The sequence below is a fragment of the Cervus canadensis genome, chromosome 25, assembly GCF_019320065.1.
Source record: "Cervus canadensis isolate Bull #8, Minnesota chromosome 25, ASM1932006v1, whole genome shotgun sequence".
NCBI classification, from domain to species: Eukaryota; Metazoa; Chordata; class Mammalia; order Artiodactyla; family Cervidae; genus Cervus; species Cervus canadensis.
This window is the reverse complement of record NC_057410.1, coordinates 26,756,975-26,901,153: the sequence shown is the minus strand read 5'-3', so window position 1 is coordinate 26,901,153 and position 144,179 is coordinate 26,756,975. Positions and strand designations below refer to the sequence as shown.

The window sequence follows — 144,179 nt, the reverse complement described above, 5'->3', positions numbered from 1 at the left end:
TGAAAGAATTTGTGCAGGATTGCTATTAGTCTTTCCTTAAATAAATATTCAAAACCAGTATAGCCATCTCGGCCTACAGTTTTTTTTTGTGGGAAAGTTTTTAATTATAAACTTAATTTGCTTAGTAAATATAGAAATATTCAAATTTTATATTTTTTCTTGTGTCTGTTAATTTGTGCTTCAAAAATTTGCCACCTCTTAAGTCAAAGTTGAATGTATTGGCATAGAGTTGTTCCTATTATTCTCTTATTATCTTTTTAATCCCTGTAGGAACTGTAGAAGTGTCCTCTCTTCGGTAGTGATACTGATAGCTGTTAGTTTGCAAACTGGTGCCTGTACACATAGGGCAAGGAGAGAGCAAATAAAGAGGCAGACCACTCCAGACTGGTAGGTAGTGCTTTCATTTATTCATTTTTATTATTTTTTGCCTTCCAGTTTTATTGAGATGTAGTTACATACAGTATTGTATAAGTTTAGGGTGTACAGCAATAATGAATTGACTGACATCCACCATGAAATGATTATTATAATACATTCAGTGAACATCCATCATTTCATATAGATACAAAATTAAAGAAAAAGAAAAAAAAAAACTTCCTTGTGATAAGAACTCTTGGGATTCACCCTCCTAACAACTTTCATGTATTATTTACTGCAGTATTAATTTTATGAAGCATGTTGTACATTACATCCCTAGTAGTTATTTATTGTGAAACTGGAAGTTTGTACCTTTTGAGTACCTTCATTCATTTTGCCTTCCCTCTACTCTCTGTCTCTGGTAACCTCAAATTTGATCTCTTTGTCTATGAGTTTGTTTTGTTTTTGAAGTATCATTGATCTGTAATAATATGTTTGGTTCCTGGTGTAAAACGTAGTGATTTGATATATCTATACATAACAAAATGTTAAGTCTAGATGTTAGTCCATGGTGAGTCTAGTTATCATACAAAGATATTATATTGTTATTGACTTTGTTTCTCACACTGTACATTCAATCCCTGTCACTCATTTATTTTGTAACTGGACGTTTGTACCTCTTTATTTCCCTCACCTATTTCACTCATCTCCCTACCCCTCTCTTCTCTGGCATCTGCCTGTTTGTTCTCTGTATCTGTGACCGTTACTGATTTGTTCTCTGTATCTATGACTCTGTTTCTGTTTTGTTATATATATATTTTTTAATTTAAAATAAGTTTATTCTGTTAACACCCTCATAATACCCCCGTGGAAAAAAGTAATTACAAAACAGGGTATGCTGCTGCCCTTAAAGGAATGGATGGGTGATACACTGTACAAAACCATCTTGGGAATCACGTGTAAATGTTACTCTGAATCTCATTTGTTGTCATCAATTTCTTCAGTATCTCTGTGCTCTGGGGAATATTCTTAACCAAACACTTTAAGCTTCTGGAAGAAAGTACAGGCTTAAAAGCTTCGACTGTGATCAGGTCTAACTTCATCGCATCAGTGTAACACAAGTACAGAACTGCAGGGATTCTCCATACTTGACAGTAACTCAGAACTGCTGCAGGAAGGTCATGGACAATATTTGGTTGCTCCAGCAGTGAACAGGAAGGCGGCTCTTTGAAATTCTGAGTTTTTAGAGCTTTCAGGAAAGGAGTATGAAGGCTGCTGGTAGATTCTGAAGTTTTATAGTCAGTAACATGGCGACATGTGAGAACAGTGACTTGCATATTCTTCCTTGGACAAGAGCCAAAAACCTTTTCCAGCCACTGATACTGCTGATCTTCGGCCACGTAGCAATTGCACTGGCAGAGCATGACCGAGGGATTCGATTTCAGGTGATAAAACACACAAAAAGCCTCTGCGGGGGACAGGTGCGCGGTGTCCGTTGTCCTACACCATTCATTCCAGAGTTTAGCACAACCGACTTCTTCCCAGGCTCCCGAATTCATGACAAATGACGACAAAAAGGCTACTGCATTATTTCCTACCGCAATTATAAACTTGGAGCAAGGATGTTTTTCCAGCAGAGAAACTTCCAAAGTTGTTTTTGTCTGTCTTCGAAAGAGCTGCACCTCCCTCTTCCGCGCCAGCTGTCGCTGGACCTCCCTATCCTCGGGAGTCTCCCTCCTCCCCTCCTCTTCCTCCTCCTCGTCCTCCGTCCCGGCTCGGCACGGCGTCCGCACCACCTCTCCGAAGAACGTAGCCACCATGCCGTCCCTCACGCTCTCCCAGCCTAACTGCGGTTCCACTGAACCGCCTCTGTTTTGTTATATTTTTGATTTGGTTTTTATATTCCACATACAAGAGAAATCATGTGATATTTGTCTTTCACTGTCTGTATTTGTATTTCACTTAGCATAATTCCCTCTGGTCCAGTCCTCTTGTCATTCTTTCTTCATGACTGAGTAATACTCCGTTGTGTGTGTATACCACAGATTCTTTATCCTTCATCTATCAGTGGTCACGTAGGTTGCTTCTATACCTTGACTATTGTGAATAATGTTACAATGGACGTAGAGGTGCATATATCTTTTCTAAGTAATGTTTTTGTTTTCTTTGATTAAATGCCCAAAAGTGGAATTGCTAGATCATATGGTCAGTTAGTTGGAGAAGGAAATGGCAACCCACTCCAATATTCTTGCCTGGAGAATCCCAGGGACAGAGGAGCCTGGTGGGCTGCCGTCTATGGGTCGCAGAGTCGGACATGACTGAAATAACTTAGCAGTAGCAGCGGCAGAATAGTCAGTCAGTCGCTCAGTCATGTCTGTGTGATCCTATGGACTGTAGGCTGCCAGGCTTCTCTGTCCATGGAATTTTCCAGGCAAGAATACTGGAGTGGGTTGCTATTTCCTACTCCAGGGGACCTTCCCAACCCAGGGATTGAACCTGCATCTCTTAGATCCCCTGCATTGGCACCACCTGGGAAACCCAGATCATATGGTAATTCTAGTTGTAATTTTTTTGTGGAAGCTCTGTACTCTTTTCCATACTGGCTGCGCAAAGTTACATTCCCTGGTAGGTGGTGGTTTTAATAAGCAAGGGAACTTATTTACAAAGCTTGTCTTGGGCAGCCTCAAGACAAGTTCATCTCCGCACCTGCCCATCAGAATTGTAAAAATTTATCTAGTGGCTTTAACTGGATTCATCTGTGTACACATGGCCTCAGCAGCACCTTACTCACTCAAGGATGAGTCCTGGGGACAGCTCCCAATGTGGGAATGGTAGGCAAAGTGTACATTCCATGGACAGAGGAGGAGGTGAGGAGCTTGACTGCCTGGGTCCAGCTCACAGGTCAGCTGGCTGTGATGTCCTTTGAATTACCTCCTCCAGCACTTCACCCCTTGTGACTGACTTTAATGATCTTACACATTTCCCCTTCCACAGTGTGCCTGAAGCAGTCAGTAAGCGGTTTTATTGGCATGGAGGTGGCTTATTTGGTGGCTGTCTGTGTTGGAAGCAGATGGTACAGCAACAGTATAGACACATGCAAGAGAAACCACAGATTAAGACAATGATTCCCAAAATAATTAACTTTTCCCACTAAGCCCCATGATCCACACCACTGGTTTATTCAGTCCCCTGTGCTGGGGGTCAGGTCACTGAGGGCATTCATTTGTGTCTTCTTTTGATTTAATAGAGATGACACTTTAACAGACTCATCTGTTTGAACACACAATATTCTGTTAAGATGATGGCACAAGTGCCTCCTTTTGAGGCAGGAATAATGTCTAAGGAACAGCTTTTCTTGTTAGAGACATTTCAGTGTTTGATAAGGATGGGCTTTTCTGACTGTCATTTAAGGCTTGCTGGGTAAATTTAGTGAGGACTTTTATGTGAACTGTATTGTCTTCCAGGCCAGTGGAGGGAACAAAGACAGCAGCCAAATGATAAACCCAGAGGAAGATAGAATGTGCTCACCTGGCCTTGAGTAGGAGGTTGGCAACTTTAGGAACTTGACCGAGTTGTAGGTGCCACACATGGGGCTGAGGGAGGCAGCACACAGGTGTGAGGAGATGGGCTGGGTGGTGGGATATGCCAGACCAGGACCCACACCTTCTTCTCTTTGTCCACGTGGCTTGTTCAATTTCAGGCATAGTGTTTCAGCAGGTCCAACTTGCAGCAAGAAAATAGGATCCCAATGGAGATGGATTGCCACTTACCCAGGGGCACGAAGTAACTCACCCATCCTAGTGGGATGTCTTACTACACATTCCAGGAGATAACATGTTTCCCAGGTGTGATGGGACTTGGTGTTTTCAACAGAACAGCACATTGATTTATGGTGGAAGTCAGGGCAGTGGCTCTTTCCTGTGACTTTATGGTGTTGGATGTCTTTGCAGGGGTCCCCCTTTTTGCATGTGGGGTGACTGGCCCTACTGATTGATCATTCAGATGTATTAAAACTTGGGACAATACTTTAGTCTACCTGGCCAAGGTGTTTTTTCCTGTTAGTACTTTAGTCATTTATTTATTTATTTTTATAGTGGAGTGCAGTTTATTACACCGGCGGGCCCAAGGCAGAGTCTCCTCTTAGCCAAGGACCCCCGACCAGCATTTGTGAAAATCTTTTATACCCCATGTGTACGCGTCCAAACCCACTACCCCAATTCCCTTGAGACTTACATAAACAAAGGAAGGGTAAATACAACTACAATAACCCCATCATTCACGTGTTATGTGTTCAAACAGTCAATAATCAATAAGCCCGCAGTTACATTCCAAATAGTTAATAACTGATAAGCCTGTGCTTACATTCTGATAGATAGTGTCCGGAGGCAGGGGTGATTAGTGTCTGTTTTCTCTTCTTCAAGATTCCCCTGCCCAGAGGGGGGTCTTATCCTTCCATTGTCATTCCCACAGGCGCTAAGCACAGAGTTCAGAGTCCACTGGAGAGGTGGCCGCGCACGATCAGCACAGACAGGCCTGAGATGGAGTCCAGGCCCTATGAATTCCTTCTTCATTCCCCCCTCTTGATGCTCTTAGTTTCCATAACGAGCATCATTTATTGAGATATATTGTACCTTAGCCCTCCTGCCACCCACATGAGAGAATGCTATCAACCTCTGGGTTACAAAATTCACAAGGCATTGTAGGAAGCAGGGCCCACAAAGCAGTATGATCAAGATTACTATAACAACAGTTCATTAGACATGGCTTTCACTTGATTTTGCATATCCTCCAAGGCAGCAGATACATCTTCAGACAGGTCAGGGATGTACACACCATTCGCCAAAGTCCCTCCTTGGGCTGCTGTGAGTATGTCTAATGCCATCCTATTTTGAATTACTGCCTTCCTCATCTGAATCTGTTCTTCGTTCAAAGCTTGAATGGCTTTAGTACTGTCTAAGAGGGCCTGTTTAATGAAATTAGTTAAGGCCTCTACCTTAACCATGATATCCGTTGTCCCTACAGAGGGTATAAACAAGGCAGCAAGATAGTCATACCATTGGAACACAGATCGTGTCCATCTTGCATGCAGATAAGGCAGGTTTACTGGAGGCTGCTGTAGGCTAGGCTTAATTCTGCCATGGGCGAAAGCAAATCCTAATGTGCAACGCCCCACCCAGCCAACTGGTAACCATGGCCATAAGTTAAGCCCACAGAGCCACTGGGTCCCATTGGGGGCTACCCAGCGGATTCCAGGATTATATTTCCAGTCGGAACCGGGCCACTGAGCAGACTGATTGGGGTGATAGGTAACTTCCAAGATTTGTTTACTTTGTTCAGGGGACAAATAACAATTCTTTTGGGTCTAGGGGATGGTTTCCAAATCCAACTTTCTGTTCTTTTTGTTCCCAGCAAATAGTAGCAGGGGCAATCAACTGACCTTTCTCAGGAGTCATCCAGAAATATTCATCCCAGACCTGGTAGTATTGCTCAAGGCACCGGGAGGCCTGTCCCCCTTTTGTAAGGGAGCCCTTTTCCTCTTTAATTCTCATATATGAGGTATAAGCCTTAGTTATCTCCGTAAGGCTGGTGTTCATGTTAAATGTAACCCTATGTCCCCGGCCCATTGATGGCTTCTTCTAACACCAGAGGGCAAAGAAAGGTTATGGTTGGTGAGAGAGAGGAAAGTTCCTTTCTGTTGTTAAAGTCCCCATAACGGAGTGACGATACCCACCAGGGGAGTCTGTCTATTACTGACAGGGGCATAGCCCCACATACCCAAGTTCAAAATTGCATTGGTGAGGCCGAGCAGCAGGAGTCGTTTACCCAGCTCCATCCTGTAGAGGGCTCGTCTGGGACCTAGTTTTCTTCTTCCTCCTCAGAATGATCTTGGTTTCCCGTGGGTCGGTGGGGTCCTTCTGGGTGGTCCACTCGGCGTCCTCCGGGTCAGCGTGGTATGTCTTCTTTGCTCTGAGCGCTCAGTTCCCCTGCTGCCGTCCACTACCTGCTGACGTGAAAGGTCCGGGCGTTGAAAAGCAGAATCCTTCCAGAGGGGCGAGGCGCCTTCCCCCCTCTAGGAGATTCAAGCCACAAAGCCTCGGGGTGGCCTCAAATGACACCTGTCTCCTCAAAGTGAGGAGTTTCCCGGCCCATGCACCAAATGTTATAGCCACGCTTTCCGGGAAACAGACTCACTCAGAAGGACAATGCAGATAGTGGAGTGCAGTTTATTACACCGGCAGGCCCAAGGCAGAGTCTCCTCTTAGCCAAGGACCCCTGTTAGTACTTTAGTCTACTGCTTCCAATATTCTGTTTTTCCTTTTTACCAACCCTACTGCTCACAGGTTATAGGTGAAATAGAGCCTCCATTCAATGTCATGTTCTTTCGCCCGGACTTGCGTATCATGACCTTTGAAACTTGACTTCCAATTGCTGTCTATTTGACAAGGCACTGTTCCAGGTGAGGGTAAAGAGTGCTCCAAAGCCACAAATCCCTACAAAGGCTCACACCTCTTTTATATTCGTAGGATTTGACTAGGCTTGCAGCTTCTGGGACAACTCGTGACTTTCTTGACCAGACAACTCCTGAAAACGGTGCCTGGGCCTTGAATTTTCTGCGGGTTCACCACCCTTCCTTTTCCTCACCCTGCAGCAGAGGCAGATCTTCACATGTTGGCATCATATCATCAACGTAATGGGTCCATTTTGCTGGTGTGGAAACAGGAACAAATCTTGCACTACAGTTCTACAACATATTGTAGGGTTGTGCATGTAGCCTTGGGGAGTTACTTGAAAGGTACATTATTATCCCTCCACATGAAGGCAGATTGATCTTAGTTATCAGAAACCTGTACTTGTTAAGAGTCTTCCCCATGAATCTTGTTAAAGATGAAGCATGTTTGCAGGGACACTTTTTTGAAAGCATCAGGGTAAAACTGTAATGGTCTGTAAATGACAAAAGACTTAAAAAATGGCCATGGTTAAGGATCTGATGAGAGTTCATTGATATAGTGCAATTCACAGAAAATTTAGTTATTTCTGTGGCATACATTTAAAATTTATGATTGATAATATTATACCAGGACATATTAGATTTCTAGAAACTTCATACAAATATACCCTTAGAGTGTTTACCATCACTAGTTATTCAACAATGCTTCCCCTGTCTTAGGTGGCCATGAGATGAATAGATCTCCACACCTACTGCCAGAATCATAAAAGTTTAAATAGAGCCCTTCACTGGGATCTGTCACCTCCACAGTTCAGATGGTCTCAGCAGCACCTTTCTGTCTCGAGGAAACAGCTTCCACTGGGAACAGAGGAAAATGGACATTCCTGGGACAGTTGAGGGGGTGAGGAGCCTCTGATTGCTCAAGTCCAGCTCATCTGTCAGTCACTGATCATGTCCTCTTGAAGACCTTCTCTAACATAGTCTGTGTCCTTTTTTTGATCAGTTTATTCAAAAGTTTATGTCTTTTATTGGTCTTTTCATAAAATTAGCTTTTAGTTTTGTTAATTTTTCTCTAGTCTTTGTTTTCTGTTTCATTATTTTCTGAACTTTAGTATTTTTTTCTTCTATTTACATCACGTTTAATTTGATCATCTTTCAATTCTGAAGTTGAAAGCCTTGATAATTGATATTAACCCCTTTTCCTCTTCTATGAGTGTTTGAAGCCATAAATTTTTATTATAGTACTATTTTAGGTGGATGCACAAAATTTGATGTATTGTCTTTTTATTTTCATTCAGTTTAAAATATTTTCTAATTTTCCTTGTGTGTGTGTGTTTTGTTTTGTTTTTTCCTTTGACCCTGTGGATTATTTAGAAGTTGCTTAATTATTTGGGCTTTCATAGGTATCTACATATATTGATTTCTAATTTATCAATAATTATATTGTCACAGAACATACTATTTGGGCTTCAGTCTTTTGAAGTCTATTGAAATTTGCTTTATCACCCAGAATATATTCTTTCTTAGAAAATGGTCCAGGTTCATTGAAAAGAATGTGTATTCTGAAGTCGTCAGGTGTAATATTCTATAAATGTCAGTTAACTTACGGTAGTTGAAAGTGTCATTCAGATCTTCTGCATTATTAATTATTTAGTTGCTCTATCAGTTACAGTGAAAGATGTATTGCGTGCTCAGTCACTTAGCTGTGTCTGACTCTTTGTGGACTGCAGTACCCCAGGCTCCTCTGTTCCTGGGATTTTCCAGGGAAGAATACTGAAATGCATTGGTTGTCATGTCTTCCTCCAAGGGATCTTCCTGGCCCAGGGATTAAACCTGTGTCTCTTGTGTCTCCTTGCATTGGCAGGCATATCCTTTACCACTGAGCCACCTGGGAAGCCCTACAATTATGACTGTGAATTTGTTTCTCCCTTTAGTTACTTTAATTTTTGCTTCATGTATTTTGAGTTTCCATTATTAGGCACAAATGCATATATAATAGTCATAGCTGCCTGATATATTTCCTTTTTATGACTATGAAGTGTCCCTCTTTAGTGTTTGTTTTTGTTCTAAAGTCTATTTTGTCTGATATGTATGTAGCCACTCCTTATGCTTTCTTATGTTTCCTCTTTCCAACTTTACATTGGCTACTCACTCCATTCTTGCCTGGAGATCACTTGGTTCTTGTTTTTTACCTAGTTTGGTAATCATTGCCTTAAAACTTTTTCAATTACATTAAATTGTGGTAAAATAGACATAATATAAAATGTACCATCTTAACCATTTTTAAGTATTCAGTTCAGCAACAGTAAGTACATGCATATTGTTGTGCTTCTGTAACTACCTTCCATCCACAGACTCTTTTCATCATGCAAAACTCTACCAATTAAGCAATAACTCTCCATTTCTCCCCTTTCCCCAGCATCTGATAACCGCCATTCTTTTTGTCTCTGAATTTGACTACTCTCAATGCCTCATATAATTGGAATCATACAATATTTGTCCTTTTGTGACTGCCTTATTTTTGTTAATATAGTGTCCTCAGGGTGCATCCATGTTGTAGTAAGTGACACAATATCTTTCTTTTTTAAGGCCGAATAATGCTCCATTGTACATGTATACCATTCTGTTGATGGACACTTAGGTTGCTTCTACATTTTGGCTACTATGAGTAATACTGCCATGTATATGATTATTCAAATATTTCTTCAAGAGCCTGCTTCCAATTCTTTTGTTATATGCCCAGGAGTAGAACTGCTGAATCATATGGTGATTCATTTTAAATTTTTCATTGTACTATTTTCCATAGCAGTTGCATCATTTTACATTTTTTACCAACAGTGCACAAAGGTTGTCTACATCCTAATAAATACTTGCTCTTTTTTTTTTTTTTTAATAGTTGTATTTGCTTCTAAGATTGGGATAAGGCAAAGCTCTCCACACTCACCACTTCTAGTCAGCATTGTGCTGGAAGTCCTAGACAGTAAAAAAAAGCAAGAAAAAGAAGTAAAAGTCATATGGAAAGAAAAATGTAAAGCAGTTGTTATTCACAGACATGATTGTGTATGTGGAAAATCCTAAGGAATTTACGGAAAACCTACTAAAGTTATTCAGAGAGTTTATTAGCAAGGTGATGAGATACACAGTTAGCAGGTAAGACTAATAATGTCAATTGGAACAATTGGAAATTGAAATTTAAGTAAATTAAATTTAAATTGTCATGTAAATAGTGTCAAAGACATTAAACAATTGGAGATAAACTTAGCAAAAAAGTGTATACAATAATAACCAAAAAGACTGCTGAGAGAAATTAAAGACTATAAATGGAAAGATATACCAGGTTTATGAATCAAAAGATTCAATATGATTAAGATGTCAATTCTTCCCAAATTAATCTGTAACTTTAATTCAATTCTAGTAAATATCCCAGCAAGCTTTATGTAAAAATTAGGAGTTGTTTCTAAAATTTCTATTAAAATACAAAGGATTTAGAGTAGCCAAAATAATTTTGAAAGAGAAAAATAAAGCTAGAGGGCTTAAACTATGTTACAAAAAGAGTTACAATTATGAAGACAATGTGTTTTTTGTGTAAATATATCAATCAATAAATAGAATAGAGTCCAGAATTACACCCATCATATATGGTCAATTGATTTTTGAGCAAACTGCCAAGGTAATTTGATGAAGAAAAGGGTAATCTTTTAAACAATGACAGGAACAACTGAATATCCTTATATAGAAAACTAAACTGCAACCTTTACCTCATTTATACAAAAACTCAGAGTTGATCATAGACCTAAATATAAAAGCAAAAACTTATAACTTCTTAAAAAAAAAATCCATATGACTTTCTTTTAGGCAAAAATTTTTAGGATAGATATAAAAAGTACAAATCATACATATAAGCTGTGTATTATATATAAATATGGTGTATATATATGTGTGTTATGTAAATGACATTAAGCATATCACATATATAATGAGTTGTAGTTTATTAAAATTGAAAATCTCTGCTCTTTGAAAAGACACTTGAAACTAAAAGGCAAACCACTGAATGGAAGAAAATATCTTTTATATCTGACAAAAGACTTACATTCAATATCTAAAAAGAACTCTTAATTCAGTAACAAGACAGCCTAAAATAAATGAGTAGAAGATTTAAATAACAAACTTGTTTTGGCTAATAATAATCTTCAACATCATTAATCATCAGAGAAATGCATATTCAACCCACAAATGGATAACACCACACACCTAATTGAATGGCTAAAATTTTGAAGACTAACAATACCAAATGTTAGCATGAATGTATTGGGTTGGCCAAAAAATTTATTAACTTTTCCCATGTTACAGAAAAACCCAAGCAAACTTTTTGGCCAAACCAATGCAACTGGAATGCTCATACATTAACTGGTGGGAATGTAAATGGTATAATAACTTTTGAAAATTGCCTGTTACTAATAAAGTTAAACATACACTTAACTGTATTAGCCCTTAGCAATTTCACTCCTGGGTATTTGCACAAGAGAAAGGAAAATTATGTGCACATGATGTATATAAATGTTCATAGCAGGTTTATATATAAAAGTCCCAAACTTGGAATGCCGCTAATGTCCATCAATACTAAATGGAAAAACAAATTGTGTCACATTCACATTTGCCTCTATTCAGCAGTGAAAGGAAAGAACTACTGGAATGTGAAAGAACATGGAAGAGTCTTAGAAAGGTCATATTAAGTGAAAGAAGCCAGCCTCAAAAGAGTATGCATTAATGACTTCACTAATATGAAACACTCGAAAGGACAAATATAATATATCATGATAGAAAACTGATCAAGGTGGGATTTAATGGCAAGGGGTACAAGGGAACTTTTTGAGCTGAGGAAAATATTCTATGTCTTGATTACGAGGATGGTTACATAGGTGTATACATTTTTCAAGTCATATTGTACACTTAAAATGTGTACATATTGTTTATAAATGATATCTCAATTGAGTTGATAACAATTATATCTTAGTTAAAAGGAAACAATAAACCCTAAAATCAGATGCAAATAGAAGTAAATATTACTCATGGATAAAATTACTACACAGAAAATTACTTAATTCATGTAACTTTCAATATAGTACTCTGTCCTCACAGTGGGATATATTCTAAGAATGAAAAAAGAGATACGGTGATGTCTTGAATTTTACCAAGTAGGTGTCTACTGGTATAGATTTCAGTGTAGTGATTATGAAACTATTTTGTGTGTGTTACAGAGCAAATTAGTAAATTATGTTGTGGGTAATTATTGCAAAAGAAGGGAGGTGCAAATATGAACTGGGGAAAAGTACTGAATAACACTTTGGTGTTGGATTTAAATTGGAAATATCAATATGAAGTGTTAGTCACTCAGTGGTGTCCGAATCTTTGCAACCCCATGGATTATAGCCCACCAGGCTCCTCTGTCCGTGGGATTCTCCAGGCAAGAATACTGGAGTGGGTAGCCATTCCCTCCTTGAGGGAATCCTCCTGACCCAGGGATGGAATCCAGGTCTTCTGCATTGCAGGCAGATTCTTTACCGTCTGAGCCACCAAGGTAGTCCAACCAGGATGAAGTCATGCCTTAAAAAATGTATTTCTTATTTCTCTCCACTTAACCTAGAGTTAATGACAACTCAGTAGCAATGACTATTCCTTATTCTTGGTTTTTAAATCCATTTCCCATTAAAAGAAATTAGGGTTCCTTGGAGAATTGAGTGGTTTTAGATATGAGTCAGGAAAACTAAAAGTTTAGCCTAGAACATCTTGTTGTGCTAGAAAGGAAGTGCTTAAAAGCTAATGGAGTAATGTCAGAAGAACATAGAAGCCACCTTGAATTTCATTGGCCAAATCTGCAACAGTTTGGGCACCAAAAGAATAATGATGGTAACTGGATTACACACTAAATTCTAAAAAGAAGCCTATGATCCATTGTGATGCTGAAAAAAAGGAGAAGAGAGAGGAAGAAAGCTCTTTTGCAAAAAAATATTTGCTAATAAATATAAAAAGAATGAGAAATAAGCATTTTGCAACCCTTAATGTAGTAGTTGATTTGAGCAGGGAACTTCAACTAAAACCATTGAGTGTAAATTTCTTGAGGAAAAGGATATTCATATGATCTCCAAGTATCCTCTCAAAGGTTATTAATTAATTATGAAAGAAAAAGCATATCTTTGCAATAAGAAAATATGGCAAATACCACTTTATTCAAGATAAAAGTGATAAGATGACCAAACAGCATCACCTATGATGGGACAAACTGACATTGTATGTTTTGATGGAATACAGTAGAAGTATATTATTTATATCATAAACGTAGTAATCCACATCTGTGCCCCAACCACCAATGCTGAAGAAACTGAAGTTGATCAGTTTTATGAAGACCTAAAAGACCTCCTAGAACTAACATCAAAAAAAAAAAGAAAGAAAGAAAGAAAAAGTCCTATTCATCATAGGGCATTGGAATACAGAAGTAGGAAGTCAGGAGATAGTTGCAGTAACAGGCAAGTTTGGCCTTGGAGTAAAGAATGAAGCAGGGCGAAGGCTAACAGAGTTTTGCCAAGAGAATGCACTGGTCATAGCAAGCACCCTCTTCCAACAACACGAGAAGACTCTACACATGGATCTCATCAGATAGTCAATACCAAAATCAGATGGTTTATATTCTTAGCAGCTGAAGATGGAGAAGCTCTATACAGTGAGCAAAAACAAGACTGGGAGCTGACTGTGGCTCAGATCATGAACTCCTTATTGCCAAATTCAGACTGAAATTGAATAAAGTAGGGAAAACCACTAGAACCATTCAGGTATGATCTAAATCAAATCCCTTACAATTATACAGTGCAAGTGACAAATAGATTCAAGGGATTTTAGATGTGATAGAGTGCCTGAAGAACTATGGACGGAGGTTTGTGACACTGTACAGGAGGCGATGATCAAAACCATCCCCAAGAAAAAGAAATGCAAAAAGGCAGAACGGTTGTCTGAGGAGGCCTTACAAATAGCTGAGAAAAGCAAAAGGCAAAAGAGAAAAGGAAAGATATACCCATCTGAATGCAGAGTTCCAAAGAATAGCAAGGAGAGATAAGAAAGTCTTCTTAAGTGATCAATGCAAAGAAATAGAGGGAAACAACAGAATGGGAAAGACTAGAGATCTCTTCAAGAAAATTGGAGATATCAAGGGAACATTTCACACAAGGATTGGCACGATAAAGGACAGAAATGGTAAGGACCAAACAGAAGCAGAAGAGATTAAGAGGTGGCAAGATAACCATGATGGTATGAGCACTCACCTAGAGCCAGACATCTTGGAGTGCAAAGTCAAGTGGGCCTTAGGAAGCATCACTACGAACAAAGCTAATGGAGGTGATGGAATTCCAGCTGAGCTATTTCAAATCCTAAAAGATGATGCTGTGAAAGTGCTGCACTCAGTATGCCAGCAAATTTGGAAAACTCAGCAGTGGCCACAGGACTGGAAAAGGTCAGTTTTCATTCCAATCCCAAAGAAGGGCAATGCCAAAGAATGTTCAAACTACCACACAATTTCACTCATTTCACATTCTAGCAAAGTAATACTCAAAATTCTCCAAGCCAAGCTTCAACGGCACATGAACTGAGAACTTCCAGATATTTGAGCTGGATTTAGAAAAGGTGGAGGAACCAGAGATCAAATTGCCAACATCCACTGGATCATAGAAAAAGTAAGAGAATTGCAGAAAAAATATCTATTTCTGCTTCATTGACTATGTCTAAGTCTTTGTGTGGATCACAACAAACTGTGGAAAATTCTTAAAGAGATGAGAATACCAGGCCACCTACCCTTCCTCCTGAGAAACCTGTATGCAGGTCAAAAAGCAACAGTTAGAACACTGTGTGGAACAGTTGACTAGTTCAGGATTGAGAAAGGAGTACAGAAGGCTGTATATTGTTACCCTGTTTATTTAACTGTTATACAGAGTACATCATGCGAAATGCTGGGCTGGATGAGTTACAAGCTGGAATCAAGATTGCCGGGAGAAATATCAACAACCTCAGATATGCAGATGATACTGATCAAATGGCAGAAAGCAAAGAGGAACTAAAGAGCCTCTTGGTGAGGGTGAAGAAGGAGAGTGACAAAGCTGGTTTAAAACTCAAAAAAACTAAGATCATGGCATTCAGTCCCATCACTTCATGGCAGATAGGGGAATAGGTGGAAGCAATGACAGATTTCCTCTCCTTGGACTCTAAAATCATTGCAGATGGTGACTGCAGCCATGAAATTAGAAGATGACTGCTTCCTGGCAGGAAAGCTATGACAAACCTGGATAGCGTGTTAAAAAGCAAAGACATCTCTTTGCTGACAAAGGTCCTATAGTCAAGGCCATGGTCTTTTCAATAGTCACGTACGGATGTGAGAGCTGGACCAATAAGAAGGCAGAGTGTTGAAGAATCGCTGCTTGAGAACTGTGGTGCTGGAGAAGGCTTTGAGAGTCTCTTGGACAGCAAGGAGATCAAACTAGTCAACCTTAAAGGAAATCAACCCTGAATACTCTGAAGGATTGATGCTGAAGCTCCAACACTTTGGCAACCTGATGGGAACAGCTGACTCATTGGAAAAGACTCTAATGCTGGGAAGGATTGAAGGCAGAAGGAGAAGAGGGCGACATAGGATGAAATTGTTGGGTGGCATCATGGATATGAACTTGGGCAAACTCTGGGAGACGGTGAGAGACAGGGAAGCCTTGTGTCCTGCAGTCTGTGGGGTGGTGAAGAGCCGGACACAACTCGGCAGCTGAACAACAACAACAGTACTTGTGAGAAAACCTTTACTCTGACTTATCATGAGGAATTCAGATAAATTCAGAATGCAGAGGATTCTTTTTTTAAAATCAATGAAATATGTTTAAAATCCCATACTATCCTTAAATAATGTCAAAGGTTTAACAAAGTATTTTATTAAAATTCACAGTTTTAAAGCATTTCATTTATTCAGAATAAGTCTATTTTGATTCTTTTTTCTTAATATATATATTTTATTGAAGTATAGTTGGCTTACAGTGTTTCAGGTTCACAGCAAAGTGATTCAGTTATACATATACACAAATATTATTTTTGAAATTATTTTCCATTATAGGTTATTACAAGATATTGACTGTAGTTCCCTGTGCTATACAGTAAACCTCTGTTGCTTGTTGCATATCTATTTTTAATTAGAAATCTAGCATTCTATTCATATTAAGTCAAACAAGTGGAATCAAAATGTTATAAAATTTTTAGTTAGGTTAAAATTTGTAAGTTTTCTGATATATATTATACATACTATTTATAAATATACAAAAACTTTGCTTGATAAAGGCTTGAGAAAGAAAAAAAGAGATGGAGAAATTGGAAAACATAAACTAAATGAAATGAGAGCACTGAATATGAAATAGAAAAAGTGAAACGAGCTAGATAAAAGATCATCATATAGTCTAGTTGTTTTTAAACATGGCTGCTCATTGGAAACATATCTGGAGCTTTGGAGAAAAAAAATACCTGGACATCTGTATTTTTCAAAAAAAAATTCCAAGATAATTCTGATATGCATCTGTATTTTAAAAAGTGATTACGTATTTTCCTATTAAATGGTAGTTTTGATGATATAGACTTCTATTATTTGTCCAATGACAAATCATGATATAATGGTATTAAGTGAGTAACAGGTGCATAATCAGAATAGTAAAAGATGTTCATCAGTTTTCACAATCAATAGCCAGACAGAAAATAAAAGATAATTACAGCTGCAAGCCATAATGGGAACATGATTAACCTAACAATATAGAATAATTACATACAGTTTGGGGTGTTGAAGCAGAGTGATGTGGTAAGTGGAAGTGCATAGATGAACATGTTTTCATCGGCCCAGCTAGTCTATGTCTTTTGGTTGATACATTTAATCCATTTACATTTAAGGTAATTTTCAATGTGTATGATCCTATTACCATTTTCTTAGTTGTTTTGAGTTTATTTTCTGTAGATCTTTTCCTTCTCTTGTGTTTCTTGCCTAGAGAAGTTCCTTTAGCTTTTGTCGTAATGCTGGTTTGGTGATGCTGAATTCTGTTAACTTTTGATTGTCTGGAAAGCTTTAAATTTCTCCATCAAATCTGAATGAGAATATTTCTAGGTAGAATATTCTTGGTTGTAGGTTCTTCCTTTTCATCACTTTAAATATATCGTGCCATTCCTTTCTGGCTTATAGAGTTTCTGTTAAGAAATCAGCTGATAACCTGATGGGAGTTCCCTTGTATGTTGTTTTTCCCTGTTGCTTTTACTATTTTATCTTTGTCTTTAATTTTTGTCAGTTGGATTACTATGTGTCTGAGTGTTTTCCTCCTTGGATTTATCTTGCCTGGGATTCTGCACTTTGTGGACTTTGGTTGACTACTTCCTTTCCCATGTTCAGGAATTTTTGAGCTTTTATCTCTTCAAATATTTTTTCAGGTCCTTTCTTCTCTTTCTGAGACCTCTATAATGTGAATGTTGGTACATTTCATGTTGTCCCAGAGTTCTCTTAGGGAGAGAGAAGAATTTTTTAATTCTTTTTTCTATATTCTGTTCTCTGGTAATGATTTCTACCATTCTGTCCTCCAGGTCATTTATCTGTTCTTCTGCCTCAGTTAGTCTGCTATTGATTCCTTCTAGAGTATTATTCATCTTTGCTTGTTCTTTAGTTCTTGTAGGTCTTTGGTAAACATTTCTTGCCTCTTCTCCATTGTTTTCTAGAGATCCTGGATCGTCTTCACTATCATTATTCTGAATTCTTTTTCTGGAAGGTTATCTATCTCCATTTCATTTAGTTGTTTTTCTGGGGTTTTATCTTGTCCTTCCATCTGGGACATAACTTCTGCTTTTTCCTCCTGATTAACTTTCTGTAATGTGGTTTTTGTTCTAGCATCTGTGGCATTGTGGTTCTTCTTGCTTCTTCTGTCTGCCTTGGGATGGAGAAAGCTAAGAGGCTTGTGAAAGCTTCCTAATGGGAAAGTGGAAGTCACTCAGTCATGTCCGACTCTTTGCAACCCCATGGACAATAAAGTCCATGGAATTCTCCAGGCCAGAATACTGGAGTGCGTAGCCTTTCCCTTCTCCAGGGAATCTTCCCAACCCAGGGATCGAACCCAGGTCTCCCACATTGCAGATGGATTCTTTACCAGCTGAGCCACAAGGGAAGCCCAACAATACTGGAGTGGGTAGCCTATCCCTTCTCCTGACTGAGGAATCGAACTGGAGTCTCCTGCATCACAGGCAGATTCTTTACCAGTTCAGTTCTGTCGCTCAGTCGTCACCAACTCTTTGTGACCCCATGAACCGCAGCACGCCAGGCCTCCCTGTCCATCACCAACTCCCGGGATTTACCCAAACTCATGTCCACTGTGTCGGTGATGCCATCCAACCATCTCATCCTCTGTCGTCCCCTTCTCCTCCCACCCTCAATCTTTCCCAGCATCAGGGTCTTTTCCAGTGAGTCAGCTCTTCGCATCAGGTGGCCAGAGTATTGGAGTTCCAACTTCAGCATCAGTCCTTCCAATGAACACCCAGGACTGATCTCCTTTAGGATGGACTGGTTGGATCTCCTTGCAGTCCAAGGGACTCTCAAGAGTCTTCTCCAACACCACAGTTCACAGCTTCAATTCTTCAGCACTCAGCTTTCTTTATAGTCCAACTCTCACATCCATACATGACCACTGGAAAAACCATAGCATTGACTAGATGGACCTTTGTTAGCAAAGTAATGTCTCTGCTTTTTTATATGCTGTCTAGGTTGGTCATAACTATCCTTCCAAGGAGCAAGTGTCTTTTAATTTCATGGCTGCAATCACCATCTGCAGTGATTTTGGAGCCCAGAAAAATAAAGTCAGCCACTGTTTCCACTGTTTCCCCATCTATTTGCCATGAAGTGATGGGACCAGATGCCATGATCTTAGTGTTCTGAATGTTGAGCTTTAAGCCAACTTTTTCACTCTCCTGTTTCACTTTCATCAAGAGGCTCTTTAGTTCCTTTTTACTTTCTGCCATAAGGGTGGTGTCATTTGCATATCTGAGGTTATTGATATTTCTCCCAGCAACCTTAATTCCAGCTTGTGCTTCCTCCAGCCCAGCGTTTCTCATGACGTACTCTGCATGTAAGTTAAATAAGTAGGGTGTCAAAAAAAAAAAAAAATAAGTAGGGTGTCAATTTACAGCCTTGACGTACTCCTTTTCCAATTTCCATTGGAGCTCCTGGTTCCAATGGAACCAGTCTGTTGTTTCATGTCCAGTTCTAACTGTTTCTTCCTGACCTGCATACAGATTTCTCAAGAGGCAGGTCAGGTGGTCTGGTATTCCCATCTCTTTCAGAATTTTCCACAGTTTGTTGTGATCCACACAGCCAAAGGCTTTGGCCTAGTCAATAAAGCAGAAATAGATGTTTTTCTGGAACTCTCTTGCCTTTTTCATGATCCAGCAAGTATGTTGGCAATTTGATCTCTGGTCCTTTGCCTTTTCTAAAACCAGCTTGAACATCTGGAAATTCACTGTTCACGTATTGCTGAAGCCTGGCTTGGAGAATTTTGAGCATTACTTTGCTAGTGTGTGAGATGAGTGCAATTGTGCGGTAGTTTGAGCAGTCTTTGGCATTGCCTTTCTTTGGGATTAGAATGAAAACTGACCTTTTCCAGTCCTGTGGCCACTGCTGAGTTTTCCAAATTTGCTGGCATATTGAGTGCAGCACTTTCACAGCATCATCTTTTAGGATTTGAAATAGCTCAGCTGGAATTCCATCACTTCCACTAGCTTTGTTCATAGTTTGCTTCCTAAGGCCTACTTGACTTCACATTCCAGGATGTCTGGCTCTAGGTGAGTGATCACACCTTTGTGATTATCTGGGTCATGAAGATCTTTTTTTGTACACAGATTCTTTACCTACCGACACCCCCCCCCCCCCGCCAAAAAAAAAAAAAAACACACAAAAATAGAACTACCACCTGGTGGTTTAATTGCTAAGTCTTGTCCGACTCTTGCAACCCCATGGACTGTAGCCTGCTAGGCTCCTCTGTCCATGGGATTCTCTAGGCAAGAATACTAGAGTGGGTTGCCATTTCTTTCTCCAGAGGATCTTCCTGATCCAGGAATCGAACCCAGGTCTCCTCCATTGCAGGCAGATTCTTTAGCAGCTGAGCTATGAGAGAAGCCCCTCATAATGGGAAGGACCAGGAAAAACTGGGTCTTGCTCTGGTGGACAGAGCCTTGCTCAGTTTTTCTAGTAGTCATGTATGGATGTGAGAGTTGGACTATAAAGAAAGCTGAGTGCCAAAGAATTGATGCTTTTGAACTGTGGTGTTGGAGAAGACTCTTGAGAGTCCCTTGGACTGCAAGGAGATCAAACGAGTCAGTCCTAAGTGAAATCAGTCCTGAATACTCATTGAAAGGACTGATGCTGAAGGTGAAACTCCAGTACTTTGACCACCTGATGTGAAGCACTGACTCCTTAGAAAAGACTCTAATGCTGGGAAAGATTGAAGGCAGGAGGAGAGGGGGATGACATAAGGGATGAGATGGTTGGATGGCATCACCGACTGGATGGACATGAGTTTGAGCAAGCTCTGGAAGTTGGTGATGGACAGGGAGGCCTGGCGTGCTGCAGTCCATGAGAATGCAAAGAGTCAGACATGACTGAGCGACTGAACTGAACTGGGGTTTTGCTCCCTTCCTGTTGTTTGGCCTGAAGCAACCCAGGCCTGGGGTCTGTGGGCTCTATGGTGAGGTTAATGGTGACCTCCAAGAGGGCTTATGCCTAGGGGGATCTTCCAGGACTGCTGCTGCCAGTATCCCCATCCCTGTGGTGAGCCCGAATGCAGAGGATTCTATAAGATAGTTGACTTGGACTCTATCACTGTTACGAAAGACAAAAAAGAATATAAAATAAGGACAGAGGAAACTATTTTAAATTAAAGGACACTGCAATGTGTGGAATTTGGATTATATCCTGGAGTAGGGCAGAGACTATAAAAACATTTTTAAGACAGGAAGATTGGAATATAGACCCTATATATTAGATGGTATTAATAAATCATTGTTAAATTTCATTGGTAGGATAATAGTATTGTGATTCTTATTCCTGGGAGATAATGTGTTCTAGTATTTGCTTTCAGATTGTTAAACAAACAAACAAAAAAAATAGTGTGTGTGTGGAGAGAGAAAAAATGAATGTGCAAACAGGGCAAGAGTTTAATGTTTGGTGAATAAAGGCGGACGGTCATAGTACTCATCTTTCACCTTTTAGACTGAAAATGTGTAAAATAGCTGGGATAAAATAATGCTTTAGAAGAGTCTAAAAATCCTCCTTATAAATGAAATAGGTTGAATTTATGGTAGCTGCCTTTGCACAGTACGCCTATGTATGATTTTTTCTCTACTTATTTTCTGTACTTCAGATTTTGATAGTATAATATGAGGATAGACTATTTTGGGAATTGGAAAAATAAAATTTATAATAGTATACTTTGATTTTTTAATTTTATAAAATATTGTATTTGCTGCACCACACAGCTTGTGGGATCTTAGTTCCCTGGTAGGGATTGAATCCAGACCACAGCAGTGATGGCACCGAGTCTTAACCACTGAACCACCAGGGAACTGCCGTATTTTATACAGTTTTTAAAGGTAACTTTCCGCTTTCCATTATGAAATATTGGCTGTATTCCCTATGTTGTACAGTACATCCTTGAACCTATCTTATACCCAGTAGTTTGTGACCTCCCACTCTCCACCTCTATATTGTCCTCACCCCAAACTGGTAACCACTCTATCTGTGAGTCTGCTTCTTTTATGTTAAAAATAATATACTTTAAAATTTGAGTTTATAAGTAATAAGAAGTCCTTTGTTCTAGTAAGTTGTTCAGATTTTGAAAGAAATAAGGTATCTATCTGATATATATATCTATCTATATAATAAAAGACTGTATGAATCATGTGTGTGCTAAATTGCATCAGTCGTGTCTGACTCTGTGCGACCATGTGGGCAGTAGCCTGCCAGGCTCCTCTGTCCGCAGGATTCTGCAGGCAAGAATACTGGAGTGGGTTGCCATTTCCTCCTCCAGGGGATCTTCCCAACCCAGGGATCAAACCTGCATCACTTATATCTCCTGCACTGGCAGGTGGGTTCTTTACCCCTAGTGCTACCTGGGATAATAATAATAGGAACTGAGCACCTTCAGTATATCAAAACTTTGTATAATCAACTTGTTTAATCATCACAACACTGGCGCCAAGTAGGTATCAATAATCGTCCCAACTCTTACAAATACTAAGTTAACAGAATGAAGTTTGAAACAAAGTCTGTCTTGGGTTCCAAAATCTATCCTATAATAGTCTCTTGTGGTGGAGAGAAATGTTATATAACTGAATTCTGATTGGCTGAAATAAGTGAACTAAACTGGGCAAAAAGATAAGAGGTTGCAGATAATAGATGCTGCCTGATTAGATAGGCAGACCTAAGCAGTAAGTAGGACATACCTTTGAATTGAAAAGCAAGGATTTTCCCTCCAGTGCTGTCAACACATTTTGCAGAGTTTCTTTTTTTTTTTTTTTTGCAGAGTTTCTTAACATTAATATCCAGGGCTTATCAAGTGAATCTGAATGATAGTCAGGTAGAATAAACAGAAAATGACTAATGTATTATACTGATTGTTATAGAAGCATCACCCACTAATTGCTTATTAGACCTTGTCAATGGATAAACTAGGGTCTCCTTCGAAAAAGAAGAGTCAGTATCCCCTGAATGTTGCTCACATGTCTATAAAAAAATCAATTTTCTACCCCTTGAACATTAAACTGCTGATGATCCCCAAGGGAATTAACTGATGGAAAACTCATGCTTACTTTCAGTTAAATCCTAAAATTAGGTTAAAGCTAAGCAAAACAAAACAACAAAAATACATGGTTTTAACTGGTTGAACGTTAAAAGGAAGGATGAGAAAATAATTATTTCTCCTTTATGTGTGAGTTCTCCAAAGTTTAAGGGAGATGTGAGTAGATCCTAATCCTGTCTTTTTTGTTTTAATAATTCATATTATAGATTAGTCATCATAAATTTAATCCCAGGTTGGTATTCTTCCTTTCTGAGCATGCTTCTCAGTCACCTCTCCTCACAGTTAATTCAAGGGCCCAAGGAATATAGACTTTTAGCATGGGCTTCAAGAAAATAACGTCCAGAAAGTAGGTTATAATGTTTGCCAAAAAAAAAGTCTTAGTATACATTTCTAAATAAAAAGTAAAGTATTTGGAGGTGTTTGCACCACAATTCTCTCTTGGCATCAGAAAGGAAGTATTAATATTAAATAGTTCTAATTAGAATTTGAATAATAGGCAGATACTTACTTCTTCAAATATCCTTTGAGAGTCAGAAACAAGATGATAATTCAAACAATATATATCATACAACCAAATGTTTTTGAATAAAATAAAACCTAACTTAAAAGTTTTTATTAATTTAACAAAAACCAACTTTTCTTTAATTATTAACTCTTTATTATTTGACATTTATATACATAAAGTATATATTTAGCTGTTTATACAACTCTAGGAAGATATTCCAAATGCAAAATTATGATTATAAAGTATAACGAGATACATCAAGGAAGAATGTGATTGAGTGCCAAATTTGTAATCACTTATCTAATATGTCACAATCCTTTTATTCCAAAAAATGTTCACATGAGAACTCTAAAATGGGCAATTATTTGTCAAAAGAATAAATGATTTTCATTATGTAGAACATGGAAGGGGACACGATGCAAAATAAAGATTCTTCAGAATTTTTTTATGGAGTTGCAAGTAAGACAACAGAACCTAAGGCTAGAAGGACCTGTCCAAGTAGAATATTTATATTAAATATGCCTTTATCGCTTGACTGGTAGAGTTGCTCTGTCAGCCACTTTTGGTTGAAGGATGGTGCATTATAGACACCAGGAAAATTTTTTCGACCACAGCCATATCCGTAACTGGTAATTCCCATTACAAAATATCGTTTACGTTCTGGTAGGTAGCACATTAATGGTCCACCACTATCACCCTATTAAAAAAGTCCCAAAATAGTATTAGTTACTTCCATTAGTCCTTAAACAACAATAAATCTGGAATAAATTAATCACATTAATCATATATTTATATAAATATACATTTTTAACTTCCAACTTATACAGATGCATAGATTTTCAGTTTTATATTAAACTGAAACAGGTATTCAGTCTGGCCTGTTATTTTTGAGGAACCATATAGCTGGTGGATAAACCTTCCACCTGCATAGTTTTGAACCAAAATACTATAAATCGAATTGTTTGGATTTTTTAGTGTAGTTACTCAGGAGGAATATAATTTAGGAGCTGTGAAAAATACTATAAATATTGCCTATTAAAATACTTGTACTAATGCTGTGTAGGAATGGTAGAACTACGATATATAATGGATTCATTTAGGTGTGTGTGTGGTTTGCTAACTAGAGGACAGGAGTGAATGGGCATCTTGCGAGACCCGGCATCTTTCTAAGTGTTGACATTGACTGGTGCGGGATCATAGGAATAAATATCTAAGCATACAATGCAGGAGACCGGGGTTCGATCCCTGAGTCAGAAAGATCCCCTGGAGAAGGGCATGGCAACCCACTCTAGTACTCTTGCCTGGAGAATTCCATAGACAGAGGAGCCTGGTGGGTTACAGTTCATGGGATCACAGAGTCTACATGACTGAGCAGCTAACATTTAATGGTATTACAAATGACAAATCCCTGTCATAGTTTATACTAGACTGTTAATACACTGAAGCACCATTACTGAAGAGGATTAATCATTCAAAACAATAAGGACACTGAGATAACTGTTTTAATGCTTAAAGTTTAAGGACCATGTTTCTAAGGTGTTTTCAAGCATTAAAAATTATTTTTTGACAATGAGAAAGTTTCACTTATGAATGAAATTAGACTGAATTCTTCTACTCGGTAAGATTTTTTTTTTTTTTTTTGAGTCGGTAAGATTTTTAAGGAAAAGGATACAGGAAAGATAAACCCTGAATAGCAGAAATCAAAATGAGTAGGAAGAGATCAGAGCATAGGACACTGTTTGGGAGTGATGTGCTGGTAGATTTAGAAGCAGTGAAGAAAAAAGAGGAATAAAGAAAGATTTAAAAAGCACAGGGACAAAACAAAAAACAGATAAATTGGATTTTGTTAAAAAAAAATCAAAGATGGGAATTCCCTGGTGATCCAATGGTTGAGAATCCACCTGCTGATACAGGGGACATGGGTTTGATCCCTGGTTCTGGAAAATTTCACAGGTTGCAGGGCAACTAAGCCCGGATGAGACAACTACTGAGCCCCTGCTCTGGAGCCTGCATGCTGCAACTCCTGAAGCCTGCACCCTCTAGAGCCTGTGCTCTGCAACAAGAGAAGCTGCTGCAATAAGGAGCCTGTACACTGCAACTAGAGAGTATTCCCCTCTCGCTGCAACTGGAGAAAGCCCATGTGCAGAAAGAAGACCCAGGACAGCCAAAAACAAAAAGTGAGAAAAATAGAAAAAACACGATGGGACTTCCCTGGTGGTCTAGTGACTAAGACTCTGTGCTCCCAGTCCAGGGGACCTGAGTTCAATCCCTGGTCAGGGAACTAGATCCCACTTCCCAGATCTGAGAGTTCAGTTGGCACAACTAAAGATCCCGCAGTGAAGATTGAAGATCCCGAGTGCCACAATTAAGACCTAGCGCAGCCATGTAAAAAAAAAAAAAAATCAAAGACGGTCCTTCCCTGGTGGCCCAGGGGTAAAGAATCTGCTTGCCAATGCAGGAGACACGGGGTGATCCCAGGTCAGGGAAGATCCCACATGCTGTGGAGCAACTAAGCCCGTGTACCACAACTACTGAGCCTGTGCGCTAGAGCCCAGGAGCCGCATGCTGAGCCCGTGTGCCACAGCTGCTGAAGCCTGCGTGCCTGGAGCTCTTGCTGAGCAACAAGAGAAGCCACCGCAATGGGAAGCCTGCACACTGCAACAAAGAGTAGCTCCAACTCACCACGGCTAAAGCCTGCATAGCGATGAAGACCCAGCACAGCCAAAAATAAATAAAACTGTTTTTAAAAATCATTAAACGAGACAGAAACAAACTCACAGACATAGAAAATAAACTTATGATTACCAGAGGGGAAAGGGATAGAGAGAGGAATAAATTATTTAGAAGTATGGGATTCACAGATACAAACTACTATACATAAAATAGATAAGCAAGAAGGATTTACTATATAGAACAGGGGACTATATTTGGTATCTTGTAATAACCTATAATGGAAAATAATCTGGAAAAATATACACATATAACTGAATCAATCTGCTGTACACCCAAAACTAACACAATATTGAAAATTCATTGTATTTCTATTTAAAAAAAGATAGACAATAACAAGTGCTGACAAAGATGTGGAGAAATTAGAAACCCAGATAATCACGATGGTGTGATCACTCACCTAGAGCCAGAATCCTGAAATGTGAAGTCAAGTGGGCCTTAGGAAGCATCACTAGGAACAAAGCTAGTGGAGGTGATGGAATTCCAGTTGAGTTATTTCAAATCCTAAAAGATGAAGCTGTGAAAGTGCTGCACTCAATATGCCAGCAAATTTGGAAAACTCAGCAGTGGCCACAGGGCTGGAAAAGGTCAGTTTTCATTCCAATCCCAAAGAAAGGCAGTGCCAAAGAATATTCAAACTACCACACAATTGCACTCATCTCACACACTAGCAAAGTAATGCTCAAAATTCTCCAAGCCGGCTTCAACAGTATGTGAACTGTGAACTTCCAGATGTTCAATCTGGTTTTAGAAAAGGCAGACGAACCAGAGATCATCGAAAAAGCAAAAGAGTTCCAGAAAAACATCTCCTTCTGCTTTATTGACTAGGCCAAAGCCTTTACTGTGTGGATCACAACAAACTGTGGAAAATTCTGAAAGAGATGGGAATACCAGACCACCTGACCTGCCTCCTGAGAAACCTGTATGCAGGTCAGGAAGCAACAGTTAGAACTGGACACTGAACAACAGACTGGTTCCAAATAGGAAAAGGAGTACGTCAAGGCTGTAAATTAACACCCTGCTTGTTCAACTTATATGCAGAGTACATCATGAGAAATGCTGAGCTGGAGGAAGCACAAGCTGGAATCAAGATTGCCGGGAGAAATATCAATAACCTGAGATATGCAGATGACACCACCCTTATGGCAGAAAGTGAAGAAGAATTAAAGAGCCTCTTGATGAAAGTGAAAGAGGAGAGTGAAAAAGTTGGCTTAAAGCTCAACATTCAGAAAATTAAGATCATGGCATCTGATCCCATCACTTCATGGCAAATAGATGGGGAAACAGTGGAAAGAGTGTCAGACTTTATTTTGGGGGGCTCCAAAATCACTGCAGATGGTGACTGCAGCCATGAAATTAAAAGACGCTTACTCCTTGGAAGGAAAGTTATGACCAACCTAGACATATTAAAAAGCAGAGACATTACTTTGCCAACAAAGGTCCATCTAGTCAAAGCTTTGGTTTTTCCAGGAGTCATGTATGGATGTGAGAGTTGGACTATAAAGAAAGCTGAATGCCGAAGAATTGATGCGTAAGGACTGTGGTGTTGGAGAAGACTGTTGAGAGTCCCTTGGACTGCAGGGAACTCCAACCAGTCCATCCTAAAGGAAATCAGTCCTGAATATTCACTGGATGGACCGATGCTGAAGCTGAAACTCCAATGCTTTGGCCACCTGATGCAAAGAACTGACTCATTTGAAAAGACTCTGATGCTGGAAAAGATTGAAGGTGGGAGGAGAAGGGGACGAAAGAGGATGAGATGGTTGGATGGCATCACCAAATCAATGGACATGAGTTTGAGTAAACTCCGGGAGTTGGTGATGGACAGGGAGGCCTGGAGTGCTGCAGTCCATGGGGTCGCAAAGAGTCGGAAACAACTGAATTGAACTGATACATTGCTGAGATGGCCAAAAGGCAGATGAAAAGATGCTCAACTTTACTAATTATCAATATTAGAGAAATGCAAATCAAAACCACCATGAAGTATCACCTCACACCAGTCACAATGGCTATCGTCAGAAAATCTACAAACAGTAAATACTGGAGAAGGTGTGGAGAAAAAGGAACCCTTTTACACTGTTAGTGGGACTATAAATTGGTATAGCTACTGTGGAAAACAGTATAGAGGTTACTTTAAAAACTAAAACTAGAACTACCATATGACTCAGCAATCCCACTCCTGGGCATATACCCAGAGAAAACTATACTTCAAAAAGATTACATGTAGTGCAATGTTCATTGCATCACTGTTTATAATAGTCAGGACACAGAAACAACCTAAGTGTTCATCAACAGAGGAATGGATAAAGAATATGTGATACCTATATACAATGGAATATTACTCAGCCATTAAAAAGGTAATGCTATTTGCAGCGACATGGATGAACCTAGAGACTGTCATACTGAGTGAAGTAAGTCAGACACAGAGAGACAATTATATGATATTGCTTATATGTGAAATCTAAAAAAAGGAGTGCAAATGAACTTGGTTACACAACAGAATTAGAGTCACAGATGTAGAAAACAAAGTTTTGGTTAGCAGGGGCTAAATGGGGAGGGGTAAACTGGGAGATTGGGATTAACATATACACACGACTAAATTTAAAGCAGATTAAAAAAATAAAATTAAAGCAGATAACTAAAGAACCTGCTATACAGCACAGGGAACTCTACTCAATGTTCTGTAATGACCTATATGAGGAAAGAACCTTAAAAAAGTGAATATACGTGTGTATATATATATATATATATATATATAACTGATTCACTTTGCTCTATACCTGAAACTAACACAACATTGTAAATATTCCAATAAAAAACAGAAGAACTCTCACATTGTTGCATAAGAATGTAAAATGGTGTAGGCACTTTGGAATACAGTTTGACAGTTCTTCAAAAGGTTAAGCATTAACTCAGCAGTTCCACTCCTAGGTGGAATTTCCAAGAGAAATAAAAACATACTTACACATAAAAACATGTACACAAATATTTATAGCCATGTTATTTGTAATAGCCAAAAAAGCAAAAATAGCTTAAATGTCTATCTACAAATGGATGGATTAATAAAATGTGACATATCCAAACCATGGTATATTATTTGGCAATAAAGTGAATAAGGTATACATGCTATAATGGAGACGAACCTTGAAAACATTATGCTGAGTTAAAGAACCCAGTAACAGAAGACCACAAATTGAATGATCCTGTTCATAGGAAATTTCCAGAATAGGCAAATCTCTACAGACTAATGGTTGCCTTAGTGGGAAGAGTTTTTCTTTTTTTTTTTTGAGGGGGGTTGCAAAAGTGTTCTAAAAATTAGATTATGGTAATGGTTGCACTACTCTAAATATAAAATCCCACACTGAGTTTTATACTTTAAATGGGTGAATTGTAAATTGTATCTCAATAAAGGTGGTAATGAAAAAACAAGATTCAAGGCAAATATTTCTTAAGGTTGATCGTGATTGTAGAAACCAAAGAATCAGGCAAGCATGATGATTTGGATTGTTGGAATAGTTAAAAAGGAGAAAAATAAGTTAGACTTGAGAATTAAGACTTCACCAGAAAGTGATCAAAGACTTGTTCACGTTTCCTTCTGTCTTTAGAAAATATTGCTAAGGAAAATTATTTGGTCTTACCCTGCAAGAATCAAAAATTCCATCTTCATCACCTGCACAAAATGAAGTGTTAGGAACTATACCCCCATAGCTCATCTCAGAATTACAGAAACTTCGAGAAATATAATGCACTTCTGCTTCATGTAATTCATTGGTAGCATTACCTATTAATAACAACAACAAAAAATACCAGTTAAATTATTTTGGAGAGCAGACATTTTGACAGCAATATAAAATGTTCATGTTCAACAGGTTTTCTTTCCATAGTGACTGATTGAACAATTGTGTAAAATTGTATCCAGATATGTATGCATGTATGTATGCCTGGAGATACAGTGAAAGAAAGTCTACCAAGTCCTAATGATAGTTATCTCTAGATAGTAGGAATTTCAGGTTACTGTTTTTTAATCTTTGCTCTCTTGTGTTTCTTGGAGGTTTCACAGAAGGATCTGTAGTGTTACAAAATAAAACTATAAAAATTGTCAAGGGCTAAAGAGGTAAATGCTGAGGTCAGTCTTATGTTGTAAGTTGTGAATAATTTTAATTAAATTTTCTAATGATGCTGTCTTGCAAAATGTTGAACGTGAAAATAAAGCAGATTTCTAATTCATGTACTTCTCTGCTTATTCTTGAACATAAAGTGGTTCTTTGCTACAGAAAAGATAGGCAGATCCAAGATAAAACTTCAGATTATTCTAAGATTTATCCACAGAAAAGCTACTGTAACAGCAGCATCTGATACCATCAGGCTGTCTCAGAATTGCAGTTGTCACATGTGGAAGCTGAATATTTTATGTGCGCCACATTCTTCCTCAGCTTTTCAAGTAATGACATTTTCCCCTTCACTGCAAGTGGGAAAATGACCAAACTGTTCCATTCACAGAATTCCATTCTCCTGGAATTAGTCTAGAGGTAACTATATTTGGTATAAGCCTAGTCAATTGGAATACTGATCCAGACTTATCCAGCATTTTTTAACTGGAGCTACCAGAGAAGAATCTGTTTCACCCTAGTCACATGATTAGCTATTAATATAAGTTCAAATCAGCCTGCAGCCATAGTTCCACACTTATGAGGACAGGCAGCCTGAGAAAGTAAAGTCAACATGGATAGAGAATAAGAATAGGAGATAGAAATAAAGTATATCTAATGACATCCAAATTCCTGGATCAAGGCTTCCTAGAGGAAAGACGCATTTCTACCCTTTGTTTTCAAATAATTAAAGTAATACTGACTGTATGTAAAAGAATATATGTAACATAAACATTAACCAGATATAATAATGAAATGAACGTCTGTAAACCTACCGCCTGATTTACGAACAATACTAATCCAGTGTGGTATTGGTGTCAGTCAGTCAGTCAGTTCAGTAGCTCAATCGCGTCCGACTCTTTGCAACCCCATGAATCACAGCACACCAGGCCTCCCTGTCCATCACCAACTCCCGGAGTTTACTCAAACTCATTTCCATCGAATTGGTGATGCCATCCAGCCATCTCATCCTCTGTCGTCCCCTTCTCCTCCTGCCCCCAATCATTCCCAGCATCAGGGTCTTTTCCAATGAGTCAACTCTTCGCATGAGGTAGCCAAAGTATTGGAGTTTCAGCTTCAGCATCAGTCCTTCCAATGAACACCCAGGACTCATCTCCTTTAGGATGGACTGGTTGGATCTCCTTGCAGTCCAAGGGACTCTCAAGAGTCTTCTCCAACACCATAGTTCAAAAGCATCAATTTTTTGGTGCTCTGCTTTCTTCACAGTCCAGCTCTCATATCCATACATGACCACTGGAAAAACCGTAGCCTTGACTAGATGGACCTTTGTTGGCAAAGTAATGTCTTTGCTTTTTAATATGCTGTCTAGGTTGGTCATAACTTTCCTTGCAAGGAGTAAGTGTCTTTTAATTTCATGGCTGCAGTCACCATCTGCAGTGATTTTGGAGCCCCCCAAAATAAAGTCTGTCACCGTTTCCACTGTTTCCCCATCTATTTGCCATGAAGTGATGGGACCAGATGCCATGATCGTAGTTTTCTGAATGTTGATTGGTGTAGGGTTATTCAAAATAACTAGAGATTTTCAAAGTGAATAGGAGAAAGAGAGTCCAGAAATAGATGCCTGTGTTTTCTGTTCTGTTCCACTGGTCACTTAGAATATTCCTGCACAAATACAATACTGATCAATTACAAACACCCTCTTCCAACAACACAAGAGAAGACTCTACACATGGACACCACCAGATGGTAAATACCGAAATCAGATTGATTATATTCTTTGCAGCCAAAGATGGAGAAACTCTATATAGTCAGCAAAAACAAGACCGAGAGCTGACTGCAGCTCAGATCACGAACTCCTTATTGCCAAATTCAGACTTATATTGAAGAAAGTAGGGAAAACCACTAGACTATTCAGGTATGACCTAAATCAGATCCCTTATGATTATACACTAGAAGTGCCAAACAAATTCAAGGGATTAGATCTGATAAACAGAGTGCCTGAAGAACTATGGACGGAGGTTATTGACATTATACAGCAGGCAGTGATCAAGACCATCCCCAAGAAGAAGAAATTCAAGAAGGCAAAATGGTTGTCTGAGGAGGCCTTACAAACAGCTGAGAAAAGAAGAGAAGCAAAAAACACAGGAGAAAAGGAAAGATATACCCATTTGAATGCAGAGTTCCAAAGAGAAGAGATAAGAAAGCCTTCCTCAGTGATCAATGCAAAGAAATAGAGGAAAACAGTAGAATGAGAAAGACTAGAGATCTCTTCAAGAAAATTAGAGATACCAAGGGAACATTTCATGCAAAGATGGGCACAACAAAGGACAGAAATGGTATGGACCTAACAGAAGCAGATAAGAAGAGGTGGCAAGAATACACAGAAGAACTATACAAAAAAGATCTTCATGACCCAGATAACCAGATGTTGTGATCACTCACCTAGAGCCAGACATCTTGGAATGCAAAGTCAAGTGGGCCTTAGGAAGCATCACTATGAACAAAGCTAGTGGAAGTGATGGAATTCCAGCTGAGCTATTTCAAACCCTAAAAGATGATGCTGTGAAAGTGCTGCACTCAATACGCCAGCAAATTTGGAAAACTCAGCAGTGGCCACAGGACTGGAAAAGGTCAGTTTTCAAAATCCCAAAGAAGGCAATGCCAAAGACTGCTCAAACTACCGCACAATTGCACTCATCTCACACACTAGCAAAGTAATGCTCAAAATTCTCAAGCCAGGCTTCAACAGTACGTGAACTGTGAACTTCCAGATGTTCAAGCTGGTTTTAGAAAAGGCAGAGGAACCAGAGATCAAATTGCCAACATCTCTTGGATCATTGAAAAAGCAAGAGAGTTCCAGAAAAACATCTGCTTTATTGACTATGCCAAAGCCTTTGACTGTGTGGATCACAACAAACTGGAAAATTCTGAAAGAGATGGGAATACCAGACCACCTGACCTGCCTCTTGAGAAACCTGTATGCAGGTCAGGAAGCAACAGTTAGAACTGGACATTCATGGAACAACAGACTGGTTCCAAATAGGAAAAGGAGTACGTCAAGGCTGTATATTGTTACCCTGCTTATTTGACTTATATGCAGAGTACATAATGAGAAACGCTGGGCTGGAAGAAGCACAAGCAGGAATCAAGATTGCTGGGAGGAATATCAATAACCTCAGATATGCAGCTGACACCACCCTTATGGCAGAAAGTGAAGAAGAACTAAAGAGCCTCTTGATGAAAGTGAAAGAGGAGAGTGAAAAAGTTGTCTTAAAGCTTAACATTCAGAAAACTAAGATCATGGCATCCGATCCCATCACTTCATGGCAAATAGATGGGGAAACAGTGGCTGACTTTATTTTTGGGGGCTCCAAAATCACTGTAGATGGTGACTGCAGCCATGAAATTAAAAGGTGCTCGATCCTTGGAAGAAAAATTATGACCAACCTAGACACCATATTAAAAAGCAGAGACATACTTTGCCAACAAAAGTCTGTCTAGTCAAAGCTATGGTTTTTCCAGAAGTCATGTATGGATGTGACAGTTGGACTATAAAGAAAGCTGAGCACCAAAGAATTGGTGCTTTTGAACTGTGGTGTTGGAGAAGACTGTTGAGAATCCCTTTGACTGCAGGGAGCTCCAACCAGTCCATCCTAAAGGAAATCAGTCCTGAATATTCATTGGAAGGACTGATGCTGAAGCTGAAACTCCAATACTTTGGCCACCTGATGCAAAGAGCTGACTATTGGAAAAGACCCTTATGCTGGGAAAGATTGAAGGTGGGAGGAGAAGGGGACAACAGAGGATGAGATGGTTGGATAGCATCACCGACTCGATGGACATGAGTTTGAGTAAACTTCCCTGGTAATGAACAGGGAAGCCTGGCATCCTGCGGTACTTGGAGTCGCAAAGAGTTGGTCACAACTGAGCGACTGAACTGAACTGATATACATTATTATCTAGTTATAATGATTAAGATTATTATTATTTCTTCTTTGACATATGAGTTATTTAGTAGTATATTTAAAAAATTTCAAATGTGTGATTTAAATTCTTTTGGTCATTTTTAAAGAAGTTTTACTTATGTTTAATTTACATTCAATTCTCACACTGTAAGACAGCAAGCAATTCAATGATTTTTGGTAAACTTATACCAGGCCCACATCCAGTTTTAGGATACTTCCATGTCCAATTGTAGTCAATTCTCATCTCCAGCCTCATACTCAGAAAATGACTGATAGAATTGCTGTCTCTGTAGGTTTGCCTTTTCTAGGAATTTTGTATAAATAAATCAGTTAGTCATAAATATAAGTTGGGTTGTTTGAGGGTTTTTTTGGACTCTGTATTGTGTTCCATTGATCTCTGCTATGTTTAATCAACCAGCACTGCAGAAATACAAAGGATCATAAGAGACTACTACAAGCAAATATACACCAATAAAATGGATACCTTAGAAGACAGGGGCAAATTCTTAGAAAGGTACAATCTCTCAAGACTGAACCAAAAAGAAACCAAATTTGAATTAACAGTATTGAAAGTGAATCAATAATTTAAAAACTCCCAGAAAACAAATACCAGATGCCTTCACAGTTGAATTCTACCAAATATTTAAAGAATAGTTAAAATCTTTCTGAAATTATTCCAAAAACTTGCATGGGAACACTTCCAAACTCACTCTATGAGACCCCATCACCTGATACCAAGACCAGACAAAGATATCACAAAAAAGAGAAAATTACAGGGCAGTATCACTGATGAACATAAATGCAAAAATCCTTCACAAAGTACTAGCAAAGAGAATCCAACAATGCATTAGGAGGATCATATATCATGATCAAGTGGGATTCATCCCAGGGATGCAAGGATTTTCCAAGGTCCGTAAAATGATCGGTGTGATACATTGTATTAACAAATTGAAAAATAAAAACAATATGACCATCTCAATAGATACAGACGAATTTTTATAAAATTCAACTTCAGTTTACAATAAGAGCTCTCCAGAAAGCGGGCATAGAGGGAACATACTTCAGTATAATAAAGGCCATAACTAACATCATACTCAATGGTGAAAAGCTAAAAGCATTCCTTCTAAGATGAGGAACAAGACAAGGATGCCCACTCTTGCCACTTTTATTCAACATAGTTTTGGAAGTCCTAGTCATAGCAATTGAAGAGGAAAAAGAAATAAAAGGAATCCAAATTGGAAAGGAAGAAGTAAAACTGTCAGTATCTGCAGATGACATGATACTATATATAGAAAATTCGAAACATGCTACCAGAAAATAAATCAATACCATACTGTCTTAATGGCTGTAGTTCTAGTATACTTTTAAATTAGGTAGAGTAACTTAGTTTTGTTGTTCTTCAAAAAAACTTTTTGACTATTCTGGGTTCTTTGCCTTTCCATATACATTTTAGGATCAACTTGTCAAATTGTATGAAAAACCTTGCTGGGATTTTGATAGGGATTGCACTGAATATATGGGTCAATCTGAGGATAATAGCCATATTAACAATATTGAGTCTTTGAATCCATGAATGTGGAATGTGATATGTCTTTCCATTTATTAGGTCTTCTTTAATTTCCCCGTGTAACATTTTGTAGTTTTAAGTATACATGTTTTGCACATTTTTAGTCTTTTCAAAATCTTAATTGGGATTCGTTGAGCTTCTTTATTATAAATTAAAGTTTTGTGTTTTCTTTTTTCCATGAAATTCAGGTAGTTTGGGGCCATTATTTTCTTCAGCTATTTTTTGGTCCCCATTTTTTCTTTCTTTCCTTTCCAGAAATCCCACTATATGTATGCTGGTATACTTGATGTTGTGTCACAGGCCTCTCTGAGTGTGTTTATTTTTCTTCAAGAATTTTTTCTCTGTTTTCTCCAGATTATATTATTTCTGTTTCTGTAGTTTAAGTTCACAGGTGCTTTCTTGTGCCATATCAAATCTCTAGAATTTCCATTCGGTTCTTTTTTAAATTGTTTATTTCTCCACAGGCATTCCCTATTTGTTAAGTCATTGTCATCACGTTTTTAATTCTTTGAACAATAATTTCTGTTTAACTTGTCAAACATATTTAAAGAGCTTCTTTGAAGTCTTTGCTGTATTCAACATCTAAACCTGTCCAGAGTCAGTTTCTATTGACTACTTTCCCCCCCTGAGTATAGGTCACATTTCTGTGGTTTTTTTTTTTCTCTTAGTTTTTTGGATGTCTTACAGTATTTCTGTTGAAAATTGTGCATTTTCAGATTAATGTACTGTAACAACTCTGGGTTTTGATTCTCTTCTCAACACTGTTGTTGTGTTTTCTTAAAAATAACTTGCCTGGACTTAAATTGTAGAATCTGTGTGTCACACACTGTGTGACTGTTGATGTCTCTGCTGTTTTTTAATTCTGATTTTTACCTTTTAACCTGCCTTCACAGGGCTTACCCGTATGTCTCCATAGTTTACTTATCAGTTAATGATTTGGGCTTTCATCCTCTGCTGATCAATCTATGTATAGTTTGGGGAGTGTGTTCAGAGTTCAGTCAGATTTCAAGTCTGCCTTGGTTTTCACTTTATGCTAAGCTCTCTCAGGTTTTTCTCCCCACACGTGTATACATGTATGTTTCCCAGTAAACCAAGGATGTTTAGAGAGCTTATCTAGCCATTCTGTAGCTGTCTCATTTTGAGGTTCTTCTTGTCAAATTTCTGAACTTTTCCACTCCTGGCTTCATCTAGGATCACAATCCCAGACCAGCAGAGCTGTGTGTTTCCCCCATTCATCTCTTGCTGAGTCCAATACTTGTTTAAAATTTATTTTTTAAAATTTTTATTTAGTTTTTTGAATCAATTACTTTCATTGACAGCGATGCTGGCCTGGATTATCAACTACTACTCCAAATCAAGTCCTTATCCTCTGGTAGCAAGATCCTTTCTCCCCATAATCCTCATGGTCTTGATAAAGCTATTACACTGATCTGAAAGGGAGTTAGGAGCAGCCACAGCAAGAAAACTACAAGTTCCTCTTTTTTCCCAAATTTCTAGATGCTTATAATAAACAAATACTCCTCAATTTATTGGGCATTTTTATTTCCAGGGCTCTGAAATGGTTGCTTTTGACAGTTTTTGAGTTTTTTTCCAATTCATGCTTATGTTGGGGGATGAGGATTTGCCGACCTCCTTATTCCATCATATTCCCATCTCTCTTATTCCTAAATTAATTGTAATCAGAGTATATAGTCTGTACATTACCTGTCCTTTGAACTTGGAGATTTTCTTTATGGCCTAGTTAAGCGGTCAGTTTTTATAAAGGTTCTAACTGTACTTGAAAAGATGAAAGTGTCTGATTTTGGGGTGCAGAATTTTTTGATTTGGCTATTAAATCAAGCTTTCTAATTCAAACATTATAATTTTTTTTTTAACAACCAACACTTTTATTTTCATTTATTTTCTGTGGCATTTATTCCCGGGCCATAAGTTTTTGTTTCTTCAGTTTTTTCTGGGATTTCTTTTTCTTCTGTGCCACCTCCTTTTCTGGTTTAGGAACTATCTGTTCTTTTTCAGTAAGGATCATCTCAGTGTGGCAGGGAGAGCTCATGTAGGGGTTGATCCTGAGCTCTGTAAGTCCTATGCCACGTCTTGGGGGCTTTGTTCACCTGGATGTGCTCAGTGACCAGAGAATCTACATCTAAGCCCTTAAGTTCAGCATTACTCTCTGCATTTTTGAGCATGTGCAGTAAAAATTCAGCACCCGTCTTTGGGCCGCCGACCCTGCATCCAGCTCCACTGTTTGGCCTGTGCACACCTCCCAGCTCCACCATTGTAACGACAGAACGGCACACATTGCTCCTTTAAAGCGACATCCTCATGAGACAAGTGCTCGGGGCTGGTGCACTGGGATGACCCAGAGGGATGGGGTGGGGAGGGAGGTGGGAGGGGATCGGGATGGGGAACACATGTAAATCCATGGCTGATTCACGTCAATATGTGGCAAAAACCACTACAATATTGTAAAGTAATTAGCCTCCAACTAATAAAAATAAATGAAAAAACAAAACAAAACAAAAATGTGACACCCTTCAGATACTTGGTGGCTCTTCGGATATGCATACCCATTATGGCCTGGGCAGTTCCACAAGTGTTCTTAAAGTGAACACAAAGATTTGAACCTCCTGATTTGCATGATTTTGTGGGGTTTTCTGGGTCGAGTGAATAGCGCACTATTTTTAGAGATCACCTCAGGCCACTTACTGGAAAGGCAAACATTATAAATCTTTACTAATTTTTCATCTCCTTAATATGCCAATAATAAAAGAGTTGTGTGAAAATCCCCTACTATCATAGGGAAGTTATAATGTTTGTCATACAATTATATTTTTCTTTAATATTGTCTGCAGAGACTGTTTTCTATGTTTTTTTATTCCTTCCATTAGTTCAGATAGTCAATTTTTTGTGCCCCTTTGTGCACCATAGAAAATACATGGCAATCAACCTGTTTGATACTAAACAGTACACTAAATAAAAAGGATACTAAATTTGATTCCTTATAGTGAGAAGCTTATCATTTAAGATAAGCAAATCTGCCACAGAACTTGCTTTATCACCCAGGAGTCTCAGAAACTACAATAACACTTGGAACCAGCCTTCTCTCTGAGAAAATCTAAAAGTTTAAGTGTCTTGGCATGTAGGCATGTATAACAAAATAAGTCTCTATTTCTGCTTTGGAAGATAACTTTCTCTCTCCCACAAGGAAGAAAAAAACAGAAAATTAAAGGACATTTTCTTTTCACTGGTTTATAAAGACCTACTGTTCAAACTCATGATATAAAGAGATATAAAGACATACATAAAAGAGGTCACCCTCTGCTGATTATCAGGAAAATCTGTATCAGCAAAATTCAGATTATAATTACCTTCTTCTTTTGTTCTTCCCCAGCCACTTATAAAACATGTTGTGTTTTTGTTTAGTCTTTGGAAAACACCAAAAGGTAGACAAATAGGTTGAATGTAATTATTATAACGCACTGCTTTTTTTAAGTAAAAAAGTGCAATATCATTATCATAAGATTCCACATTGAAGTCTGGATGGATAATGATTGCATTAACTTTGATCCTCTTGCTGTATGGCTCATTCCCTTTTATATTATTAGTTCCAATCACAGCTCTCCACATTACAGGATTTCTGAAAGAAAGTAAATGCTTTTGTTATAAACATGGTTATTTAAGTAAATATTCTTTTTCTCCCACTAGTTTTTGTTTTTCTCATGTTAGATTAATAACAAAAAAAATTAACCCTACTTTCATCTGACAAAGTCATACCAAGGAAAAACCTAGCTACTGTGATATAGGAAAGGAGAAAAAGATCAGTGGCACAGAAAGTCTCAAACAGATTCAAGTACCTTAGAATTTAATATATGGTAGCAGTTCTTACAAATGGATAAATTATTCAATAAATGGTATTGGAACTAACAAACAAGTTTGAAAAGTGAAATAAAATTAAATCTCTGAAAAATACTAAACAGTAAAATAAACTCCAAATGGATTAAATATTTAAATACACAGATCTTTTAAATACAGACTTATCTTTCAGAGATACATATAGTGGTATGTCTGAGATTTCTTTCAAAATAATTGGAGGGGGAGTTGGCAAGAATAAAGATGAAATAAGATCAGGCATGAGCTGATGAACTGAAGCTGCATAATATGTATTGGGAATTCACTAAACTATTTACTTTTTAACATTTTTTAAATCCTTGAATAAAACATTTGGATATTAAATTAGGATGAGAGGTTTAAAACTTAAACCAGAAAGAAAATATAGATGAATATATAACTCTGATGTTGGGAAGGACTTTATATATTCCACTGGACTGTATCTTTGTGAGAAAGGACTTTATAAAGCAAGACACTAAATGTAAAAGAAGCAACTAATGGATCTTGACAGTCTTTAAAAGCAAAAGCAAGCAGAAATCAAACTAAACCAAAAAATCTTTTGTAGGTCAAAAATCAGCAACTAAAGCCTCAAGTGGTTAATAGTTACTGCATTTGAATTTGGTTTGGAGGAACTATTTACTTTATACCCTGTTGTTTACAAATGGTGAAGCTCCTCTCACCCTTCAAATTGGCAAACCGTGTGTATGCATATTTGATGATTATGCTCAGTACAGACAAGAGTCAGAGGAACATAAGTTACTCTTAGTCATTGGGGAAAATATAAATAGATGGGCACTTTGGCAGCATGTACCAGTAACCTATAAAAGCTATGTTGTATTTGACACTGCAATTCAGCTTTCTAGAATTTATTCCAAGGAAGTAGAAGATATTTAGCTATATTAAAAGTGGACTAGGTAACCTCTAAAAACTTTGTAAAAATATTTTAAAGTCCTAGTTCTATTGTGTTTAAAAGGAAATTATAGCTTAAATGCTTTAAGCTACTTTTAAATACCTGTATACAGGTCAGGAAGCAACAGTTAGAACTGGACATGGAACAATAGACTGGTTCCAAATAGGAAAAGGAGTACGTCAAGGCTGTATATTGTCACCCTGCTTATTTAACTTATATGCAGAGTATGTCATGAGAAACGCTGGGCTGGAGGAAGCACAAGCTGGAATCAAGATTGCTGGGAGAAATATCAATAACCTCAGATATGCAGATGACACCACCCTTATGGCAGAAGTGAAGAAGAACTAAAGAGCCTCTTGATGAAAGTGAAAGAAGAGAGTGAAAAAGTTGGCTTAAAGCTCAACATTCAGAAAACTAAGATCATGGCATCCTGTCTCATCACTTCATGGCAAATAGATGGGGAAACAGTGGAAACAGTGGCTGACTTTATTTTTTCTGGGCTCCAAAATCACTGCAGATGGTGATTGCAGCCATGAAATTAAAAGACACTTGCTCCTTGGAAGGATAGTTATGACCAACCTAGACAGCATATTAAAAAGCAGAGACATTACTTTGCCAACAAAGGTCCATCTAGTCAAGGCTATGGTTTTTCCACAAGTCATGTATGGATGTGACAGTTGGACTATAAAGAAAGCTGAGCGCAGAATTGATGCTTTTGAACTTTGGTGTTGGAGAAGACTGTTGAGAGTCCCTTGGACTGCAAGGAGATCCAACCAGTCCATCCTGAAGGAGATTAGTCTTGGGTGTTCATTGGAAGGACTGATGCTGAAGCTGAAACTCCAATACTTTGGCCACCTGATGTGGAGAGCTGACTCATTTCCCTGATGCTGGGAAAGATTGAGGGCAGGAGAAGGGGATGACAGAAGATGAGATGGTTGGATGGCATCACCGACTCAATGGACATGGGTTTGGGTGGACTCCGGGAGTTGGTGATGGACAGGGAGGCCTGGCGTGCTGTGATTCATGGGGTCCCAAAGAGTTGGACACGACTGAGTGACTGAACTGAACTATTAAATAATGTTTCTTTTCTTTCTTGAATTAAATTATCTTTATTTTAAAGACAAAGATAAAATTAATTTATCTTTCTTGAATTAAAATTTTTTCAGTTTCATTGAGAAATAATTGACATACATCATTGTATAATATTAAGGTGTACTGCATATTGGTTTGATCTACATATACTGTAAAATGATTACCACAGTAGGTTTAATTAACATCCATTATCTCATTTTTATGCAATAAAAAGAAAAAATTCTTGTGATGAAAACTCTTAGGACATACTCTCTTAACAATTTTCCTGTATATCATACAGCAGTCTTACCTATACTCATCATGTTTTATGTTGTTCCTAGTTCTTATTTATCTTATGATGGAAGTTTGTACCTTTGACTACCTTTCCTCCAATATCCCTTCTCCCCACAGCCTGCCTCTGGCAAAAGCCACAAATCTCATCTCTTTTTCTCTGAATTTGGTGGGGATTTTTTGTTTTTCTTGGATTCTACTTATAACTGAGAACATGCAATATGAATTTGTCTTTCTGTCAGACTTATTTCACTTAGCATGATGCCTTCAAGATCCATCCACAGTGTCACAAATGGTAGGATTTCCTCATTATTTATGGCTAAATTATACACACACACCACATTTCTTTACTTTTTTATCCATTCATCCATCACTTGTCACTTAAAAGCTGTTGTAAATAATTCTGCTATGAACATGGGGTGCAGATATCTTTTTGAGTTAATGTTTCTTTCCTTTTGGATATAGTCCGAGATAGAATTGCTGGATCATGTTATAGTACTATTTTTAATTTTTTGAGAACCTTCCGTACTGTTTTTCCATAGTGGATATACCAATTTACACACTCTTATGGGAGTTCACAAGTGTTTCTTTTCCTCCACATCCACACCAGCATTTGTTATCTGTCTTTTTTGATGATGGCCATTGTAAGGTGATATTTTGTTGTGGTTTTAATTTACATTTCCCTGATGACTAGTGAGTTGAGTGTCTTTTCAGGTACCTGTTGACCATTCATATATCTTCTCTTGGAAAATATCTATTTAGATTCTATACCCATTTTAAAAATCTTATGATCCTTTGTATTTCTGTGATATAAGTTGTACTATGTCCTTTTGCATTTATAAGTTTATTGATGTGGGTCCTCCCTCTTTTTTCCTTGGTAAGTAAGGGTTTGTCAATTTTGTCTATCTTTTCAAAGAACCAACTCTTAGTTTGGTTAATGTTTTATATATTTTTGGTATCTATTTAACACTGTGTTAATCTTTATTATTTCCTTCCTTCTAATTTTAGGTTCAGTTTCTCCTTTTTCTAGTTCCTTCAGGTACAGAGGTAGGTTGTTTATTTGGTATCATCTTGCTTCTTAATATATGCATTTATTGCCATGAACTTCTCTCTTAGAACTGCTTTTGCTGCATAAGTAGTGTTTCCATTTTTGTCTCAAAATCCTTTTTAAATTTCTCTTTTAGTTTCTTCTTTGATCCATTGGTTTCCTAGGAGAGTATTGTTTAATTTCCATGTATTCATGCATTTTCCAATTTTCCTCTTTTTATTGATTTCTACTTTCATGGTATTGTGGTCAGAGAAGATCCTTGGTATGATTTCAGTCTCCTTGAATTTGCTGACTTGTTTTGTGGCCTAACATACGGTCTGTCCTAGAAAATGTTCCATGTGTACTTGAGAAGAATGTATAATTTGCTACTGTTCGCTAGAAGGTTCTGCCTATTGTCTGTTAAGTCCTTCTTGATCTATAGCATTGTTTAAATCTGCTGTTTCCTTATTGATTCTCTTTCTCGATGATCTGTCAATTGTTAAGATCCCCAACTAAAGTCCCCAGCTATTACTGAATTGCTATTTATTTCTCCTTTTAACTCTGTTAGTTCTTGCTTTATATGTTTAGACACTCCAATGTTGGATGCATAAATATTTACTGTTATTATATCTCCTTGATGGCTTGACCCCTTTATTATTGTTGTTGTTCAGTCGCTAAGTTTTGTCTGACTCTTTGATGGACTACAGCACGCCAGGCTTCCCTGTCCTTCACCATCTTCTGGAGTTTGCACAGATTCATGTACATTGAGTGGGTGATGCTATCTAACCATCTCGTCCTTTCCTACCCTCTTCTCCTTTTCCCTTCAATCTCTCCCAGCATCAGGGTCTTTTCTATTGTATGCTGATCTTTTCTTGTCTCCTTTACCATTTTATGCTTAAAGTCTATTTTGTCTAATATAAATACCCTTGCTTTTTAGGAGGTTACCAATTTCTTGAAATGTCATTATCCATCCCTTCACTCTCAGTCTATGTGTGCCTTTAAAAAATTTTTTTTTAAATTTATCTATTTGGCTGCTTCAGATCTTCGTTGCTACACATGGAATCTTCGTTGCTGCACATGGACTCTTCATAGTCTCACATGGGAACTTTTACTGTGATGTGTGTGCTGTCTGGTTGTGGCATGCAGGCTCAGTTCCTCCATGGCATATGAGATCTTAGTTCACTGGAATTGAACTGCACCCCCTGCATTGCAAGATAAACTCTTAGCCACTGAACCACCAGGGAAGTCCCCTATGTGTGCCTTTAAACTAAAGTGAGTCCCTTGTAGACAGCAAATTGTTGGATAAAGACTTCCTGAACAAACAAAAGCTGAAGGAGTTCATTACTACTAGACTAGCCTTACAAGAGAATTCTAGAAAAACATCTTCTTTGGCTTCATTGACTATGTTAAAGCCTTTGTGTAGACCACAACAAACTGTGGAAAATTCTTAAAGGGATGGGAATACCAGACCACCTTACCTGCCTCCTGAGAAACCTGTATGCAGGTCCAGAAGCAACAGTTAGAACTGGACGTAATGGACTGGTTCAAAATTGGGAAAAGAGTATGTCAAGGCTGTATATTGTCACCCTGCTTATTTAACATATATGCAGAGTACATCATGTGAAATGCTGGGCTGGATGAATCACAAGTTGGAATCAAGATTACTGGGAGAAATATCAACAACCTCAGATATGTAGATGATAACCACCCTAATGGCAGAAAGTGAAGAGAAACTAAAAAGCCTCTTGATGAGGGTGAAAGAGGAGAGTGAAAAAGCTAGCTTAAAACTCAACATTCAGAAAACGAAGATCATGGCATCTGGTTCCGTCACTTCATGGCAAATAGATGGGGAAACAATGGAAACAGTGACAGACTTTATTCTCTTGGGCTCCAGAATCACTGTGGATGGTGACTGCAGCCCTAAGATTAAAAGACATTTGCTCCATGGAAGAAGAGCTATGACAAACCTAGACAGTGTATTAAAAAGCAGAGACATTACTTTGCTGACAAAGGTCTATGTAGTCAAAGCTGTGGTTTTTCCAGTATCATATATGGATGTGAGAGCTGGGCCATAAAGAAGACTGAGTGCCGAAGAATTGATGCTTTTGAATTGTGGTGTTGGAGAAGACTCTTGAGTCCCTTGGACAGCAAGGAGATCAAGCCAGTCAATCCTAAACGAAATCAACCCTGAATATTCATTGGAAGGACTAATGCTGAAGCTGAAGTGCCAATCCTTTGGCCACCTGATGTGAAGAGCTGACTTACTGGAAGAGACCCTATGCTGGGAAAGAAATGGAAACCCACTCCAGTATTCTTGCCTGGAGAATTTCATGGAAAGAGGAGCCTGGTAGGCTACAGTCCATGGGATCACAAAGAGTCAGGTATGACTGAGTGACTAACACACTTACTGATACTAGGAAGGATTGAAGGCAGGAGGAGAAGGAGATAACAGAGGACAAAATGGTTGGATGGCATCACTGATGCAATGGACATGAATTTGAGCAAACTCTGGAAGATGGTGAAGGACTGGGAAGACTGGTGTGCTACAGTCCATGGGGTCGCAAAGAGTCAGACACAACTGATCGACTGAACAACACCAGCCTTACAAGAAGTGCTAAAGGAAGTTCTTTGAGTGAAAGTAAGAGGACACTAATTAACATCATAAAGAAATTAAAAGGTAGTGCAAAACTCATTGGTAATGGTAAACATACAGTCAAACATACATTCTGTAATTTGGTAATAGTGGCACATAATTTACTTACAACTTTAGTTTAAAAGTTAAATTAATGTAGTAAAAATAACCATAACTATAATCATCCATTAGTTACATAAAAATACATAAATCATGACAGCAGTATCCTAAAATGTGAGGTGGAGGAGAAGCTAAAGTGTAAAGTTTAGGAATTCTATTGAAGTTGTAACAGCTTACAATACGGTGTTATAATTTTAAGATAGTTTGTGTAAGCTTCTTGATAATCTCAAGGGAAAAACCTGTAGCAATTACACAAAAGGACATGATAAAGAAGTTAAAGCAACATTAACATATGTAAAACAGATAGTGGGAAGTTGCTATGTAACACAGGGACCCCAACCCTGTGCTCTGTGACAAGAGGGCGGGGACATACATATATACTTATGGCTGATTCACGTTGTTGTATGGCAGAAATCAACACAACTTTGCAAAACAATTATTCTCCAATTAAAAATAAATTTAAAAAAAGTCAAGGCATACTGATACCAAAAGACATCAAACCACACACACACACACACAACAGCAGGCTAATAAACAAGGAATAATGGATCTATAAAACAACCAGAAAACAATGAACAAAATGGCAATGCTAAGTCCTTACCTATCAATAATTACTTTAAATGTAAACAGATTAAACCCTCCATCAAATGACAAAGAATAGCTAAATCAGTTTATATTACTTACTGTGTGGATCACCACAAACTGGAAAATTCTTAAAGAGATAGGAATACCAGACTACCTTACCTCCCTTCTGAGAAACCAGTATGTAGGTCAAGAAGCAACAGTTAGAACCAGACATAGAACCCGACTGGTTCAAAACTAGGAAAGGAGTACATCAAGGCTGTATATTGTCACCCTGCTTATTTAACTTATATGCAGAATATATCATGCAAAATGCTGGGCTGGATGAAGCACAAGCTAGAATCAAGATTGCCGGGAGAAATATCAATAACCTCAGAGATGCACATGACATCATCCTTATGGCAGAAAATGAAGAACAACTAAAGAGCCTCTTGATGAGGGCAAAAGAGGAGAGTGAAAAAGCTGGCTTAAAACTCAACATTCAGAAAACTAAGATCATGGCATCTGGTTCCATTACTTCATGGCAAATAGATGGGGAAACAATGGAAACAGTGAGAGACTTTATTTTCTTGGGCTCCAAAATCATTGCAGATGGTGACTGCAACCATGAAATTAAAAGATGATTGCTCCTTGGAAGAAAAGCTATGACCAACCTAGACAGCATATTAAAAAGCAGAGACATTACTTTGCCAACAGAGGTCCATCTAGTCAAGGCTATGGTTTTTCCAGTAGTCATGGATGGATGTGAGAGTTGGACTATAAAGAAAGCTGAGTGCCAAAGAATTGATGCTTTTGAACTGTGGTGTTGGAGAAGACTCTTGAGAGTCCCTTGGACTGCAAGAAGATCAAACCAGTCAATCCTAAAGGAAATCAGTCCTGAATATTCATGGAAGGACTGATGCTGAAGCTGAAGCTCCAATACTTTGGCCACCTGATGCTAAGAACTGACTCCTTGGAAAAGACCCTGATGCTGGAAAAGATTGAAGGCAGAAGGAGAAGGGGATGACAGGATGAGATGGTTGGATGGCATCACCAACTCAATGAACATGAGTTTAAGCAAGCTCCAGGCGTTGGTGCTGGACAGGGAAGCCTGGAATGCTGCAGTCCATGGGGTCACAAAGAATTGGACATGACTAAGCGACTGAACTGAACTGACTTCAATTTATATTCAGACCATAAGATTAAGAAAGCAAGTTATATACATTGAAAACTACAAAACTTTGCTAAAAGAAATTAAAGATGATGTAAATAAATGGAAAGACATCCCTTGTTCATGTATTGGAAGACTTAATATTATTAAAAATGACAGTGCTATACAGAATGCTCCAAAAAGTCAATGCAATACCTATACCAATATCAATGTTTTTGCAGAAATTTAAAAAATCCTAAAATTCATAAGGAATATCAAAAGACCCCAAGTAGCCAAAATAAACTTGAAAAAGAATGAAGTTGGAGGATCATACCTCCAGTTTTCAAAACTTATTGAAAAGCTACAGTAATCAAACAGTGTGGTACTAGCATAAGGGCAGGCAATGAAAAGGCAATGAAAAGACTAGAGAGCCCAGAAATACACTCTTGCATATGTGTTCAGTTGATTGTTGACAAGAGTGCCAAGACTATTCAATGGAGAAAGGAAAGACTTTCCATCAATGGTGCTGGGAAAATTGGATATCTACAAAAGAATGAAACTGGATCCTTACTTTATAGCATATGCAAAAGTTAAGTCAACACAGATCAAAGACCTGAGTGTAAAAATAAAGCTATATAACTCTTAGAAGAAAACACAGAAGAAAAGCTTCACCATATTGGATTTGGCAGTGATTCTCAGATGTGACATCAAACATATAATTAACAACAACAAAAAATTGGAGTTGGTCAAAGTTAAAACTTTTGCATCAAAGGACACTTGAGAGAGTGAAAAGACAACTCACAGAATTTGAGAAAATGTTTGCAAATCATATATATTTAATAAGGGGTTAATATTGAAACTATATAAAGCATTCCTACAGCTCAATATCCACAAAAAACCAAAGAGCCCAGTATAAAAATGGACAAAGGACTTGAATAAATGGTTCTCCAAAAAAGAATACAGGACTTTTTTGGTGGTTCATGCTTCCAGGTTTGATTGCTAGTAGGAGAACTAAGATCCCACATGCCGCATCAGTTCAGTTCAGTTCAGTCCCTCAGTCGTGTCCGACTCTCTGTGATCCCATGGACTGCAGCACGCCAGGCCTCCCTGTCCATCACCAACTCCCAGAGTTTACTCACACTCAGGTCCATTGAGTTGGCGATGTATCCAACCATCTCATCCTCTGTCATCCCCTTCTCCTGCCCTCAGTCTTTTCCAGTATCATGGTCTTTTCCAGTGAGTCAGCTCTTCGCATTAGGTGGCCAAAGTATTGGAGTTTCAGCTTCAGCATCAGTCCTTCCAATGAATATTCAGGGCTTATTTTCTTTAGGATGGACTGGTTGGATCACCCTGCAGTCCAAGGGACTCTCAACAGTCTTCTCCAACACCACAGTTCAAAAGCATCAATTCTTTGGCGCTCAGCTTTCTTTACAGTCCAACTCTCACATCCATACATGACTACTGGAAAAACCATAGCCTTGACTAGATGGACCTTTGTTGGCAAAGTAATGTCTCTGCTTTTTAACATGCTGTCTAGGTTGGTCATAACTTTCCTTCCAAGGAGTAAGCGTCTTTTAATTTCATAGCTACAGTCACCATCTGCAGTGATTTTGGAGCCCCCCAAAATAAAGTCTGTCACTATTTCCACTGTTTCTCCATCTATTTGCCATGAAGTCATGGGACCAGATGCCATGATCTTAGTTTTCTGAATGTTAAGCTTTAAGCCAACTTTTTTATTCTCCTCTTTCACTTTCATCAAGAGGCTCTTTAGTTCTTCACTTTCTGCTATAAGGGTGGTGGTATCTGCATATCCGAGGTTATTTGGTATTTCTCCCAGCAATCTTGATTCCAGCTTGTGCTTCTTCCAGCCCAGCGCTTCTCATGATGTACTCTGCATAGAAGTTAAATAAGCAGGGAGACAATATACAGCCTTGATGTACTCCTTTTCCTATTTGGAACCAGTCTATTGTTCCATGTCCAGTTCTAACTGTTGCTTCCTGACCTGCATACAGAACATGCTGCATGATGCAGCCAAAAATAAAGTAAAACAAACCTTCAAAAAAGGAAGAAGAATTACGATGGCCAGAAAGCACACGGAAATATGCTCACTGTCACTAATCATGAGAGAAATGTGAATGAAAACCACAATGAGATACCACTTCACACTCATTCAGATATTTACCACAGTAATAGTGTAAGTAGTGTAAGTAATGAACTAAGGATATGGAGACTGATATTCTGAATCTACTTCTAATCAGTGGGGAGTAGTATTGGGAGACAAAAAGAAACAAATTTAAGAGATACTGCAGAGAGAGAGTCAACTAACTCTCTGGGTAATGGAACTGTTGGTGAAGCTATTATCTAAGAAAATAGAGAAGAGAATTAGAAGAAAGATTTTAAAATTTCATGTTTAGACTTCTTGAGAATGTGACTCCAATATATATGTATATAGGAGGGAGCTGGAAATATGACTCAGCTGGAGAGATTTGGGAGTTACTAGCACATGATGACTGCTAAAACAGGAGTCTCATCTCATTTCCGAGATGAGACATCTCTCGGAAAGAGTTCAGATGGTAAGGCAAGAGGATAGAAGGTGGAACTCTTGAAAATACTGTAATTTAAAAGATGACAAGGACTTCCCTGGTGGTCCAGTGGTTAAACCCCACACTTCCAATGTAGAGGGTGTGAGTTGGATCCCTGGTTAGGGAATTAAGATCCTACAAGCCCCGTGGTACAGCCAGATAGAAAGAAAGAAGAGAACAGTAATCAACTTTGCCAAATGTTATAGAGAGAAAATAGGATGGGGACTGAGTGGAGCTCATTGGATTTGGCATGGAGGTGGGTCTTTAATAGTGTGTTATAGCCACAGATTGCACCTGGGATTTTATGAGTCAATGCAGATGAAGCAAAAGGAGTCTTTTATTCAAGGAATCTAGTAGTGAAAGGAAGAACAGAAACAGGTAGGGTTCGTTTGTTTGTTAAATAATGATGACCTACACATGTTTGAAAGCTGTAGGGAAGAAACAAGAGGAAAATATTGAAAAATACTAAAGAGACAGTGAGATATAATGAAACAGCATAGATTTGAGAATAGGTTTAAATCAATAGGTTGCCACTTTACAGCAGTGTGATCTTGGGCAAGTTACCAGATCTCTCTGATCTCTGGACTCCTCAAGTGTGAAATGGAGGTAACAGCAATTTCAGAGGGCTACTGGGAGGGTATTTTATTTAAATACAGAATTATATGTAACATCCTCAAACAGTACCTAATCTCAGAGCAGGTCTTTGATAAATAGTTGTTTTAAGAAGGAATAAGGGACATCTCATGGTGCAAGATTTAGAAAATGAAGGGGAACAGGAATAGAAGTGGCAGAGTCTTCTGAAACAGGAGGAACTCCTAAAAAATAGACTGTACCTGAGTAATGTTGACTTCCTCAGCATCTTGCCCAATTCCTAGTATATACTGAGTAAATTTTTCTTGAGAAAAAGGTAAAAATATCAAGATTTAGCCTTGAGAACCGTTAGGTGGAAAATTAATACTATCTTCAAATGCTTGGAAGAGGAATGAAATTTAATACATATGGCTTCAACAGGCAGAATGAAAGTCAAGACACTTATTCAGCATAAAGAAAGGCTTTCTAAGAATTAAAGCTGTACAAAATTTAAATGAGGTTCTTTCCAAGGTTCATCATCACAAAAGGTATTTTAAGTAGAAAGCCAAATGATATGGTTATGTGTGTGGATTTTCATTCTGACACACCTGGATTTGACCCCTGATTTTGTTGCTTTCCAGTCAGGGTCTCCCACTAGCAAAGAGTGGTTGTGGGGAGTAGTGGAAACTGTGTATGAAAAAATGCCTGGCTCAATGCATTAAAGCAATAATTATTTCAGACTAGAGAACCCTTTGTTTCAGTACTGTAAGAAGGATTCAAATATAGGACAGAGAATTGAACTAAACCCTTAAAATACCTCTTTGAACTCTTAAGATTCTGTGACAGTATAACACAGCTATATTATTTGATCACGTTGGTACATCTTGTAGGTTCTGGAACCTTACAACCTTAAAACCACTGCACTACAAAGTATCAGAGGAGGATTAGGATACAGGTTGCCCCTCTCCAAATGTGTTAATCTCCCCACAGTGTCAAAGGAACAGACCAGTAAAGATGCAATGTCAGGACTTAATAGGTGAGAAGAGCTTCAAAATATCCCCTAAAAGAATAAAGTAGGAATGTTCTGAATACATACGTAGCGTCCTTAGTGCAGTGGGCAGCCGTGAGGACCCATCTGTTTTTCACTAAGCTTCCTGCACATACATGAGCACGATATCTGCCGGACTGAATCTGTAGGCTAACTAGCCATGGCCATGCGCCAGTTTGAGCTTCTGTGCCCCCTACAATCCGAGACCCCTTGAACATACGCATAAGTGGTGCTATTCCACAAGCTAAAAATAAAAACGATATATTATTTGAACTGAACATATTATTATGTGTATTAGTTTTTAATCTTAATACATTAATATAATCTTCAAATTCCTATTTAAAAAAACTGATAGAGCAAGCTGGATACCTAAACTATGCCCATATTTTGACCAAAAAATCTTAGTGAGTTAAAACAAACATGATGTCTAATTGCTTACAAATAGACATCATATAAGCTCAATTCATGAATTTTAAAACTTCTGAAAAGTGTACTATTGAGATAAGTTTCTCTGGTAAGGTAATGCATTTTTCCCTATCTGAAATGGCAACTGAGAGTTCCTGGGACTGGTGAACCAAGAGCTACAATTTCTAATAACTTGCCATTTAACTTGTGGGGTTAATTTTTATCAACTGTAGCATGAAAAAGTCACCTAACAGCCCTTTCAGCTTTGAATTTCAGTGAACTATTAATCTGTAAAATGGTAATGACACACCCCAGAATATTTTAAGGTGCCTATACAGACGCACAAGTGTATGGCATTGCTACCGTAAGTACTACTGTTACAGTCATCATTAAAATAGAACTGCTAGGGTCTGTAAATTTTTGGGTAAAGGCAGTTGGTAAAAACAGAAAGGAGGGCCCCAAATTCAAACACTACTTAAGTGGGACAAAAGAAAGAAAGGGCGACTGTCTAAAGAAGAGAACAGATACTGCCCTTTGCGTCCAGCTCTTCCTGTTCCCGGGCCTCGCGCGCCTTCTGTACTGGGGGCCTCCTACTCACGGCCTCAGGCCACCCCAGACCGCCAGCCTGTTCCCGCGAGGAGCCGCGCCTACTGCTTTCAGAGAAGAGCGAGTAGTGTTCTGAGCATATGCGAGCGCTCGCCAGAAACAGCAGCGCTGCGCTCAGGAGCCCCAGCGCCATGTCTGAACTCCCGGTGGGCAAGATGGCGGCAGGCATTTCTTGCCGGCTCCCGCCTCGCCGCGAGCTCGTGGCCCTGCGGCCTAGGTACTGTGGTTTGCGAGGTGGGAGAGAAGGGAGCGGAAGGCGGTGGCGAGGCGCGCGGGGCGGCGGGGGAGGACTCTGCACGTGAAGTAGGCTAGGAGCATTACGTGAGGCCTGTGAGGCTGCCGAGATAACTTGGATGAGGCAGGCCTCACCCTTGTTCTAGTTACCGGAAAGACGGAATATCTCGCCCTCAGCCAGGGTCTGGGGGTTTGCTAACTGATGAGACCTTCCTGAGCCAGATCAGCACGCTTACACGGTACTGTGACTGTTGTGGTAAGAAGGAAGCTGCTGGAACCACTGGAGGGCGCTGCTAGCTCAGATTTCCAGAGCCAGGAAGGCTTCCTTCAGAAGGAAGAGCATCTAAACTGAAGTGGGTAAGCTGGAGAAGGGAGATGTAAAGCAGAAGGCAGACAAATACGGAGGTTGGGATCTGAGGCCAATTTCAGTTGTACACGTTGATCTTACTATAGTTTTGTAGTAGTTTACCTTCAACTGATCATCTTAGCGTGAGCTGACAGAATGAAATTTCAGTTCAGTTCTGTTCAGTCGCTCAGTCATGTCCAACTTTGCGACCCCATGAACCGCAGCACACCAGGCCTCCCTGTCCATCACCAACTCCCCGAGTTTACCCAAACCATGTCCATTGAGTCGGTGATGGCATCTAACCATCTCATCCTCTGTTGTCCCCTTCTCCTCCTGCCTTCAATCTTTCCCAACATCAGGGTCTTTTCAAATGAGTCAGCTGTTTGCATCAGGTGGCCAAAGTATTGGAGTTTTAGTTTCAACATCAGTCCTTCCAATGAACACCCAAGACTGATCTCCTTTAGGATGGACTGGTTGGATCTCCTTGCAGTCCAAGGGACTCTCAAGAGTCTTCTCCAACACCACAGTTTCAAAAGCATCAATTCTTTGGCGCTCAGCTTTCTTTATAGTCCAACTCTCACATCCATACATGACCACTGGAAAAACCATAGCCTTAACTAGACGGACCTTTATTGGCAAAGTAATGTCTCTGCTTTTTAATATGCTATCCAAGTTGGTCATAACTTTCCTTCCAAAGAGTTAAGCGTCTTTTAATTTCATGGCTGCAATCACCATCTGCAGTAATTCTGGAACCCCAAAAAAGAAAGTCAGCCACTGTTTCCCCATCTATCTGCCATGAAGTGATGAGACTGGATGCCATGATCTTAGTTTTCTGAATGTTGAGCTTTCAGTCAACTTTTTCACTCTTCTCTTTCACTTTTAAGAAGCTCTTTAGTTCTTCTTCACTTTCTGCCATAAGGGTGGTCATCTGCATCTCTGAGGTTATTGATATTTCTCCCAGCAATCTTGATTCCAGCTTGTGCTTCCTCCCGCCCAGCATTTCTCATGAGGTACTCTGCATATAAGAAATAAGCAGGGTGACAATATACTCCTTTTCCTATTTGGAACCAGTATGTTGTTCCATGAATGTCCAGTTCTGACTGTTTCTTCCTGACCTGCATACAGATTTCTCAAGAGGCAGGTCAGGTGGTCTGACCTGGGTATTCCCATCTCTTTCAGAATTTTCCACAGTTTATTGTGATCCACACTTTGGCATAGTCAATAAAGCAGAAGGAGATTTTTTTTCTGCCACTCTCTTGTTTTTTCAATGATCCAGCAGATGTTGGCAATTTGATCTCTGGTTCCTCTGCCTTTTCTAAAACCAGCTTGAACATCTGGAAGTTCATGGTTCACGTATTGCTGAAGCCTGGCTTGGAGAATTTTGAGCATTACTTTACTAGCATGTGAGATGAGTGCGATTGTGTGGTAGTTTGAGCAGTCTTTGGCATTAACTTTCTTTGGGATTGGAATGAAAACTGATCAAATTTAAGGACCTACAAAGGTGAGGACAAAGCCTGACTGGAGATCATTGTACCTCACCCCAAACACACACACACACACTCTTCAGGCCCCAGCCTGAGAGATAATTTTCCTTGCCCCATTAGAACGCTGACATTGTAAACTGTGGTTGCAACACTGTGGAAAGAGAGCACAGATCAATGGCCTTAGTTAATCAATCCATTGAACAAGTAGATATTAACCTCACATTTTGTACCATACACCAAAATAAGTATTATATTAAGGGGGGTATGTTTAGACCTGGCCCTCCAACCCGGAGAACATTATACCTTGACTAGTGGAAAAAATCAGGGATCATTCACTTGGGGTTAATGAAGAAGGAAGTCCTGAAAACCAGGCCTAGTATGAATTGAGACACACGGGATTGGTGGCGGTTGTGGCAGTCTGGGAAGACTGCCTGTAAGAGGAGGATGTGAGCTGGACTTAGAAGGGGAAGATCAAGAAGGAGATGTAGTAAAGACAGACTAAGGCATCGATATGTATATCTATGTGTTTCTCCAGAGAAACAGAGCTGATAGGATATACAGATGTATTGTTTTACTCACTAAGTCATGTCTGACCCTTTTGTGACTCCATGGACTATAGGCTGCCAGGCTTCTCTGTCCATGGGATTTCCCAGGAGAGAATACTGGAGTGGGTTGCTATTTCCTTCTCCAGGGGATCTTCCCAACCCAGGGATGGAACCCGCATTTGATTCTTTACAACTGAGTCACCAAGGAAGCCCTATAGATATAGAGATATATAAGAGGAGATTTTTTTTTTTAATGGGAATTAGTTCACACAATCATGGAGGCTGAGAAATCCCATGATATGCCATCTGCAAGCCGGAGAACTAGGAAAATCACTGTTATAATTCAGCCCCAAGCCAAAGGCCTGAGAACCAGAACCAGGAGCTCTTAAGTGGGAGGACAGGAGAGATGGATGTTCCTACTCAAGAATAAAGAGTTAGACATTGCCCTTCCCGCACCTTTTTGTTCTGTTTGGGCCCTTAATGAATTTTATTGGATGATAGCTATCCACATTAGTGAGGGCAGATTTTTAGTCAGTCTACCAGTTCAGATGTTAATCTCTTTCAGAAACACCCTTATAGACACACCCAGAAATAATATTTTTCCAGTGACTTTGGTGTCATTTAGCCCTATCAAATTGACACATAAAATTAACCACAGTAATAATATCTAGACAGCATATTAAAAAACAGAGACATCATTTTGCTGACAGAGGTCCATATAGTCAAAGCTATGGTTTTTCCAGTAGTCATGTACAGATGTGGGAGTTGGACCATAAAGAAAGCTGAGCGCTGAAGAATTGGTGCTTTCAAACTATGGTGCTGGAGAAGACTCTTGAGAGTCCCTTGGACAGCAAGGAGATGAAACCAGTCAGTCCTAAAGGAAATCAGTCCTGAATATTCATCGGAAGGACTGATGCTGAAGCTGAAGCTCCAGTACTTTGGCCACCTGATGCGAAGAGCCAACTCATCAGAAAAGACCTTGATGCTGGGAAAGATTGAGGGCAGATGAGAAGTGGGGGACAGAGGATGAGCTGGTTGAATGGCATCATCAACTCAATGGACATGAGTTTGAGCAAGCTCTGGGAGATGATGAAGGACAGGGAAGCCTGGAGTGCTGTAGTCCGTGGGGTTGCATAGAGTGACTGAACAACAATGATAATACAGTGTGTGTTTATAACTTTATTTATTTATTTTTTACTGTTTTCTATTGTTTTACAGAGTCTAAAGAGGGAAACCATGTCTTAAAAATTTTAATCAGGGTATATAAGAGAAAAACCAAAGTTGAAGTCTTCTTCCTGTTTTTGCATTTGATTTGATTCTGTTTGGAGTTCAGGATCATATATGACCCTTCTTTCCCTTAGCAGAACAATTAAACTTTGGTTTTGGATATGCAATAGTAGCCTTGGAGCCTGCTTTGTACTTAAGGGTGTAAGTATGCTCAGCATAATGAAGAGAAATTTTTCAGTGCAGAGGAGGCTGGGGGAGAGAGAAGAAAGAAGCGAGCCGCCCAGCTACATGGCAGGCCAGGCTTGAGCCAAAAAGATGTCTATGAGAGTTTCACTGTGGTAGGTTGACCCAGGGTTTTTATGAACAATGATGTGTAACATTTGGTTTTAAATTGTTTTGTCATTGCCATATTGAACTGTGCTTAAGTTTGCCTCTGTTAACCCAACTACTTCAGTAACAAGAGTGTGGGCTGTGGTAGTCTGGGAGGCTGGTCACATGGTGGGGATTGGAAGTAAGGGCCAGCAAAAGGACAGTGCCTAGCTCATGTCATCCTCTGAGGTTGTCATGGTTGGCAGCATTAAATCTAAGGAGGCTATCAGTTGAGGCTTACAGGTATTAAGAAGTAGAAAGACAACAGAAGTTTAGGGCTGAACTGAAATTCACTGAGAGGGAGGCAGGGGTATTGGCAAAACACATTGAAGCACAAACTGACTCGACCCAGGAGCAGAAAAGGAAACAAATTTCCTGTTCCCCAAATAGTTTGGTGGAAGGTGATACCTGAAAGTGGGAAAACACAGTTGGGGTATGTTTCTGTGGGAGAGAGATGTGATCAGATTGGGTATGCATTGTAGGCAGGGCAAGATGATGGGTCTTGCTGTGGCAAATAATAGAGATTTGACAAATTTCTGTTCAATATCCTGGTCAAAAATAGGTGCATGCAGCCAAGTCATAAACTGGCAATGAAAAGTACAGTGGACCAGTCAATACGTGCAAAGGTTCGAATGCCTTTGCACGTATGGTGGAATGCCTTTGCCTTCTCTAGGTCTTCCTTCTTCTCTCCTGCACTGTTACTTCTTTTCTTTGTGGGATCACTCCAGTCAGCAGACAAATATCCTCTGGAGTGGTAGGCAGCTTCAAAAATAGCCTCTGTCCACACCCTTGGTAAGTTGCCTCCCTTTAGAGTTGGCTGGATTTAATGACACACTTGTAGCAAATAGTGACAGAGGGAATGGGCTGTCACTTCCAGGATTAGATTATAATAAGATTGTGGCCTGTCTTTTTGTCTAGTTCTTTTGCTCTGCGGGAAGTTGGCTGCCATGTTGTGAGCTGCCCTATGGCCCCATGAAGTGTCTAACAGCCCACAAAGAAGCAAACCATGTGAGTGAGCTAGGACACAGAACTTTCCCAGGTCACACCTTCAGATGAAACTACAGTTCTGGTTAAGACTGTAATAAATGCAACCTTATGAGAAACCTTAAGCCAGAGGCATCCATCCCCTAAGCCACTCTGGAAATGAAACTCATGACCCACAGAAATTGTGAGATAACAAATATTTGTTGTTTTAAGCTGCTAACTTTTTGAATAATTTGTTGCATAGCAGATAATGCATCTTGTTTCTCCTGTCTTTGAAAGAGGACGAGGGTATTAATGCTCGGCCTGGGGTTGGAGGCAGGGAGGTAGGATGGTAGGGTTGACTGGGTCTTGAGTTAGGGGAGATTTTATTCTTCCTGGTTGTCCCTTGTCCACTTGAGTTAGTGCTAGAAATCTTTTTAATAAAAATATTTTATTATGTAGACTATAAATAATAACAAAGTAAATTTCTGTGTACCCACCACTTCATTCACTATTTTTGCTTGTTATGAAATATTTAATCCTTCTGAAAGAATATTTATGGTATAGTTTAAAGAATTAAAATAATATAAGGCCACCTATTTAAGAAAAAGAACATTATTGTTACTTTGGAAATCACCTGTGTACCCATCCCTGATTCTGTCCCTTTATCTTTCCCTTAGAAAAAAAACAATATTCTAAATTTTATACTTACTTTTCCATTGATTCTCTTTATAAACCTGACTGTACAGTATGGTAGCAACTAACAACAGGTGACCATTTAAGGTTAAATTAAAATTCAGTTTCTCAATCATGTTCGTCTTGTGGCTAGTGGTTACCATACTGAATAGCCAAATTATAGAATATTTGCATCATTGAAAAGTTCTGATGGACAGCAGTGCTTTAAACAATTTTAGTTTTGCATGTTTTTAAACTTTATAGCAATTGAATCAGACAGTTCATTTTCTTTTGTAGCTAGCTTTGTTTCTTTCAGTGTTACGTTCCAAACATTCATTCATGTAGTTGCCTGTAACTGTTGTTGTTCAGTCGCTCAGTTGTGTCTGACTCTTTGCAATGCCATAGACTGCAGCACGCGAGGCTTCCCTGTCCTTCATCATCTCCTGGAGCTTGCTCAAACTCATGTCCATTCAGTTGATGATGCCATTCAACTGTCTCGTCCTCTGTTGTCCCCTTCTCCTCCTGCTTTCTATCTTTCCAAGCATCAGGGTCTTTTCCAATGAGGCGGCTCTTCACATAAGGTGGCCAAAGTATTGGAGTTTCAACTTCAGCGTCAGTCCTTCCAATGAATATTCAGGGTTGATTTCCTAGGATCTCATTGCTGTCCAAGGGACTCTCAAGAATCTTCACCAGCACCACAGTTCGAAAGCATCAGTTCTTTGGCACTAAGCTTCTTTATGGCCCAACTCTCATATCCGTACATGACTACTGGAAAAACCATAGCTTTGACTATACAGACCCTAATCTGCAAAGTAATATCTCTACGTTTTAATATGCTGTCTAGGTTTGTCATAGCTTGTCTTCCAAGGAGCAAGAATCTTCTAATTTTGTGACTGCAGTCATTGTCCACAGTGATTCCGGAGCTAAAGGAAATAAAGTCTGTCACCGTTTCCATTGTTTCCCCATCTATTTGCCGTGAAGTGATGGGATCAGATGTCATGATCTTCATTTTTTGAATTTTGAGTTTTAAGCCAACTTTTTCACTCTCCTCTTTCACTTTAATGAAGAGACTCTAGTTCCTTTTTGCTTTCTGTCATTAGAGTGGTGTCATCGGCATATCTGAGGTTATTGATGTTTCTCTAGGCAGTCTTGATTCCAACTTGTGCTTCATCCAGCCCAGCATTTCACGTGATGTACCCTGCATATAAGTTAAATAAGCAGGGTGGCAATATACAACCTTGATGTATTCCTTTCCCAATTTTGAACCAGTCTATTGTTCCATGTCTGGTTTTAACTGTTGCTACTTGAGCTGCATACAGGTTTCTCAGGAGGCAGGTAAGGTGGGCTGGTATTCCCATCTCTAAGAATTTTCCACAGTTTATTGTGATCCACACAGTCAAAGGCTTTAGTGTAGTCAAAGAAGCAGAAGTCAATGTTTTTTTCTGGAATTCTCTTACTTCTTCTGTGATCCAACAGATGATGGCAGTTTGATCTCTGGTTCCTCTGCCTTTTCTAAATATAGCTTTTACATCTGGAAATTCTTAGTGCATGTACTGTTGAAGCCTAGCTGAAGGATTTTGAGCATTACCTTGCTAGCATGTGGTAGTTTGAACATTCTTTCGCATTGCCCTTCTTTCGGATTGGAATGAAAACTGACCTTTTCTAGGCTTGTGGCCACTGCTGAGTTTTCCAAATTTGCTGACGTATTGAGTGCAGCACTTTAACAGCATCATCTTCTAGAATATGAAAGAGTTCAGCTGGAATTCCATCACCTCCACTAGCTTTGTTCATAGTGATGCTTCCTAAAGCCCACTTGACTTCGCATTCGAGGATGTCTGGCTCTAGGTGCATTGTTTTGTTTGTTTTTTCCCCTACCATTTACCTTTTTTTTCCCCCTCACCAGTCACCTAGAGACTTTCTGGAGTCCCCAAGTGAGAGTGATCACAGCATCATTTTTACCATACACGTGGTGTGAATATGCCACAATGTATTTACTTACACTGGAATATATTATTGATGAACATTTGAATTGTTTCCAGAGTTTTGTTTTTTTGGTTCCAATTTTAGTATATGCGCTGCCGAAGCGAGCACCAGAGTTTTGTTTTTTTAACTGATACTGTTAAGAGTATGACTCTGAGTTTCTTTGGATTATACACTACATTGGGATTGCTGAGTCATGCAGAATATACACCGTCACCTTCTGTGAATATACACCATTACCTTCTTTGCATGTGTGTATGCTCTGTCGCTTCAATCGTCTCTGACTCTTTGAGTCCCCATGGGCTGTAGCCCACCAGCTTCCTGTGTCCATGGGATTCTCCAGACAAGAATACTGGAGTGGGTTGTCATGCCTCCTTCAGGGGATCTTCCCAACCCAGGGATTGAACCCACCTCTCCTGCGTTGCAAGTAGAGTCTTTACCACTTAGCCACCAGGGAAGCCCACCACCTTCTCTAAGTAATGTCAGATAGTTTTCTAAAGTGTACCAATATACTCTCCAATGACAACATGTAAAATTTCCCATTGTTTATATTATTGTTCAGTTCAGTTGCTCAGTCGTGTCCAACTCTTTGCGACCCCATGAACAGCAATGCACACCAGGCCTCCCTGTCCATCACCAACTCCCGGAGTCAACCCAAACCTATATCCATTGAGTCGGTGATGCCATCCAATCATCTCATCCTCTGTCGTCCCCTTCTTCTCCTGTCCTCAATCTTTCCCAGCATCAGGGTCTTCTCCAGTGAGTCAGCTCTTCGCATCAGGTGGCCAAAATATTGGAGTTTCAGCTTCAACACCAGTCCTTCAATGAACACCCAGGACTGATCTCCTTTAGGATGGACTGGTTGGATCTCCTTGCAGTCCAAGAGACTCTCAAGAGTCTTCTCCAACACCACAGTTGAAAAGCATCAATTCTTCAGTGCTCAGCTTTCTTTATAGTCCAACTGTCACATCCATACATGACCACTAGAAAAACCATAGCCTTGACTAGATGGACCTTTGCTGACAAAGTGATGTCTCTGCTTTTTAATATGCTGTTTAGGTTGGTCATAACTTTTCTTCCAAGGAGTAAGCGTCTTTTAATTTCATGGCTGCAATCACCATCTGCCGTGATTTCGGAGCCCGAAAAAATAAAGTCTGACACTGTTTTCACTATTTCCCCATCTATTTGCCAAAGAGTGATGGGACCGGATGCCATGATCTTAGTTTTCTGAATGTTGAGCTTTAAGCCAAGTTTTTCATTCTCCTCTTTCACTTTCATCAAGAGGCTCTTTAGTTCTTCTTCACTTTCTGCCATAAGGTGGTGTCATCTGCATATCTGAGGTTATTGATATTTCTCCCGGCAATCTTGAATCCAGCTTGTGCTTCCTCCAGCCCCACATTTCTCATGATGTACTCTGCATATAAGTTAAATAAGCCGGGTGACAATATACAGCCTTGACGTACTCCTTTCTGCTGCTTTTTAATTTAGCAGTCTTATGGGTATGAATTGAGGACTCATGGTTTCAATCTGCATTTTCCTGACTTTAAATGAATTTGAGTATTTGAATATGTTTTCATGTTTTCATCCTGTATTTAAGGGACATTAATTATGTCATATTAAGTACCTGCTTAGGTCTTTTATGTGTTTGTCTTGTAGATTTCGTTAATGCAGCCAGTTGTCTTGTACTGTTTCCATAGTTTTGACTTTTTCAGAATATCATATAATACATACATACAGTATGTAGCCTTTTCAGATTGGTTTCTTTTACTTAGCAATATGCATTTAACATTCCTCTTTATCTTTTCATGACTTGAGATCTCACTTTTTTCTAGTGATCAATAATATTCTGTTATCTGGATATACCACAGCTTATCTATTCACCTATTGAAGAATAACTTAGTTGCTTGTAAGTTTTGACAATTAGGAATACATTTGCTATAAATACCTGTGTGCAGATATCTGTATAAACATAAGTTTTAAGCTCTTTTGGGCAAATATCAAACAGTGCAATTGCTGGATCATATGATAAGAGTATGTTTAGTTTTGTAAGAAATGGCCAAAGTGTCTTCCAAACTTGCTGCACCATTTTTGCATTCCCATTAGCAATGAGTGTGGGCTCCTGTTGTTCCACATTCTTACCAGCATTTGGTGATTTGGATTTATCTATTCTAAAAGGTCAGTTTTCATTCTAGTCCCAAAGAAGGGCAATGCCAAAGAATGTTCAAACTACTGCACAGTTACACTCATTTCACATGCTGGTAAGGTTATGCTCAAAATATTTCAAGCTAGGCTTCAGCAGTACATGAACTGAGAACTTCCAGATGTACAAACTCGATTTAGAAAAGGCAGAGGAACCAGAGATCAAATTGCTAACATCTGTTGGATCATAGAGAAAGCAAGGAATTCTAGAAAAACATCTGCTTCATTGACTACACTAAAGTCTATTGACTGTAGATCACAATGAACTGTGGAAAAGTCTTACAGAGATGGCAATACCAGACCACCTAACCTGTCTCCTGAGAATCCTGTATATGGGTCAAGAAGCAACAGTTAGAACTGGACATGGAACAATGGACTGGTTCAAAATTGGGAAAAGAGTACATCAAGGCTGTCTGTATATTGTCACCCTGCTCATTTAACTTATATACAGAGTATATCATGTGAAATGCTGGGCTGGATAAATTGTAAGCTGGATCAAGATTGCTGGAAGAAATACCAACAACCTCAGATATACGGATGATATCATTCTAATCCTAAAGGAAATCAACCCTGAATATTCACTGGAAGGACTGTTGCTGAAGCTCCAATACTTTGGCCACTTAATGTGACGAGCCAACTCATTGAAAAAGACCCTGATGCTGGGAAAGATTGAAGGCAAAAGGAAAAGAGGGCGGCAGAGGATGAGATGGATACATCACTGACTCAGTGGACATGGATCTGAGCAAACTGCGGGAGATGATGAAGAACAGGGAAACCTGGCTGCAGTCCCTGGGGTCACAAAGAGTTGGACACAACTTAGTGACTGAACAAGCACCACCCCCACTCTAATGGCAGAAAGTGAAGCGGAAGTAAAGAACCTCTTGAGGGTGAAAGGGGAGAGTCAAAAAGCTGACTTGAAACTCAGCATTCAAAAAATTAAGATCATGGTATCCAGTTCCATCATTTCATGACAAATAGAAGGGGGAAATATAGAAGCAATGACAGAGTTTATTTTCTTGGGCTCCAAAATCACTGTGGATGGTAACTGCATCCATGAAATTAAAAAACTCTCGCTCCTTGGAAGAAAAGCTGTGACCAACCTAGAGAGTGTATTAAAAAGCAGAAAAGTTTTCAAGAGAGAACAAGATGGCAGAGGAGTAGGTGGACATGACTGACGTACATCTCTCTCCACGGATACATCAAGAATACACCTTCAGACACAGAAGCGCTTGCAGTACATCTACTGAGAACAGGCAGGAGTACCTGACCACTGGAAAAGAATATACAGAACCACGCAAAACTCGGTAGGATGAAGGAACTAGGGGGAAAAACAGGGAGTGTTAGTAGGACTGGACGTGCCCTCGGCGGGTGGGGGAACTGAAGCAGGGATCTGATCCCCACATTGGGGCAATTGTCTGGGTCAGAGGAGAAACATTTGAGGCTGAGAAACATAAAGCAGCTGATCTGTGACAGCCTAAATGAAATGAGAATCAGACATCCTTACTACAGACATACGTACCCTGGACAAGGACGCAGGTCCCCTAGAAGATGCAGAAGCTGGGAGCTGGAGCATAGAGCTTGTGGAACAATCCCAGGACGAGGGCTGCTGTTGACTGCTTGGAGACGGACTGAGAGGACACGAGGGAGGAGATTGTGGTGGGAAGTGCCTATAGAGGAAAGCCAGGCAGCCATGGAAGCAGGGATACTGCTGAGTCATGCAGAGGGGGTGGAGCCATCACCATAGCCTCTCTCTCCCCACACAGCAGCACCGGCAGCTGAACAATAGAGAGCCCGCCTGATGCGGGGAACAGTAGAGTCGGACTCCATCCAGGGTGCCCCTTTAAGTGCCTGACACACTCCTCTAACTCCTGTGGCCGAGGCAGTCCGCATCCCTGCACACTTGGCGCCACCAGGGTCCCTGCAACCCAAGCAGTTGCACAACCTCAGTACCTGACCCTCACTGGAGCAGACCTGAGTTCTTCAAGGCAGCATCAGGAGCAAACCCCAGTGGACTACCCACATGCAGAGGTGGAGATAAAACCGCAGTTGAAACCCAGGGGCAGTGCGGCTAAGGAAGAGGACCCAAACCTTACCACCAGCTGTACAAGCTGCAGATTAAGTCCACACGATCAACTAGTCAGACTCTGTTGTCTATGGAATATATTAAAAAGACACTGAGAGCTCCCACAAAAGAAAATGCACTAGTTCTGACAGCTGAGGACATTGGAGGCAAGAACACACAGGAGTAGGACCAGATTATAGTCTGAGCTGCCCTCACAGCAGGTCCAGAGACCAGCGCAGTGTTGGAGGGCATCCTAGCGAGGTGAGGTGGACTGTGACTCCGTGAGGGAAAGGACGCTGACAGCAGAGGCTCAAGAAAAACATTGATTATTCTTATATTTTGACTTGTTCTGTAGTTTCTTTGGATTTATTTTTGTTTCCCCACCCCCCCCCCCGTTGTAGTTGTTGATTTTATTAGCACTGTGAAATCTATTTAAGCTTTTGAGATTTTTTTTTCAATCACACTTTTTATTTCTGTTATAAACTTCTGTCTCTATGTTGGCCTTTTGCAGTTCTGTAGAGTTTTCCTTTTTTCTCTCTTTTTTACTTACATTTTTAAAACTTATAATTTTTTCTATATTTATTCCTTTGTTTGCTTTTACTACTGTTCTTTACCCCTTGTTGTTAATCTTTAATATATATATAAATATTCTTTATCTGCTTCTGTTTAACTTTGCATTTCTATTTCTTTCTTTCCTTTCTTTTTCTCACCATATTTATTAGTTTTGCTTTCATTGCTTTATTCCCCAGTTGGTACCTTGCTTTAGTTTTGTTTTCCAGTTTGTGCTTTAGTTAGTTTTGTTCTTAACTGGTGGGTAACATTTTTGGTGTCCTTTGTTCACCAGGTCAATCTATTGTACTTTATTTTTGTTGGACTGTTTTGATTTTGCTTATGGGTTTATATGTATGTGTGTATAGTCCATTATTTTAATTATTATTTGCCTGATTTTGTAATTGCCATTTGTCTGGGGTTGTCTTTGGCTTCTCGTTTTTGGGTATTTATTTTAATCCCATTTAATGCCATAACAGACCACTTGTGGAATCTCTGTTCCTGGCCAGAGATCAAGCCCTGAGCCTTTGGAGTGGGAGTGCTGACTCCAAGACCCTAGACTACTAGAGAACTCCTCACCCTAGGGAATATTAAATAGTGAGAACTCCTACAAAGGCAGCCACTTGTATATAAGATCTGTCATCACCAACTATCAGTAGCACCCTGTGCAGGGCGCCTCATCCAAACAACAAACAAGACAAAAACACAAACCCAGTCGTCAGCAGACAGGATTACCACCTCACTCAGCCCTGCCCATCAGAGGGAAAAAAAAAAAAAAACATCTCACCTCCTTCCACCAGAACACAAGCACAAGTTACACCCTAATGAAACTTACACAAAGCACCGCACCAAACTTACAAGGGCAGAAACCAAAAGAAAGAAGGAATTCAACCTTTAAGTCTGGAAAAAGGAGACCTCAAACACAGTAAGTTAAAAAAAAAATAATGAAAAGGCAGAGAAATACTGCACAAATGAAGGAACAAACTAGAAACACACAAGTCCAAATACGTGAAGAGGAAACAAGCAAACTACCTGAAAAAGAATTCAGAATAATGATTGTAAAAATGACCCGAAACCTTGAAAACGGAGAAAATGCAAGAATCAGCAAAGACCTAGGAGAATTAAAGAGTAAACATACAAACAACACAGTTATTGAAATTAAAAATATTCTAGAAGGAATCAAGAAGATGTCTGAAATAGAAGAATGTATGAGTGAGCTGGAAGACAAAATGGTGAAAATAACTGCCAAAGAGCAGAACAAAGTAAAAAGAATGAAAAGAACTGAGGACAGTCTCAGAGGCCTCTGGGACAATATTAAACGCACCAACACTGAAATTATAGGGGCCCCAGAAGAAGAATAGAAAAAGAAAGGGTAAAAAATAAAATAAAATAAATTTTAAAAAAAGAAAGAAAAAGAAAGGGTATGAGAAAATTTTTGAAGAGATTATAGTTGAAAACTTCCCCAACATGGAAAAGGAAATAGTCAATCAAGTCCAAGAGATGCAGAGAGTCCCATACAGGATAAACTCAAGGAGAAACACGCCAAGACGCATACTAATCAAACTAACAGAGATTAAATGCAAAGAATATTAAAAGCAGCAAGGGAGAAGCAACAAGTAACATACAAGGGAAACCCCATATGTTTAACAGCTGATTTTTCAATAGAAACTCTTCAGGCCAGAAGGGAATGGCAGGATATATTTAAAGTACTGAAAGGGGAAAATCTACAACCAAAATTACTCTTCCCAGCAAGGATCTCATTCAAAATTGATGGAGAAATCAAAAGCTTCACAGACAAGCAAAAGTTAAGAGAAGTCAGTATCACCAAACCAGCTTTACAGCAAATGTTAAAGGGACTTATATAGTCAGGAAATACAAGAAGAGATAAAGATCTACAAAAACAAACCCCAAACAATTAAGGAAATGGCAATAGGAACGTATATATCAGTAATTAAATGTAAATGGATTAAATGCTCCAACCAAAAGACACAGACTGGATGAATGGATACAAAACCAAGACCCATATATATGCTGTCTACAAGAAACCCACTTCAGATCTAAAGACACATATAGACTGAAAGTGAGAGGATGGAAAAATATATTCCATGCAAATGGAAATCCAAAGAAAGCTGGAGTAGCAATCCTCATAACAGACAAAATAGACCTTAAAATAAAGAAGGTTACAAGAGATAAGGAAGGACACTACATAGTGATCAAGGGAACAGTCCAAGAGGAAGACATACAATTGTAAATACCTACACACTCAACATAGAAGCACCTCAATACGTAAGACAAACACAAACAAACATAAAAGGAGAAGTTGGCAGTAACACAATAATAGCAGGAGACTTTAATACCCCATTTACACCAGTGGACAGATCATCAAAACAGAAAATTAATACAGAAACACAAATCTGAAATGATACATTAGATGAGATGTATTTCGTTGATATCTTCAGGACATTCCATCCAAATGCAGAAGAATACACCTTCTTCTCAAGTTCATGTGGAACATTCTCCAGGATAGACCACATCTTGGGTCACAAATCAAACCTCAGTAAATATAAGAAAACTGAAATCATATCAAACATCTGACCACAACACTATGAGACTAGATATCAATTACAAGAAAAAAAAAAACTGTAGAAAACACAGACGTGGAGATTAAACAATATGTTTCTAAATAAGGAACAGGTTACTGAAGAAATCAAAAGGGAAATCAAGAAAAAACAAAATGAAATGAAAACATGACAACTCAAAACCTATGGGATGCAGTTCTAAGAGGGAATTTTATAACAATACAATCCTACCTCAAGAAACAAGAAAAACATTGAATAGATGACCTAACTTTACACCTGAAACAACTGGGAAAAGAAGAACAACAACAGACTGCCCCCCACACAAAATTAGCAGAAGGAAAGAAATCACAAAAGTCAGAGCAAAGATAAATAAAAAAGAAATGAAACAATAGTAAAGATTAATAAAACTAAAAGCTGGTTCTTTGAGAAGATAAACAAAATTGACAAACCTTTCACCAAACTCATCAAGGAAAAAAGAAGAATCAAATCAACAAAATTAGAAATGAAAAAGGAGAGGTTACAATAGACAATGCAGAAATACAAAGGATTATGAGACAATTACGAGCAACTATATGGAAATAAAATGGATAACCTGGAAGAAATGGACAGATTCTTAGAAAAGTTCAATCTTCCAAGACTGAACCTGGAAGAAATAGAAATTATGCACAACCTAATTACAAGCACTGATATCGAAACTGTGATAAAAAAAAATCTCCCAGAAAACAAAAGCCCAGGACAAGATGGCTTCACAGGTGAATTATACCAAACATTTAGAGAAGAGCTAATACCTATCCTTCTAAAACTCTTTCAAAAAATTGCAGAGGAAGGAACACTTCCAAACTCATTCTACGAGGTCACCATGTCCCTGATGAACATAGATGCAAAAATCCTCAACAAAGTTTTAGAAAACAGAATTCACCAACACATTAAAAAGCTCATACACCATGATCAAGTTGCATTTATTCCAGGGATGCAAGGATTCTTCAATATATGCAAACGAATCAGTGTGATATAACAGTAACAAATTGAAAGATAAAAACCATATGATAATCTCAATAGATACAGACAAAATTCAGCACCCATTTATGATTAAAATTCTTCGAAAAATGGGCATAGAAGGAACCTACCTCAATATAGTAAAGGCCATATATGATAAGCCCAAAGCAAACATAATTTTCAATGGTGAAAAACTGAAGGCATCTCTTCTAAGATCAGGAACAAGACAAGGGTGTCCACTCTCACCACTATTATTCAACATAGCTTTGGAAGTCTAGACTACAGCAATCATGGAAGAAAAGAAATAAAAGGAATCCAGATCAGAAAAGTGGAGTGCTCCCTGTTTGCAGATGACATGATACTATACATAGAAAACCCTAAAGATATTATCAGAAAAATACTAGAGCTAATCAGTGAATTTAGCAAAGTTGCAGGATACAAAATCAATACACAGAAGTCACTTGCATTCCTATATACTAACAATGAAAAATCAGAAAGAGAAATTAAGGAATGAATCCTATTCACCATTGCAACAGAAAGAATAAAATATCTAGGAATAAACCTACCTAAGGAGACAAAGTAACTGTATACAGAAAATTATAAGACACTGATGAAAGAAATCAAAGATGATATAAACAGATGGAGAGATATTCCATGTTCCTGAGTAAGAAGAATCCATGTTATGAAAATGACTAAGCTACCAAATGCAGTCTACAGATTAATGTGATCCCTATCAAATTACCAATCACATCTTCAAAGAACTAGAACAAAAAAATTTACAGTTCATATGGAAATGCAAAAGACTGAATAGCCAAAGCAGTCTTGAGAAAGAAGAATGGAGCTGGAGGAATTAACCTTCCTGACTTCAGATTATAATACAAAGCCACGGTCATCAAGACAGTATGGTACTGGGACAGAAACAGAAATATAGACCAGTAGAACAAGATAGAAAGCCCAGAAATAAACCCAGGCACCTATGGGTACCTTATTTTTGACAAAGGAGGCAAGAATATACAATGGGGCAAAGGCAGCCTCTTCAGTAAGTAGTGCTAGGAAAACTGGACAGCTACATGTAAAAGAATGAAATTAGAACACTTCCTAACACCATACACAAATATAAACTCAAAATGGATTAAAGTCCTAGATATAAGACCAGAAACCATAAAACTCTTACAGGAAAACATAGGCAGAACACTTGATGACATACATCAAAGCAAGATCCTCTATGATCCACCTCCTAAAGTAATGGAAACAAAAACAAAAGTAAACAAGTGGGACGTAGTTAAACTTAAAAACTTTTGTGTAGCAAAGGAAACTATAAACAAGATGAAAAGACAACTCAAAATGGGAGAAAATAATAGCAAATGAAACAACTGACAAAGGATTAAACTCCAAAATATACAAGCAGCTTATACAACTCAATACCAGAAAAAGAAACAGCTCAATCAAAAAGTGGGAAAAAGACCTAAACAGACATTTCTCCAAAGAAGACATACAGATAGCTAACAAACACATGAAAAGATGCTCAACATTGCTCATTATTAGAGAAATATAAATCAAAACTATAATGAGATATCATCTCCCACCTGTCAGAATGGCCATCATGAAAAAGTCTATAAACAATAAATGCTGGAGAGGATGTGGAGAAAAGGGAACCCTCTTGCACTGTTGGTGGGAATGTAAGTTGATACAGCCACTATGGAAGATGGTATGGAGATTCCTTAAAAAAACTAGGGATAAAACCACCGTCTGACCCAGCAATCCCACTCCTAGCCATTTACTCCGAGGAAACCAAAATTGAAAGAGACCCATGTACCACAGAATTCACTGCAGCACTATTTACAACAGCTAGAACATGGAAGCAACCTAGACGTTCAACCGATGAATGGATAAAGAAGTTGTGGTACATATAGACAATGAAATATTCACATTTGAGTCAGTTCTAATGTGGTAGCTGAACCTAGAGCCTATTATACAGAATGAAGTAAATCAGAGAGAAAGAGAAATATCGTGTACAAACACATATATATGGAATCTGGAAAGATGGTACTGATGAATTTATTTTCAAGGCAGTAGTGGAGAAACAGACATAGAGAACAGACTTATGGACACAGGGAGAGGGGAGGAGAGGGTGAGATGAATGGAGAGAGTAACATGGAAACTTACATTACCATGTGTAAAATAGATAGCCAATGGGAATTTGCCATATGTCTCAGGGAGCTCAAACAGGGGCTCTGTATCCACTTAAAGGGGTGGGATGGGAAAGAGGTTCCAGAGGGAGGAGACGTATGTACACCTATGACTGTGATGTTTGACACAAAACAACAAAATTCTGTAAAGCAATTATGCTTCAATTAAAAAAAAAAAGGCAGAGCCATTACTTTGCAAAGGTTCATATAGTCAAATCTATAGTTTTTCCAGTAGTCATGTTCAGATGTGAGAACTGGACCAAAAAGAAGGCTGAGTGCCAAAGAACTGATGCTTTTGAATTGTGCTGGAGAAACTTTTGAGAGTTCCTTGGGCAGCACGGAGATCAAGCAGCACAGAGATCAAGCCTGTCAATAGTAAAGGAAATTAACCCTGAATATTCACTGGAGGAATTGATGCTGAAACTCCATCATGTCCTTTGGCCACTTGATGTGAAGAGCCAACTCACTGGAAAAGACCGTGATTCTGGGCAAGATTGAAGGCAAAAGGAGAAGGGAGTGGCAGAGGATGAGATGGTTAGATAGCATCACCAAGTCCATAGACATGTTTGAGCAAATTCCAGGAGATGGTAGAGGACAGAGGAGCCTGGTGTGCTGCAGTCTATGGACCGCAGAGTCTTAGCAACTGAACAATGAGCGAGTGTGTTAGTGGAATCTCTTTTTTTAAAAATTAGTTCTTGGCTGCACTGGGTCTTCTTTGCTGCCTGTAGCCTTTCTCTAGTTGTGGAGAACAGGGGCTTTTGTTGTGGTTCGCAGGCTCTAGGTGTGTGGTCTTCAGTAGTTGTGGCACATGGGCTTAGATGCTCTACAGCATGTGGGATCTTCCCAACCCAGGGATCGAACCTGTTTCTCTTGTCTCTTGCATTGACAGGTGGGTTCTTTACCACTAGCACGGCCTGGGAAGCCCCTAGTCCTCTATTAGGTATGTCTTTTGCAGATATTTTCTGTCAGTCTGTAGCTTTTCTTTTCATTGTCTTTCACAGAGCAGAAACTTTTATTTTTAATGAAGTCTAGTTTATCAGTTATTTCTTTCATGGATCATACTTTTGGAATTATTGCCAAACCCAAGATCATCTAGATTTTCTCCTGTTTTTTAAAAAATAGTTATTTATTTAGTTAACTGTGCTGGGTCTTAGTTGCAGCATGTGGGATCTAGTTCCCTGACCAGGGATTGGACCTGGGTCTCCTGAATTGGGAGCATGGGGTCCTAGCCCTTGGCCCACCGGGGAAGCCCTCTTCTATGTTATCTTCTAAGAGTTTTATACTTTTGTGTTTTACATTTAGGTCTGTGGTCCATTTTGAGGTAATTCTTGTGGAGGATACAAGGTCTGTATCTAGATTCACTTTTTCCTTAATGTGGATCTCCACTTGTTCCAGCATCATTTATTAAAAACACTGTCTTTGCTCCACTTTATTGCCTTTGCTCCTTTGTTGAAGATTAGTTGACTATACCTATGTAAGTCTATCTCTGGGCTCTCTGTTCTATTCGATTGATCTATTTGTGTGTCCTTTTGTGATATCATCTTGATTATTGTAGCTCTATAGTATATCTTTAAGTCAGGTACTGGCAGCTCTTCAACTTCGTTCTTTTCCTTCAATACTATGTTGTCTATTCTGAGTCTTTTATTCTCTCTGTATAACCTTTAGAGTCAGTTAATATCCACAAAATAATTTGCTGGGGTTTTGATTGGGCTTGTTTTGAACCTGTAGAGCAAGTTTGGAAGAACTGCCATCCTGACAGTGTTGTCTTTCTGTCCATTGACATAGAATACCTGTCCATTTATTTAATTCTTATTTGACTTCTTTTATCAAAGTTTTGTAGTTTTCCTCATATAGATCTTGTACATATTTTGTTAGATTTATACCTAAGTATTTCATTTTTGGGAGTGTTAATGTAAATAGTATTATATTTTTAATTTAAAATTCCAGTTATTCATTGCTGTTATATTTGAAAGCAATTGACTTTTGTATATTAACCTTGTATCCTGCACCCCTGCTGTAATCACTTATTAATTATAGGAGTTCCTTTGTAGAATCTTTTGGATTTTCTACATAGATTATTGTATCATCTGTGAGCAAAGAAAATTTTATTTCTTCCCTCTCAATCTGTATACCTTTTATCTCCTTTTCTTGTTTTATTGCATTAGGACTTAACAGTATGGTGCTGAAAACTAGTGGGAATTCCCTGGAGGTCCATGGTTAGGATTGAGTGCTTTCATTGCCGGGGCCCAGATTCAGTCCCTGGGAAAGGAACTAAGATTCCACGAACCACAGAGCATGGCCAAAATAAAAAAAAGTCCACTCTTACCAGTTCTATTTAATACTGTACAAAAACTCCTAGGCAGTACAATAAAGCAAGATAAAGACATACTTCAAAGAAAGATATAAAACTGTCTCTATTCACAAATGTCACTATCTAGATAGAAACTGCCCCCCATCTCCCAAGAAATCTGTTTTAAAAGCTCCTAGAACTACTAAGTACATTTAGTATGATCCCAGGACGAAATTTCTCTTTTCATATATTAGCCAAGAACAATTTAAACATTTAAAATCCCTATAAGAAAAAAGAAAAAGTGGTAATTAGGTATAAATCTAAAAAAAAAATATGTACATGGTCTCTGCCAAAAAGTACTAAACAGTGAAGAAAAAAAATCAAAGAACACTAAGTGGAGATATATTGTATTTATGGATCGGATGCCTCAATATTGTTCAGTTGTCAGTACTTCCCCAGTTGATCTATGTATATTTTTAACACAACCCCGGTCAAAGTCCTAGAAGGATCTTTTGTAGATAGAAACCAGCTGATTCTAAAATTCATATAGAATGCAAAGGAACTGGAATGGCTAAAATAATTTTGGGGAAAAAAAAACAAAAAAACTTGAATTCATACCACCCAATTTTAAGACTTATTATAAAGCTACAGTAATCAAGACAGTGGTTTTATTGAAAGGATAGACACATATAGACCAATGGAACATAGTCCGTATCAAACCAACTCTTTGAAAATTTGTTGAAAGTGAAAGTCACTCAGCTGTGTCTGACTCTCTGCAACCCCATGGACTGTACAGTCCATGGAATTCTCCAGGCCACAATACTGGAGTGGGTAGCCTTTCCCTTCTCCAGGGGATCTTCCCAACCCAAGGATCGAACCCAGGTTTCCTGCATTGCAGGCGGATTCTTTACCAGCTGAGCCACAAGGGAAGCCCTCAAAATTTGTTGAGACTTACTTTATTGCCCATAGTATATAGTTCTACTTTCATAAATAATACTTATGTGTTATTTACAGTTGCATTTTCTACATCAAATTTCATTGATTAAAAGATACATGTTTTCCACATTGAAACATCTCTGAAATGAAGTATGCATCTGGCCATTAATGGCATGGTATAGTTTAACTGGCAAAATGGCCTTTCCTTCTTAGTGGTACTTAAGATAATAGCTTGTCTTATAATCAGTGATGGCTTACAGATGATGAAATTCAGTATGTTAGGTCAAGTTTTTTCATTGTTCAAGTCTCTATATTGATTACTTTCCTGCTTTTTGTATCAATTATGAGAGAGGTACATTAAATTCTACTAAGATTATGAATTTTTCTCTCTTATTTCTGCATTTTGCTTAACATCTTGACCCTGTATTATTAGGTGCCTAGCAGTTTAGATGTATTTTTATCTTTCAAGTGAGTTTAAATCTTTTTATAGTGACCATTTTGTCCCGTCATAATTTTTTATGTTCAACATAAACACAGCTGTACTATATTTATGCTTTGTTCTTTCTTTCGGCTAATAATTGGCTGATATAACCTTTCCCATGCTTTTACTTTCAACCTTGCTGTATCGTTATATTTTAGGGATATAAACAACATATAGCTGAATTTTGTTTTCTAATCCAACATGGCAATCTTTAACTAAAATGCTCAGTGCATTTACATTATGATTACTAATATGCATAGATTTCTATAATTTTTTTTTGGGGGGGGGGTGCAATTTGTCCTGCCTGTTTCTTTTGGATTACTGAGGTTTTTTTTAGTGGGCATAGATTTCTAGATTTCTTACAGCATGCAAATAATGTAGTGAAAAGTAGAGGGGTCTTCCGATGTCCTCTGTCATTTTCCCAAGTAGTTTGAGCTTGTGAAACAAAATGTTTCATGTTTACTTAGTATCCTTCACTGAGCAGTTAATTCCTCAAAATTTTATTTGATTGCTTATTTATGATGGCAGTGGGTAGTGGGGAAAGAAATTATGTGACTTTTTTTTTCCTTTTTAAAATTCATTGCAGGTCTTTTTGTTTACTGTTTTATCAACTAAGCCTAAGCTTTCTTGCACATCTTATGAATTAAAAAATAATTTTTTTCTGGGCAAGTATTTTTTTCAGAGATGGTAAATTCTAAGAATTGTCAGCTGAGAAAAAAAAAATTGCTCTCATATTCAGGTTTTTTCCAAAAGAAAGAATTACTTTATCATAGCTAAAATCCTAAATTTTCTTTGGTCTGCTTGATCTTTCATTTGGGGAATTAAAGTACCATTTATAAATTTCTAAAAGAGATACTACAGTCTGATATATTATTTATGGGTTCATGTAGTAAACATAAAAACATGGACTGGTTCCATATTGAATTCATGATAGTGGTTTCCTTCAGGGAGATTGGACTAGGGAAAGAAAGATGAGTTTATCTGTGTATTTTTTCCTCTTCAGAAAATGGGCTGAAGTAAAGGCAACAAAATGTTAACATTTATTAATTCTGAATGGTGCATGTACAAGGATTTGATATGTTAACTTGTGTAGTTTTCTATGTAATTTTTAAAGTTTGTAAAACTTCTGTGAGTTTTTAAAACAGAGGTTGCCATCTAGTGGACACATTTAAATAGAACTTGAAAAATCTTTGCTATTCGAGTGCAGAGATTCAGTGAAGCTTTTCAGACTTTCCAGCCCATGTTAAGAAGGTACGCTCTAGGTTAAGACCACAGAGTTTGGAGTTGATCAAACTTAGGTCCAAACCCTAGTTTTGCTATTTACCATGTAACCCTGGGTAGAGTAACATTAGGTATAGAATTTGCCTGCAGTGCAGGAGACCTGGGTTCAATCCTTGGGTCAGGAAGATCCCCTGGAGAAGGAAATGGCAACCCACTCGTCTTCTTGCCTGGAGAATCCCATGGACAGAGGAAGCTTGTGGCTCAGCTGGTAAAGAATCCGCTGGTAGACCTGGCTTCGATCCCTGGGTTGGAGAGGGTAAAGGCTGGAGAAGGAAAAGGCTACTCACTCCAGTATTCTGGCCTGGAGAATTCCATGGACTGTATAGTCCATGGGGTGGCAGAGTCAGACACAACTGAGCGACTTTCACAGTCCATGGGGGTCGCAGAGTCGGACACGATTTAGTGACTAACACAACAATAGAGCACTCCATTAAACCAGGTAAGGACTGCCCTAGACTGGGGGTACAGAAAAGCATAGGATGCATTCTCCCCTTCAAGTTTAAAATAAAGGTGTGTGTTGTTGGGGGTAAGGGTATATGTGCTATTTTATATTGAATGGTTAGAGGTTAGGTTTAAATCCCAGATCCCTAGTTATTAATACTCATATGACCTTCAGTTCAGTTCAGTTCAGTTCAGTCGCTCAGTCTTGTCCGACTCTTTGCGACCCCATGAATCGCAGCACGCCAGGCCTCCCTGTCCATCACAAACTCCCGGAGTTTACTCAAACTCATGCCCATCGAGTCGGTGATGCCATCCAGCCATCTCATCCTCTGTCGTCCCCTTCTCCTCCTGCCCCCAATCCCTCCCAGCGTCAGGGTCTTTTCCAATGAGTCAACTCTTCACATGAGGTGGCCAAAGTATTGGAGTTTCAGCTTCAGCATCAGTCCTTCCAGTGAACACCCAGGACTTATCTCCATATAACCTTAGTTAGATATTAATGTCATCCTGTGAGACTGGTACTTACCTAAGTTCCATAAGAGATACAACTCTGCCTTGTTACTCTTCCAGTAATGCTTGGCATATAAAAGGCCTTCAATAAGTATCTTCTGAATGAATGTCTACTTTAATAGTTTCTTGTGCATAGTAATTAATAAATAGTAGATATTAAGGAAACTATGAACAAAGCTAGTGGAGGTGATGGAATTCCAGTTGAGCTGTTTCAAATCCTGAAAGATGATGCTGTGAAAGTGTTGCACTCAATATGCCAGCAAATTTGGAAATCTCAGCAGTGGCCGCAGGACTGGAAAATGTCAGTTTTCATTCCAATCCCAAAGAAAGTTAATGCCAAAGAATGCTCAAACTACTGCACAATTGCACTCATCTCACACACTAGTCAAGTAATGCTCAAAATTCTCCAAGCCAGGCTTCAGCAATACATGAACCGTGAACTTCTAGATGTTCAAGCTGGTTTCAGAAAAGGCAGAGGAACCAGAGATCAAATTGCCAACATCCGCTGGATCGTTGAAAAAGCAAGAGAGTGCCAGAAAAAAATCTCCTTCTGCTTTATTGACTATGCCAAAGTCTTTGACTGTGTGGATCACAATAAAGTGTGGAAAATCCTGAAAGAGATGGGAATACCAGACCACCTGACCCGCCTCTTGAGAAACCTGTATGCAGGTCAGGAAGCAACAGTTAGAACTGGACATGAAACAATAGACTGGATCCAAATAGGAAAAGGGGTACATCAAGGCTGTATATTGTCACCGTGCTTATTTAACTTATATGCAGAGTACATCATGAGAAACGCTGGGCTGGAGGAAGCACAAGCTGGAATCAAGATTGCTGGGAGAAATATCAATAACCTCAGATATGCAGATGATACCACCCTTATGGCAGAAAGTGAAGAACTAAAGAGCCTCTTGATGAAAGTGAAAGAGGAGAGTGAAAAACTTGGCTGAAAGCTCAACATTCAGAAAACTAAGATCATGGCATCTGGTCCCATCACTTCATGGCAAATAGATGGGGAAATAGTGGAAACAGTGTCAGACTTTATTTTTTGGGGCTCCAAAATCACTGCAGATGGTGATTGCAGCCATGAAATTAAATGACACTTACTCCTTGGAAGGAAAGTTGACCAACCTAGACACCATATTAAAAAGCAGAGACATTGCTTTGTCAACAAAGGTCCATCTAGTCAAGGCTATGGTTTTTCTAGTGGTCATGTATGGATGTGAGAGTTGGACTGTAAAGAAAGCTGAGCACTGAAGAATTGATGCTTTTGAACTGTGGTATTGGAGAAGACTCTTGAGAGTCCCTTGGACTGCAAGGAGATCCAAACAGTCCATCCTAAAGGAGATCAGTCCTGAATATTCATTGGAAAGACTGATGCTGAAGCTGACACTCCAGTACTTTGGCCATCTCATGCGAAGAGTTGACTCATTGGAAAAGACCCTGATGCTGGAAGGGATTGGGCGCAGGAGGAGAAGTGGACGACAGAGGATAAGATGGCTGGCTGGCATCACCGACTTGATGGACATGAGTTTGAGTAAACTCCGGGAGTTTGTGACGGACGGGGAGGCCTGGCGTGCTGCGATTCATGGGGTCGCAGAGTCGGACACGACTGAACTCAATTTTGTAATAAATGTATATTTTTATAAGTTAAAACATATATACTTATTGAAGGCAGCAAACTATCACATATATCCATCAGTTTTGAGGAAAAGGATCTCAACCATGAAATGGTAAAGACTTGGTCTCTAATCCTTGTGTTGCTGTAAAGAAATGTAGATGAATAAAAGGGGACTGAGTTACCAGAATCTCTTAAAAAAAAAAAAAGTTAAATGGCCTAAACCTCCTTCAAATGACTCTTTAAAGATTTCTGCCAAGGACTTCCCTGGTGGTCCAGTGGTTAAGACTCCACCCTTCCATTGCAGGGGGCATGGCTTCTGTCCCTAGTCAGGGAACTAAGATTCCACACGCTATTTTGCATGCTGCGTGGCCGAAAAAAATATACTTCTGCGAAACACTCCCTAGAATGGGCTTCTGAATTCTACAACCTTGATTTAAGTGTTCCTTTACTTTGTTTATAGGAAAAAGTTTTGGGGGAAAAAAGACAATATTTATTAAAATATAAAAACCAAATTTGAGTAACAGTAAATAATATGATTACTGCAATTAGACTGTGATATACTTTGACATTTTATTATAACCTATGACTTTTCCTTTAACTTAGTCAAATTCACTCAGTTTGTATCATTTCAGCATCTGGGAATCTGAATTGTAATTATAACAACTTTATAGTTCCAAGGCATAATATATGTTTTAACTGGAGAAAAACACAGGTTTAGCCAGTAACTTTAAAATAGTAATTGCTGAATGAAAAAACAAATACGGTAAGATTTCTGAAGCTTTAACATATGTCCATTCTTCATGATCTAGTCAATAAGGGATGCTTATTGATTTTTAAAAAAATCTTTATATGCTCAAGGATGCATTTGTGGGCAGTAATGTTATTTCCATCAATGTAACAAATTAGTAAGTTGATAATTTATTTATAAGTTCAATAGTAAATTGAACTAAGGAAATAATTTCATTGGTCTCTCAAACTTTTGAAATCTTAATTTCAGGCTTGTAGTATAATCACCTTTAAAGTGTTATAAGCCTCATAAATTGGTATGCATTTATGGACTCCTCAGTGGCTTGTCCATGCCTGTTACATATAGCTTAACTACATAACGTGAACCAGTGAGCAAGACCCTACACCAGAAATGTGTAGATTGTGGAGAGTTTACAATATTTGAGTATGTTCAGTTGCTAAGGCACTAAGAGCTAGGCTACTGGAGCCAAATGTAACATCCACCCAATAAATTAACTTTTAAAACACTTTTGATATAACCCACTGACCCCATACCTCCTAATATTCTTTAGCCTGATGGGCCACTGTTTTGAGACTCAGGCTTTAGGCTAGTGATAGACAGAAGTAATTCCACTGGTGGTCAGATTTTTCTTTCTTTCAATAACTGCTGACAAAGCAACAAAAAAAGTACCATTTTTAAAAGATCAAGAAAAAGTCCCATTCTAAAAGACCCTGACCCTGTTAATGAAAAATTTTATTGGAATTAATTTATCAATTAAAATTTCTACATTACAGGCCCCTTAACCATGTCCTAAACACTTGTAGAACAAAATATTTAGCTATCTTTATTATAATTGGTTCTGACTGAAGCAAAACACATAAACATATCCCCTTCTTAAAATAGGTTGTGCAGCCCAGATTTGTAAATTTATCATTTCAAAACTAGGAATGCACTACAGTTAGTATAATTAACAAAATGGTTTTCAGGAAGCTTGTCATTCATATACCAAGCAGTATATTTTATATTCAGCAAACTTAATTTTATCAAATGTCCTTTAATTTCATACACAACAATATGATACATATTGTATAAGAAGCGCACAATAGTTTTGCGGTACAATTTCAAACTGTATACAAATTGGAATACAGAGGTTGAACACTGGTGTGCTGACAGCATTTTTGAACTTTGGATAAACTGCATACAAAACTTACACAATTCAAATATTAGCCAATCTGGAAACTTTACTTCCCATAATATAAAAATGATACTTTGAGATGCAAAATATTTTTTACTAACTATATAAACATTTAAAATAATCATTAAAAACTTAACTTTAGAATTTATAAAGATTAGCTATAAAAATATATTGGCAGTCACTTTTCTTATAAAGGTACCATTCACTACATTACAAAATAGTCTCTAACATAAAATTGCCTTAGTAACTGTATTTAGAATCTGATAAACCTTACATTAAACTGATTATAAAATCCTCTTGGAAAACTTTGGTATGCATCTTCAGGTTTTTAAAATACTCTAATTATCTTAAGGGCCTGTAAACATTCCATTCTATTAAAGCACAACAGAATAAGTAATGTATATTCAACTGCATACAGAATATAGAATCAAAAAACAATGTATTAAATATCTGTAGAAAATCACCATTCCCAGAGTAACCAAAAAACTATTTAAAAGTATCAAACTTTTAAACAATTCTTTTTCCAATCTGATAAAAAATGTTACAAAATCATCATACTCCATTCATGTACCTTAGATGTCTTTTAGGACAAGGCCTCAAAAATTGTTAACCTAGTCTCAAAACCCCTCCTGAGTCCAATGAACAGACCTTTAAAAACCCATTTGAGACCTGACAACAGAACAAGTATATATAATCAAGATACATAATTTATATATTTAGTTATGTATTAGCTTTTCTTTTATATTTGCAATGTAGAATTTATTGGCAGAAACAGAACACACACACACAATTGAAAAAAGATAAATTTTAGGAAACAGAAATGCAAACCTGTAAGAGTAAATTGATTTATTTTAAAGATTTGATTTACCAAATTTTTTTATCTTATCTGCCATTTTTGGAATATTGGCAACTATTGTTATTTAGAAAATTCGAATTGGTGAAAGTTCATTTCACATGTTTCTTGAGTATGTTTAATTTTTACAGAGCTTCCAGTTGTGCCAGTAACTTTCTTGAGGTCTTTTTCCACTTTATCCTCTGTCACCAGATCTCTCGCGTAAGGTATTTCTCCTTGAGTTGTAAAAACCTAAATAAAAAGCTTCATTTTTGACCTTTTAATTCATAAAACTCCACTAAAAAGAAATCCATCTAATTTTTAGGCAAGTCCACAAAAATATTTTCTTTCTTAAGAATCAAACACTTTTATTAGAATAAAGATCCTTCAAAGTTTTTAACTCTTCTATTAGAGTTTTGTTTTGATTCTCCAGAACTGCGACTCGATTTTCCAAGCATTTCACATATTCTTTCTTCTTTCTGCGACATTCTCGAGCAGCTTCTCTAAATATAAGCATTAAAAACCAATGTTAGAAAAAAGTTCAAATTCTTTAAATGGTAAATGTGTGCTGTGTGTGTGCGCTCCGTCGCTTCAGTAGTGTCTGACTCTGCGACCCTATGGAATGTAGCCTGCCAGCCTCCTCTGTCCATGGAATTCTCCAGGCAAGAATACTGGAGTGGATTGCCATTCCCTTCTCCAGGGGATCTTCCTGACCCAGGATCGAACCGGCATGTATTACGTCTCTTATGTCTAAGCTGCATTGGTAGGCAGCTTCTTTACCATTTGTACCACCTGGGAAACCCAGGTGAAAAAAGTTAGAAAAAAGTTCACATTCTTTAAATGGTAAATGCACTTCAGTAATTTCCCCTGGTCATCCTTTTTTCCCCCTCATTAAAAAAAAATTAAGGTATCATCTATATACAGTGAAACACAATGATCTTAAGTGCAGAATTCAATTCACTATGGCAAATGCATATACCTATATAACCCACACATCCATCAAGACAGACATTTTTATTGCCCCAGAAGTCCCCTCATGCCCATTGTCCCAAGCAACTACTTGTTTTGATTTTTTTCATCACCAAAGATGAAGTTTTTCCTATTCTCTAACAGAACTTCCTTCAGACAACAGTCATACAGAATGTACTCTTGTGTCTGGTCTCCTGTCACTCAGTATATTTTTGAGGTTTACCCATACCCCACTGTATGGATATCATTACAATTTGCTGATCCATTCTGTTGAGCCATTTTTGTTGCAGTTTTAGCTGCAACACATGTCCTTGTGCCAGTCTCTGAGAACATATGTCCCATTTCTCTTGGATAAACACCAAGAAGTGAAATGTATGGGTCCTCTGGTTAACTCTGGACATATAAATCCTCTAAATTTCAATTTTTAATTATAAACAATGCTTTGATACTCAGTTTTGTACATGTCCTGTTAGAATATTTCTATGGATTTTCATTGAAGTTTTATATACAGATACAACAAGTAAACTATTTTGAATTTTTTTCTGAACTAAAAACTGAAGATATTATCTACAACTTGCTTTTTTTTTCTACACATACTATTTTAATGATGTCTCTATACTGGTACACAGTTCTTTTTCATGTAGACATTTCACTGTTAATTTTTACTTCCCTAACTGCTAGTGAAACTGAACATCTTCAGAAGTTTAACGGTCTCCTCTGGATCTGCTCTTATTTATTTGCCTGTTTATTCATACTTTTTGCCTATTTTACAGTTAGAAATCACTAGAAAGACACACACCCTAAGAACTCTGTGTGAATCATACATACTAACCCGTTATCTGTTTCTACATTATTTTCTAATCTACCACTTGATTTCTGATATTTTTATTTCTTATATGATAAATTCTCTTTTTTAGTCTTTTTCTTGGCTTAGATTAAAAACTGCCATGCAATATATTTCTAAATTTTATTTTCAAGATTTTATTGCTTAATTTTCAGAGTTGTCTTTAATCCATCTGTAATTACTTCTGTATGTGGTATAAATTAGGAGTCCAATTTAATTTTCTTCTGGATGTGGAGTTGTGTATCATTTCAAAAACATATTCAACTTTTTTTCAGTTGGGTCGTTATTAATTCAGATGATCTTTATATTTTTTCAAAGAAACCTTTTTTGGAGGGGCAGATATGTTTCAAATATCTTCTGTAGGTTTGAAGCTTATATTTTCAATAACTTTCTTTTAATGAAAAGAAGTTATTGATTTTAATGAAGATTCATCAATCTTTCACATTAATTTTTTATGTGTGTGTTATTTTAAGGAATCTTGCCTACACTTGAAACTGTGAGATTATATATTTTCAACCTAGAAGTTTTTAAAATTTCACCTTTCACATACTCTTTAATTCATCTGATATGGTGTGAGGAAGAAATTAGAAATTTTTTGACGTAAAATAACTATCCTAGCACCATTTATTGGAGTCCCTCCTTCGCTCAATAATCTGTCCTACCAAGGTTTCATGTATTCACAGATGTGTTTCTGAGCTCTCTACTCTATTTCACTAGTGATTTTGTCTACCTCAATGCCATTATCACATTATTTTAATTACCACGGTTTAAACAAGATTTGATTATCTCCTCACCTTATTCTTGTCTGGAATATTTTGGCTGCTCTTGACCCTTTTTACTCTTCTATAAATTTTAGTATCAACTTGTCAAGTTCTTCAAACAACCTGTTTGGGTTTTGATTGGAACTGCATTGAATCTATGGATCAATTGGGAAAAAATAGTCATCTTTATAATACTGAGTTTCCATATCTGTGGACATAGTATATTCCTCAATTTATTTATTAGATCTTCTTTAATGTCTCTAAAAACATAATGTTTTCCATAAGTGTCCTGGACATCTTTTGTTAGGTTTATTCTCATATATTTCATTTATTGATAATATAAGTATCTTTTAATAATTATTTACCAAACTCTTTATTGCTGATGTGAAGAAAACAGTTGATCTTTGAAACTGATTTTATATCTAGTAACCTTATAAATTCATTACTTACAGTAACCTTTCTCTAAATCCATTTTGGTTTTTTTTAAATCAGGCAATCATACAAAAAATAGTAACAGCTTTCATTTTCTTCATTTAAATCCTTGTAATATCCCTCCTTTTTCCCCTGATTTACTAAACTGGCAAGGATTTCCAGTACAGTGTTGAAGAGAACTGGTTCTTTTTCATTTCTAAAGAGTTTGCAGATTATTCTCCTGGATATTCTAAGCAAATGAATATATCTTTGTTAAAATTAAAGTAACAGTTTACTTCTCCAATTTTTATCGTTTTTATAGTCTCTTGATCTTTGATGATTTTCAATGACATTCTTTTCTAAATATGAAAAACATGCTTCTTTCCGTCTCTCTCATTAGATAACTGAAGACTTCACAACACTCATTCTGTTGTCTGCTCTTTCTGCTGACTTTTGCTTCTAAAAGGCTGTGTGGTATTCCTCAAGACTCTGGACCCTAAAACCTGGACCCATGAATTTATTTTATTTTATTTTATTTTTTGGACCCATGAATTTAAATCCTACCTCTTATCACTTACTGGGCAGTGTAACCTTGGTCAAGTAACTAGACTTCTCTAGGCCTCAGTTTCCTCAAGAAAATGGAAATAATTTTTTGTGAAAATGGTCTAAGGGCTTGGCATATATAATGGAGGCCTAATTCTTTGGGTATTCTGATTTTTCAACTTATATTTGTTAGAACTCAATGTGCAGGAATTCTTTAGACCCTGTGTTGAGGTTGCTTTCTCCAAGCAATTGGGGCCCTATGAACCCTCATCCGTTATTTATTTATCTATTTTTTTGGACTGCATTGGATCTTTGTTGCTGTGAGCGGGAGTTACTCTCTAGTTGTGGTGTGTGGGCTTCTCATTGAGGTGGTTTCTCTTGTTGCAGAACATAGCTGTAGGGCGCGCAGGCTCAGTAGTTGTGGCACACAGGCTTAGTTGCCCTGCGGCATATGGGATCTTAGTTCCTGGACCAGGGATTGAATCAATGTCTCCTGCAGTGGCAGGTAGATTCTTAGCCACCTGACTATCAGGGAAGTCCTGATATCCATTTTTAAGTTACAATTCTCAGCTTATGGGTGTAGATCTTCTTGGGTCTTGACCTCAAGGAAGAAAATCTCTGATGCAGTTCTCCAAGCTAGAATCCCTACACTCTGTCCCTGGTCCCCTCTGCATAAGAAAGCTATGCCAATTACAAAGATCTGAACTTCTCCCCAGGAATATACAGTAGCTGCTTCAGTGCTTATTAACATCATGGTCCTGTGCTTCTGGTTCATTTCTAACCTCAATAGATCTCTTTCTGCATGCTCATCCAATCATTTAAAAGAATGGATTTTATATTTCATCAAGCTTTTAAAAATATTATGCAGCTGAAGTTACACTGTCAGAAAGAGAAAGTCTCACTCTCGTAATTTTTAACAAGTCTTCTGGGTTTCCTAGGTACACAACCATGTCATCAGCAAAGAAATAGGATTCTTTTCTAATATTTACATAACTTATTTCATTTACTTGTCTTACTGTATTTGTTGGAACCTCCAAAACAACAGATGCTCTCTGCCTTGTTTCCAAGTTTATTTACAGTGATACTTGCTCCCTCTTATTTTTAGTAAAACATTTTATCTTGAAGTAACTAAGTGTATCCATCTGATCTTTTATGGTAATTTTTATTGCTCTAGAAAAATACCCTTTTATTTTCTAACTTACTCGAGAGGACCTGAAAATAGAACTTTATTATAATTTTAAAAATTTGTTGTAATCTGTAGCTATTTACCCTTTTTTGTTTCTAATATAGTTTATTGGTATCTTCTTTCTTCTCTCTGGAACACACTGCAGAAGGCTATCCATTAGATTCTTTTTCTCATTTTAATACCAGATGTACATGAGATGCAAACAGCATTGTTTAAAATACATATTAAATGAAAGGTAATGTTTCTGAGGGTTAAATGACTACTACATTTTCATGATCAAAATTCATTTTTAAGAACAATTCTGTATCCATAAGTATACTAGGTATTATGTATTCTTACTCTAGTCAACAAACAGAAAGCAGCAAATTATTATTTTCACTTAACTTTGTCAACCCAACAAGAATAAAATATACTGTTTAAAAAGTTTTGCTTAAGAGTGCTATTTGAAGAACGCAACAAAAATGGAAGAACTCTAGGTCAATATAAATAAGAGACTGCACAAAGGGACTCACTGATCTGCTAGAAACATACAAGACAGATTAACAATTAAAATAAAACTGATATAAACTCTTCTCATTTCTAACATATAATCTCAGTTAAAATCTCTCTGAGATTTATAAAAACATTACCCATTCTGATAGTATAATTTTACTACTTACCTGTTTTTCATCAACCTTATTTCTCTTTTCAGTTGGGGGTCATCTGTCTTAGTTGTCTGAGATGTAAGGGTCACGGGAGATGTCATCACCACGGTCTGTGGTAGTGAAGTAGCTGAAGGTGTGGTACGGATCTGATATGTCTGCATATCTCCTGACGCAGCTGTGTGGTCCAAAGAATGAGTTAAAATTTATAAGTGTCTTTGAAACTACTCTGGGATGCTTTCCATAGATACGTAAGCATACTTACTTTGTACAACAACCTGGTTGCTGGGCACAAGTATCTGCTGTCCGTCAGAAGTCTGTGCATACTGGAGAATTGTTGTACCTTGTTGAGCACTTCCTGAATTTGTCATGGTTAATGTCTGAAGGCCCTGTACTCCATCTGTGCCTGGACTGGCCAGCTGTAAGGCTCCATTTGGGGCAATGGCAACTTTAACCAAAGAGAAAACATAGCTAATGTAAGGCTATACAAGACACTTATTACAAAGGATTGGTGAACAGAACTATCGCTTTTTATTAAAACAGGTTTAAATGCAACTTCACTTGATGACTGTTGGTTACTTTAGGTGAGCTACATGTAAAAGAAGTAAAATTTGGCATTTCTTGATAAAATTTTGTATTTCAGATAAAATTTTGCACTAACCTTAAATTTAGTCTTAAATTATACAGTAACTGATTGGTCATTTTGGGCTTTATGGAGCACTACATGCTAATTGTTAAATGTTAGTCACAGCAGTTCTGGGGCATGAGAAGGGGATACCACTGACAACTAACTTTTAAAGCAAAAATAAGTAGAAGGGAAGAGTAACATAGTCTGTAATTTTTACTTAAAAGCATTACAAAGATTTTATTAAAAATCTTTCAATTAAATTTAAATTAAATCTTTAAAATTTTTGAATAGGTAAGTGTGCCTATGGAAAAAAATTAAAAAAGGATAAAAGGTTACATCATGAAAAAATAAATCTTCATAGGCTTTCTCAGCTCCACTCTCCAGTGGTGACACTGTTCTAGTTATGCTTAGCCTTTCCCTATTGCCACACCACAAATATTCCCACATAATTTATAAAATGACTTCAGAAGAAAAGACAAAGTTTTTTAGGTGTAGAGATTTGTTTTAAACTTAGAATAGCAATTACTTTCAATCTATTTCCCTGTAACAGACATTACATACATACATAAATATATATAAAAAGAAGTCCAGCCTCCCTGGTGGTCCAGTGGTTAAGAATCTGCCTTGCAAGGCAGGGGACACCGGTTTGATCCCTGGTCTGGGAAGATCCCACAAGCCACAGGGCAACTGCGCCTGCCTGCCCCAGAGCCCACGCTCCATAATGAGAGAAGCTGCCACAATGAGAAGACTATGCACTACAACTAGAGAGTAGTCCCTGCTTTCCACAACTAGAGAAAGACTGCACACAGCAGTGAAGACCCAGTGCAGCCAAAAAATAAAAAATAAAATATATTAAAAAAAAAGTAAAAGGCCCATTATCCATATTTATTCCACTTGCCATTTCCCACCACCCTCTTGAGGTAACCATTATTTTTGGTGCACATCCTTCCTGGTATCTCCCTATCCTCACATAGACTGATATACAATATCAAAACATAGGGACTTCCCTAATGGTCCAGTAGTTAAGAATTGCCTTGCAATGCAGGGGACAGAGGTACCCTGCATTCATTCATCCCTTGTCGGGGAACTAGCATCCTACATGTTGCAGAACAACCAGGCCTGTGTGCTGCAACTACTGAGCCTGTGCACCGCAACTAAGACCCAAGGCATTTATCTATTCACACACATCTCCTGATGTATATGCAAATGTATACATTAATACAGAATTGTTTTCATTTTTGCAACGTACCTTCCTGTACTTGATTAACACGTGTATTTACCTGGTTGAATTTACTCTCAATCTGTACTATTCAGTCTAGTGGCCATGGGCCACATATGGCTATTTAATTAAAATAAAAAATTCAGTTCCTCAGTCTCACCAGGTGATCAGTAGTCACACACAGCTTAGGAGCTACTGTACTGAACAATGCAGATATAGAACATCTGCATCACCAAGGAAGTTCTGCTGCATCAAACTGTCCTTAATACAACATGTACTGTACTTCGATTGTAACATATGAAATACTGGTCTAGTTTCGATATAGTTTTCATAATAATAAACCATGTATCATAACTTTTAAGTTGCTAATATGCTGTTTTAAATATTTTTGGAAATAATAATACATGTGTGATTAAAAAAAATTCAATTTTGTTTAAAATGAAAAGTGAACCTCCCAACTGCTTCTGAGCTCTGCTCCTAAGTTTCCTTCCTTGCAACCACTTTCCCCAGTTTGTGTTCTCAAAAATATTCTATACATATTCTTAAAATTATATGTTCATAACACACTTTACTGAAAGCCTACTATGTGCCAGGCCCAATATGCCAAGGTTATAGTTGTGAACAAGACAAAGTTCTCTCCCTCAAGGAACTATATTCATAAATCAAATAAGCTAATCTATAATTACATATATTCTATAATTAAACAAATATATTTTAAAGCATTTATGTGTAATTATATTGGGAAAGTACCTAAGAAAATAAAGGGTGGAGCAATATATTTTAGCCACAGTGGTCTCTCTGAGGAGGTGACACTTAAGCAGAGCGAGAGTGAGGATGTCAGCCTTGTGAGGATCTGGGTCAAGAACATGCAGGTGGTAGGGATGACACCTCCAAAGATCCTGAGGCAGAAATGAGCTTCATGTGTTTAAGAAACAGCAAGAAATTTTGTGTGACCAAATGGCATCAAGTGGCAGGAGATGAGATCAGAGTAGGCAAAGCCAGATCCTGAATGTAATGCCTTGTAGGACTTATTCTAAATGTGTCAGAAAGCCACTGGAAGATTTTGAGCTTAAGTGGTGTAACTGAATAGACTTTTTAAATAAACTGCTTTGGTTGCAATACGGAAAACTATTAGAGCAAGAATGGGAAGCAAGATAACTAATCAGATACTGCAGTAGTTCAGATGAGAGTATAAACCCAGGTGGTCGAGATGGTGAGAGGTGGTCAGATAGGACAGCTGTTTTGTGGCAAGAGCCAATTAGACTTAAAGAACAAGGCTTATGAGAGAAGGGAGAGGTTATTTACAAATGGGGCAGCACAAATGAATTTCTCGGGGTGATGGAGTATCTTGATTGTGGTGGTGCTTAGGCAACTCCATGCATCTCTCAAAACTCACAGACTCACCCCCCAAAATAAGTATGTAAGCTATGTATCACTAGCAAGCTGTGTAACTTTAGGGATATTAATTGACTAACTCTCTAACCTCAGTTCTCTCATAAATTGTTAACTGCCCACCTTACAAAATTATTATAGGGAATAAATGAGATAATGCTAAAAAAGAACTTTGCATTATTTCTGGCTCAAAATGTTACTTATTACCCTTTAATAATCATGACTACTAAAGTATGACCGTCTGTAGTACTCCTTCACACAGAAAGGTTGTTTTCTGTCTCTCAGGTGGGGAATGATTCCTGTACGTACTGTACTGTCCGGTGCTAGTCTGATAGATGGGAGTTGGGACAGACATAGAAGTGACAGCAGAAACTCCAGGGTTTTCTCCGTCTCCTTTTCTGCCCCGTGTATCTTCAGAAGATAGGTCTTTCAAAATCTTTCTGTGAAAAACAGAACTCTATTATTAATGTTTGTAATGAGGACAACTTTACAAAAAGAAATTACTAAACCTCTTTCAATTTCAGGTTAAAAATACAGTGATCTAGTAGACACCTAAACTGTGGTGTCAAAGAATCCTTTGTTTAGCACATACTCTTTTTTTTATCACAAGCTAGAGATAGTGAAAGACAAGGAAGCCTGGTGTGCTGCAGTTCACGGGACTGCAAAGAATCAGACATGACTTAGTGACTGAACAACAAGACTTTGTTTAGCAGGCTGGTTATATTTTAGTTTATGATGACCTGAAAAGAGACAATGAACAAATACCCATACAGAGTGCCTTTTCAACAAGGCGCTTGTAGAGGTAGAAAAGGTCTCTTTATAGGAGAGATGGCTCCATTTTGAGTACAAGGTACTATTCATTTTCTAAATAATGTCAGTGACCTTTATTTAAAAAGATCAAATTGGGGACTTCCTGGCGGTCCAATGGTCAAGAATCCATACTTTCACTGCAGAGGGCACGGGTTTGATTCCTGGTCTGGGAACTAAGATCCTACATGCTGCATGGTGCAGTGATCAATAAATAGATTAAATTTATTTTTTCAACCTTCAACTCTATAATGGAAGAGAAATCCATAGTTCTCAGAAAGAAACAAGGAGATTAAAAATACTACTCTAAGACTGCTGTTTGCCAAGGTGGAAGGGGATGAACTGGGAGTTTGGGGTTAGTGAATGTAAACTGGTAATATTTAGAATGGATAAACAATATCCTACTGTATAACACAGGGCACTCTAGTCAGTATCCCGTGATAAACCATATGTAAAAGAATGTGTATACGTGTGTGTATAAATTGGAGAGATGAAGTCCATTTTCCTAACTTTGACAGAAAGTTAAAAAAACTATTATAAAAACACAGAGTATCTGTGATAAATAAAATTCATTATTTTAACAAGTACACTTGACTCCACAAAAATAAGGCAAAAATAAGGGGATGGAAAAAGATGCCTTGCTGAAAAGAAAGGTCTTCCAAAACACAGCTGGGGATGGAAGGAGCATTATTTGTTTCTGAGAAGAAAAGAAAAAAGAAATTTTTACTGAAGAATTCCACATTTGTTGGAGAAAAATTAGAAAACCTTAACTACTTGTGCAAAAACAAGAACAAAAAAGAATCACAAAGAAAAAAAATAATAACCCTTAGCATTAAAAGAGATCTTTCATGTTACCTATGCTAAACTTCCACCCCGTTGAGCAATTCTCTAATATTACTAACAGCTTCTATTTCTAGGAATAAGGCATCCACAATTTCAAAAAGCAAACTATTCAATTATTGGATGGTTAGAGCTCATCCTTGTTTAGATTCAAAGCTAATTCCACCCAGTGAAACTAGAGAAAGTTAAACTTTATACCCTAATCCTATATCCATGCCCTAGCTTTGCAATATCTGACAACTGCATCAGGTTTTCTTCATTGGAGGCCATATAATTTCAGATCCTTCAGATGTTCTCTTATCACATGTAGAAGATCCTTTCCCAGCTTGGTGCCCGCCCTTAACCTGGACAGTCTTCCCACCAGGAACTACAAGTGTAGACTATACTAACAGAAGTTCCACGTTGGAGAACGAAGGACTTGGCGGTCCTAGGAACTCTGTGTTACCCGTCTGTAGAACAGACACTGTGCTTCCCAAACCTGCTATATACCAGAATCATCTGGAGAGGCTTATTGAATCCAGATTCCCAAATGGCACCTCTAATGATTTGAGTGAGCAGGTCGGGACAGACCTTGAGAATACATTTAACAAACTGCCTGCATGGTCCTAGGCAGCCAGCCTTGCATAAAACTGTGGAATGCTGTGCCCATTTCTTTTTCAATTTTAAGTTATGAAATATTTTGAGCACAAAAAGTACAGAAGGGCTCAGTGGTAAAGAATCCACCTGCCAATGCAGGATCCACTGGTTCAATCCCTGGATCCCTGAAGATCCCACATGCTGTGTGCCACAACTCCTAAGCCTGTGCTCTAGAGCCAGAGAACTACGACTGCTGAGTGCATGCACCCTAGAGCCCGTGCTCAGCAAAGCCGCCACGAGAAGCCTGCACACCACAACTAGAGAGCAGCTCAAGAGTAGCTCACCTCAACCAGAGAAAAAGTTGTGCAAGACCCAGCTCAGCCAAAAAAAGGACAGAAAGTAAAACACCTATGTACCACATACCAGGAATCAACTGATGGCCATTTTGCCATGTTTGCTTCAGATACCTCATTTTTAACAGGAATTAAGTTACATATACACCAAAATGTCATCACCAATTCCTTTCCCTGACCTTTTCCCCTCTCAATGAGTGCCATTATCTAAATTGTTATTTATCATTCCCACATATATTACTTTATTTTTACTATATTTTGAGATACTATTTACCATTGTCTTACATTCTTCCTCATCCTCCTTATTCAACCTTGGAGAATCTTAAAGAGCCATCTTTTGGACTTCTCTATCTACATTCTTTCCAATGAACTCATCTGTCCCAAAGGCCTGAATACCTTGTATACACTGATGACCCCTCAAAATGGTATTTTCTCAGCTTCTCTCCTGAACTCGAAACTCACATATCCAACTGTGTATTGAATGCTTCCATTCAACAGGCACCTCAAACTTAATACCTTCAAATCTAGTATCAGATATTCTTCTACCCCTGGCAGTCTTACCATGTCAGTAAATATCAGCCCTACTTTTCAAAAATTTTGGAGTCATCCTCTTTCTCACCACCTTTATCCAATTCATAAACAAATCCCATTGTCTCTATCTTGAAAATATATTCAGAATCTTACCCATCCTCATCACCTCCACTGTTGTTCCCCAAGTCCATGCCACCAACTCCTCCTGACTGAACAATAGCCTCTAGCAGGTCCTCCTTGCTACAGTCTTTTCTCCACACAACAACCAATCATCTTTTTAAAATGTCAGTTAGATCAAATCACTCATGTGCAATGGTTTCCTATCAGAATAAATGACATGGTTGACAAGGTTTGTCCCTGTGACTTCTCCAACCACTCCTCCCTTTATATTCACCATCCAGCCATCTTGCTACAAGATTATCAATTTTACTGATTCCACACCCCTCCACCCCCGCAAAGAAACACCTTTCAGTTATATTATCTCTGTTCGTTTTCTCTTTAAGTTCACAGATTTCTGCTCTCCCGCACCCCCACTTGCGCCACTTCTCTTGCAGGATGTTAGTTCCCCAACCAGGAATTGAACCCTCCAGCAGTGGAAACATGGAGTCCTAAGCAACAGACTGCCAGGGAATTCCCTGATTTCTGCTCTTAATCTCTATTATTTTGTTTCTCCTGCTTGTTTTAAGCTTATTTTGTTTTACCCCTAGTTTCTTAAAGTGGAAGCTGAGACTGTTGATTTGAGACCTTCCTTCCTATAAAGTGTTTAGTAAGGTAAATTTCCCTCTATTTCCTACTGATTTCTTATTTCCTACAGAGTTTGGTATTTTGTATTTTTATCTTTCATTAAGTTCAATGTTTTCTAATTTCCCTTAAGATTTTCTGTTTGGACCACAGATTATTTCTAAGTGTGTTAATTTCTGTATGGAGATTTCCTGTTATCTTTCCTTTATTGGCTTCTAGTCTAATTCAAGTATGAGTAAAGAACTTTGTGTAATTTCAGTTTTTCTAAATTTGTTAAGGTTTGTTATGATCCAGGATGTGGTCTTTCTTGGTGGATATTCTTTGTGCATGTAGGTGAAGTGTTCTAACAATGCCAATTAGATCCAACTGGTTGATGGTATTGTTCAGTTCTATAATCTTGCTTATTTTCTGCTGTAACTTCTGTTGGATACTCAGATGTACACAAATTTTCAACTGTAACTGTGGATTTATTTTGCTTTGCAGTTCTGTAAGTTTTTGATACATGTATTCTGAAGCTCTGTTGTTAAGTGCATACGTATTTAGGGTTGTTATATCTTCTTGGTGAACTGATTTTATCTCTGATAATATGTTTTGCTCTCAAGTCTATTTTGTATGATACCAATACACCCACTTTACTTTTATTGTGATTGTTATTTCTCTTGCTTAGATGTATAGCAATAGTAGTAGTGGTTTATAAGGTAAATATGTTCAGTATTTTGAAGAACTGCCAGATTAATTCCACAGCCACTGTTCCCCTTACCAACATTTGTTATGTTTTGGATTTTTTAAGCATCCTACTAGGTTTGAAGTGGTATCTCATTATTTTGATTTGCATTTACCTAATGACAATTCATGCTGAACAATTTTTCACATGCTTATTGGCCATTTGTGTATCTTCTTTGGATAAATATTCTAGTCTTTTCCTCATTTTTTAACTGGGTAATTTGTCTTAACAATATTCAGTCTTCCAGTTAATGAACACATAATGTCTTTCCAGTTAAGATTTTTAAAAATTCCTCTCAATGAAGTTTTGTAGTTTTTAATATGCAAGTATTAATATTATATACATCTGTTAAATTTACTTGACTGGCCAAAAAGTTCATTTAGGCTTTTCCATATGGAAAAAAACCCAACTAAACTTTTTGGCTGACCTGATATATAATTTGAATTTATAAATTTAATTTCATGTATTTTATATAGTTTATGTTGTTATGAGTAGGACTGTTTTCTTAATTTCATTTCTGGATTGTTTATTGCTAGTGTAGAAAAATACAATTCATTTTGTATCCTGCAACCCTGCTGAACTTGTTTATTATTTCTACTTTAGTGGATCCTTTGGGATTTTCTATATATGAAATCACTGTCATCTGCAAACTTTTATTTCTTCCTTTCCAGTATGCTTTTTATTTAATTTTCTTGCCTAAGTGCCTAAGAGTGGAAGCAGTGAGAGTAAGCATTCACAGTCTTGTCCTGTGCCTGCTCTCAGGAGGAGAAAATACTCAATCTTTCTCCATTAAATATGTCAGCTGTGGGCTTTTGTAGATACTCATCATCAGATTGAGGAAATTCCCATCTATTTGTTTGATGAGAATTTTTATCATTAAAGGGTACTGTGTGTGTGCTTGGTCATTCAGTTGTGTCTGATTCTTAGTGACTCTGAACTGCAGCCTAACTAGGCTCTTCTCTCCCTGGGCTTCTCCAGGCAAGAACACTAGAGTGGGTTGTCATTCCCTTGTCTCTTGCATCTCCTGCATTGGCAGGCAGATTCCTTAGGGCTAAGTCATTGGGGAAGTCCTTTAACCCCGATTTCATCAAATGCTTTTTGTGTCTGTTGAGATGACTGTAAGTTTTTTGGTTTTATCCTACAAATATGATTTATTACATTAATTGACTTTCAGATGTTAAACCAATTTTCCATTCCTGGAATCAATCCTACTCAATTATGGTGTATAATACCTTCTATCTGTTAAGGTATTTGATTTACTAACAAATTGTTGAGGATTTTTGTGTCTGTATTCACAAAGAATACTGGTATATAGTTTTATAATCTCTTTTAATTAGTGAGTTTAAGTCATGTGCTCTTTTTTTTCTTTTTGGGCCACACCACAGGGCACGGGGAACCTCCCTGATCAGGGATGGAACCCACGCCTCCTGTAGTGGAAGTGCAGTCTTTTTTAACATTGATTTTTATCATAGAGTATAGCTGCTTTACAGTGTTGTCTTAATTTCTGCCGTACAGCAAAGTGAATCAGTTATACACACACATATACCCCCTCTTTTTAGATTTCCTTCCCATTCAGGTCACCACAGAGCACTAAGCTGAGGCCCCTGTGCTATACAGCAGGTTCTCATTAGCTTATCTATTTTATACATAACAGTGTATATATGTCAATCCCACTCTCCCAATTCATCCCACCCACCCGCCTTAGTATCTGTTAATTGTTTCTCTACATCTGTGTCACTATTTCTGCTTTGCAATTAAGTTCACCTGTACCATTTTCCTAGACTCCAAATATAAACAATATTATACAGTATCTGTTTTTTGTTTTTCTCTTTCTGACTTATCTCACTCTGTATGGCAGTCCCTAGGTCTATCTATGTCTCTGCAAATGGCATTATTTTGTTCCTTTTATGGCTGAGTAATATTCCATAGTGTACGTGGACCACATTTTCTTTTATCCATTCCTCTGTTGATGGACATTTAGGTTGGAAAGTGTGGAGTCTTAACCACTGGCCCACCAGGGAAGTCCCATACTCTCTTAATATAATTATTGATATTGGTGAAACTAACATTTTATTATTTGCTTTTTAAAAAAATTCTTCTGCATTCTTTTGAGTTAAGATTTTTTAAAACTCCATTTTAATTTACCTATTGTGTATTTGACTAAATCTCTTTGTATAGTTTCTTTAGTAGTTGCTCTGGTGTTACAATACAGATAACAAGTCTACTTAGTCAATGTTTTACCACTTGAAGTGAACCTTAGAAACCTTACTACCATATTAAATCCCTACCTTATCCCATTTATTTTGTAAGTTGTTTTATATATTACCTCTGCATACACTGAAAGCCCCATCAGTGTCATTTTTTCCAACTGTCAAATATATTTCAACTATCAAACTATTCACAGAAGAACAGTCTATTATATTTGCCCAGATCTTGCTATTCCAAGTTTCTTCTGGTCTTAATAACTTAGCAGTTATTTTAGAGCAACTCAGCTGTTAATGACTTCTCCTAGTTTTCTTTTATCTGAGGATACTTAGTTCAACTCCATTTCCGAGGGTTATTTTTACAAGACACAGAATTCTGGATTAACAGTTCTTTTCTTTCAGCACTTTAAAAATGCTATTCATTTCTTCTAGCCTGAACAGTTTTGGTGAGAAATCTATAGTCTTTCACAGCATTCCCTTATAAGTGGTGTGTCATATAAGTGGTTGCTCACAGTATGTGTTTATTTCATAGCTATTTGATTATGGTATGTCTGGGCAGGGGTTTCTTTGTGTTTTACCCTGTTTAAGATTTGTGAAGTTTTTTGAATCTGTAGGTTTCACTGAACTTGGGAACATTTCAGTCATTATTTCCAAAAGTATTTTTTCTGCAACATACTTTTTTTCCGTTCTATGACTCACATGACACAGTGTTAAATCTTTGGGTATTGTCTCTCCAGTCCCTGAGAATTAATTTTTCTGATCTCTATTCTTCAGACTGGATACTCTCCATTGAACTATCTTTAAGTTGAGAAACTTCTTACCTCTGTTCTATTGAATCCATCCAGTGAGGTTTTATTTCTGTTAACTGTATTTCTCAGCTATAGAATTTCTATTTTGTTCTCTTTATATCTATTTTTTTGCTGAGAGTTTCTATCTTTCCATTCATTTCAAGAGAATCTACCCTTACTCGTTAGAACATTGCAGTAATAGCTCCTTTAAAGTCCTTGTCATATAATTCCAGTATCTTGTTCATCTAGGAGATGATGGCATTTGCTGATAGTCTTTCCTTACAAGTTAAGATTCTTTCAGGTTCTTTGTATGCCAAGTAATGGACATTTTCAATATTATAATATCTGACTCTTTTAAATCCTTCAGAGAATTTTTGATATTCTTCTTTTAGCAGGGTATCAACCTGGTTGTGTCTAAACCACAAGTTCTGATTGGCCTTCTGTGGGTTGTAGTTCCAACATCAGTTTCAGTTTTCAAAGACTCTGCAGTGCTAATCAGATTTGACCCTGTGTGCACCATGTAGTGGCCAGTTTGGAACTTGAGCTATGATCTGCCGTTATGTATAGTTCAGTTCTCAAAGTCTATGTATGCTAGGAAAGTCCATTTTTATTCTTTACTTGCTAAAAATATGAGTATGTGCTGAATTTTATTAAGTACTTTTTCTGCATTTGAGTTGACTATATACTGTTTCTTTTGATTCTCACTTACGATGGTTTATTTCCTTGTATGTTTGATTTCTGATTGTAAATTCATATTTGGTTGATTTTTGATAAATTCAGAAAACTTCACTTGAGGAAGCTTTCTTTCAGATGTTCTAGCTTCTTGTAGGGTTCTCAGCTTAATACAAAAGTCTTGGGCTCATGGCCCCTTCCTGCGGAAGCAATGGGTGTACCCTGCTGCCTGTCACGCTTGTTTGCTTCTGCTTTCCATTCGGTTTCAGCTCACCTATTTGTCTGTACATGGCTTTATATTTATTGGAATAGGATTAGAAGACGCTTCTGTTATTTCCTATAAACGCACAATTCATTAGTAAGTATCTTATCCAAGAGCTACCGGTTTTGTGCTGAGAGCCCTCCTATTTGAAAAGTAAACATTTTACCTGTATTCCTTTGGTCATTATGTCTAACAGTCTAGAGGTAATTAATACAAGACTCTAGAAAACCATTCCAGTCTTATATGTTTCTGTCTGGTATATTTTTTACATTTGATTTTAAACTACTCAAATTAATCATTATTAGTATTATTCTAAAAAGTCAATGGTATCTTAAATTAATGTCTTGGTTCACTATTCTTATATTCACATTCCTTTTGTTTCATTTTATTTTATTCTTCCTGACATGTACTCTTTAGTAATTTCTTACATCAGTTTCAAATGATTTTAATTTAACTTCACCATTATTTCTGAGTGATTGTTCAGGTGGATATGTAATTTCAGCCAACTGTTATGCTCTCTTGTCATATAAAGATTTTAGTCCATTGTCTCCTAGTACTACAGTTCAAAAATCTGTTGTCTGACTATTGGTCACATCTTTTCTCTTTGGAAGCTTTCTTCCAAAGATCTTATTTTTATTGCTTCATAAGATATATCTAGGTGTAAGTTTGTTTTAATTTATCTGGTTGGGACTTTGTTTTCTAAGGCTGAGAAATTCCTTTCATAGTGGATTACTCTTTTTTCAAGCCACACAGTATGGCATGTGGGATCTTAGTTCTCCGATGAGGGATCGAACCCCCGCCACCTGCAGTGGAGGCACGGAGTCTTAACCATTAGACCACCAGAGAAGTCCCTGGGTTACTTTTTTTAGTTTCAGATTACAAGCTCCTTTTAGTAGGCTTATTTTTCACATACCCCCTCCCCCAAATTCCAGACAAAATTTCTCCTGTTAGTTAACTGTTTATTCAGTAGAATCCCAATTCCTTAACATGGTAACAAGGCTCCTGTTTACCTTTTCTTGCTAAACCAACCTGTTCCTCTCTGTACCTTAAATTCCCAGTCCCCAGAATAGGCCAACTTCTTTGATATCATATAATCCACCTTTATTACCCTGTTTCCTCAGCCTAAGAAGCTATCTTTCTGCCTCACAAAACCCATCTCTGCTCCTAGCTCTCCAAATTTATCAGACTGATAATGAACTAAATCACATCTTTTATGAAGTCTTTCCTATTTGTTCCATCAGGCAGGAATGACTCTACAGCATATACAAAATTCTCTTATAAGATCTAAAACCTTACTGCATTTGTTTATGTGTTTCAAAAACATTTCATCCTTTTCTCTCTCCCTTTCCTCCTACCCTCCGGTCACCAGGTTTTGTCAGTTCTAACACAGAAATGTCTCAGATCCACCCATGTCAAAGACATCCCACTACCCTATATGAAATCACCCAGGTTATTTTAAAAGCTTTCTGTGAGTTGCACTACTTCAGCAAATAATTATTAAGCATCTGCTTTCAGCTGGTCATTTTGATAGGTCCTGGGATCACAAAAAATAATGCATACACCATGCCCATAAATAAACTGGAATTCTAACAGGATGAGATAAGTACTATAAAAGGAATCAGTTCAAGGATGCCACTGAAGAAAGACCTAATCTGGTCTTGGGAAGCTCCAGAGAAATAAACAAAGAATGCTTCCAGGAGGAAATGAGGCCTAGAATATATGCAGAATATAGAAGAGTTGTGTTTCACCAAAGGGACACACACAAAAGGGAGAGACAAAAGCTAGGAGGCTAAGGAAGGGAACACAAAGTAGTTCAATTCTTAAAATCTTCAGTCCTTTCAAATTACTATTAAAGTTAACTAAAAGTAAATACAGATATCTAACACTTTGCCAGAAGGTTAAGTCTAAATTCCTCCTTAGCACAGCAACAGGGGCCCTTCATAACCTGCCTGGCTCAGGCCTATCTCTCTTAACACGTGCCTTCTGATACAAACACATGTTCCTTTTTGATGTAATTTGCTTTGCACAACACCATTCAAACTCATGTGGTAATATAACACACACAGGATTTGATACATGAGCACTAACCTGTAAGATGGGCGCCGTGCTAGGATCCCGTGGGTTTTCTGTGAGGAGCCTATGCTGTCAGATGAGTCCTGAGACTCCTCACTCTCTGATAAAGATGATACCTGAAAAACAGAACTGGTTTTACTAAGATGAACAAACCAAGTGGGAAAAGAATTAAATTTAAGTTTTACTTTCAGAAAAAATGATCTGTCTTCTACCACCCAGATTCATTTGTCATTAAATCTAAGGTCTAAAAGAAAGAAATAAAAGGAAAAAGGAAAAACTTTATTTCAGGAGTCTAAACTAAAGGAACATACAACACAGCAGGCTCTGAACTAAGAAGTCTATCCCCCAAATAAAGCAATACTACTGCACTAGAGTTGTAAATATCAGTCTTGAGACTGATGCACACTACTCAGATTTTTTATCATTAATGCTATCTGATTTGGATTTTGGACATGCTTTGAAATGCTATTAGATATCCAACTAATAACTAGTTAATAGATAATGACATTGAGGAGTCTGCTGAATATACAAACCTGTGTGTCAGGGAAGAGCTTTGGGCTAGACATACATATTGGAAGTCAGCTCTCTAGGACAGTCCTTAAAGCCACAAGACTGAGTGAGCTCAGCAAGGAGAGATAGGACAAAATCCAGGGACATTCTTAGCAGTAAGAGGTTGGAAAGAAGGGGAGGAACCAGCAAATGGGGCCAAGAATAAGCCACCAGTGAGGCAGGAGGAATACTAAATGAGCGCGGTGTCCTTGAAAAACTAGCAAAGACAGAGTATTAAGGAGAAAAGAATGATCAACCATGTCAAATTCTGCTAGCAGGTGAAGTAATGTAAGGACCCAGGACAACTATTAGATCTGGCAAAGTGGAAGTCACTGGCAAGGGCAGGTACAAACATAAGTAAACTTAAAAATCTGTAATTATTAGCTTTATCTCATTTCATAATTGAATTAGTTAATACATGTAAAGCATTTAGTGCAAGGCATAGCACAAGCACACATTAAATGTTAACTATGATTAATAATAAACCTATTGATTGTTTGTGAAAGCCTTCTTGATGAGATATTTAACTTGAGATCTGAAAGGCAAGAGAAGCCAGTGCTGGAGATGTTGAGGAGAAAAGTTTCAAGCAGAGAAAAAAAGGAAAACCTATTAAAACCATATGCAAGTTTTAAGTTATATCTTACAATTGAGGAAATAAGGATTTTTAAAATGTATTACATTTCTCAATATTTTTCTGAAGCTACATTGTGATACCTGACTTCTTTTAAAAAAAAATAAAACAGGCTTCTAGAAAGGACATAATAAATAAATTCTCTAATTACCTACTATATACAGAAAGCCTTCCCCTAAACTACTTAGACTTAGATCTTAAATTTCCAAAGAAGTGTGTTTTACACTGTATAGTCACCTTCAAAAATGAGTTCAAGTGTACTTATACTTTTTTATATCTTAAATCTTTATCTTTTGATAGAAAAGAAAAAATGGGTCATAATCAATAATAGTTAATAAATAACCACAGTAACAAACAATACAGTAAAAATTAGAGAAGATCAGTTGCTTCTGTTTCCTCAAGCATCACAGATACGCCATTTCTAATCTAAATCTTAGCTGTTTTACCTTTTGTCTGCAGATTTACTCCAGTCTCCCAGCGAACCCAAGTAAGAAAATAATTCCTAGAACTAAGACATTCTTTATAACTAAGAGGAAGAACCTTTAACGACAGCACTAGCAAGAGTAAAATCTTCACATAAAAACTCAGAAAAACCATGCAGGAGTCACCTTTCACAAAGGAAAAAATACATAAAGATTCAGCTCCAGAGCTGACAGCCCTGGCAGACGCTGTATATACTCAAAAGGGAAAAAGAGCTACACAGACACTGTGTATAGTCAAGGAAAAATGAGTTATACAGACACCATATATGCTCAAGAGGAAAATCAGCTACACAGACACTGTATATACTCAAGAGGAAAGATGGATTATACAGACACTGTACATACTCAAGAGGAAAAATGAGCTACACAGATACTGTATATACTCAAGAGGGAAATGAGCTACACAGACACTGTATATACTGAAGAGGGGAAATGAGCTACACAGATACTGTATATACTGAAGAGGGAAATGAGCTACACAGACACTGTATATACTTAAGAGGAAAGAGGAGTTATACAAGCCACTGTATATACTCAAGAGGAAAAATGAGCTACACAGACACTGTATATACTCAGGGAAAATGAGCTACACAGCTTTTCTTTCAAGATAGCTGCTTCTAAAAATGAAAGATGACCAAAGGCATTCTGAGACACAGGAGCCAGAAGATAAAATGGGGAGAAAGAGTAAAAAGCAAAGACCCCAGGATGGCTCTTTCCTTCCTACTGTTGCCAGGTGTAAATAGACAGGTAGACAGGTATAAGTAAGAACTTTACAATGAGTGAACTCTCTTTTATTTGATCACCATAAAGTAGGTACTTTCTTCACCCTTTCTTCAGAATTCTCTTTTTCGTGAAGGATACCACTAGGATAAAAAGGTACTTTCCCTTCAGAAAATCTTTCATTTCCTTAAATTCTAAACAATAACTTCTCCCCAAAGTTGCCTTCTGTTTTCACTGGGTAGTATATACATGAAACTAGAAGTTCTAAAACTTTTCCATTCACTTCATTTGTTCTATAGTCCAATTTCTAAGACATCGTTATCTTGGTCTATAATATTGAAACTACAGCAACTTCAGTTGTCCAAAGACTCCAGGTTCACAAGTCCCCTCTCTCAACCACTAAGTCTTTTAATTTCTGTACCGTTTGCACGTGTGGTGGGTGAATTACAGAAGACTGAGCTGTCTGGATGACCCCCTGAACCTGTACTTGCTCTCCAGGAAGAGGTACAATTGTCACTGGCGCAGATCCTCTTAATGACATCTAAGAACAAATAAAAATTCAATTAACATAATGTAATACCTGTGCATGTAAGATAGCTGAGTTCTTTATACTAGAAAACACATTTTAGAGCTTATTATATATAACCACATCTATTAATCACACATTAGCTATTTCTGTGTGCAGGAGATTGTACTAGGAGTATAAAATGAACAGTGAGAGTTATAATACAAGCAAAAATATAGAAACCAATCTACTGTGGGAGCAAAGATAGGGTGCTATTTCAGCTGGATCTTGAAAGATATATAATTTCCTGATGGTATGTACGGGGAACAGGGTTGGAAGATATTTTGGGTGGTGGAACTGACTGTATAAAAACATCATTGTTCTTTAGGACATGTCATTCTGAAGAGAGCTGGTTAAAAACCAATTAAGAAATCAAGGGTCAAAAAGTGAGAGAGAGGCTTCCCTGGTAGTCCAGTGGTTAAGACTCTGTGCTTCCACTGCAGAGGGCACAGGTTCGATCCCTAGTTGGGGAACTAAGATCCCCCATGATGTGTGGTGTGGCCAAAACAAAAAAAAAAATTTTTTTAAGAAGTGAGAAATACCAACTTTGGGCAGCATCTTTAAAAACAATTTTTTTCATGATTCAATTTTGTACTTGAAATATTTTATTTCTGTGGAAAGCAGATGGAGATTCATGGAAATACCACAATAAAATACTAAACCAAGATAAGTCCACCCATCACTTTTCAAGACTCAGCTCAGGTTCTACCTCTTCCAAGAAGCTTTCCCAGAAATTTTCAGATCTCTCGCCTTCTCCTAGACTATACTGGTTCTAAGCATTCATCCTGGGCTTAAACACAAAAAAAAATTCAAGGTTGCTCCTCAAGTCCTGAAAATCACCTTCGTGACTCTTCTGTGTATGCATCAGGTCCCCAATAATAATGCCTTATTCACTTTCATTGAAGGTTCTTTATCCTTTCCCAAAGTTGGATTAAATTCGTCTCACTATCCCCTGAATGCCTAGGTCACAAAATATTAGATATAAAAATTTATCCAAATTATCAGAAAGGGAGTGTAAAAAAATACCTTTTAAAATCACATTCCCCCAAAATAAAATACTTAGGAATAAACCTGACCAAGGAGATGAAAGACTTATAGGCTGAAACTGTAAAACACTAATAAAGGAAACATTAGATAATTGAAAGAAATGGAAAGATAGGCCATGCTCTTGGATTGGGAGAGTTATATTGTTAAAACACAATAATACCCAAAGCAATCTACAGATTTAATGCAATCCCTCTCAAATTACCACTGATACTTTTCACCAAACTAGAACAAATAATCCTAAAAATCACATGGAACCATAAAAGGCCCAGAACTGCCAAAGCAATCCTGAAGAAAAAGAACAAAACATGAGGTATAATCCTCCCAGACTTCACCAATACTACAAAGCTACAGTTATCAAAACAGCCTGGTATTGGCATAAAAACAGACATATAGTTCAATGGCTCAGAAAAGAGCGCCCCAAAATAAACCCACATATGTACAGTCAGTCTTCAACACAGGAAACAATATTGTATGAATATTGTATATTCATACAATGGGAAAAGACAGTCTCTTCAGCAAGCAGTGCTGGGAAAGATGGACAGCTACAACACATCCTCTCACAATATACAAAAATAACACATGACACTGTAAAACTCCTAGAAGAGAACATAGGCGAAACATTCTCTGACATAAATCATTCTTATGTTTTCTTAGGTCAGTCTCCCAAGGCAGCAGAAATAAAAACAAAAACAAAGAAAAGGGACCTAATCAAACTTACAAACTTTTACACAGTAAGGAAACCATAAACAAAACAAAAAGACAACCTATAGAATGGGAGGGAATATTAACAAATGATGTGACCAACAAGGGCTTCATTTTTCAAAATTTACAAACAGAGCATACAACTCAATAAACGACCCAATCCGAAAATGGGCAGAAGACCTAAAAACACGTTTCTCTAAAGAAGACATACAGATGGCTAACAGGCACATGAAAAGATGTTCAACACTGCTTATTTATTAGAAAAATGCAAATCAAAACTATAGGGAGGGGGAATTCCTTGGTGGTCCAGTGGTTAGGACTCCAAATGTCCACTGCAGTGGGCACAAATTTGATCCCTGATAGGGAACTAAGATCCTGCAAAAAAAAAAAATACAATGAGGTACCACCTCACACCAGTCAGAATGGCCGTACTTAGAAGTCTACAAATAACAAATGCTGGAGAGGGTGTAGAGAAAAAAAAAGAACCCTCCTACACTGTTAGTGAGACTGTAAGCTGGTGAAGTAGTGCAGACACTATAGAAAACAGTATGGAAATTCCTTGGAAAACTAAAAACAGATTTACCATATGATCCAGCAATCCTACTTCCTGGGCATATATTGGACAAAACTACAATTCAAAAGATACATGCATCCCCATGTTCACAGCAGCACTATACACAACAGGCAAGACATGGAAACAACTAAACACCCGTCAACAGGTGGATGGCTAAAGAAGATGCAGTGTACGTAAACAACGGAAGACGACTCAGCCACTAAAGAGGAAATAATGCCACTTGCAGCATGATGAATACAACTAGAGATTATCATACTAAGAGAAGTCAGAAAGAAGGATGACAAATACCATATGATACCCACTTATATATGGAATTTAAAATATGACACAGATGAACCTATGAAACAGAATCAGGGCTAGAGAGAGAATAGACTGGTGGTTACCTAGGGGGAGGGGCTGAGGGAGGGAATGGAGTGAGAGGTTGGAGTTAGATGTAAGCTTTTATATATAGAATGGGTGAACAACAAGGTCCTACTTAGGTACAGCACAGAGAACTATATTCAGTATCCTACGCTAAACCATAAGGGAAAAGAATATTTTTAAAAAAACATACATACACACATACATTATTCTTGTCAGTATTATTTTCCCTTACGGTTTAGCATGGGACATTGTGTGTGCTCACTCAGTCGTGTCCAACTCTTTCCTGTCCAGTGGGCTGTATGTAGCCCACCAGGCTCCTCTGCCCATGGAATTTCCCAGGCAGGAATACTGGAGCGGGTTGCCACTTGCTACTCCAGGGGATCTCCCTGACCCAGCAATCGAATCCATATATCTTGCATCTCCTGCATTGGGAGGTGGATTCTTTCCCACTAGTACCATCTGGAAAGCCCCTGCATAGGATGTTGAATATATACTCTGGAGAAGGGAATGGCAATCCACTCCAGTATTCTTGCCTGGAGAATTCCATGGACAGAAAAGCCTGGTGGGCTATAGTCGGACATGACTGAGCGACTAACACATACACACATATATATGGAGAGAGAGAGAAAAGAGATTATTATTATTGTTATTAGTTGTAACTGAATCACTCTGAACAGCGTTAAGTAACACAACATTGCAAATCAACTATACTTCGATGAAAAAGAAACAGAAATTCCTTTATCCAGGTACTGAAAACTGTAGATTCTCAGCACAAGCAACTCCATTCAACCTCCCTCACACACTGTAAGACACAAGACCAAACTCTAGCACAGCTTCCGTCAGCTTAAGGCTGTGTCCCTGGGATGACCCAGTTATCTTCAAAAGGTCTCCCTGAGAAAGCTTAATGCTGCCAAAATAACTAACTGCTTGTTCTAGCCAACACCTTTGACCTCACTTTCTTAGAGCACTTAACCTTAGAAAAATTGCAGCTGTCAATCCTTTCTCTGACCCTTGAAATACAAATCTTTTACAGCACAGAAATGTCTCTCTCAAGGACCTGAAAGTCATCCCGTTGAAATGTAATCACCAAGAAGGACAGGGCCCTTGTCTACCAGTCTCTGTGGAAGGATGGGAACCTCAGTTTGAGAAGCACCAATTAGCAAGCAGACACAGATGGCATGATCACACTGACCAACCTCTCCACCTAACCTCTTCAATACTTTTCCTTTACTACACTCCAGCATTTTAAACAGAGAAGGCAATGGCACCCCACTCCAGTACTCTTGCCTGGAAAATCCCATGGATGGAGGAGCCTGGTAGGCTGCAGTCCATGGGGTCGCTAAGAGTTGGACACGACTGACCAAGTTCACTTTCACTTTTCACTTTCATGCATTGGAGAAGGAAATGGCACCCCACTCCAGTATTCTTGCCTGAAGAATCCCAGGGACGGGGGAGCCTGGTGGGCTGCTGTCTATGGGGTCGCAGAGTCAGACACGACTGAAGTGACTTAGCAGCAGCAGCATTTTAAAAGGGACCCAACTTTTCTTTCAGCAGAGTTGAGCTTAATTTATGCTGGAGTTTCTCTTCCCTACTGTATGAACGAACTGTGAAATTCTTGCTGCCTTTAATAGGTGTCTAACTGTTTTTGTTGACAGTATCCCACTATGGAGATACAGAAATTACTGAGTAAAAACAGAACTCATGAATCTTAACAGTCTACCTCTAGAGGTACCATTATACTCAGAGATTCCCTTACTTTTCAGATCCTAACTAAAGCCAGTTCAGTTCAGTCACTCAGTTGTATCCAACTTTCTGTGACCCCGTGGACTGCAGGACGTGAGGCTTCCCTGTCCATCATCGACTCCCAGAGTTTACTCAAACTCATGTCTATCGAGTTAGTGATGCCATCCAACTATCTCATCCTCTGTCGTCCCCTTCTCCACCTGCCTTCATCTTTCCCAGCATCAGAGTCTTTTCCAATGAGTCGATTCTTCGCATCAGGTGGCCAAAGTATTGGAGTTTCAGCTTCAGCATCAGTCCTTCCAATGAATATTCAGGACTGATTTCCTTTAGGATGGACTGGTTGGATCTCCTTGCTGTCCAAGAGACTCTCAAGAGCCTTCTCCAACACCACAGTTCAAAAGCATGACTTCTTCGGTGCTCAGCTTTCCTCATGGCCCAACTCTTACACCCATACATGACTACCAGAAAAACCATAGCTTAGACGGACCTTTGTTGGTAGGGTAATGTCTCTGCTTTTTAATATGCTGTCTAGGTTGGTCATAGCTTTCCTTCCAAGGAGTGTCTTTTAATTTCATGGCTGTGGTCACCATCTGCAGTGATTTTGGAGCCCAGAAAAATAAAGTCAGCCACTGTTTCCACTGTTTCCCCATCTATTTGCCATGAAGTGATGGGACCAGATGCCATGATCTTCATTTTCTGAATGTTGAATTTTAAGCCAACTTTTTCACTCTCCTCTTTCACTTTTATCAAGAGGCTCTTTAGTTCTTCTTTGCTTTCTGCCATGAGGGTGGTATCATCTGCTTATCTGACGTTATTGGTATTTCTCCCAGCGATCCTGATTGCAGCTTGTGCTTCATCCAGCCTGGCATTTTGCATGATGTACTCTGCATATAAGTTAAATACGCAGGGTGACAGTATACAGCCTTGACGTATTCCTTTACCAATTTGGAACCAGTCTGTTTTTCCATGTCTGGTTCTAACTGTTGCCTCCTGACCTGCATACAGATTTTTCAGGAGGCAGGTCAGGTGATCTGGTATCCCCATATCTTGAAGAAGTTTCCACAGTCACTGTTGTGATCCACACAGTCAAAGGCTTTGGTGTAGTCAATAAAGCAAAAGTAGATGTTTTTCTGGAACTCTCTTGCTTTTTCGATGATCCAGCAGATGTTGGCAATTTGATCTCTGGTTCCTCTGCCTTTTCTAAATCCAGCTTGAACATCTGGAGGTTCACAGTTCACATACTGTTGAAGCCTGGCTTGGAGAATTTTGAGCATTACTTTGCTAGCATGTGAGATGAGAACAATTGTGCAGTAGTTTGAATGTTCTTTAGCACTGCCTTCCTTTGGGATTTTGAAAACTGACCTTTTCCAGTCTTGTGGCCACTGCTGAGATTTCCAGATTTGCTGGCATACTGAGTGCAGCACTTTCACAGCATCATCTTTTAGGATTTGAAATAGTTCATCTGGAATTCCATCACCCCCATTAGCTTTGTTCATAGTGATGCTTCCTAAGGCCCACTTGACTTTGCATTCCAGGATGTCTGGCTCTAGGTGAGTGATCACACCATCGTGGTTATCTGGGTCATGAAGATCTTTTTTGTGTAGTTCTTCTGTGTAGTCTTGAACCTCTTCTTAGTATCTTCTACTTCTGTTAGGTCCATACAATTTCTGTCCTTTATTGTGCTCATCTTTGCATTAATGTTCCCTTGGTATCTCTAATTTTCTTGAAGAGATCTCTAGTCTTTCCCATTCTACTGTTTTCCTCTATTTCTTTGCACTGATCACTGAGGAAGGCTTTCTTACTTGGAACTCTGCGTTCAAATGGGTTTATCTTTCCTTTTTTCCTTTGCCTCTGGCTTCCCTTCTTTTCTCAGCTATTTGAAAGGCCTCCTCAGACAACCATTTTGCCTTCTTGCATTTCTTTTTCTTGGAGAGTCTTGATCACTGCCTCTTGTACAATGTCACGAACCTCTGTCCATAGTTCTTCAGGCACTCTGTCTATAAGATCTAATCTCTTGAATCTATTTGTCACTTCCACTGTATAATAGTAAGGGGTTTGATTTAGACCATTCATACCTGAATGGTCTAGTGGTTTTCTTACTTTCTTCAATTTAAGTCTGAATTTGGCAATAAAGTTAGCTCCTGGTCTTGTTTTTCCTGACTGTATAGAGCTTCTCCATCTTTGGCTGCAGAGAATATAATCAATCTAATTTTGGTATTGACCATCTGGTGTTGTCCATGTGTAGTCTTCTCTTTTGTTGTTGAATGAGGGTGTTTGCTTTGATCAGTGCCTTCTCTTGGCAAAACTGTTAGCCTTTGACCTGCTTCGTTTTGTACTCCAAGGCCAAATTTGCCCGTTACTCCAGGTACCTCTTGACTTCCTACTTTTGCATTCCAGTCCCCAATAATGAAAAGGACATCTTTTTTGGGTGTTCGTTCTAGAAGGTCTTGTAGGTCTTCATAAAACCATTCAATTTCAGCTTCTTCAGCATTACTGGTCGGGGTGTAGACTTGGATTACTGTGATACTGAATGATATGCCTTGGAAACAGAGATCATTCTGTCGTTTTTGAGACTGCATCCAAGTACTGCATTTCAGACTCTTTTGTTGACTATGATGGCTACTCCATTTCTTCTGAGGGATTCTTGCCCACAGTAGTAGATGTATCTAACGGTCATCTGAGTTAAATTCACCCATTCCAGTCCATTTTAGTTCACTGATTCCTAAAATGTCGATGTTCATTCTTGCCATCTCCTGTTTGTCCACTTCCAATTTGCCTTGATTCATGGACCTAACATTTCAGGTTCCTATGCAATACTGCTCTTTACAGCATCGGATTTTACTTCATCACCAATCACATCCACAAGTGGGTGTTTTTGCTTTGGCTCTGTCTCTTCTGTCTGGAGTTACTTTTCCACTGATCTCCCGTAGCATATTGAGCACCTACCGACCTGGGGAGTTCATCTTTCAGTGTCCCATCTTTTTGCCTTTTCATGCTGTTCATGGGGTTCCCAAGGCAAGAATACTGAAAGTGCCTTGCCATTCCCTTCTCCAGTGGACCACGTTTTGTCAGAATTTTCCATCATGACCCATCCACCTTGGGTGGGTGGCCCCACACGGCATGGCTCCCAGTTTCATTGGGTTAGACAAGGCTGTGTTCCGTGTGATCAGTTAGGTTAAGTTTTCTGTGATTGTGATTCTCATTCTGTCTGCCCTCTGATAGATAAGGATAAGAGGCTTATGGAAGCTTCCTGATGGGAGAGGTTGCCTGAGGGGGAAACTGGGTCTTGTTCTGATGGGCCATGCTCAGTAAATTTAATCCAACTTTCTATTGATGGGCAGGGCTTTGTTCCCTCCCTGTTGTTAGACCTGAGGTGGAGGTAATGAACATAATGGCGACCTCCTTCAAAAGGTCCCATGCAAGCACTGCCGCGCTCAGTGCCCCCGACCCTGCAGCAGGCCACCTTCGACCCACACCTCCGCTGGAGACTCCTGGACACTCACGTGCAAGTCTGGATCAGTCTCTTGTGGGGTCACTGCTCCTTTATCCTGGGTCCTGGTGCTCACAGGTTCTGTCTGTGCCCTCCAGGAGTCCACTTCCCCAGCCCTGTGTAAGTTCTGGCAGCTCTATGGTGGGGATGATGGTGGCCTCCTCCAAGAGGGCTTATGCCATACCTAGGTCTGCTGCACCCAGAGCCCCTGCCCTTGTAGCAGGCCACTGCTGACCCGTACCTTCCCAGGAGACACTTGATCACAGTTCTGGCTTAGTCTCTGTAGGGTCTCTGGGTCCTGGTACACACAAGGTTTGTTTGAGCCCTCTGAGATGCTCTGGCAGCTAAGGGTTTTGATTCTAAACGCAACCTCGCCCCTCCTACCATCTTGCTGGGGCTTCTCCTTTGTCCTTGGATGTGGGGTATGTTTTTTTGGTGTGATCCAACATTATGGCAACCCACTCCAGTACTCTTGCCTGGAAAATCCCATGGGCAGAGGAGCCTGGTAGGCTTCAGTCCATGGGGTCGCTAAGAGTCAGACACGACTGAGTGATTTCACTTTCACTTTTCACTTTCATGCATTGGAGAAGGAAATGGCAGCCCACTCCAGTATTCTTGCCTGGAGAATGTCAGGGACGGCGGAGCCTGGTGGGCTGCCGTCTATGGGGTCGCACAGAGTCGGACACGACTGAAGTGACTTAGCAGCCAACATTATCCAGTGATGGTTGTTCAGCAACTCGCTGCTGAACAACTAAAGCCAGTCACTCAAATAATGAGGTGAGCTTGTGAGGGGAATAATTTACATTTCTAAACGGATAAAAGTAAATCATTCCTCCAGAGTTTCTGATAATCCTTGTGTTTTGTGCAGGCTGTGGAACGGGCACATTTTAAGGGAAAAAGGCACCAGGTTTTGTTTCAGCAGTAGTCATTGCTTTGCTTTACTAATCGTTCTAACTTCACAAAATGCCTACTATTCAGAGTCCTAAAGCCTTGTGTCTTCTGCCACTCTCAAAGGTGATCATCTAAATCCTGAGGTCTTTCTTAAAGAAAGAAAAGAGAGAGGGGGAGCTGCTGTTCTCCGCTCCCCCCCAGTGTTAATCTGTGGTTGGAACACAGATGATTGCCTCCACCTGTTATTTTCCGGCACTAACAAGAGCCTTCTGTAATGATAGAAATGTTCTAAATCTGCACTGTGCAATATGGTAGTTACTATCAAGCATTTGAAATGTGGCCAGTGTGACTGAGGGATTTTTAATTTTATTTCATTGTAATTTAAGTTAAAAATGAAATACCCATTTGTGGCTACCACACTAAAGAGTTCTACACCTTAAAGCTGTAGAACCTACTAGTACACCATGGCACTAACCTCAGAATCTCTTGGGAGATGTTAGAAGAAGTAGAAAATGATTTTTTGGAGCTGCTGTGGTTAAACTGGGAACTGCAAAACTGATTGCCTGTTACGCTACTGTAGCTGGGCAAAACTACAGTTTTCTTATACAAATAGTTGGGCAAAAAATTAGCATACTGCTTTTTAGCTCCATAACTCGGCTTCCCCGGTAGCTCAGAAGGTTAAGAATCTGCCTGCAGTGCAGGAGACCTGGGTTTGATTCCTGGGTTGGGAATATCCCCTGGAGAACAGAATGACTACCCAGTGCAGTATTCTTGCCTAGAGAATTCCATAGACAGAGGAGACTGGTGGGCTACAGTCACTGGGGTCACAAAGAGTTGGACATGACTGAGCTACTAACACTTTCACTTTCACCTCGCTAATTAGGGTGTCCTTGGACCATAAACACTTGGGTGAGGGAGGCTGGAGAGTTAGTGTAGTGGCATGGGCAAGAACACTTTCACCTCACTAATTGGGGGGGGGGGCGGTCCTTGGACCATAAACACTTGGGTGAGGAAGGCTGGAGAGTTAGTAGAGTGGCAAGGGCAAGAAACCTCTATTTATTAGAATATGAATCCAAAGTCTTCTAACTCCAGAAAGGCACACAAATTTCTGGAGTCAGACAGACTTGGCTGATTTTCAGCTAAAGGCTGTCATTTTCAGATTTTCAGCTCTGTGATGCTAAACAAATTATGTAACCTTCCAAGGGCCTCAGTTCTCCTTTGTAAATAGAATATTACTTTTTCAGAGTTATAGTGAAGATTAAGTAAGTAATAAGTAAAAAACAAATGGAATGGGGGAGGTGAAGAGAAGGAGCCTATATATATATCTCTTATTTGGATCTTGTTTCAACAAACTGTTAGAAAAAAAAAAGATTTGTGTGTGTACACACATACAATAAATAACAAGAAAATTTAAACACTGAATGGTTATGACAATAAGAATAATATGTAGGTGTGATAATAGTAATGTGGTTATGTTTTTTAAAGTTCTTCTATTTCAGAGATACACACTAAAATATTGAAGAATGATAACTAGAATTTGCTTCAATATAATCCGGTTTTTGGGGGACCAGAGGGGACAAGGAGCCATGAGTTTAATAACTGCTGAAGCAGAATGATGGGAACCATAATGGCTCAACCATCTCGTCTTTGGAACATGTCTGAGATTTTCCATATTAAGTTTTTTGAAAAATACTCAATACAACAGTGAACACAATAGTGGCTGATCCTGTGTGGCTCCACAGCCCAATGTCCTCTTCAAGACATCTTATTCCTCCTTACCATTGAGTTTTAAAACCTCTCACACTCTGCATGTTCTCAATTTGCTTCCCACACAATAAGTTTATTTGTTTTGCTTTTTCATTTTCAAGGAAAAAGAAAGAACAGACTGTTTTGACATTTGGAATGATGATTTTTTACTTACTTCAGTATCAACTATGGCAAACCCATAAGTCCAGGGTATCTGCTCAGTCATCAATGACTGGAGCCATTAATTCAAAGTACAAATGAAAAATAAAATGAGTCAAATTTTTACATCTTTTGGTTTATTATTTAAAGATAATTTAACTGTAGTTCTGTGGTTTTAAAAAAAATTTCCCCGTAGTTAAGCCTATGCTGTACTTGCCCCAAAGTGTTTCTCTTTCTAGGTCTCAAAACATTCAAGATGATCTGAGGTTTCCCTGGTGGCTCAGTGGTTAAGAATCCACCTGCCAACACAGGAGACATGGGCTTGATCCCTGGTCCAGGAAGATCCCACATACTGCGGAGCAACTAAGCCCATGCACCACAACTATTAAGCCTGCAGCCTAGAGCTTGGAATTGTAACTACTGAAGCCTTTGCACCCTGCAGCCTGTGCTTCACAAGTGAAGCCACTGCAAAGAGAAGCCTGACACTACGACTAGACAGTAGCTCCCACTAGTCACAACCAGAGAAAAACGCGTGCACCAATGAAGACCCAGCACGGCCAAAAATAAATTTTAAAACAAGATTGGGCAGAGAGGATTCATACGTGTAAACTGACCAAAGTAAAGTATCCATACTCAAATTACAAATAAAATAAACTCATCCTCAGAAGTATGCTTTCAGGAAAATGCCAAATCCAAGTATCTCCTATACAATTACTTCTTATTTTTCTTTAAAGTACATATCCAAAAAAAATAAATAAATAAAGTACATATCCTTTTGTACACTCAAGTGTACTTAAAAAGAAAACCTTATTTCACTGCGATAAACAGAAACTAGTATCATTTGCTATAACTATATGGTAACTATAAAAATAAATATAATGAAAACAATGCTGCTATTAAATATATTTTCAACTTAAAAACAGCATACAATCTTAAATGTTTCACATTTCTTGATGCTTCTCTGTCCTCTGCTTCTTATATTCTAAAGACTCGAGATTCTAAATCACCAAGCCAAAACCTGAAATACAGTAAGAACAAATCAAAGAGTAAATAAAATCCCCTATCAAGGTGGACTTGAACTGCTCTCAAAGGAGAGGGGAACATTAAGAAGCCAGGGTTTTCTTTAGGTAAAGATAAAAAGGACCACATCATCAGGGTAAGGTAATAAAAGGAACATTCCATAGGTATGGAGGAGGGAAAAGAGTGAAGAAAATGTAACTAGTTCTCCAGTAGAACCCAAATTAACATGACCTAGACGGTACAAAAAAAGAAAAGAAGAGCCTGAAACTCTAGAGGTGGTTCCCCAGGCACCTGGGGAATTCTTTTTGGAGAAAAACTCTCATCCTTGGCCACGAAAAATGTCCGCAGTTTCTCAAGATTAATGGACAGTAAAGAAAAAATAACAAGGCAGGAGGAACAAGATGCAAAAACTACAGTAGACAGCACAATCAGACCCAAATGATTTTAGATAATGACATTATCAAAGATTATAAAACAATTATGCTTACTATGTTTAAATAAATGGTAGACTACATTTCAAGAAAAGCTTGAAAATATCTTCAGTAAACACAAAACTATAGCAGATTTGAAAAAGAACCAAACATTTTCTAAAAACAAAGATATAACACTTGAAATTTTAAAAATCATTGTTCAGATACACCAAATAAAGCTAAAGTGAAACTTAGTGAGCTGGATTATAGGTATGAAGAAATTATCTGAATTGCAATATGAACAGACAAACAGATGGAAAATGAGAGGTTAAGAAATATGGAGGATAGAGTAAGGACAAAGAAGAGGAAAGACAGAAAATGTGAAGAGAGAATGGCTGAAAGTATTCTTAGAACAGACCCCGATACATAGACTCAAAAACCCTAGTAACTCCCATGGGGAATAAATAAGAATTCTACACCTAAACACAATATAAGAGAACCTGCAAAACAACTAAAGGTAAAGAAAAGACTATAAAAGTACCTGAAAGAAAAAAAAAGTTTATATTTAAAACAGCAATAGTCATGTCTTAATCTGACTTCTCAAAAGCAACAATGGGAGACAGAAGCCAACAGACGGATATTTTAAACATGCTAAAAAATAACCTAGAATTATACGCTCAGGGAAAATACCTTTTAAAAATGAAAATGAAATAGGTATTTTCAAGAAACGAAAACAGAGCAGCAGACTTACATCGAAGTAAATCCTAAAGCAGTGGTTCTCAACCAGGAATGATTTTGCCCCTCAACGACATCTGACAACATCTGGGGACACTTGGGATGTCAGAACTGGGTGGAGGGGTTGGTACTGACATCTAGTGGGCAGAGACCGCGGGTGCTGCTAAACATCCCACAATGCACAGCCCCCCACAACAAAGAACTGTCCAGCCCAAAACGTCTATAGTCCTGAGGCTTTTCTAAAGCAAATACTTAAAAGTAATCTCAAGTGGAAGCTGTGACATGTAAGAAGGAATGAGGAGCAAAGAAAGTGATAAATATGTGGGAAAAAAACGATGAATACATAAAATAATTATGTTTTATGTGGCTAAAAAGAAAGTAAGAAAATAAATGGGAAATAAATGTTCTAAAGTTACTGGACTATCTGAGAGGAAAAGTATTAAGTTTGGGCTTTACTAAGTAGGCATGCTGTAATTAAGAAAAATCACTAAAAAACTAGTAGTGAGCTTATGTATAGTTCAAATTAATACAAGTCATGGCATGATGGAATGAGAACAAATAACTCAAAAGAAGACAAGAAAGGAGAGAAAAAGAAACATGGAACCTGTGGGTCAAAAAGTACAAGATAAGATAGTAGATCTAAATATGTATCAGTAATTATGTCAACTGTACATGGATCAAAGCTCTGTTAAAAGTCTAGGAGGGACTTCCCTGGTGGTCCAGTGGTAAAGAATCTGCCTGCTAACGCAGGAGATACGGCTTCAATCCCTGGTCTGGGAAGATTCCATGTGCCCATGTGCCTCAACTTCTGAGCCTGCCAGCTGCAACTACTGAGCCCACAAGCCCTAGAGCCTGTGTTGCACAAAAAGAGAAGCCACTGCAATGAGAAGCCCATGCACCACAATGAAGACCCAGTGCAACCAAAAATAAATAAATAAAAAATTTTAAGTCTAAGACACTACAGTGGAATATTACTCAGTCATAAAAAAGAATGGACTCTTGTCAGCTGGGACAACATGGATGGATCTTGAGGGCATTATGTTAAGTGAAATAAGTCAGACACAGAAAGACAAAAACCACATGACCTCACTTACATGTGGAATAAAACCACCATCAAGCTCACAGAGAAAGACTGGTGTCTGCCAGAGGCAGGGGGTGAGCAAAACGGGTAAAGCGGGTCAAAAGATACAAACTTCCAGTTAAAAAATAGCTTAGTCACAGGAAGGCAATTTACAGCATGTTGACTATAGTTAATAATACTGTACTGCCTATTTTAAAATTGCTGAAAGAATAAAATTTAAAACTCCTCATCACAAGGAAAAGAATTTTTGAAACTGCACAGTAAGGGATGTTAATTGGACATATTGTAGTGATCATTTCCCCATGCACACAGATATTAAATCCTTATATTGTACACATGAAATTAATACAGTGTTACATGTCAATTATATCTGAAAGAAAACAAAAACCACAATGAGATACTGCAACATATTCACCAGAATGGTTACAACTTAAGGAAATAATACCAATTTTGGGCACTTAGGTGGATCAACAGTGTTCTCATAAACTTCAGATGGTGTTGTCAATTGGTATAAGAAGTTTATAAAACTGCTGGCAGTATCTAATATAACTAAATATCTGCATACCAACTCATGTGCAGCACCGACATGTGCAAGTGTGTTCATTAAGCATAATTTACAATACCTAAAAACGGAGAGGGGAAAAAGTCTAGGAGAGTAGATCTTTTTTTTTTAATCCAGTTATATAGCATTAACAAGAGATATACCTAAAACCTAACTTAAAGACACAGAAAGACTGAAAGTAGAGATGCAGGAAGAAAGATTGCCATTAAGATACTAAACTTAAATTAGTATCAAATTAGATTTTAAGGTAAAAGGTATTTCTAGAAATAAAGACACAAAAGGGACAATTCTCCAGGAATATACAGTTTTAAAATCTACATTCATTTAATAACAGCCTCACAGCACACTTTCAATCACAATACACAATAACAATGGAAGATAAAATGCAATGCTCTCAAATCAAAGAACAAAAAGTGATAAAGCCATACAAGGTTTAACACAACCTAAGCTGACCTAATAAATATATAGAACTCTGCATTCAAATGCAGAATATATCTTCTTTTCAAAAGCACACTAAACATTTTTAAAAGCTTACATGGATTATCTGATAGCAAAGTTTACTGCAAATTAGTTTCTGAATTATTAATTTTGTGACCAAATACGTTCTATTACTTCATTAGAACTATATAAAAAAAAAAAAAAAAGAAATATATCAAGAAACCACAGAATTGCTTCTCAAGAAAAAAACAGGTAATTCCCTGGTGGTCTAATGATTAGGACTCAGCACTTTCACTGCCAAGGCCTGGGTTCAATCGCTGATTGGGGAACTAAAATCTCACAAGCCAAGCCACATAGCTACCCAAAAAAAAGCGTACTCCAAATTATATCATTACTTAGTAAAATGCACTCAACATGAAAATTTTGAAATACAAACTCAGTTTTGTTTGTTTGTTTGTTTGTCTGTGCTACACAGACAAAAATGCTGTATCTTAGTTTCCTGACCAGGGACTGAACCTGTGTCCCTAACAGTGAAAGCAAGGTGTCCTAACCACTGAATCACCAGGAAATTCTCTGAAACTCAGTTTTTTTTTTAAGATGAATTCAACAAAGTTGGAGTCTTAATAACCCTAAGGACAGAAACTTGCTGGTCATGTTCTTCTAAATAGTTGTGTATGATATAATACACTGAGTTTTCTTCTAAGATGTAATTGTTGTTCTTAGTACAAAAACCTCTTTTCATCAACAGAAACTGCTACTGTGTATACTCATATTTCCTTTGAAAAAGCTCACATATACTCAAGACCTCTTGGATTTCCAACATTTGGACATCTTCAGTGACCTCACCAAGTCTATCTTATCTTAACACATTACAATAACTATTTTGCTACTAGTATACTTCAGATATAGATCAGAACATTTTGTTCTGATAGAATGTCCTATTCTGGGCAACATTAATTGCTTACCACAGACTGTTAAGTGAGACTTCTCATGTTAAAGTCCCTCCATATATACTGATTAACTTAAATTATGAACCTTTGGTTTATTAGTTCAGTCATATTACTTCATATAATTTTGGACTGTAATCCAACAGTTCTATAGGCCAGGTCCAGAGTATTAACAGTATAGACAGTTGCTATGATAAAATGATGTATCTAAATTATCCTAAAATGTCTACTATAGGTAAAATTTTACTTTAGCATATTTGTAACTTATATCTACTCTCACATAGTGCTGAAGAAATTAGCTATTCTTTATACATTTTCTAATACTTTCTGAAGCTAAGAGTCATCGCCTTATAACAAAATCTTATTTTACACTGTGCAAAATGAATGGGTAGATGATGAGAAAATCTGAGCAGTTCATAACTCTTAATCTGCTTTTAAAATGAAAGAATACAAGTGAACCAGTTTCTTATACACATATAAAAATTAAAAAAAAAAAAGAGTAGACTTTAGGGCAAGATCTGAAACCATAAAACTTCTACAGGCAAAGAGACAGTAGAAGTTGAACACTGGTCTTAGTAATATTTTTCTGGATCTGTTTCCTCAGACAAGGGCAACAAAAGCAAAAATAAACAAATGGTACTACATCAAGCTTAAATACTTTAGCACAGTGAAAGATAATCTCAACAACAAAAAAAAGGAAACCTACTAAACTGGAGGAGATATTTGCAAATGATATATCCAATAATAGGTTAATATCCAAAATACAAAAAGAACTCAAACAACTCAATACCAAAACACCCCAAACAATCCAAATGTTAAAATAGGCAGAAGACCAGAATAGACATTTTTCTAAAAAAGACATACACATGGCCAACAGACACATGAAAAGATGCTCAATGTCACTTATCTCTAGGGAAATGCAAACCAAAACCACAATGAGATATCACCTCACATCTGTCAGAATGGCTATCATCAAAAAGACAACAAATAACAAGTGCTGGCAGGGATGTGAGGAAAAGGGAAATCTTCATGCACTGTTGAGAATGTAAACTGGTCCAAACACAATGGAAAGCAGTATAGTGATTCCTCAAAAAATTAAAAATAGAACTACCATAGGACCCAGCAATTCCACTTCTGGGAATTTACCAAAAAAAAAAGAAAACCAAAACACTAGTTCAAAAAGACGTATGTGCACTTCCCCGGTGGTCCAGTGGTTAAGAATCCACCTGCCACTGCAGGGGACACAGGTTCGATCATTGGTGGGGGAAGATTCCACAGGCTGCAGGACAACTAAGCCCATGTGCCACAACTACTGAAGCCTAAGCCCTCTAGAGGCCATGCTCCACAACAAGAAAAGCCACTGCAATGAGAAGGTCATGTACCGCAATGAAGAGTAGCCCCCACTCACCACAGCTAGAGAAAACCAGAGCACAGCAACAAAGACCCAGCACAGTCCAAAAGTAAATTAAAAGATATATGCACCTCTATGTTGATGGCAGCATTATTTACAATAGCCAAGATATGGAAGCAACCTAAGTGTCCTTCAATAAATGAATGGATAAAGATGATGAACAATGGAATATTACTCAGCCATAAAAAAGAAGGAAATCTTGTGATCTGCAACAACATGGAAAAAAGACCCTGATGCTGGGAAAGACTGAAGGCAGAAGAAGGGGATGACAGAGGATGAGATGGTTGCACGGTATCACCGACTCAATGGACGTGAGTTTAAGTAAGCCCCGGGAGTTGGTGATGGACAGGGAAGCCTGACATCCATGGGGTCACAAAGAGTCAGACACGACTGAGGGACTGAACTGAACTGGATGTCTCTAGAGGGTATTATGCTATGTGAAATAAGTGGGACAGAGAAAAACAAACACTATATAGTTTTACTTATATATGGAATCTATTTTTAAAAAATGAACAAACTAATGATATAGACTCACATATACAGAGAACAAACAGATTTTCCAGAAAGAAGGGGAATAAAGGTTGGGCAAAATAAGTGAAGGGGATCAAGAGGTACAAACTTCCAGTTGTAAAATAATCTGATCACACTTCCTGATACAGAAAAAGCATCTGATGCATCTGACAGATTTAATATCATTTCATGGAAAAAAACAAAACAAAACAAAAACTCAGAAAATTTAGAAGAGAACCTCCTCAAACTCACAAACAGGATCTATAAACAACTTGACACAGCTAATGTCAGATTTAATGATAAAAAATGAATGCTTCCCCTTTGAAATTGGGAAAAGAAAGGATGTCCATTTCATCACTCTATTCAAGAAAATTCTGGGAGCTCTAGCCATTACAATAACACAAGAAAAAGAAACAAAATGCATAGAGATTGGAAAACAAGAAATAAAACCAACCCTATTTTCAGCTGACACTACTAAACATACAAAATCCTAAGGAATATTAAAAACAAATGAAAACACCAAAATCATCCCTCCTAGAATAAGTGTGTTCAGCAATGTTGCAAGTCTCAAGATCAATAACCAAAATCAACTGCACTTCTATGTCCTTAAAATAACTGAAATCTAAAATTAATACAATATCACCTACAATAGCTCTAAAGAAAATATGCAATATTAGTTACAGCTGCTCCAAGGAAAATAAAATACTTAGCTGTAAGACTAACAAAACAGACATGGGAATAAGATGTCAGTTTTCACCAACTGATCTACATGTTCATAGACACAAACAAGCTTCTTCCAAAATTTGTAAGGAAAAGGACCTAAAATAGCCAAAAAAATTTTGAAAAAGAATAAAATGGGAGGAATCATCTTCCCAATGTTAAGGCTTACTACACATGGTACACAAGACAGTACACTGACAGAGGGACAGACATATAGATCAATGGAATGTAACAGAGAACTCAGACAAATATCCCGAAATGATTTTGGATAAAAGGGCAAAAGCAATTCAATGGAGGAGCGTACTCTTTTCAACAAAACAGTGCTATATAGCAATTGTATATACATAGGCAAGCACAAAATAAAAACCCTCAAAGCTATAAAAAAATTATCTTAAAATGAATCATGGACTTAAATGTGAAATACAATACTATATAAAACTTTAGGAGAAAATGGGGGAAAAATCTTAGAAATTTAGGACTAAGCAAAGAGTTCTTAGATAAAGTCAGCACAATCTATAAAAGGAAAAATTTATAAACTGGACCTAATCAAAATTTAAAACTTTCAGCTCTGTTAAAGACCCTATTAAGCAAATGAAAAAGGAAAGTTATCCTTCTAGTCCCCATACCACCCATACTGGAAACACCTAAATAAACTTAGATTTCTAACTCTCTATAGAAGAATCTTTCTTTCCTGAAAAGTAAAATCCAGATGACCGAGAACATCCAAGACATTAGACAGAGAACCTCCAGGTAAGAAAGGATTACCAAAAACACTGATGTGCATGTGTACACACACACTCTTAGCTTACCCTCCCTTGGGTCAAGTTCTCATGTCAAAAATATGAATGGAATGAAAATCAATCTGTTTTTAAAGTGTTCTGGAGCCAAGCTTATTTGGAATTTCTTAAATTAGCCTCATTTATCCTCATCCATTGCCTGGAGCCAACAAACAACTGTGGGGATTATAAAGTCTGCAGTTGTAACAGACACCATGATACAACACCATGATATACCATGATACAGCCAGATCCCAAAAGACTTTCTCCCCAGCTACTGGAGGACAGCTGCTGACAGTGGTCAGCCCTCTTTGAAAATACCCTGGCTGATTAGAGTCACCGTGCCTGATGTCACACATACCCCTTCCCAGATCAGTCAAGACACAATGCCTGGTGCATGCAGGAATAAAAAGGCCTGGCTGGTTCCTTACCCCAATTCTGAAGAGCAATCTGAGCTTCAAAGATCCCCACTGAGGTCCTCAGTGAGACTGAATCAAAGTCCAACTTTTCCCTCTGCCCAATCCTTCCTTCAACTTCTTTCTTTCCCTTCCACAGGTGGTAATCCCAAAAGTCTTCCTAACAAACTTCCTGCCAGCTAATGTCCATTGCACTGTCTGCTACCCAGGAAACTCAAGCTGTGTGGGAAGTCAAACTGCTGGAATTCAAATTATATCTCTGTCCTTAATAGTTGCTCTAAAATGGGGATTACAAAACCACAAGAGGTTTGAAGGTGTTAAAACATGTTTAGAATACACTAGGCACACAGTGGATAAGCAATACATGTTAGCTGTTACTACTGTCAATGTTTTCCCCATTCATACATGGTTAAAGTACACAAATTTCTCTACAGTATAAGAATTTTCACGAGAATTACTGAAATTTATGAGCTGAAAAAGACCTTAAAAGTCACCACATATGATGCCTTAATTTCCAGGTGCTGATCACGTCTAAATAAGTTGACTCAAGCCAATGTTCGAGAATCACTAAATGACAAACCCAGGATTCAAACCAGGTCTTAAACAAGGCTGCTTCTCAATCTATGTATATTTTGTAATTAAATGAAACTCATCAAGTACTGAGCCCTTCCCCTTCACCTTTTTGCCATAAGTGAACCTCTGCTCTCTGGAGAACACCACCTCTCTCCTCATCAGTTCAGTTCAGTCGCTGAGTTGTATCCGACCCTGTGACCCCATGGACTGCAGTACACCAGGCTTCCCTGTCCATCACCAACTCCTGGAGCCTACTCAAACTCATGTCCATTGAGTCGGTGATGCCATCCAATCATTTCATCCTCTATCGTCCCCTTCTCCTCCTGCCTTCAATCTTTCCCAGCATCAGGGTCTTTTCCAGTGAGTCAGTTCTTCACATCAGGTGGCCAAAGTACTGGAGTTTTAGTTTCAGCATCAGTCCTTCCAATGAATATTCAGGGCTGATTTCCTTTAGTACGGATAGGTTGGATCTCCTTGCTGTCCAAGGGACTCTCAAGAGTCTTCTCCAACACCACAGTTCAAAAGCATCAGTTCTTCCACACTCAACTTTCTTTATAGTCCAACTCTTAAATCCATACGTGACTACTGGAAAAACCATAGCTTTGATTAGACAGTCCCTTGTTGGTAATGTCTCTGCTTTTTTATATGCTGTCTAGGTTGGTCATAAGTTTTCTTCCAAGGAGCAAGCATCTTTTAATTTCACGGCTGCAGTCACCATCTGCAGTGATTTTGCAGTCCAGAAAAATAAAGTCAACCACTGTTTCCATTGTTTCCCCATCTATTTGCCATGAAGTGAGGGGACCAGATGCCATGATCTTCATTGTCTGAATGTTGAGTTTTAAGCCAACTTTTTCACTCTCCCCTTCCACTTTCATCAAGAGGCTTTTTAGTTCTTCTTCACTTTCTGCCATAAGGGTGGTATCATCTGCCTATCTGAGGTTATTGATATTTCTTCTGGCAATCTGATTCCAGCTTGTCCTTCATCCAGCCTGGCATTTCACATGATGTTCTCTGCATATAAATTAAATAAGCAGGGTGACAATACACAGCCTTGACGTACTCCTTCCCTGATTTGGAACCAATCTGTTGTTCCATGTCCAGTTCTAACTGTTGCTTCTTGACCTGCATACAGATTTCTCAGGAGGCAGGTCAGGCGGTCTCGTATTCCCATCTCTTTCAGAATTTTCCACGGTTTATTATGATCGACACAGTCAAAGGCTTTGGCATAGTCAATAAAGCAGAAATAGATGTTTTCCTGGAACTCTCTTGTTTTTTCAATGATCCAGCAGATGTTGGCAATTTGATCTCTGGTTCCTCTGCCTTTTCTAAATCCAGCTTGAACATCTGGAAGTTCACGGTTCACATACTGTTGAAGCCTGGCTTGGAGAATTTTGAGCATTACTTTGCTAGCATGAGATGAGTGCAATTGTGTGGTAGTTTGAACATTCTTTGGCATTGCCTTTCTTTGGGATTGGAATGAAAACTGACCTTTTTCAGTCCTGTGGCCACTGCTGAGATTTCCAGATTTGCTGGCACATTGAGTGCAGCACTTTCATAGCATCATCTTTCAGGATTTGAAATAGCTCAACTGAAATTCTATCACTTCCACTAGCTTTGTTCAGAGTGATGCTTCCTAAGGCCCACTTGACTTCACGTTCCAGGATGTCTGGCTCTAGGTGAGTGATCACATCATGGTGATTATCTGGGTCATGAAGATCTTTTTTGTATAGTTCTTCTGTGTGTTTCTGCACCTCTTCTTAATATCTTCTGCTTCTGTTAGGTCCATACCATTTCTGTCCTTTATTGTGCCCATCTTTGAATGAAATGTTCCCTTGGTATCTCTGATTTTCTTCAAGAGATCTCTAGTCTTTCCCATTCCATTGTTTTCCTCTGTTTCTCTGCACTGATCACTGAGGAAGGCTTTCTTATCTCTCCTTGCTATTCTTTGGAACTGTGCATTCAAATGGGTATATCTTTCCTTTTCTCCTTTGCCTTTAGCTTCTCTTCTTTTCTCAGCTACTTGTAAGGCCTCCTCGGACAACCTTTTTGCCTTTTTGCATTTCTTTTACTTGGGGATGGTCTTGATCACTGCCTCCTGTACAATGTCACAAACCTCCATCCATAGTTATTCAGGCACTGTGTCTATAAGATCTAATCTCTTGAATCTATTAGTCACTTCCACTGTATAATAGTAAAGGATTTGATTTAAGTCATACCTGAATGGTCTAGTGGTTTTCTTACTTTCTTCAATCTAAGTCTGAATTTGGCAATAAGGAGATCATGATCTGCGCCACAGTCAGCTTCCAGTCTTGTTTTTGCTGACTCTATAGAGCTTCTCCATCTTTCAAGCCTAAAGATAAGATGTGTATTTCCTCTGCTCTTCATTGCTACTTGCAGGCCATTGTCCCTTCAATGTTCTACCTGGAAACTCCCAACTTTGAGGTTCATAGCAGCACACTCTCCTTGTGGCAGTCATGTCCCCTCATTTCCTTAAGACTTTAGCCCCAGAATCACTCTATCCTCTCCAATATTATTCCTGACATAATTTGTGGTGATTTCAGTACACAACATCCAGTATCCTTCCATGCCCGGACCTGTTTCGTTTGATTCCTCTGCTTCAAAGCCCTGTCTTCTACCCTCCTCAGCCACCCACTCCCACTGTCACACCCTACAGTGTTTCTAAACAGGGAATTGGGGCAGAACAATTCTTCCATGTTCAAGGATATCCTGCTCAATGAAAAACATTTAGCGTCTCTGGCCCCTGCCCATTAACTGTGAGTAGCAACCTCTACCCCTAACCCCGTGTGTATTTCCAGACATCCCAGTGAGGAAGCAGTACCACTCCAGTATGGAGAACCACTTACCTAAACCCTATCTTTACCAATAAATGCATCCTCCTATAATCTCGCATTCAAGTCTCTCTCTCTGAGTACCACCTACTTCTACACTTCTACTTCATTAACTCTACTATTTGGAATCTCGACAATCCTTGGACTCCACAGAAACCTACAATCCACTGCATCTACTATCTTTTCCCTGCTTTCGACCCCATCAAGTCCCCACGTCTTCCTTACACAGCTTAAATTTCAAGGTCCAGTGTTATAACCAGTGTCACATGCACCTTCAATGTCTTTGTCTGCTCTTGCTTTGCTGTAGTCTCTGGACTAAACAGCAACCTGCTAACTCACATACTCTATGCCTGTAACTGGTATACAAGCATCTGAATCCAACTGGAGAAAAAAAACAAACTGAACTTAATGGTCTCACTTTAAGTTCATGATCACTAACCTCAAGTGAACTGTTAATGCTTTTCAACAATCCTACTGCATATCCCTAGTCTACTTATGTTCTCAAAATGTTTTATTTGACTGAAAAACAATGTATCAAAAGAAAACTTTCAGAATAGCTCATCCCCAATCTACCTACCTAAGCACTGGACCACTAAGGAATTCCCACAATAAAGTATTTTTTAATTAAAGTATGTTCACTATTTATATAGAATGCTAAGGCACATTTTAACAGACTACAATACACTATAAACATAACTTTTAAATGTACTGGGACACCAAAAACTTTGTGTGACTTGCTTTATTGCAACATCAGCTTTACTGTAGCAGTCTGGAACACAATATTCATTAACACCAAACTTACAGTCAACAGCACTACAAATCATACCTGAATGAAACTTATCGAACACATTTATTTTCTACACAAGGTACATCATAACCTTCTTGCACTTAACACTTAAGCTCTAGGCTTAGAACCCATTGTAAACAGCAAAATCACCAACAAAAAGTACAGTAATGTGAAAAACACAGCAATAACTAGACCACAAAGAGAATAGTTTATAGTATGAGAGCTAACATAAGACAAAATACTGCCATTATTCGGCCTCAACTGAGAAAGTGACTCATATTTTTCACTACAACACACATGTCCACTAACGACCATAAAAGTACATACTGATTTGAGGGTTACAAACAAATTTTACTAAGTAGGTAAATTTGCAAATACAGAATCCTTGAAAAGTGAAAATCAACTACATTAATAGTTATTGTTACTCCTCATCTGACCTACTAGCAGCAATTTACATAGCTGACCATCACCTCATGGTTTATCTCCAAAATCCTAATCTCTCAATTTTTTACTTTTTTTTTTTTTTTAACCACTTTGGCCATCCCTTTTCAATCTCTCCAAACCCCAAATGTTGGGAGTCCCAGAATCAAAACCATCAACCTCATCTCTGACTATACTCAACCCCAGTAATCTCGAGATATTGTGGCACAAACCTCAGGTGCTGTTTTCCTTTTCTCTTTTTCCCTTCTCATTTTTTTTTTTTCTCTTTGGATAATTTCTGTTGGTCTGTCTTCAAGTTTACTGATTCTTTCCTCAATTGTGTCAGGTGTACGAATAAACCCTAAAACATACTTCATCTATGTCACAATTTTTATTTCTAGCATTTCCATTTGACTCCTGCATAGTTTCTATTCCTCTGCTGAAATTTACCTCTTGTTCACACATGTTCTCCACTTTTTCTACTATAACCTCTAATATATTATTGTTATTTTAAATTCACTACCTGATATTTCCAACAACTGAGTCACCCTGAGTCTACTGATCATTTTTACTTCTGACAGTGGGTGGTTTATTTTTTTTGCTTTTTTGTATGTGCTGCATGTGTAAGGACATCATGTGTAAGGAGAGTAGAGACTGAGGAAACAGAATTTATGCCTAAAAATGGGCAGACTACTTCTTTTTACTAGGCTTTTAGTGGAGGCGATGGGGGCGGGGATGAGTCCATCCATTCAGGAGTTGAAACCCCCATTCAGAGTCTTGGGTTCTGTTATGATTACCTTAAGCACACTTCCTGTGTTCAGTCGCTCAGTTCTGTCTGACTCTTTGAGACCCTCTGGACTGTAGCCCACCAGGCTCCTCTGTCCATAGGATTTTCCGTGCTAGAATACTGGAGTGGGTTGCCATTTCCTTCTCCAAGGAATCTTCCAGACCCAGGGATCAAACCGGCATCTCTTGTGTCTCCTGCACTGCAGGCGGATTCTTTACCTCTGAGACACTGGCTTCCCTTTAAGTGCACTACCAGCTCCAAATTCCTCTGCTGTGACCTTCTGCTTAGGGTGGGGTCTGGTTTGCCAGAGGGTTTTTCTCAATGTTTTTGCTCCACCCTCAGCTTTAAGCTTTCTCTGTACACCTGACCCAGTGTCTCTCTAAACTCTTAGCACTCCCCAAGGGTAGGGGATGGACTGCTGTTGCTTTACGTGCTTGGAGGAATGGGGGCAGATGGGGAAATTCTGTTATCCTGGCCTAGTCTCAACTGACCTGTTCAAAATTGGAAAAGGAGTACGTCAAGGTTGTATACTTGTCACCCTGCTTATTTAACTTATATGCAGAATACATCATTTGAAATGCCAGCCTGGATACATCACAAGCTGGAATCAAGATTGCCAGGAGAAATATCAAAAACTTCAGATATGCAGATGATACCACTCTAATGGCAGAAAGCGAAGAGGAACTAAAGAGCCTCTTGATGAAAGTGAGAGAGTGAAAAAGCTTGCTTAAAACTCAACATTCAAAAAACTAAGATCACGGCATCCAGTCCCATCACTGCATAGCAAATAGATGCGGGGAAAAGTGGAAACAGGGACAAATTTTATTTTCTTGGGCTCCAAAAATCACTGTGGATGGTGACTGCAGCCGTGAAATTAAGATGCTTGCTCCTCGGAAGAAAAGCTATAACCTAGACAGCGTATTAAAAACCAGGCATCACACTGCAGATAAAGGTCCATATAGTCAAAGCTGTGGTTTTTCCAGTAGTCTCATATAGATATGAAAGCTGGACTAGAAAGAAGGCTGAGCGTCAAAGAATTGATGCTTTTGAATTGTGATGCTGGAGAAGATCTTGCGAGTCCCCTGGACAGCAATGAGATCAAACTAAAGGAGTCAATCCTAAAGGAAATAAACCCTGAATATTCACTGGAAGGACTGATGCTGAAGCTTCAATCCTTTGGCCACCTGATGCCAAGACCCAACTTATTGGAAAAGACCCTGATGCTGGGAAAGATTGAGGGCAGGAGGAGAAGGGGACGACAGAGGATGAGATGGCTGGATGGCATCACCGACGTGATGGACTGAGTCTGAGTAAGCTCCGGGAGGTAGTGAAGGACAGGGATGTCGTTCTGGTGTGCTCAGTCCATGGGGCTGCAGAGTCAGCCATGACCTAGCCACTGAACAAGTCTCAGTCTCAGGAAGTGAGGCTTTCTCCCAGTAGCAGGCAAACTAATGATCTGAACCTGGGAAAGTTTCCTGCCCTTCCCTCAGGGTTTATGGATTTTCTTTTTCTTTTCACTTCTCCCACCCATAATGGAAAAATTGGGTTTATTCCCTTCTCCAAGTTGCTTAAAGCTTTTTCCCACAAGGAAGAAGGGTCCAGGCAGGCCTGTACCACCTAGAGAGGCATTCTCTATATCCCTTGCTTCCTAATCTTTCTCATAAGCAACTCTTGGAGGTCCTTGGAGAAAAGCCTAAAAGTGGGTGTTACCTACCCTTGTTTTGCAGCTCCCAAGGGATCATTTCTTGATAGCCTACATTTAGACTTTAGCAATTCATTAGAAATTTAGCTAAATTCTTTTTCCCCCCTGTAGGAAAGCCCTACTTTCTTCCTGTGCTCTGCTACAGGTGAGCCATGCCCACATCCCACTTCTAATGCATTGAGAGAAGTTATGATTTTTTATATATTATAGCTTATTCTTGTTTCACAGTGGGAGCAATATGCTTTCCAGCTTTCTATGTCCTAAAAGGAAGCCAGAAATCACTCCATGAATTCAAATATTATCTATATATCTAGAACTTCTAAATTTGTATTTCTAGTCTGGACCTCTCTTCTGGACTCCAGATCATATATATCCAACTACCTGCTGGACAAGTCTACTTGTATGATTTGCCAGACAGATTCTAAGGTGGCCCCCATGGTCTCCACATTCTGGTGTACATGCCTTTGTGAGTGTTAGAGGGATCTGTAGCTTGCTTCTAGCCAACAGAATAAGGCAAAGATGATGGAATGTCATTCCTGTGATTATGTCACGTTTTATGGCAAAGGAATAGGGTATTACCCCCTGATTATGTTACATAAGGCCCTGTCTTGCCAGCTGACTCATTCTAATTCTCTTGCTGAACTTAAAGAAGCTGCCATGCTGTGAGCTGCAAACTGCAGGTGACCTCTAAGAGCTGAAGGTGGACTCCAGTCAAAAAAGTTGTTCTCAGTCCTACAGCTGCAACAAAATGAATTCTGCCAACAAACTGAGTGAGCTTAGAAGTGAATTCTTCTCTATCCTAGTCTCCAGATAAAAAGGCAGCCCTAGCCAACATCTTGATGAAGCTTGTGAAACTCTGAAGCAGAGAACCCAACTAAGAAGTGCCTGACCCTACAGAAATTGTGAGATATCAATACATGTTGTTTTAAGCCACTATATTTGTAGTGATTTGTTCTGCAACACAGAAAACTAATACAGATAGTACCATAAACTTAACATGCCCAAAGGTCAAATTCCTGCAACATTTCCCCAAAAAGAAAGAAAAAAGTTCCAGTGTTGTCCATCTCAACAAATAGCAACTCCATTATTACAGTTATTCAAGTCAAAAACTGTAGTCAACCTTAACTCCTTTTTCCTCTAAACTCACATCCAATCCCAAAGCAAACACTGTTGGCTTTACAATCAAATTATACCCAGGGTCTAACTTTATCTCACCACCACCACTGCTCCCACCTTAGTCCAAGCCACAACTGTCTTTCATGCACATTTAGTGTCTTTAACAGCCTCCTAACTGGTTTTCCTACTTCCACTCCACAAAGCAGACAGAATGATCCTATTAAAATCTCAGTCAGATTACATTTTTACTCACGCCACTCCAAAGGTTCCTCATCTTATGGAGATTAAAAGGCAAAAATCTTATAGTGGTATACAAGGCCTACATTACCTGGCATTCTTCCCTCCCAACCCAACCTCTCCGCCTCACCTTGTGTCACCTGCCTCTCCCACCACAGTGACTGCCCTGCTATTCTTAACCATGCCAAACGCAGTTAAGTCTGAGTTTACAGTTGTTGGTTCATATAATTAAAGAGATATTTCCACAGATAGGACTTCTCTGACCAGCTTATATCACACAGCAAGTCCCCATCCCCATTAACAATCCCCTATCCCTCCTATCCTGCTCTATCAGCCTCACAGCACATATTACCAACTAATATGTTTTATTCTCTCCAATACTAGAATATATGTTCCATAAGAACTGAAACTTTTGTTCACTGCTACATCCCCACCTTATACTGAATTACTGAATAATTGCTGTATTAGATACTTTTTCCTTACAGTATTTAGAGTCTAATAAAGCAGTCAAGCAACAAGGATTTGGATACAAAGTCAGTAACATTATTTTAAAAAATCGCTATAAAATTATTTATAATCTAGAAGTGTACTTAAATTCTATCTCTGTAAATGCGCTTCTAAGGAAACTTGGAAAACATTCACATCTAACCAAAATTACTGAAACGTGGAAGTGAACTGAATTAAAACATTTGTGACAGGCTCTACTAACAGAAAGGTAACTGAAACACTCTATCACTGTTTTTCCAGGCCTACATGGAGACAATACCATTATTCTTCACAGATATAGCCAAATAATAGAGAAGAATAAATCAAGCTTGAAGGATTAATCCTTTAGATGCTTAATTCTCCAACTTTTTCATCTCTCTTATACTCTGAAAAATTATTAAGGACCCCAAGGAACTTTCATTTATGTCAGCTTTTAATCTAATACTTACATTCAAGATTTAAATGAAATGTTAAAAATATTTGATAGTTCATTTTAAAATAACAATCATAAATCCACTACACATTAACATATTTTAATTAATAAAACTAAATATTTCCCCCCAAGGTTAGTGAGAGAAATGACATTGTTTTACATTTCTGCATATCTCCTTAATGTTTGAGTTAATAGAAAATGGCTGAATTCTCTTTATCTGCTGCTACATTAAATATATGCCACATGTTGTTTTGGTGGAGGTATATGAAGAAAGATGCATGGATCAGACGATTTGAAATTTTAAAAATACAATGGATAAGAATCTGCATGCCAGTGCAGAGGACACAGGTTCAATCCCTGGTCCAGGAAGATCCCATATGCCAAGGGGCAACTAAGCCTGTGCACCGCAATTACTGAAACCAGAGTTTTAGAGCCCACCAGCTGCAACTACTGAGCCCATGAGCTATAACAACTGAACCCTGCATGCCCTAGAGTCTGTGCTCTGCAATGAGAGAAACCATTGCAATGAGAAGCTCATGTACCACAACCTAAAGTGAAAGTGAAGTCGCTCAGCCGTGTCCGACTCTTTGCGACCCGTGGACTGTAGCCTATAAGGCTCCTCCATCCATGGGATTTTCCAGGCAAGAGTACTGGAGTGGGTTGCCATTTCCTTCTCCAGGGGATCTTCCCAACCCAGGGATCAAACCTCGGTCTCCCGCACTGCAGGCAGACACTTTACTGTCTGAGCTACCAGGGAAGCCCTCAGCCTAAGTAGTCCCTAAATCTCCACAATTAGAGAAAAGTCCATGCAGCAATGAAGACCCAGCGCAATCAAAAATAAATAAACTAATTTAAAAAATATCACTAATTCTCGGGAATTCTCTGGCAGACCAGTGGTTAAAACTCTGTGCTTCCATTGCACAGGGCACTGGTTCAACCCCTGATCGGAGAACTAAGGATCCTGCCTACCATGTAGCCAAAAAAAAAAAAATTTTTTTAATTTAAAAATTAAAACAAAAAAAATAATCAGTTCTGCAATGTACATGTCTGTCCGTTTAAATTATCAAATGAATATACCTATTTTCCAGTTAAGCAAAAATATTTTCTATATATCCACAATACATATACTGAACTCAAGATGGTTTGAGTCCTGAAACTATCATTCTCTATTTCAAGTTAGCCTAAAGAACCAAATAACTTCTCATTTTTCCTATGTAGCAACAAAATTAGTCTGAAAAAAAGAAAAAAAAAACTAATCATGTACCACATAAAATGAAATCTATCAACATCTCAAGTTCTGAGAAGTATATACATATTAAAACAACACTAAGTATATTTTGTAGGAAAGATAATAAAACTGAATCATCTCGACAACATACGTAAATATTCCTTCCTCCCATACATTTCAACATTTTAGTTTTTCTCTATTGCCTATTTTTTTGAATGTTAGTAATTATTGACTTGAAACAACAGATTCATCTGCAATAACAAACACTGCTAACTGGCTCAATATTTTGGCTGGTTCCTGCCTTACCTGTTGAGCAATATGAGAAATATGAGCTGCCTGAACTGTTGAACCAGACTGAGGTGCTGTCTCTGAAGTGTTACTCTTGTGAGAATCTTCCATAATCAACTGTAAGGAGGAAAAAAAAAAAATCAGTTAAAAGATGCTTTCTAACTTCATTTTCAAGAAATCTTATGACATTTCTCTTCTTAACATGCATACTTTTTCAGAAGAACAAAACAGAGCTTTTCTATACTAAAGGCTGAGTTCAGTTTATCCAGACCCATGTTCCTATACCTCTGCTCTGGGTGTAGAGTGACCTAATGATAAAATCTTTTAAAATGTCAAATAAAAAGTGCTATAGAATATAACTTGGTTGCCTCCATGGAAGAGAATTGGTAGCTATGGTATAGAAAGAGAATGGAGATTTTCCTTGCATATTCTTTTAAATTTTTTTTTTTGAGTTTTGATCCACATGATCATGTTTAAATTCAATAAATGGTACACAAACATAAATTATTATGGCTACGTTTTCAAATGCTACCCCACTCAAGAAGTATGACAGGACTTCCCTGGAGGTCCCGTGGTTAAGAATTCGCCTGCCAACGCAGCGGACACGGTCTAGGAAGATTCCACATGCCATGGAGCAACTAAGCCCGTATGCCACAACTACTGAGCCTGGGCTCTGCTCTGCAACGAGAAGCCACTGCAAGAAGCCTGCGCACCAGAACAAAGAGTAGCAACCCCACACCCGTCAGCAAGAGAGGAAGTCTACATGCAATAACAAAGACTCAGTACAGCCAAAAATAAATATTAGACAATTTTTTTAAAAAAAGTATGATATGCAGGGACACAAGCATTCTTTTCTGCAGTCTAGGGAACAGTTTCTAATTGGATACATAGTTTAATATAGAGAATTTATTGAGCAAAGGTTGACCAAAATAAATGAATGAAATCCTACCTAAGAACTTTCTAAAGATCTAGATTATCTAATCAACTGCAGGACATGTAGGCTGGATAAGAATGGGAATAAGTGGGTTATGAGAGATGGAATATGTCAAGTAGAACTACTTAGAGACTGGTCGAAGTTTTAGGCAGAATTTAAGGTTTTTATAATTATGTGGAAAGACATAAAAAGAGAAAAGGCTGGCCAGCAAAAAATGAAAAGATACTCAATTTCATTAAGTATTAGGGAAATGCAAATCAAAACTACAATAAGATACCATCTCACATCCATTACAATGGCTAGTATTTATTGAAAAACAGAAAATGAGGGTTAGCAATGATGTGGGGAAACTGAACATTTGTGCACTGTAGTTGGGAATGTAGAATGGTGCAATCACTAGGGAAGAAGAACAACATGGCAGTAACTCAAAAAATTAAAGACAGAATTACTGTATGATCCAGCAATCCTGTCTTTGTGCCTCTATCCAAAGAACTAAAACCAGGGTCTTATGGAGATATTTGTACAGCTCTGTACATGGCAGAATACAGCCCTGTATACAGTAGCCAAAAGGCAGAAGCAACTAAAATGTTCATCACTGGATGAGTGAATAAACAAAATGTGATATACGTATACAATGGTATATTACTCAGCTTTAAAAAGGAAGGAAATTGCGATACATGCTACAATATAAATGAACTTTGAGGACATAATGCTAAGTGAAATAAACCAGTTCCCAAAAGACAAATATTGAAAGCTTTCACATATTTAATTTACTTAGGAATAATCAAACCCATAGAAACAAAGAATGGTGGTTAACAGGGACAGAAGGGAGGGAGAGATCGAGAGTTGTTGTTTAATGGTATGAAAAAGCTCTGTAGATTGGCTGCACAACAATGTAATGTACTTAACACTACTAATTGTATACTACAAAACGCTTATGATGATAAATCTTATTTTATGTATATTTTTCCATAATTCAAAGAATTTTTAAAGAGAGGGAATTCCCTGATGGTCCAGTGTTTAGGATTTGGCACTTTCAATGCTGGGGCCCAGGTTCAATCCCTGGTCAGGGAACTAAGATCCCGCAAGTCATGCAGCCTAGTTAATTGATTAAAAAATTAAAATAAACATAACAAAATCATTTCCATAGGATATATTCTAAAAAGGAGAATTACTTGGTTAAGGAGTATGAATATTTAAAGCCTTCTGAAAGAACTGTAGTCCACCAGAAGCACATGAGAAAGCAATGGGAATTTTTTTAAAGTCTTTATTAACACAATAGATGGAAAATGGTACACTGTCATACATTTTTTTAATTCTCCATTAATTGCATGAGCTCTGTTTATATTATTTGTCCATTCATCAGATCTTAGTGTTATCCCTATTACCCTATATCATTTCTTCATATAAATTTTATTTCTATCATGTTAATACAAATACTCTTCCAATATGACTTAATTATGATTATTTTAAAATTTTGACAAGTTCATCTGGTGCTTCCCTGTAGTTTCTTGAACTGCTTTTTAAGCTACATATGGACTCTTCTGTAGGAAGAGTGCAGTGATTTTTAATCTACACTAAGAGAAGTGGTAATACCACAGATTAAACATACAGATAGCATCAAAGATGGAATTTTATACTTTCTACATACTATTGCTACTGAAAATGGCTTTTTAAACACTCCATTTCAGAAGACACAAGAATACAGAACAGAAAACAAAAAGAATAAAATACCTAAGAATAAACTTACCTAAGGAGACAAGAGAGCTGTATACAGAAAACTGTAAGACACTGATGAAAGAAATCAAAGATGACATAAACATATGGAAAGATATACCATGTTCCTGGGTAGGAAGAATCAACATTGTGAAAATGACTATACTACCAAAAGAAATTAACAGATTCAATGCAGTCTGTATCAAATTACCAACGGCATTTTTCACAGAGCTACAACAAAAAATTTCACAATTCGTATGGCAATACAAAAGATCCCAAATAGTCAGAGCAATCTTGAGAAGGAAGAATGGAGCTAAAGGAATCAACCTTCCTGACTTCAGACTATATGACAAAGCTACCACCATCAAGAAAGTATGGTACTGGCACAAAAACAGAAATACAGACTAATGGAACAACATAGAAAGCCCAGAGATAAACCCATGCACCTATGAGCACCTTAGCTTTGGCAAAGGAGGCAAGAATATACAATGGAGAAAAGACAGTCTCTTCAATAAGTGGCGCTAAGAAAACTGGACAGCTACATGTAAAAGAATGGAATTAGAACACTCCCTAACACCAACACAAAGATAAACCCGAAATGGATTAAAGACCTAAATGTAAGACCAGAAACTATAAAACTTTGGAGGAAAACATAGGCAGAACACCCTCTGACATAAATCATAGCAAGATTCTCTATGACCCACCTCCTAGAGTAATGGAAATAAAAACAAAAATAAACAAATGGGACCTAATTAAACTTAAAAGGTTTTGCACAGCAAAGGAAACCATAAGCAAGATTAAAAGACAACCCTCAGAATGGGAGAAAATAACTGCAAATGAAGCAACTGACAAAGAATTAAACTCCAAAATATACAAGCAGCTCAACATCAGAAAAGCAAACCACCCAATTAAAAAATGGTCAGAAGACCTAAACAGACATTTCTCCAATGAGGACATACAAATGGCTAATAAGAACATGAAAAAATGCTCAACATCTCTGATTATTGGAGAAATGCAAGTCAAAACTACAATGAGGTTATCACCTCACACCAGTCAGAATGGCCATCATCAAAAAATCTATAAACAATAAATGGTGGAGAGGGCGTGGAGAAAAGGGAACCCTCTTGCACTGCTGGAATGTAAACTGATACAGCCACTAAGGAGAACAGTATGGAGATTTCTATATAAACTAGGAATAAAACTATCATATGACCCAGATAATCATGATGGTGTGATCACTCACCTAGAGCCAGACATCCTGGAATGTGACGTCAAGTGGACCTTAGGAAGCATCACTAGGAACAAAGCTAGTGGAGGTGATGGAATTCCAGTTGAGCTATTTCAAATCCTGAAAGATGATGCTGTGAAAGTGCTGCACTCAACATGCTAGCAAATTTGGAAAACTCAGCAGTGGCCACAAGACTGGAAAAGGTCAGTTTTCGTTTCAATCCCAAAGAAAGGCAATGCCAAAGAATGCTCAAACTACCGCACAACTGTACTCAATTCACATGCTAGTAAAGTAATGCTTAAAATTCTCCAAGCAGGCTTCAGCAATACATGAACTGTGAACTTCCGTATGTTCAATCTGGTTTTAGAAAAGGCAGAGGGACCAGAGATCAAATTACCAACATTCGCTGGATCATCGAAAAAGCAAGAGAGTTCCAGAAAAACATCTATTTCTGCTTTATTGACTAGGCCAAAGCCTTTGACTGTGTGGATCACAATTAACTGTGGAAAATCCTGAAAGAGATGGGAATACCAGACCACCTGACCTGCCTCTTGAGAACCCTGTATGCAGGTCAGGAAGCAACAGTTAGAACTGGACATGGAACAACAGACTGGTTCCAAATAGGAAAAAGAGTACGTCAAGGCTGTATATTGTCACCGTGCGTATCTAACTTATATGCAGAGTACATCATCAGAAATGCTGGGCTGAAGGAAGCATAAGGTGGAATCAAGATTGCCGGGAGAAATATCAATAACCTCAGATATGCAGATGACACCACCTTATGGCAGAAAGTGAAGAAGAACTAAAGAGCCTCTTGATGAAAGTGAAAGAGGAGAGTGAAAAAGTTGGCTTAAAGCTCAACATTCAGAAACTAAGATCATGGCATCTGGTCCCATCACTTCATGGGAAATAGATGGGGAAACAGTGGCTGACTTTATTTTTCTGGACTCCAAAATCACTGCAGATGGTGACTGCAGCCATGAAATTAAACGATGCTTACTCCTTGGAAGTAAAGTTATGACCAACCTAGACAGCATATTAAAAAAGCAGAGACATTCATTACTTTGTCAACAAAGGTCTGTCTAGTCAAGGCTATGGTTTTCCCAGTGGTCATGTATGGATGTGAGAGTTGGACTATAAAGAAAGCTGAGTGCCAAAGAATCGATGCTTTTGAACTGTGGTGTTGGAGAAGGCTCTTGAGAGTCCCTTGGACTGCAAGGAGATCCACCCAGTCCATCCTAAAGGAGATCAGTCCTGGGTGTTCATTGCAAGGACTGACGTTGAAGCTGAAACTCCAATACTTTGGCCACCTGATGCGAAGAGCTGACTCACTGGAAAAGACCCTGATGCCGGGAAAGATTGAGGGCAGGAGAGGAAGGGGACGACAGAGGATGAGATGGTTGGATGGCATCACCGACTCAATGGACATGGGTTTGGGTGGACTCTGGGAGTTGGTGATGGACAGGGAGGCCTGGCGTGCTGCAGTTCATGGGGTCGCAAAGAGTTGGTCACGACTGAGCGACTGAACTGAACTGATGGGATCTAGAAAAATGGTACAGATGAACTTATATGTAAGGCAGCAATAGAGACGCAGACAGAGAGAAGAGACCTGTGGACACAGCTGGGGAAAGAGAAGGTGGGACTAACTGAGAGTGGCACTGAAGCATACACACTACTCTATGTGAAAGAGACAGCCAGTGGGGATTTGTTGTGTGACACAGGGAGCTCAACCTGATGCTCTGTGACAACCTAAATGGGTGGGATGGGGTGGGAGATAGGTGGTATGTTTGAGAGGGAGGGGAAGTATGTATATCTATGGCTGATTCATGCTGATGTATGGCAGAAACCAACACAACATTATAAAGCAATAATCTTCCAATTAAAATAAATTTTAAAAAAAGAATAGAGAGCAGAGGGGGGGAAAAGATGTAGCGCTAAAGCATTGAAAGAAACTGTAAAAGATTTTTTAAAACCTTGTTAAATTATTGAAAGTGATACTGTGACTCACTGATTTCCCTCCGTAACAGTATTAAGAAATCCAGTATCTAATCCAGTATCTAACATCAACTAAACATAAACAAAACATCATACATTTCCTAGTAAAAGCCACTACAAAACACAAAGTCACTCAGTCATGTCTGACTCTTTGTGACCCCATGAACCATACAGTCCATGGAGTTCTCCAGGACAGAATACTGGAGTGCAAGTAACATTTTGGACAATCACTACAACTATATTTCCTACAGAAAAGATAACCTATTTTCTGTGTTTTTGTTTTTTTCCCCCCAAAATTAAAAGTAGCCTTATAGCTTCAGCTCATTAACTGTAAGTATTTTTTAAAGTGATATTATTAGGATAAAACCTTTATCTGCCCCTTTATTGAAAAAAGCTATTATTCCTGAAATTGAGGTTAAGATTAACAATTTGTTAAAAACTTGCTCAACATACAATTTTATTTTTATGTGTACAAAGGCATTTTCTGTAAAAATAAAGTAAGCCTCAGGCAGCATCTGGAAGCTTAACATAAAACAATCCCAAGTCGGACAAAATCACAAGTGGGCAGTGAAACACAGATTCAAAAGTATAGTCAATGGGGGAGTTCCTTGGCTGTCCAGTGGTTAAGACTCAGTTCTTTCACTGCCGTGGCCCCAGGTTCAACCTCTGGTTGGGGAACTAAGATCCTGTAGCCCACGAAGTGTGGGAAAAAAAAAAAAAATTGAACTATATTTCAAGTGAATAAAATAAACAGACTGAAAGAAAAAAAAAAAAAGGTACCATCACTGGGAATGAATAATTTGGGGACCTAAGAAATCATAGCAGGCTTCGATCTTGCAGACATATGAAGAATGTTAAAGGCATGGCACTTTCAGGAATGTATGTCAAGAAAGGAGCATAGGAATTCTCTGGCAGGTCCAGTGGTTAAGACCCCATGCTTCCACTGCAGGCGGCATGGATTCTATCCCTGGTTGGGGAACTAAGACCCTGTGTGCTGTGCAGCATGGCCAAAAAATAGAAAAAAAAAAAAATGCTAGGAACTAAACTAAGAACTTTTTAATATATCATCTGGATTCTCTATTTTAGAGATGTGTAAACGGAGGTTCAAAGAAATTGCCACTTCTATGGATCTCACTTAAGATGTGAATTTAAGATCTGAAGTCAGAATTGTTTTAACCCAAAATCCATGTTCTTTCAGTCTACACTGCCCCTCTTCCAGGAATACCTTCACCTCCCCAACTTATCCACCTGGCAAACTCATTTTCAAGTTTCATCCCAAACCCAACTGCTCTGGGTCCTTCCTTCCTTGTTCCACTGTACCCTGTTATTTATAATGAGGTTACTTAACTTTCTGAACTGTGTTTATTGACATGTCTGTTTCCCTCAGTCTCAAGGAGCCTAAGAACAGGGCCTCTATCTTGTGATTGTATGCTCCGTGTCCAGCAGGGACTATCAAGTATGCGGTAAAACAGTAAACATCAACAAATATAGTATAATGAAGTGAGTCTTAAGTTTCTCCACCTGTAGATGATGGACAAGCCTGAGGACAATAAGTCTATTGCTCAACATTTCCACAACTTAACTCATGATATCCCCTCAAAATTGCTATTAGTCATACTTAATTTCAGATCTTCAAATGTGCCTGCAATGCTTTCTCTCACCTTCCAGCTTTTATGTATGCTGTTTCCTCTACTAAAAACACTATCCCTCCTCATGTGACCTATTCCTATGAGTTATTCTTAAAGGCAAACTTTCCTGCCTCCCTTAGACTGGTCTAGATGAAGTCTGAGAAGCTTTGGCTGTATCCCCATGGCACAAGTTTCCTCTACCTTTCATGGCACTCATCACAGAATTAAAATGACCTGTTTTCTGTCTCCCTACCAGAAGGCAAGCTTAGGGAGTCAAACACCACATCCTACTCCCGAAATAATACCTTGCACTTACTACTACTCAATAAAACGTGTTTAGTTGGGTTTACCTACCTAAAACTGATAGAAACAATGATATCTTCAGATACCTTATCAAACAAGATATCTTCAGAAAATTACTTCAACCCAGCTTTAGAAACAGGAAAATTCAGGCACAAGAGAACACTCTATTTTAGAGCTGAAAATTCAGCAGTACCAATACAAATAAATGGGATGACATGTGAAGGGAAAAAAACATTTTGAAGGTACTACCACCTACTGATGATATAGCAGTACTGCACAGATGTATCAGACAAACCTTAAAAGTTAACCGCAAATTCAATAGAACATATTCGGCTTTAAGAACACCGTGCTGATTCTAATTGAGACAGAGGAAAACTGCATATTATACAGTCTACAGGAAAAACAGCATTTAAATAAAACTGCATACATCTGTTCATAATGAAATTTTCGGGATAAAACGATTTTGCAAACATAAGCAAACATACTTTGCTATGATAAAACACATCACAAACGAGGCCAGTTTGGCCAAATTTATGCTGAATTAAGCCTCAGAAACGGAAAGGATCCCGATGACTATTATTAGCCCATTATGCCTCAAAAGTTGACAAAACAACTAGTCATTGACATCTACAATAACAGTAGAGTGATCAAGCGGGATGCTCCACGGCGAAGCGGACGCTCTGAAATACCATGCTTAGTTTTGTGATACAGGAGGAAACAGAAGAGAACGTTTTCTCGGTTTGAACGTCTGTCCAGTTGGTAAACAGACGAGTTTCTGTCACTCCACACTACCTTCCCATGACTGCTTCGTGTATGATTATTCTACCGTATGTCTCCCCACTCGACTGGAAGCTCCCGGATGATAAGGGTTGGCTCTGCCCCAACAGCGAGCGGTCCGGGCCCCGCACGCCGAGGGCGCCGGGCACGCTCTACGGTCTTCGGCGAAGATAACCGGTCTCTGGAGGAGCTCGGCGGACGACGCGCGGAGGCCAAGGCCATGCCGCCCTCCCCACGGCTCCCGTCCCAACCCCGAGACCTTCGACAGAGGGCTCTCGCCTTGGGCCGCGGAGGCGGCTTCAGAGGCGAAAACCGCCCCGCGGCGGGAGGTCTTCGTTTTAATTTTCATTGGGGGACAGCAGGCGGGAGGGAGGGAGGAAGACACCGCCGACTGAAGGGGTGCAGCAGGCCAGGCAACGAGAACCGGAAGCGCGCCCCGCCGGGGGAGAGCGAGCAGCCCCTCCCCCTTCCGCCAGGCGCCCTCCGCACCCCTCCCCCACCGCAGCCGCCCCGCGCGACCCCCCACCAGACGCGCGACGCGCCTCGGCGTCGCCGCGGGGGCCGTGTCCCCGCGCCCTCCTCTTGCCCGGGGACACTGGAGCACGTCCCCACCCCGCCTCCCCCGCCCCCTGCTTACCTGTGGCTGCTGCCTTGCCGCTGTCCGGGGCGGGGAACTTCCACTCCCCCCTCCCAGGTGGATCCGAATTCACTACCCACTTCCCCACCCCCTCACGCGGCGGGGGACGTGCCTCTTTCTTAGGGGTCAGGCGGGGCGGGGAGAATCAGTGTCACTTAACAGCCAACTGTCCTAAGCTACCGTTTCCTCGGCAGTCAGGGCCGCCACTGGCGGCATGATCTACACCAGGCCGGGGGCGGGGGAGCGAAGGGGGGCAAAACTGAGTAACAGAGCGTGGGGGGTGAGGTTAGGGCGGTCCTTCCGTGAGGGCGCCGTCCTACGTCACCGCGTTGCGCACGTGACGCGCCGCCATCTTGTGCCGGGGTATCCCGGGATGGCGAGTTCGTGTTGCGAAGGTGTTATTCTGGCGAGAGTTGGGCGTGGCGTTACCTGCAGTTCCTTCTAGCCTCAGGAGCTCTGTCTTCACTGCTCCCAGACGTCTGTTTTCAGAGGCCAGCACCCGCTCGGGGGCTCAAGAGGCCGCTCGGCCTGAGGCAGTTTTCTTCGGTTCGTGGCGTCAGTCTCAGCTCAGCTCCTACTTGGTGCGGCCCAGAGCTGTCGTCCCGGCTTTGACCCACGCCTGACCTCCCGCCTGTTATAGACAGAGTGCCTTGAAGCCTGAAGGCTTGTCCTCAGTTTTTCTAACCACCCAAACTAATGTTAATCCTATAAAACAAGCGTTAAGAGTGTATCTTTAATCACACTTGAAAGGATTAAAAGCCACACCCACAAGGTGTCGGTAGGGTGTTAGTGTGTCACGCTGAAGCACAGATTTAGCCCAACTTAAGTTAGAGAAAAGTTATAGTACAATCGAGTGTTGTAAAATAAAATCACACCGGGAATTTCCTGGCGGAGCAATGGTTAGGATTAGGCGCTTCTACTGCAGGAGAAGCAAGGCTCCATCTCTTGTCCGGGATTTAAGATCCCGCAAGCCGCACAATCCGCCCCCCCCCCCCCCCCAAAAATACAATGAGAAAAAAAAAACAACAATACAATGACACCGCCGTTCTGATACATCACAAAAGCTTT

General features: G+C 38.6%; 3 protein-coding genes and 1 non-coding gene across 6 annotated transcripts; 1 reads left to right on the top strand and 3 right to left on the bottom strand.

Annotated features, from left to right (window-relative positions):
* Nucleotides 1-1,174: 1,174 nt before the first annotated feature.
* On the bottom strand, nucleotides 1,175-2,210 carry LOC122427294 (proteasome assembly chaperone 1-like). Its single transcript, XM_043446650.1, has one exon. It carries the CDS (start codon nucleotides 2,175-2,177, stop codon nucleotides 1,311-1,313), a length of 867 nt encoding a protein of 288 aa, XP_043302585.1. The 5' UTR covers nucleotides 2,178-2,210; the 3' UTR covers nucleotides 1,175-1,310.
* Nucleotides 2,211-23,642: 21,432 nt separating this feature from the next.
* TMPRSS12 (transmembrane serine protease 12) lies at nucleotides 23,643-52,559 on the bottom strand. Its single transcript, XM_043446467.1, has 5 exons — nucleotides 52,349-52,559; nucleotides 51,464-51,659; nucleotides 38,934-39,202; nucleotides 29,566-29,708; nucleotides 23,643-23,894 (listed from the first exon to the last, which is right to left on the bottom strand). Exons 1-5 carry the CDS (start codon nucleotides 52,557-52,559, stop codon nucleotides 23,643-23,645), a joined length of 1,071 nt encoding a protein of 356 aa, XP_043302402.1.
* A 27,283-nt stretch (nucleotides 52,560-79,842) lies between these two features.
* ATF1 (activating transcription factor 1) lies at nucleotides 79,843-143,155 on the bottom strand. 3 transcript variants are annotated; one of them, XM_043446723.1, is made up of 8 exons: nucleotides 142,734-142,868; nucleotides 133,912-134,010; nucleotides 103,103-103,222; nucleotides 100,315-100,415; nucleotides 90,038-90,168; nucleotides 86,755-86,937; nucleotides 86,508-86,667; nucleotides 79,843-81,637 (listed from the first exon to the last, which is right to left on the bottom strand). In XM_043446723.1, the coding sequence occupies exons 1-8, from the start codon at nucleotides 142,821-142,823 to the stop codon at nucleotides 81,493-81,495; spliced, it is 1,029 nt and encodes a 342-aa protein (XP_043302658.1). In that variant the 5' UTR covers nucleotides 142,824-142,868; the 3' UTR covers nucleotides 79,843-81,492. The 3 variants fall into 3 exon arrangements, with proteins under 3 accessions (XP_043302658.1, XP_043302660.1, XP_043302659.1); XM_043446725.1 differs by lacking the exons at nucleotides 103,103-103,222; nucleotides 142,734-142,868 and adding an exon at nucleotides 143,112-143,155; XM_043446724.1 differs by lacking the exon at nucleotides 103,103-103,222 and having other exon boundaries at nucleotides 142,734-142,864.
* On the top strand, nucleotides 135,830-135,901 carry TRNAE-UUC. Its single transcript has one exon. It is a non-coding gene; the product is annotated as a tRNA-Glu (tRNA).
* Nucleotides 143,156-144,179: the final 1,024 nt, after the last annotated feature.

What these genes read in the sequence shown, in the direction of transcription:
- LOC122427294 (XM_043446650.1), bottom strand. Translation starts at nt 2,177, where the DNA reads ATGGTGGCTACGTTCTTCGGAGAGGTGGTGCGGACGCCGTGCCGAGCC.
- TMPRSS12 (XM_043446467.1), bottom strand. Translation starts at nt 52,559, where the DNA reads ATGGCGCTGGGGCTCCTGAGCGCAGCGCTGCTGTTTCTGGCGAGCGCT. An exon ending in CACTGCACTAAGGACGCTAC is followed by an intron (nt 39,203 to 51,463) that starts GTATGTATTCAG and finishes ACTTTCTTTCAG; the next exon opens with AAATCCTGTAATGTGGAGAG. An exon ending in GAATTTTTGATTCTTGCAGG is followed by an intron (nt 23,895 to 29,565) that starts GTAAGACCAAAT and finishes CTTTTTTAATAG; the next exon opens with GGTGATAGTGGTGGACCATT.
- ATF1 (XM_043446723.1), bottom strand. Translation starts at nt 142,823, where the DNA reads ATGAAAATTAAAACGAAGACCTCCCGCCGCGGGGCGGTTTTCGCCTCT. An exon ending in TTTCTCATATTGCTCAACAG is followed by an intron (nt 103,223 to 133,911) that starts GTAAGGCAGGAA and finishes ATTTGTTCTTAG; the next exon opens with ATGTCATTAAGAGGATCTGC. An exon ending in ACCCACCACACGTGCAAACG is followed by an intron (nt 100,416 to 103,102) that starts GTACAGAAATTA and finishes TCTGTTTTTCAG; the next exon opens with GTATCATCTTTATCAGAGAG.